At 49.0% G+C, this 144,179-nt stretch overlaps 1 long non-coding RNA gene across 1 annotated transcript; it reads left to right on the top strand.

Moving 5' to 3' along the window:
• Nucleotides 1-24,546: 24,546 nt before the first annotated feature.
• On the top strand, nt 24,547-128,808 carry LOC147747800 (uncharacterized). The gene is made up of 3 exons (XR_015299693.1): nt 24,547-24,637; nt 24,731-24,761; nt 128,627-128,808. It is a non-coding gene; the product is annotated as an uncharacterized LOC147747800 (long non-coding RNA).
• Nucleotides 128,809-144,179: the final 15,371 nt, after the last annotated feature.

Raw genomic sequence — 144,179 nt, 5'->3', positions numbered from 1 at the left:
TCTACTGCCTGCATAGAGTCCCCCCTCAGAGATGACCCCTTGCCATCTACGCCTTGCATGGCATGGTGTGCCCAATAGGGGTGATGCTCTGAAGACTATCAGATTTTGTGCACTTGATCCTCTTCAGATTAATGCAGTGGGCGTGTGTGGACAAATCTACCTGGCTGGGTGGGAATGTAATGATGCTCTCCAGTTGACAAAAAGGGCACCTTGGCAGATCTTTCGAGTGAGTGTTGCCGAGGACTTCGTGGTAATGGCATTTTGTTTGCTTTGATACTTGCACAAGTGCCACCATTGCCTTTGCCTACCAACGTAACGTTTGTTCTTGTGCTCGAGTGTCTACCATATATTGCTGTATTATACCTCCTCTAATTATACTTTGTTTTCTCTCGAGCAGGCTTCACTTTAAAATAGTTTATTGCAGGGGATTAGACTGTAGACACCTAGATCTTTGTTTACCCAACAAATTCCAAAGCATTGTAGCTGTAAGATAATGTTGGTGGTGAATACACTTGCTGGCGACTGGCGAGATCTGTGTGCAGATTAGTTACAAGCCGGCCTCAGTCACTCATACAAAGTATAAAGAGACAGAGTTAAATGTGATGTCCCAGCTGCAAAGTGAAGCATGCGCCATGCAGGTCACAGATGCGCCCAGTCCCTCATGTCGTGTGTCACAATGCCCTCCTCCTCCTAAATTGTATAGTTCTGAGACGAATTCGGAAGGGTCGGAGCAGCCGCAGGTACTGGTCAATCATCTAACGGCTTTTCTGGACGTATTATTAAAACACCTTCCTGAGCTCTGCCCCGTCCGAACCACCTCTTCCGGGGCCCCCACCTACGCTCCCTGCACAGGGCTACCATGAGCCTAGAGCCGGCCCTGGCAGGCTGGATTAGGGCGGCGCAGCTTGCTCCCTCGATGGTACCCACTCCCCACACTTTCACATGTTGTGCACCAAACGTAGTACTGGGAAAGTGCCCAAAACCACTTATTGCTTTGTGGAGGGGCACAGCCAAGCAGAATTACTCGCAGCAACAACACTAGCACAGCTTTATTGAACTACTTCATCCCTGATAATGCTCTGCACCTACAGTCATCACCTCCCTCCAGGAAATCATAAAGTACCTGGAAATTCAACTTTTCTATTGCCCAGCCAATATCCAATTGCACGCTCATGCTCCCTACAAAGGTGAGGTGTGGGGGCGCACCGAAATATTATTTCGCCGGGTAGGCGCACCCTTTGATGAAGGTCTTTGGTAATCTTCAAGTAGTTTAAAACTTCATAGCCCTGCCTGCAGCCGCTAATGCATCAAAGAATCCAAGATATTGTCTTATTGCTTAGTTTCACACTTGCTCAACTAAACAAGTAATATGAGATCAGGCCGGGCCAAACAATATGCCAGGTAAAAGACCCGCAACCAAAACCACAAATAAACTGACCTCTACTGGAATGGCAGTCAACACATCAACAGAGGCTGCTGGCAAGGCCAGTCCATTAATATCACCCCTTCAAGCCGCCTTTGGGAAGTCACACAATATTGCAAAATTTACAATTGTATAGGACCCAGCAGCAGCTATCTACTCCAAAATAGAAGGCATTAAGGGCCTGCCAGACCCCCTCATACCACAAATATCAGACTCATCAACAATCTACATTGACCAGCGCCAAAAATCAAACACAAAAGAGGATGCACAATAAAATCTTAGCACCAAGTAACCCACAAGAGGATTTCATTATTACAATCCAGGCGCAGGTGCACACCTCAAAGTGCCATCACATGGCAACAGGATCAGATCAGAGGCCTGCCCCACCACCTACTGACTGTCCTGGGCACTAGGTCGTCCAGATACAGGCACTGCTTCACGCTGCAAACCATCAGCACTCTACACCAAGAATGGACCAAAAACTGTACTCTGTCGCTTGCCCATACATGAAAGTTTTATTTGTAACAATAATGGTACTGATAATGATGACATGGAGATGTCCTGGCTCCAATAAACTTCAATAATGAATAATGCTTAACTAATAAAAGCTTTGGAGGTTAAAACCATCAGACTAATAATCACAGAGCATGCGCATTACTGCCAACGGAGAACTAGGGTCAATCTCCCCGTCCGCCCAAGCACTTTCAACTAATACTTCTGAAATAAAAAATGTGGCAATTCCCTCAATAATAGAAATGTCAAGTCACTCGATGCCACAAACTCAGTTGATCCAAAGAACTCTTCTAAAGAAATAAAATATGCTACACCGAGCTCAATGCAGGAACAACTTGGAGCGACAGATTGAAACTGTTGCAAAAAGACTTAGAACACTGCTGAACAGCGACAATATTGAAGCACATGCAGGCTTTCAGCCCAAGGAGTATTACAACCATACTAAGGCAGAAGAAATGTAATCTCTATACTCTATAATTAGAACAAGCATTTGCAATGCAATAGGTCTCGCATTTACGCAAGTTTGAGCTATTGGCATTATAAATGACAATGCACTTTATTTATGTTTTGGTTTTTAAAACATAAATAAAAGGCATTGTCATTTACAATGCCAATAGCTTAAAAACTCGTGGAAATGCGAGACCTATTGCATTGCAAATGCTCGTTTATCAATAGGCGGGGGGTTGCAAAGAGCCAGCAGGGACAGGCACCGATCAGGTTCAATGACTGCCACGCACCAGCTCGTCTTCCAGAGGCATCAGTAGGATACAGTTCGCTGACTCTGCCCCGGCCCTGCTTGTGCTTATGGAGCATCAGCCTGTCTCTGGGAAGGCTTCTGATGAACGCAGGCCTCTTGGTTTCACACCTTGGGCCTGCAAAGCTCTGGCTGGATGGGCGGGCGAGCCTAAGGGGAGGCCTGTGAGCCTTGGATTGACTCCGAATCCCAGAGAAGACAGTGTGTGTCTATTGAGGGGGAATGGATATGCTCTGTGGGGATACACCAGAAGGTGCGTACGGCAGGGATCTCACTGAAGCCTCTGTGGAGAAGAGGTGAACCGCTAGGCCCCATCGCTCTTTGTCGTCTGGCCTGCCATTCTTTTCCATCTAAGGCACCTCGTCACCAACGCGAGTGGTTTGAGATCAATTCGGGTGGCTTCAAGACCTAAACAAATCACTGAATAAAACAATCCCTTGTGACGTAGCACGTAAGGACCGAGTGCGCCCGCCGTAAGGCTTGCCTTGCTCTGCGTGTGGCGCATGCGTGGTATGGGTGTTTGGGTACGCAGCTGACAGCTGGGGCAGGTTCAGAGACCAGACTATAGCGGACCTAACGCTAGGGTGCAGGCCAGAGCAGTGGAGAGGGCTTGGGAGCAGTACCGGGACAAGTCAGATCGCCGTATTGGATCGAAGGAGGTAGCACCTGGGAAGCCTTCACAGCAGCGACAAAAAGCAGACACACTACCGCCGCCATGTACGGGCACTTGGACCCGCAGCCCTCCCCGGGATTTTAACAGCATCGTCCAGATCTGCAGCGCCAATGTACAGAGGATCAGTGGCAACAGTGAGTATGATGGCACAAAAGTACTATAACAGAGGGCTTCTAGCTTTTATTCTGAGGTCACCCACCCTTTAAAGAACAAGACGGAGCGTGCTGCGCTTGGAGCGCGCATGCGCATTAAAAAAAAAGAAAGTGAAAATAACATGAAGCTTACGAGGATGGAAGGGGGACAGGAGATGGGCACACCGTGTGTCTGTACGCATTCACAACCTCCAATCGTCCCCGCGCGTGCCCATCTCCTGTCTCCCTTCCGAAGCAAGTCAGTAACAATAGATCTCGCTGGCGACAGCGCTTCGCGCTGCATCGCTAGGCGTGACCTAAAAATTAACATATCGGATCACAACTACACAAGCAAGAACAGAGTACCAACTGCACAAAACAATAGACAGTAACATGAGATAAACGATGCCCTGGTAGGCACAAATACATTTCAAGTATAGTTGTCAGAGAAACCACAATGTTTTTAAGAGAGATGTCTTCATTTAATATCTTTAGCGGCCAGCCGACACGTGTTTCGTCGCAGTGATAAGCGACTCATCAGGGCTGGGAAAGATACAAACAAATGACTGTGGAACGTACAGTATAACAAAATTTGGGTTCAAACATAGGTTGCATGAAGTGGCTTGGTGAGGGTGATGTCTCAATCTAACCACAAGCAAGGTGAATAGCACATCATTAGTCTTATCATGGAAACCTGGTGTGAATGAAAAGTGGTACGGTCAATTCGTGAACACGGAGTACAATTAATGGGAGTAGGTGAGATTGCGGGAAACGGTGTGTCTTACATAAAAGATCTAAAAGTGACAATACATAGGTATAGAGATCAAAACATGCTGGTGCTAGTGTCGAGGTCTCTATACAGGCATCCAAAACACAGTACGTGTCATACCTGTGTGCTCCAAGGAAAAGAACCAGAAAGGTCTGAAAACATAAGTCAGGGTTCAAAGGACGTTCATAAGCAAAAAAATAAATAAATGAAAGATGAACCAGAGAATAATCATAAAGGTGCTCACCGCTTAGCCGGTGATACTGCTGACTCGGCCGGGCTCAAGACCAGGTGAATTGTGAAAGTTCTCGATAAGGACTTACGATTTAAAGTGTGGGGGCAATAAACCTGGACAGGGGAAAGGAGAAGGTAGAGAAGTAAAAGCAGGGTTAGCTTAAACAAAATCAGGAAGTTTAATAAGTGTTCGTTATGTGGGGTGGAGAATGCAGTTTGAATCTCACCAGTCTCAGGCACTCGAGTTCAAGTCCTGGTGATTCAATTCAGAGAGCAAATACGTAAGAAAACTATCATGTGATGATTCAGTGGAAGAGATGGACCATGTTGGCTGTGGAATTGAAAGTCAAGGCAGTCGACCACATCATTATTTGAGTGGTGGTGAGGTATTCTCACGTTAGTAGGCGAGAGAAGCAGCACATAGTCCTATTGTGTATAAGAGCATTTACCTCTTAAAAGCTTTGTTCAAAACAGGAGTTCCGCTGATATAAATGCAAATGGTTGTAGCGAGTAGGTTCCTGTAAGCAGGGTATCCTATGGTGCGATAAAAACAGAAACAAAGCATCGTTTAAGTTTGCTTTTGTTCTGTCACTACTTATGGCGGAGATAAACGATAGAAAAACAAGGGGGTCACACTTGGGTTAAAAGGGACTTACCAAGTCAGTGTAGCTCTGCACGCGACTGGCTCCAGTGCGGCCGTGAGCGATAATTCGTTCCAGGTCAGGACACGTGACCCGTGGCCCGGAAATGGATAAATACTGATCCGCGTCGAGACCCAGATGGGGGCAACTAGAACGCATTATGTAAAAATAAAATGCTATATAGATACCGGACTCCTTTCCCCAAAGTGGTAAAGAAAAGGAAAAGAAAAATAGCACTAAACAAAGTAGCGGATCGTTAGTTAAAAGCTCCTTCGGTGTCTTACTTGAAATAGTGAAATAGTTGCCGCAACTGACCAAAGGGGAAGGAGTGAACGCTGCGACCAACGATGGAACCCTAACACTCTGTGTCCTAGCGAGAAGCCTCACGAAAGATTAAGAAAAACGAAGCGAGTAGGAGCGGCAGCCACGGGTGACTATTCCCCACCGGCACCGGCAGTTTATATTTCGAAACAGCACGGAACCCTGAAATGATATGAAACAACATCAATAGACTAAGAACCAGAACCCCGGAACAATCTTCCCCGCCAACCATCAGTCTGAGTTCAGCACACCCCTCAAAATATCCACACCTTGGAATACAATTGCCTGTTGGAGCCACGACCCAACGTTAGAGTTATTGTTTGGTCCTGAGGAGAACCCTGCCAGTCACAGGGCTCGAAACGCGTCGACCGACCAGGTCCCGGGTCATTTCCCTGATTTGCTTGTAATTTCTTGGGGAACACGAGGAAAGACTTTTTTTGCTTCCATTACAATTACTACAACTAAGTGTCAGATAGGTCAAAGAACAGACTATTCATTTGTTGAACCAAAAAAGTTTATTTTGACACTGGGACCATAGTGTATGTGTTGCATGTGTTGTATGAATGGATGGCCAAGAATGCGTTGTATGTAAGTTGAGAATTTATTGTACATACCATAGTATGTGTTTATTTGTATTTCGTGTTTGTATATAATATGTACATAGAATGTTTTGTATTCCCATGCACAAAATCATAATGATGCAGAACTAAAAAGGCATACAAAGATCAAAATAAAAGTTTGCAATTCATAAAGCAAGTGTCCATGCCATAGTCTTGTACACTATAGATTCAAACAGGTTGTGAAAACAAGTTTCCCAGCACTGGCAAGTGTGTTGTTTGTTATAGTTTATATTGGCTTAGCCTTGCTGAGTTTAGGAGCCAGGACCCTTTTTGTTTCTTAAATTGTAGCTCTCTACACCAGCATTTCACCCAATCTGGGCATGGAAGTGATCACTAAAATGCTACCGAATAGACCCGCCACTATGTGGCAGCACACTGTAATGTAATGTAATGTAATTGTGCTTTTCTATAGCGCAGCTATCACTCCAGGGAGCATCTTGGCGCTGTAGCCCGTAGCCAGATGGAACAGACCGGAAAACTACTCAAGCATTGGGCCCTGCATACTTATACCAAAGCTTTGCACGCGGAGTCCGTAAGATTGAAAATCCAGGTTTTCAAAGCTTTCCTAAACAAGCTCATAGCCATGATGAAGCTCATCCTTGAAAATAACTATTTCATTTTCGACAACACATGGTATAGGCAGAAAAAGGGCGTAGCCATGGGCTCGAAATTTTACCCTTCCTTTGCCAACTTGTTTATGGGCGCACTGGAAAAAGATCTTATTTGGGTGCCCCTTTTGTTGACTCCATAATATTTTGGGGAAGGTACATTGACAATTGCATCCTTATCTGGTAAGGCTCTCAAGAACACTTACAGAATTTCCACATGCATCTTAATAACAATGCATGGGAGATGAATTTTACTATGGACTCCAGCACCTCCAGGGTTGAATTTCTCGATATAGAAATCTATGTTCAAAATGATACCCTACAGAGCAAGCTTTTCAGGAAAAGCACTGCCTGCAACGCAATCTTACATGTCATCAGCTCGCACCCATCACATCAAATACAGGCTATCCCCTATGGTGAATTTTTAATAGTCCGTAGAAATTGCATTGACGATGCAGTATTCAACAACAACTTACAAGAAATGCGGAGTAGATTCCTGAGAAGGGGCTACACAGAAAGTACCTTACACAAAGCCACACAGAGAATCAGAAAGATTAAGAGGCCAGAGACACTCACAACACAACCCAAGGCACAAACAGGGGCAGTACAAGTACGGATGATAATGGACTTCACCAGTCTACACCATTCAATCCGCAGAAGCTTTACCATACACTGGACTATATTGAAAGCTGACAAAAGTCTAACTGGCGGATTATCCAAAGATAACGTTCAGAAGGGGTAGGACTCTGAAGAACAGACTTAGCCCTACTATTCCAAGAAATGAGCCGCCAACCACATGGCTCACGCCGCGGAACCTGGGATTCTTCAAATGCGGTTTTTGTTCCATGTGTCGATGGGTGAAACATGGCACGAAACAGAGTGTGCTCCCTCCCTGTTTCCTGTTTAGGGCTCCCGTGAGCCTCTGTAGCTGACGAGCTATAGGTGAAGCACCTCCGCGCCAGAGAGGCAACGAAGCCTGGATTGTTTGGCAGCCTCTTAGCCACCCCAAACTGGTCTCTACTGATGAAGGATACTATCCTGAAACACGAGCCATGTCTCGTGTCTAGAGATACCTTATACCAAGTACCTACTTGCACCAACCTTGGTGAAATACTTACGAACTTTGTCCTGAATCATACGAACTGCATGTACCAGAATGCGATGGGGCGACCCGGCAGAGAGGTCAGGAGTGTGCTCCCTCCCTGTTTCCTGTTTAGGGCTCCCATGAGCCTCTGTAGCTGACGAGCTATAGGTGAAGCACTTCCGCGCCAGAGAGGCAACGAAGCATGGATTGTTTGGCAGCCTCTTAGCCACCCCAAACTGATCTCTACTGATGAAGGATACTATCCTGAAACACGAGCCATGTCTCGTGTCTAGAGATACCTTATACCAAGTACCTACTTGCACCAACCTTGGTGAAATACTTACGAACTTTGTCCTGAATCATACGAACTGCATGTACCAGAATGCGAAGGGGCGACCCGGCTGAGAGGTCAGGAGTGTGCTCCCTCCCTGTTTCCTGTTTAGGGCTCCCAGGAGCCTCTGTAGCTGACGAGCTATAGGTGAAGCACCTCCGCGCCAGAGAGGCAACGAAGCCTGGATTGTTTGGCAGCCTCTTAGCCACCGCAGACTGATCTCTACTGATGAAGGATACTATCCTGAAACACAAGCCATGTCTCGTGTCTAGAGATACCTTATACCAAGTACCTACTTGCACCAACCTTGGTGAAATACTTACGAACTTTGTCCTGAATCATACGAACTGCATGTACCAGAATGCGAAGGGGCGACACGGCTGAGAGGTCAGGAGTGTGCTCCCTCCCTGTTTCATGGCACAAAACAGTTCCTAGGCCCCAAAAAAGAAGTTTATACTATCAAAACTAACATCAATTGCACCACACGTTTTATAATATACATCATCTAATGTAACTGCGACAAGCACTATGTGGGCAGCACAATCCGCCCACTCAAAGACCGCATATCCGAACACATGAGAGCAATACACAAGCAAGATCCCAAATATCCTGTGGCATTGCATGTGGCGGCATGCCACGCACAGGATATTGACAAAAGAGTTACATTCTTCGGTATTGATCATGTGCCATCCAGCCCACGGGGTGGCAATAGAGAATTTAGGCTGAGACGCCTGGAAGCGACATGGATTTTGCGTCTCCGTACGGTGGAACATGGTCTTAATTTTGATCATGAGATGCAATATTTCTTAGGAGACTAGGATCGATGAGGATTTTAAACTATCCGTATCTATGTCCAGATTTCCGAACATATACATGGCCTCTCGAATTTAAAACATCTCAGACTGAGCATCTCTTATCTCAAATACCTTTTCAGGTATCCAGTGTTGCCTTTAAAATTATAAAATTAGGAATTGTACTGTAACGTTGTCATTTTCTGACTGTAATTTGTAACAATGTTATCAAATTTCTGATCTGGTTGTTATGTTTTAAGTGAACTCTCTAACGTGGGACACTTTTTCTACACTTCCACTGTACACATGGCAGTGATCTAACGTTGTACCTCAGTCCTTGAAACTGTACCCCCATACTCTATTGCAACATGTTACTTTTTATGTTATGTTAGATCATGTATTGAATTATTAACCAAATCTCACTGCATGTCACGGCCTTAAGAAAGGTCCAATCTTACTGAAGAAAGGTCCAATTTTACTAAAGAAAGATCACTATTTCAAGTAAGACACCGAAGGAGCTTTTAACTAACGATCCGCTACTTTGTTTAGTGCTATTTTTCCTTTCCTTTTCTTTTCTTTACCACTTTGGGGAAAGGAGTCCGGTATCTATATAGCATTTTATTATTACATAATGGGTTCTAGTTGCTCCCATCCGGGTCTCGACACGGATCAGTATTTATCCATTTCTGGGCCACGGGTCACATGTCCTGACCTGGAACGAATTATTGCGCACGGCCGCACTGGAGCCAGTCGCGTGCAGAGCTACACTGACTTGGTAAGTCCCTTTTAACCCAAGTGTGACCCCCTTGTTTTTCTATCATGTATGTCTGCAATAAGTAGTGACAGAACAAAAGCAAACTTAAACGATGCTTTGTTTCTGTTTTTATCGCACCATAGGATACCCTGCTTACAGGAACCTACTCACTACAACCATTTGCATTTATATCAGCGGAACTCCTGTTTTGAACAAAAGTTTTAAGAGGTAAATGCTCTTATACACAATAGGACTATGTGCTGCTTCTCTCTCCTACTAATGGGAGAAAACCTCACCACCACTCAAATAATGGTGTGGTGGACTGCCTTGTCTTTCAATTCCATAGCCAACATGGTCCATCTCTTCCGCTGAATCATCCCATGATAGTTTTCTTACGTATTTGCTCTCTAAATTGAATCACCAGGACTTGAACCCGAGTGCCTGAGACTGGTGAGATTCCAACTGCATTCTCCACCCCACATAACGAACACTTATTAAACGTCCTGATTTTGTTTAAGCTAACCCTGCTTTTACTTCTCTACCTTCTCCTTTCCCCCTGTCTAGCTTTATTGCCCCCACACTTTGAATCGTAAGTCCTTATCAAGGACTTTCACAATTCACCTGGTCTTGAGCCCGGCCGGGTCGGAAGTATCACCGGCTAAGCGGTGAGCACCCTTTTGATTATCCTCTGGTTCATCTTTTTTTTGTTGTTTTTTTTTGCTGATGAACGTCCTGTGAACTCTGACTTATGTCCTCCTCCTGTTCCGTCCTTTCATTTTCAGACCTTTCTGTTTCTTTTCCTTGAAACAATAAAGATCAAATTCTGTTAGTGGACAGATCCTTAAGGGGAGGGAATATTTGTGAAGAGTTTCCTGAAGTCTTTTCAGACAGATAGGTGTTTTGAACAACTATGAACACAGAATCAAACTAAAAAAAGATGCCATTCCCATTGCCCATAAAATTAGATCTGTTCCACTACTCTTAAGAGAACCACTTAAAAAAGAATTGGAGAAGTTGGTGAAGCAAGGAATCATTCAAGCCGTAGAATACTCAGAATGGGTCGCCCCCATAGTCATTACTTCCCAAAAAAATACTGCAGACATCCGCATGTGTGTGGACCTTAGGTGTTTGAATGTCAGAAATATGGGTGGATAGGTTTCCTCTTCCCAACATAAATGAAATGTTGTCTATCATCAATGGTGCCACATTTTTTACAGTTTTAGACCTCACGTCAGCTTACTACCAGGTGCCATTACACCCTGAGTCTCAATCTCTGACGGCCTTCACCACACCTTTTGGCACATTTAAATTTCTGAGGATTCTATTTGGTTTGGCTTCGGCCGCATCTGCATTCCAAAGAATTATGCAGCACCTATTAGCAGATATTGATAAAACCCTGTGCTTCCAGGATGACATCCTCATCTACGGGTCAAATGAGGAGGAACATGATTTCAATCTCAGAAAAACTTGCAATAAACTTAAAGCAGCAGGCCTTACTATAAAGAAAAACAAATGTAAATTTGGTGTAGCTTCTGTGGAATTCCTAGGGCACACACTCTCATGTGAGGGTATCAAATCAAAGTTAGACCTCATAGAATCAGTGGTGAAAGCTCCTACTCCCACAAACAAGGAAGAAATCAAATCATTCCTAGGTTTGGCAGAGTATATGTCAATGTTTGTCAAGAACTTTGCTGATGTGGTCCAGCCCATTAGAGATCTATTAAAAAAGGATGTTAGATTCTCATGGCTTCCTGTACATGATCAAGCATTTGCCAACATCAAGAGAGCTATAACCATAGCACCGTGCATTGGCAACTTTGACAGTACCAAGGATACTTTCCTCACCACGGATGCTAGCAAAAGAGGTTTACGTGCTACGCTGTCTCAACTACACAATGGCAAAGAAAGCATCATAGCCTTTGCTTCCAGAACTTTGAAGGAAGCAGAGTTAAATTATTCAACCATAGAAAGGGAAGCATTGTCTTGTTTCTGGGCCACTAATCACTTTAAGTATTTCCTATGGGGTATACCATTCAAACTGAAAACTGACCATAAACCCCTAGTTTCGTTGTTTACCTCCAAAGACATTGAAAAATCTACACCCAGGATTGGGAAATGGCTGGTGTCCTTACAAAATTATAACTATACCATGGAGTACGTGCCAGGCAATAAAAATCTAGTAGCAGATTGTCTCTCTCGCCTTCCCATTGACACACCTTGCGAGAACAACAAAGAAGATTTTGAAAATCTCATGGTATCTGTCCCAGCTGTACACGAAGATGAGTGGAATTCTTCTTACAAAGAGGATAAAGTGCTTAAAACCGTGAGAGACAATATTCAGAATGGGTGGCCTGACAAATGTGGTGAGCTCCCAAGTGAGTTGCAACCTTACTGGAACGTAAGAAATGAATTATCCATTGTAGGGTCTTATATATACAAGAATGACAAGGTCATACCTCCTGAATCCCTAAAGAAACAGATTAGTGATCTTGCACATGAAGGTCATTTAGGAAGGAATTTAACCAAAAGCAAACTACGTGCTGAATACTGGTTCCCAGGAATGGACTCTTCCATTGAAGAATTAGTTAAAGGGTGCCATGCCTGTGGAGCCAGTGACAAAGTTAAATGTACTAGAAGGACACCATTAGAACCAGTTCATGTTCCCATGAAGGCATGGGAAAAGTTGGGCCTAGACATCATTGGGCCTCTGCAAGTTCTGGGTTTACAAGAAAAATTCATCCTGGTGTTAGTGGATTACTTTTCAAAGTGGGTCACCATTAAGTTTGTAAATGGGGTCGACACCAAAGCCATTAAAGTATTCCTCTCTGACACCTTTGCCAATGAAGGTATTCTCCATACTCTTATAACGGACAATGGGGTATGGTTTTTTTCAGAGGAAATGAAGGAATTCCTTGTTAGTTTGGCCATAAAACATGTATCCACACCCCTTTACTGTCCACGTGCCAATGGATTAGTGGAACGCTGCAATCGTATGATAAAAGATGCTCTTCAACTTGCTGTAGCTTCCCACAGACCCATAGTGCAGTCTATCAAAGACATGTTATGGTCCTATGCTACAACGCCTAACAGTGTAACAGGGTACTCGCCGTTTTGTTTGTTGAGAGGGCGCAAACCAGGGTCAAAACTCACACCCAGTTGGCTTTTTGAGGACAACACCTTTGTGTGGGACAAAACTACCACTCAAAAAAGATCCTGTGTCACCTAGACGAATACAAACAAGACTATGATCTTAGATGGAAAACTAAGCCCAGAAATTGGGAAATTGGGAAATGGGTCTTTGTAAAAAAACCTGTCTCGAGTGCCAATAGGTACAACAAATTTTACAGTCCTCAAAGAATAAGTGAGGTTGGGAAGAACGTTGTCACCATGGTTGATGGCAAGAAGTGGAGCATGGACAGGTTAGTGAAGTGTTCTCCACAAACAACCACTTCCAAGCCAAACAATACTTCAAATGTTGGGCCCACCAATGCTAATGTTCCAGAGGCTAAGAGAGTTGTCAAGTCTCCAACTTGGCAGAAGGACTATGTACTGTATTGAACTGTCTACTTACCGTTTCTATTGTGCCTTGCCTATTCAAAAATAATGTTTAGTCTGTACTTAACCTAGCAATGTAATCTGTTCATCTTTCCTTTTCTGTAGAAAGGGAGATGTGTTGTAACCTCTCTTCTTACCTCCCTCACCCTCGCATCTTTCCCTCTCCTTTGGTTTGCCGTTCCGTACCCTGCCCCCCCCCCCTCCTTTCCCTCCTCCTTTGGTTCTGTCCTGCATGAAGGAATTTAGAACGTTTGCTCTGAGTGAGATGTAAAGCTCAGCAGGGCATGTTAGAGGAGCTTGGAAACTGACGTAATAAAAATCTTCTTTTACCTCATCTGGTGTGGACCTTCATCACTACACACAGGTATGACACGTACTGTGTTTTGGATGCCTGTATAGAGACCTCGACACTAGCACCAGCATGTTTTCATCTCTATACCTATGTATTGTCAATTTTAGATCTTTTATATAAGACACACCGTTTCCCGCAATCTCACCTACTCCCATTAATTGTACTCCCTGATCACGAATTGACCGTACCACTTTTCATTCACACCAGGTTTCCACGATAAGACTAATGATGTGCTATTCACCTTGCTTGTGGTTCGATTGAGACATCACCCTCACCAAGCCACTTCATGCAACCTATGTTTGAACCCAAAGTTTGTTATACTCTACGTTCCACAATCATTTGTTTGTATCTTTCCCAGCCCTGATGAGTCGCTTATCACTGCGACGAAACACGTGTCGGCTGGCCGCTAAAAACATTAAATGAAGACATCTCTTAAAAACATTGTGGTTTCTCTGACAACTATACTTGAAATGTATTCGTGTCTACCAGGGCATCGTTTATCTCATGTTACTGTCTCTTGTTGTGTGCAGTTGGTACTCTTTTCTTGTTTTGTTTAATGTACTGTTTTTTCAACAGCACGCTCTTGAGGGGTTATAGGGCTTATCCCCTCTCCAACTAGCACCAACCATTTACTGTTACATCCTATGAACCTATGCCTCTTCAGCTCCCGACATCGCCATCGCCATCCCAGAGGGCTACAAGATCGTCCGGAGGGACCGAAACGCCAACCAGATGGGAGGAGGCATCGCCATCATCCACAGGAGCACCATCCGTCTCACGACCAGCACCGACAACTCCCTGACCACCGCCGAACACCTGCATTTCCAGATCCACACCAACCCGAACACCACCCTCAGAGGCACCCTGATCTACCGACCCCCTGGACCACGCACACAATTCAGCGAGGACATCGCCGACTTCGTCAGCCCACATGCCCTCCCCTCCGCTGACTACATCCTCCTGGGAGACCTCAACTTCCATCTGGAGAACAACAACGACCGCAACACCAGCACCCTGCTCGACAACCTCACCAACCTGGGACTCAAGCAACTGGTGTCCACCCCCACCCACCTCGCCGGACACACACTCGACGCTGTCTTCTCATCCAGCAAGGACATCAACTTCAGCCACACCACAGAGCTTCAATGGACGGACCACAGCTGCGTCCACTTCACCTTCAAGAAAACAACGACCCACCACCACCAGCAACAGACCGCCCGCAGAAGCTGGAACAAGATCACAGCAGACCAGCTCGCCACCTCCCTGAGCCAGCACCCTCCTGCCAGCTCAGCGAACCCCAGCCAGGCCGCCGACAACCTCACGAAGTGGATCAGCAACTGCGCGGACGAACTCGCCCCACTGAGGACCCCGCCCAGCAGACCCGGCAGCAAGAAAGCCCCATGGTTCACCGACGAACTCAAGAGCTCCAAGAAGAACTGCCGAGCCCTCGAGAAAGTCTGGAGAAGGGAACCGACACCGGACAACAGGACCTCCTTCAAACTTGCCACCCGGAAACACAACCAGCTGATCCGCGCCGCCAAGAAAACAGCATTCAAGGACCGGTTGGACAACAACGCACACAACTGCAAGGAACTCTTCAACATCGTCAAAGAGCTTTCCAACCCCAGCGCAGGAAACAACGACATCACCCCATCGCAAGACCTCTGCAACTCCCTGGCTTCATACTTCCACAACAAGATCGCGGACATACACAACAGCTTCAACAACCAACCAACGCACACCATGACCGAACAACCACCCCCCACCACCACCCTCCGCGCCTGGACCCCGATCAGCACCGAAGACACCATCCGCACGATGAACTCCATCCACTCCGGATCACCGACCGACCCCTGCCCTCACCACGTCTTCAACAAAGCCGACGCTGTCATCGCACCCCACCTGCGAGACATCATCAACACATCCCTCGACACCACCATCTTCCCCGAGAGCTGGAAACACGCCGAACTCAGCGCCCTACTCAAGAAACCAACAGCGGACCCCACCGACCTCAAGAATTACCGCCCCATCTCGCTCCTCCCGTTTCCAGCCAAAGTCATCGAGAAGACCGTCAACAAGCAGATGGCCGCTTTCCTCGAGACGAACGGATCCCTCGACCCCTCACAGTCCGGCTTCCGAGCCAACCACAGCACCGAGACCGCCCTCATCGCCGCCACCGACGACATCCGAGCCCTGATGGACAATGGAGAAACAGCGGCCCTCATCCTCCTAGACCTCTCCGCGGCATTCGACACGGTCTGCCACCGCACCCTAGTACGGCGCCTCAGCAACGTCGGAATCCAGGACAAGGCGCTGGAGTGGATCACCTCCTTCCTCGACGGGAGAACACAGAGAGTCCGCCTACCACCGTACAAGTCAGAGGCCACCGAAGTCATCTGCGGCGTCCCCCAAGGATCATCTCTGAGCCCCACCCTCTTCAACGTCTACATGAGCCCCCTCGCGGCCATCGTACGCAAACACAACCTCAGCATAATCTCCTACGCCGACGACACCCAGCTGATCCTCTCCCTGACCAACGACCCCGCCGCCGCCAGAGCCAACCTGCACGAAGGGATGAAAGAGGTAGCCGAGTGGATGACGACCAGCCGCCTGAAACTGAACTCGGACAAGACGGAGGTCCTCATCCTGGGCTCCTCTCCCTCCGCCTGGGACGACTCCTGGTGGCCTCCCGCCCTGGGCACCGCACCCAAACCGACAGACCATGCACGCAACCTGGGCTTCATCCTGGACTCCTCCCTCTCCATGACCAGGCAAGTCAACAACGTCTCCTCGGCATGCTTCAACATCCCACGCATGCTACGGAAGATCTTCTGGTGGATCCCCACCGAGACCAGGAAGACCGTCACCCAGGCCCTCGTCACCAGCCGACTGGACTACGGCAACGCCCTCTACGCCGGGACCACCGCCAAGCTCCAGAAGAGACTCCAGCGGATCCAGAACGCCTCAGCCAGACTCATCCTCGACATCCCACGAACCAGCCACATCTCCGGACATCTGCGAGACCTTCACTGGCTCCCCGTCAACAAAAGAATCACCTTCCGCCTCCTCACCCACGCACACAAAGCCCTACACGACCAAGGCCCGAGCTACCTCAACAGCCGAGTCAACTTCTACGCTCCCAAACGCCACCTCCGATCAGCCAACCACGCCCTCGCCGCCGTCCCCCGCATCCGAAGAGCGACTACAGGAGGAAGGTCCTTCTCCCACCTGGCCGCCAAGACCTGGAACTCCCTCCCGACCGACCTGCGCCTGACCCAAGACCACCTCTCCTTCAGGAAGAAGCTGAAGACCTGGCTGTTCGAGCAGTAGCGGCTCCCCCCCCCCCCAGCGCCTTGAGACCCCACGGGTATGTAGCGCGCTTTATAAGTGTCACTGATTGATTGATTGATACTAGCTGAGCGCCCCTTCTTTTCCATATGTGATTAAAACCCTGTTCTTTTAGCCATCCACAACTACACAAGCAACAACTTATCCAGATCAATAAGTAACCTGCAAATGTTTCCCAATCACCAATAAGTTATGGTCTTTACCAGCTATTTTATTTGACATGAGAACTTGTGAGAATGCAATATCTACATCGCACATCCTAGAGGGAAAGACACGTGACCAAGCACAATCAGTAGTCAAGCAACAAAGAGCAGGAGAAGAAAATAACACGCAATACTCCTTGCAGATTGCCAATACATCTGAGCACGAGCAACCCGGCGCAGCCATTTTCACCTCCCCCTCCACTGATGGTCACTGGGGTAGGTAAGCTTTCAACTCAAGTTCAAACTAAAAGACAAAAGAAACACTCCAAGAAGGCTAGAAGAAACCCCAGCTGGATAGTGCAAAATGGAGAAAACATCTTTACCGCCAAACAGAAATATGAACCTTACCCAGCAACAATGACCCCATTGGTCCTGCTAAAAGCCACTGATCTTGTGCCGCTGAATGAATCAGTGGCACAGCTGTGCTCATTGTATTGATCGGACACATTGCTAGTATATTCTGACAGGCCAAGAACCGTCCAGGAGGCTGACAGTAAAAGATGACCCACGTTGTCAGAACGTGCAAGTAGTTTCCTTACTAACCTCTTCAACAGCCATGGCACCGGTGCCACAAGCCAAAACCAGTACCCTCGGACACATTGGAAATGGTGCAAACAACCTCCAGCAAGCCACGTACAATTAAAGAAACCCAGCCAGTCAACAGTGACCGACCTGGTAAAACCCAGCTAACAGACAAAACAAACGTTCTCCCTAGTCACCACAAGAGAACGAACGATTCAGACATGTTCACTTCTGCAAATAGGAACTTAGTGCTCACCTTAAGGTTGACAACGGTGTCTTGAAGCAACTGTATATTTAAAGGACACAAACGCACAGAAAAACACCTCAGTTAAGACAGGGTCATCTTGTTCGTTTAGTCCCTACCAGAAGGCAACCCCATGATCATCAAGGCAGGAACCTCCCGATAAGCAAGAATAAACTATAAAAATTAATACTCAAAACCTAGAGAGAGCAAACAATACAACGCACCTACAAAATGCCACTTGGATGTGTCACAAAGTTCCTCAGAGTCCAGCAGTTGCCCCCATGATATGGACAGCGACTCCTTGCAAATCATGCGACCACCACTATGTGTGTCACAAGGACAGCAGGATATATTATTAGGGGAAACACCATTTATTTATTTATAAAGTTTTATATAGTGGAACTTGATCCCGAAGGATATCAGCGCGCTTTACAATTTGAGTCAATTAAATTACATCCCACCCTATTCCCCTATAAACCCAGATCCCACTATGGAACTAAAAATGCAAAATTAGAACAAAAAATTGTATTAACTACTAAAAATTTTACACAGATAATAAAAACAAAAACAAATCTTATACCAAAAATACATGCATCACACACATACAAAATAAATACAAACATAATTACAGTAATACAAAATCGATATTTTTAACGTTTTTGTTTTTATTATGTTGTGGAGGTCTGAGACTCCCGCATCCCTGGGTGTATGGAAAAGGGGAATAGATTGTATTGTATAGTAATTGCATTTATATAACGCTTACTACCCCTGACGAGGCGTCAAATCGCTAGGACCCATAGAGGATTAGTGTTGAATTAGTAAAATGAATACAAACATAATTACATTAATACAAAATCGATATTTTTTACGTTTTTGTTTTTATTATGTTGTGGAGGTCTGAGACTCCCCCATCCCTTGGTGTATGGAAAAGGGCAATAGATTGTATTGTATTGTAATTGCATTTATATAGCGCTTCCGCTTACTACTCCTGACGAAGCGTAAAATCGCATTTTCGGCGAGTAGAACGCACCTCCAGGACCCATAGAGAATTAGTGTTGAATTAGTATAGTGAAACATGCAAGTAAATTTTAAGTGGTGGGTATTTTAAGTCAGTTATTTGGATTTGGAATGAGAGCAGAAGGAAAGAGGAGGAAACTGTTGGATTTATTAAGAAATGCACCCAGAGGGCACATTAGAGGTGCTCCTTGAAAACCTACTGGCTTCTAGTGGGTTGCTGACTGGTGTCTGCCATCACTAGACATGTTACTGGTCTCCTGGGGCTAGAGCCTTTGCTCTCAAAGGCCGGGAACAAAGACCGCTCTAGGAAGGGGGGGGGGGGCTTTGCAACTCTTCCAAGCAGAGTTTGTGTACCAGGGCGGGAAGCTTCAAAGGCCCTGCTGCCCTCATATTGCGACCCAGGCCTCTCCTTTTGGCGACAGGCCAGGTGGGAAAATTGGTAAGATTAGGAGGTGTGTCCCCTCCAAGCCATCACCACTCCTCCGGTGGGCACCTGAGGTGAGCCCCCGATTTCAGACTCCTCCATCTTGCATTGGAGATTTTTATCCTATCATTATGCCGCTTTCTACAGGAAGGAATGAAGATCTTGTTTAGCGCACAGCTACTCAAACAAGAGTGTCCCGGCGCTAGAGGTACATGTGGCGGGACCCTGAGGCACGACTAGTTCTTAAAGAGCCAGGTTTTAAGCTGTTTCTTAAAAAGTTGTTAGGTCAGTTGTAGCTCTCAGGGTGGCAGGTAGATTGTTCCACGCTTGAGTGCCCTGATACCTGAATGATATGCGCCACATATGGACCAAGCGTACTTTGGAGATGCGGGCGAGGTCAGAGGAGCAGGATCTTAAAGGCATAGCTGGGGTATAGCAGTTAGCACCCTTATGGAGATAGCTGGCCCCTTTACCATGAGGCTGCTTTATGAGTTACCCACATTGGGCCACATCAGATCAACAGATTTAATATCAGTTAGATTACTTCCCGATGAAGATGGCAGCCATTTGGAGAAAAACTTATCTACATGGAGTTAGGTGGAGACAGACATCCTGATTAACATCGCAACCAACAATTCGAATCATGGCGTATACATCCTTCCAAACCCACAACACGTCGCTGCCCATTGCCTTTGCTAACATTGGCCCAAAGGAGAAGCACCCATCGTGGTCACCCCCCAGTATACTGTTTTACAGAACACTTGTGGTCCAACAAGCAGTGCCTCCAAATCAAACAAACAAGCAATGGGTGAAACTCGAGATCAATGGCGCTGGCTAGCGTCTGGTCTAAACGCCCCAAGTAAGAAATGAGCTGTAAAGCAAGTGACAAACAATTTGAAGGAAACCCTCCTCAGTATTCTTTGCTAGAACATCACAGGAACAAAGCATAACATTCTAGACGATGCACTGTTAATTAACAGGAGAAAATATGAAATTATAGCCTTACAAGAGACCTGGTTGACTGGCCAAATGCAGCTGGCTGGCTATGTCCTTCACCAGATGGACGCAAACAAAAAGAATCAGTTTGAATGGCCTAGAGGGGGTCTCACCATTTACGTATCAAATGCACCAATGTTGCATCAGCGCAATTACCAATTACCTCAAAAAATTAAGCTCAGCCTCTGCCACGACCATTGGAAAACACCAGTAATACTATAACATTCACACCCATCCTAATGCACAAAGAAGTCTGCACTATTTAGGATATTACTGCACAAGATAACTGAAGTAAGATTTACAAATCCCACCTGGCAAATATTGGTTACAGGTGACTTCAACGCTTATCTAATATACACACTGGATGAGGACGAGCATCTGGCAGCTCCAAATGAAATTTGGGAAGTTCACCTACAGGCCATCCACCCCCAAAACAATCAGACCACATTGGGAAAGAACTGGTCATAGCCCTAGAAAATCTGGGCTTGATGGTAACCAATGGCAGAACACAAAATGAAAATCCTCCAAAGCTCACATATTACGAAGCAACAATTGACTACACAGTTCTTTTCCTTATCACTACTAAAACAGTTAAAGTATAAAATCAAAAGCTCTGTGGACATTGATCACTCATACCAACATACTGAGCTGCACCTAAATCCTGACTAACGACAGTTGCCACCCGCAGGAATCGGGGGACTGGAAACAACTATCTTGAAAAAATTAAAATAGTCACATCATTCAATCACGTAGCTGGCCGCCAAGGTGAAAGCAATACTAGAGTTTAGCACAGCATCATCCGTCACAACAATAAATGCCTGGATAGGGTCCTCAACAAGACTGCTAATGCACGCCTTATTATCAATACGGAGAACAAGGCAAATATCAAGATGAACAGAGGCACTGATGGAAAAAAAATAACTAAACTTGAGAAAAGACCTGCAACAAGAAATTGGGACGGTTAGGAAATCTAGTGTGCAAAAAAAGAAAAACCTGAAAAAGAAATATAAAAAAAACTGGGTAGAGCGGAAAACAAAATCTGAAGATTTCTGGGTGAAGCTCTTGGTTAATTGCAAACCTACTAACACCAAAGCCTTCTGGGCAACTGTCAATGGCATTGTAAGGGAAACAAGAATCTCAAGTGTCAGAAAAGGATTGGGCAGCTTATTTGACTTAGACCTAGACCTCTGCTAATCAAGAATGTTCATTAGAGCAAGAACAATGAAAAGCTGTTGGGATAAATGGGTTAAATGACCCAGTCATTTCAAAATTGTATAGGAATTGCCAGCCATTGCGGTGTGCCCTAACTATACACCAGCAAGAGTGGCAAAAGTGTGGTCAAAGCGATGGGGCAACTGGCCATAATGACATTCTACGAGCCAAAAATAAGCTAGATCAGAAATATTGGGCCAGCCTTCTAACTGCAATGTATAATGAGGTGGAGTTTATGGGAATAATCCCCAGGAGCTAAGTGGGTCGATAATAAACCATATTTTCAAGAGGATGGGTGGGTGGAAAATCAAGCAAACCCAGAGAATTACAGATTAAGGAGTAGTTTCGTACCTGTAACTCCAGTTCTGTAGTAGGGGTATCTCTGTTATAGGCATAATCTAGTGAATAGCCCCATCCATGTGTGAGGACCCCGGAGCAATCGGAATAGTCTCTTAAATTGTCTTCTTCTGCAGTCCTGCATAGACACTTAAGAAAAAATCAAAGACAAATAATACAACCTAAAACTACAAGGCTACATCGGCCAGCACTTCATCTCGAAGTGAACAAGATTGCCAAATAATATTACATTTTATACACTTTGTAAAGTTTCACACCTAGAGAAACTCCCCTTCACAAAAATCCTTTGTCATGATAGAGAGGAAGGGTTGGACAGACAAGCCCCATAGGCTGCCATTATGTGTCTGGAAAAGGGATACCGTGCCTTTAAGGAACTCTCCAGAGACCCTCAGTATCCCAGGATGCACAGCCAAAGGCCTTTTACTTTCAGTTCTTTTTGAAGGTGTATAAAGCTAGGCCTGTAACATTCAGTACATTATCATTTTATCCATCGGGGAGGAGGGAGGGCACTTATGACTATAACAGAGATACCCCTACTACAGAACTGGAGTTACAGGTAAGAAACTACTCCTTCTGTATAAGGGGATCTCTGTGTATAGTCCTAATCTAGTAAATAGAATGGCAAGCCCATCCCAACAAACCAAACCAGCGGTGGAGGAAACAGAGAAAAACCGCTACTGTGCAAACAGATTTCTGTACGAAGCCTACCCAACCTGAGCGTCTGCTCTGGCATCAGAGTCCAGGCAGTAGTGTTTGGCAATGGTATGGACCGACTTCCAAGTGGCAGCCCTACAGATATCTGCAATGGGAACATTACGTAGCAAAGTCGTTGTAGCTGTTTTACCCCTGGTGGAATGAGCCTTAGGCTTACCCCCTAAGGTCTTGTTAACCTTTTGGTAACATAACTGTATACAGGACACTATCCATCTAGATATGGACTGTTAAGATGTGTCAAGACCAGTCCTGACCGAACCACAATTGACAAATAATTGGTCTGACCTACGAAGGTCCTTGGAAACTGAAAACTTTTCTTATGGAACTGATGCTGTTTACGCTTTACCATAGTTATTTTAAATATAATAATCAATGGTATCAACAACTCGTAGGCACATCCATGGGCAATTCGGCTACACCGGTGTATGCTAATATTTTCATGAAGGAGTATGAAGATACCAAATTTTTTTTAAAAGATGAATGGTGCAACAATTCTAAACTTATTATCAGATATATTGATGATATATTTATAATTTGGAAAAATTCTAGAGAAAGGTTGCAATCAGCACTAATGGAATTGAATGCCATTGACGAATACAACTAACATGGGAGATTTCTGAGCAAAAAGTCACGTTTCTGGATGTGGAAGTTACTATCACTGAGAAGGGGTTAGAAACGGACATTTACCGTAAACCTACTGACAAAAACAACACATTAAATTTCTCAAGTTTTCATCAAATGACTTTATAACAACATCTCTCATTTTCACAAATGGCAAGGGTCAAACGTATAACATCTGACGACACAAAAACACTACAAAGAATTAATGAGATGGGCTCAAGATTTCTGATTAGAGGATATCCGCAAGAAATTATTGAAGAAGCAAAGAGAAAAGTGCAGAATAGCAGGCGAACGGATTTACTTAAGGCACACACAAAAATTGATGAGAACAGAATAGTGGCAGTGTCCAAATATTCAACACTCAGCAATCATAATTCGACAATGGTCAATTTTAAATCTAGAGCCAGATTTCAATTGCATTTTTGCATAACCTCCACTGTTTGCTTACACTAGAGGAAAAAACCTGGGAGAAATCGTAAAACAGAAATCCAGCAGCATAAAGTCACATAAAGGCACCAAACCTTGCTTGAACTGTGGGAATTTTAATAATATCATAAAAGGTAATACCATCAACCACCCCATGAAAGGACATGAGATCAAACTCAAAGTTACTGCAACATGTGACACATCAAACGTGATTTACTTACTCAAATGCCCTTGTGGCAAAACGTATGTTGGGAAAACGGAAAGGAAAATAAAAACCAGAATAACGGAACATAAATCCAACATTCGTACACACAATGTCAAATCTTCAGTTGCAACACACTTTTGGGAAGCACACCATAACATCTCACAATTAAAATTCTTTATATTGGAATGTGTGGAAAAACAGGAAGGGAGAGACAACAATAAATATTTGCTTCAACGTGAGAATGTTTGGATTCAAAGACTGTGTTCAAGCAAGCCCAACTAGCTTAATGACAGAATCGAATTTGCATGCTATTTTTGACTAGCGACCCAAGTGTCGAGTTTTCCTTGATGGATCTGTGACCAATGTCTGTGCTTTAAAATTTCCGTCCTGATCATTCAGGAACAATGTAACTTTATCAGTACATGTATTTTCATTTGTGATTTTATTTTTTAACCACACACTGTCGCTTTAGGGTTCTTTCGATACCACATCTCTCTTTTCTTAGATTGGTATTTTTTAGATGGGTATTTCAGTTTCGTTGAGGATTTACTATCTATGTCGTTTGATGGTTTTTGAAGAACGTTTTTTATTATTTTATTTGGTTCGCTTTCATGGGCAATAGCGAGTCTTTTTTCGGAGCCCTGAGTCTGTTTCAGTTTTTTGATCACGTGATCGCGAATATAACCAATAGCAAACACTGGGTGTACACACACGGAAGCACGGAGAGCGTCCCGTTTTGAAGCTGGCAAACGCGGAGAAACACAAGATTGTTGAGAACTTGCTGAATATAACTCAAGGTCAGTGTCGGTTTGGAAGTGGTCGTTATGCTTTAAAGAAGCAACTAGATTGAGTTTTGCGTTATAACTTTTGGTTAATTTTTGGTTCTGCAGGTTGATGTCTTACGGCGAACAGGGAATTCATGTGAGTGCACATTTAAGTTCTTATTGGTTACTTTCGGGTCTTTTTAACACAACACATTGAAGCACATTTCATTCTTTATGACACTTATTCACATTTTGTATGCTGCACAATATCTATGCATTATGCTGTATATGTTATACTAAATCTGAATCTATGTTTTTTGAATTCTTAGTGCTACTCATTGAGGAAGGGCTTCCTAATGCCCGAAATGCATAGGAGTGACTATAGCAATGATGCCTAAATGAATGTCAATATAAATGTAAGCTTTCTGATGAAACAAGAAAAACAAGATTAATATCAATTCATGAATACAATGAATAAAGTAAATTGAATAACGGAACAAATATTGAGTGGAACCCTCTTTTCACGATCTGAGGAGATTATAGTGTGCCCTTTTGGGATGCAACTAATGGATCATTAGAAGCACGGTTGTGGTTAACCTTAGAAGCATGAAACACCGTATAATGCTCTTGGCAACACAAGGCCTGTATCTCACTCACCCTGCGGGCCGATGTTATAGCCACAAGGAAGGCCGCCTTCCAGGAAAGATGCTGCAGAGAAGCCTTTTGAATAGGTTCAAAGGGTTCCTTCATCAACCGAGACAGCACCACATTCAGTTCCCATGAAGGCGATGGGCGCCTAACAGGGGGAAATACTTTCTTCAATCCCTCCAAAAAATCTTTAATTACAGGAATCTGGAAGAAGGATGTTTGTTAAGGGCATTTCCTATACGTAGGTAATGATGCGAGGTGAACCTTAATAGAGTGGAAATTAAGGCCAGATTGATCCAAATGCAAGAGATATGGAAGGATGACATCTTCCTTGCAGGAGGTAGGATCAGCGTTCTTGGACGTGCACCAGATGCAGAACCTTTTCCACTTGTAGGCATAAGAAGTCCTGGTGGAAGGTCTCTTAGTCTCCTTGAGTATCTCCATGTAGTTGTCAGGCAAGTTCAAGTGTCCATACTGTACTATCTCAGGAGCCATGCCGCCAAACTCAACGATGAGAGGTTGGGGTGCACCATCTGCCCCCCGAACTTCGTTAGAAGGTCCGGCCGACATGGAAGCCACAGGTGGGGTTGGAGAGACCGGTGGAGCAGGTCTGTGAACCACCACTGCCGAGGCCACTTCGGAGCAATGAGTATCATTCGCGCTCTGGATTGAGACAGCTTGATGAGCACTGCCGGAATCTGGGGAATGGGTGGAAAAGCATACAGAAAGCTGTTTGACCAGCTGATCCATAGCGCATTCCCCATAGTCCCCAAATGGTAAAACCTGGAGGCGAAGTCTCAGCATTTTCTGTGTTCGGCTGTAGTGAACAGATCTATGTCTGGAGTGCCCCATCTTCCGAAAATGTTTCCTAGTACCTCGTCGTTTAGGACCCACTTGTGGTTTTCCTGGACCAGCCTGCTGAGTGCGTCCTCCTGAGCATTCTGCACACCTGGTTAATGGGTAGCCTTTATCGTCAGTCCTCTGGCTAGCAGCCAGTGCCAGATCGCCTGTGCTCCTTGGGACAGTGTGCGCGATCTCAAGCCCCCCTGCTTGTTGAGGTAATACATTGTGGTCGTATTGTCCGTCTGTACAAGCAAGGAGTTGGTCTGGAAGGACGGATGAAAGGCTTTCAGCACCAAATGAAAAGCTCTGAGTTCCAGAAAGGTGATGTGGTATGTGGATTCCGTCTGGGACCACGTTCCTTGGATCTGTAGATGGCCTGAATACGCTCCCCAGCCGTGGAGAGAAGCATCCATCACAATAGTCTGTATGGGAATGTCCTTGTGGAACGGAACCCCCTTGAGGAGATTCTCTGCTGAACACCACCATCTCAGTGACTGTTGAGCGTGCAGAGACAGGTGGATCCTGTCGTCCCAGCTCCCTCATTTCTGGTCCAATTGATCCTCCAGACATTCCTGCTGCGGTCCCATGTGGAGGCGTGCATGTGGTGTGAGGAAGTTGCAAGAGGCCCTCGACCCCAGAAGAGAAGACCCCGTCCTCACTGTCATTGATGGAATGGACACGAAAGCCTGAGCCTTCCGAAGGATCGATAAGAGTCGCTCCTCCGAAGGATGCAAAAACAACAGTTGATGGACAGATTGCAGAACAATGTCATACATTCACCCTAGTACAGAGATCTGGGCCAAAATCCATTGTTTTTTTGCACTCCACACCACCCCAGTTCAGACATGGCCATATGCAAATCAGCCTTGACCCTGTGCCTCATGGGAACAGTCCAGTCCAAACTGCCAAGCCATGTCTTCCCTGGACCAGAATCAAGAATCCTAGGACCGGTTTCTGGCTATCAGCCGTCATCAGCCAGGATAGCTTGACTCCAGTGGTGTGGAGAGCACGGGACTCACGTCTGAGCATACCCATCCCACTCGGGGTGACAAATGCATAAACAATAGTTGATGGACAGAATGCAGAACAATGTCATACATTCACCCCAGTACAGAGATCTGGGCCTAAATCCATCGTTTTTTTGCACTCCACACTCTAAGTGGGAAGGTATGCCCAGACGTGGGTCCCGTGCTCTCTAGGCCACTGGAGTCAAGCTATCCTGGCTGACGACGGCTGATAGCCAGAAACCAGCAGTTCTGGCTGGACTGTTCCCATGAGGCACAGGGCCAAGACTGATTTGCATATGGCCGGGTCTGAACTGGGGTGGCTTGGTGAGCAAAATAACGATGAATTAAACCCAGATCTGTGACTGGGGGTGAATGTTTTGCCATTTTGCAACATTCCGTCCATCACCTTGTGTGTTTTGCTCCTCCGAAGTAGACACGCTTGCTCTGAGAGTATTGGAGGCTCCCAAGTACTACAGGCACTGAACCAGAGTCGGGACGGACTTGGACATGTTGATATGCAAACACAGCTGATTTAACAGAATGGCCGTCCTGTTGAAATGCAATTGTGCTTCCTGGAAGGTGGAGGCTTTGATCAACCAGTCGTCCAGGTACGGGTAGACAAACACCTTGTTCTTTCACAGGTGCGCTGCCACCACTGCCATGCATTTTGAAAAAGTCCTAGTTGCAGACTTCAGACAAACGGTAGTACGGTGTACTGATAATGATTGGTGCTGACCAGGAAGCGCAGGAACTTCCTGTGCTTTCGTGTAATGGGCACATGGAAGTACGCATCCTGCAGATCTATTACACAAAGCCAGTCTCCTCGTTGCAGCAGAGGATAAATCTGGTGCAAGGACAGCATGCAAACTTTCTCCCTGCGAATCCATTTGTATGCTTGTCGCAAATCCAGAATGGGCCTGAACTCGTTTTTGTCCTTTTTGCGTACCAGAAAGAACCTGGAGTATAGACCCTTTCCCCTTTGAGACAGAGGGACATCTTCTATTGCCCTTTTTCTTAACAGGGTATCGGCCTCCGCTTGGAGTTCTCGCAGCTGGTAGCGCGAAGGAACCGGTGGAATAGCTGGAGGAGGGATGAAAAACCGAAGACTGTATCCGTTGCAAGCAATATTCAGCAGCCACTTGTCCTGAGTAATTTTTCTCCACTCTGCCAAGTAATTCTGTATGCTTCCCCCCATCGGAGTGGGTAACGGACGAGGGGGCAGTAACTCCTCAGGGCTTAGACCCGGCCGGGCCCTTACTCGCAGAGGAGGCCTGCTGTCCGCCTCTACCCCTCTGATGTTTCTGGAAGGGTTGTCACTGGTATTGCTGTTGTTGCTGCTGCTGTTGGCCAGCTTGGCGACCTTGCCCCCGCTGATATCTCTGGGAAGAATAACGCCTCTTGAAGGGACGGAATGACTTTCGCTGGTCCTTCAGTTTCTCCAAATCAACAGCCTTCAGCGTTTCCACTTCCACCTTCATGCGGGCCATCTCTTTGTCCACTTGAGCCCTGAAGAGGGTAGATCCCAAAAAAGTCAAGTTAGCAATCCACTGTTGTGCCTCAGGCTTAAGAGAGGTAAGGCGCAAACAGGAATGTCGTCTCAAGTTTATGCCATGGCAGTACCCATGCGCAGCCAGGAGAGAGGCATCCACCGCCGAACAGATGACCTGATTGGAGACCATCATCCCCTCATTGAAGATCTCCTGGAAGTCTTCCCTCCTGTCCCGCGGGAGGAGCTCAATGAATTGCTGCAGGGACTCCCACAAGGAGGGTCATACCGACCAAAAAGCGCTGATGCGCTAGCCGCTTTCATCAAAGTGGCAGCTGTACTGGAGACTTTTCTTCCTGCCAAATCCATGTGACTGCTGTCCTTGTCTGGCGGGACTGTAGATGAAGGGGCAGTGGAATGCTACTTCTTGGCCGCTGTCACAATGACAGAATCCGGCACAGGATCTGCTCTCAAGAACGCGGGATCAGAATCCGGGGGCCTGTACTTCTTCTGAAGAATGGATGGTGCCGGTTTCACCGAGGCCGCTGTCAGAAACAGCTCCATGGCCGGTTCTTCCAGTCCTGGCACCAAAGGCCGCAAATGGCGAGAGAGGTGCCTGAGCTACAGTGTTTCACAAATCACAGAAGTGGAAGGGGTGGGCACAGTCAATGTGATCCCCAACTTCGCTGACCCCCTCAGCAGCACATCCTGGAACATCACAATGTCATCCACTGGTGACACTCTCGTCGGAGGGAAGAAGGAGGAGGAGGTGGTGGTGGAGGAGCAAGTTGCGGAAGAGGAGGAGGCGTAGGCGTCCTGGGCCTTGAGGGCGAGTAGGTCCGGGAATAATCAGAGTCCGGTGACCTAAGAACTCTCCTCTTCTTACGAGCAGGCCTCGGGGAGGACGCTCTGGAGGCGGACCTCTCTGAGTGCGAGTGCCACCGCCGCCGCGACCTGGGACTCGCTGATGATGACGACGATGAGACGCTAACCACAGAGGCACTAGACACAGTTCTGGGCCTCCACTTCCTCTTCGACGTCGACTTTTCCCTTTTTGATGTTGACCTCTTTGATGTCTCTCTTCTCGACGTCGTTCTTCTTGATGTCGATGAACTCCCCGACGTTGAGTGTATTCGCCTCTACGTCGATCCTTCTCTTCTCGACGTCGATCTTCGTGTCGACGTTGAAGGCGAACCGCGGTGTCGCCTCAACGCCAAGTGCCTGCCTCTTCGGGACTCATCACAATGTCGATGGTGTGTCGACGCCGGTGAAGTCCTCGAAGGCGACCTCGTCAGAGGTCTCGATGTCCTACCCCTCGACGCCGAACGTCGATGTCGCTTCGACCCAGAGACCTGGGTCGACAGAAAGCAGATAGTAGTCATACCTCTCGACGCCGAAGCCATCGACGTCGACCGGGACCGGTGCCTTTTCTGGGCCTTTTCTTGACTGGGGAGCCCCCCAGAGGCCGATGTACGGGCAGAGGATGATGACAGAGTCCCTCCATGCCCAGAAGTCCCACCTGGTTCTTGATGTCTCCTCTGCTCTAGGCCTTGGAGACTAATCTTCTTCCTGTCACGCAGGGTCCTCTTGGAGAAAGAGTGACAGATATCACAGGAGTCAGGGACATAGGTAGAAGGGAGACAGAGTATGCATACTCTGTGGGGGTCAGATTTTGCTACCGCACTCAGGGCACTTGTCAGATAAAGCTGGCATTTCGACAAAAAAGAGTTGGTAAAACTGGTCAAAAAAGACAGCAAGTGTAAGAGGAAGACCCCAGACGTCGAGTGAAACACTCAAAACACTTGAAAAGCTCCAAAAATGTAGGATATACCCAAAAAGTAGAGCTCAATGCTTAAGCTTATAGACTCAGAAGCTAAATACTACACCTCACTAGTCCTGGAAGACCTCATCGAATGGTCAACACCAACAACCTCATTCTCTTCAACCGGACAGGGTTCTGCATTGAGGAATCCACATGCAGATACTGTATCCACCAGAAAAAGCGTTACCGAAGTAACTTGTTCTTCTGATGGATACATCTGCCTGTAGATTCCTCACATTTTGAATTTAATCCCCAAGCAGTCACACTTTCGGAGGAGGGCGTTCGCCTACTTATACCAAAAAATACTGCAGCACAGAACATGCAAAGTGGCCGTCCCTCCTCACCTCCGAGTCCAAGCAATAATGCTTCGCGATAGCGTGGAGGGAGGCCCAAGTTGCCGCCTTGCAGATGTCTACAACAGGGGCACCTCTAGCTAAAGCCGAAGAAGACTTCGCTCAGGTGGAAAAAGCTTGAACACCTTCAGGAGGCACCATTCTTGGCCTCGACGTAACAGATCTTGATGCAGAGGATGATCCACCTGGACAGCGTTCTTTTGTGGACAGCCCTGCCCTTCATCTTGCCCACATATCAGGTGACGAGTTGGTCGTCAAACCTGAAGTCCTTAGTCCTGTCCAGGTTGAAGCTGGCCGCCCTCTTGAAGTCCAGGTGGTAAAGTCTCTCCTCCTCCTTGGAAGGGCGAGGGAAGGATAGAACGTAGGTAAAGTGATAGGATTATCCTAGGTGGAAAAGAGTGACCGCCTTAAGCAGGAAAGCAGCTCTGGTCCTAAGAACAATCTTATCTGCATGAATTAAGGTAAATGGGTGCTTAGAGCGAAGGCCTTCAGCACACTAATTTTTCTAGCGGAAGTAATTGCAATCAGAAATATTGTCTTAAATGCTAGGAATCTCAATGTAAACTATGAAGGATTCAAAGGGAGACTCCGTCAAAAAAGTAAGGATTAAATCCAAATCCCACTGAGGCATGAGAAAGGCAGTGGGAGGAAATCCTTTGTAAGACCCTTAATGAATCTCATGACTATGAGAGATTTAAACAAAGAGGGCTGGTCTGGTATGCAAGAAAAGTAAGACAAGTAGCCCTTGACAGTTGCTACTGCACAACTCTGTTGTGCTAAGGAAAGAGAGAAACTGAGAATATCAGACAAATGGGCTAGTAAAGGATCAATTGATCTCTCTCCAAACCATAAAAACCTGGCCCACCTACCAGCATAGACAGATTTGGTGGAGTGTCTTCTGGCTAATAAAATAACATCCACCACATCTGGCGGGAGAGAGAAAGATCTCAGGTTGCCCCGTTCAATTTCCAGACATGAAGGTGCAGGCTCTGGAGGTGGGGGTGTAGAACCTGCCCCTGCAACTGTGAGAGGAGGTCTGACCTGAGAGGGGGACGGAGCGGAGGGTGCAAATGAGAGGTAAAGGAGGTCTGTGTACCACACCATTCTTGGCCAGTTCGGAGCGATCAATATGACATGGACCCGGTCTAGGTGAATCTTCCTTGGAACTCAAGAAATCAAGGGTATGGGAGGAAACTCGTAAAGAAGCTGCGAGCCCCAGTCTTGCTTTAACGTGTCCCTTACCGCATAGGATACTGGAGACTGCAAAACGACAGAAAGTGCACTTTCTCATGAGTGGCAAAAAGGTCTTACTGAGGAAACCCCAGCATTCTGAAAATGCGATGGACCACCTCCGCATGGAGACACCACTTGTGATCGGCTGAGAACTGCCGACAGACTGCCGCACGCACATTTAGCTCTCCGGCCAGATGATTCGCAATCATGCAAATCTGATGGCCCTGAGCCCAGGATCAGAGACGCAGAGCCTCTCTGCAGAGACAATACAACCTTACTCCTCCCTGTTTGTTTATTTACCACATCACAGTAGTGTTGTCACTCAGGACCTGAACTGGCTGACCACGAAGCGAGGGAAGAAAATCCTTGATAGCCAAACATATTGCCCGCAATTCTAGAAGATGAATGTTATGCAATTTCTCCTCTGGAGACCAAAGACCTTTGACCTGCAGATCTCCCAGATGAGCTCCCCACAAGAGTGGAGGCATCTGTTATCACTGTGGCCACCGGAGTAGGAGTTTGAAACTTCTTCCCTGTAAACAGGTTGTCCAAGACACTCCACCATAACAGCTCCGCTGCAGTGTCTGAAGATTTTCACCCCCCCCCCCGAGACCTCTGTTGTGTTGAATCCACTGCCTGGAGAGGCACCACTAGAATACTCTCATGTGCCAGGGTGCATAGTTGACCAACAGTATACAGAAAGTGGACAGACCGAGCAGGCGTAAGACCTTCAGGACTGGAACATACGCTCCATCTTGAAAACTTGGAATTCATATCCTGAATGTCTAGAATCCTCTGAGGAAGTGGGAAAGCACGATTCACAGTGGTGTCCAGTACTGCATCGATAAACAGGTTGCGCTGAGAGGGCATCATGTGAGATTTCGGTACATTTATTGAAAAACCCAAGTAGAACAACAGCCATGTTACCTGTAGATGATGCAGCACCATCTCTGGTGACTTTGCTTTGAGCAGCCAGTCAAACAGATACGGAAAAACAGGAATCCCTAATCTTTTGAGATGCACTACTACCACTGCCATCACCTTCATGAAGACCTGTGGCGCGGATGTAAGACTGAAAGGAAGGACCGCAAACTGGTAGTGTTGAGATCCTACCTTAAAACGGAGATACTTCCTATGCGACTTCAGGAAGGGAATGTGAAAATACACATCCTATAAATTGATTGACACCATCCAGTCTTCTTGCTCCAGAACCTATGCTAAGGTCAACATCTTGAATTTCTTCTGTTAGAGGTAGAAATTCAAGATCCTGCGGACTAGGATCGGTCTCAATCACCTGTCCTTTTTGGAGATCAGGAAATAACGGGAGAAGCATCCCTGATCCCTTTCCTGCTACGGAACAACCTGTATCGCACCTTTCAGTAGCAAAGACAGAACCTCTTGTTACAGAAGCAACAGATGGTCCTCCGACACCAGCCCTAGTGTGGGGGGAAAGGCGGGGAAAACTTCCAGAAAGGAAGGGCATATCCATTTTCTGCGAGATCCAATGTAACAGATATCCGATTTCGTAAAAAATGGGTCACCCGATCTCCCACAGGACAAACATGCTCTAAGATGGGGAATTTAGAGCTGCTTCCCTGCTGTACCAACTGGGGGGATGGGGGAGAAGAAGGAGGAGGAGGAGGAGACTTGCTGATGAGCTGAGCTGAGTAGACCTCTACCTTTCCCTCTGTACGATTCACCTGTTGCTGCCAGGTCCGAAAGGAAGGAGTCTTGCCAAACCCCCAAAAGCTGCTGTAACCAAAGCTTCTGGGCTGGGACTGCACACCCGATGACCTAGCTGTGGCCCTATCCTTAAAGTGCTGTAGCGCTGAGTCCGCTTTAGTTCAAAAGAGGCGAGAGCCATCAAAAAACAAGTCCAAAAGGGTGGCCTGCACATCTGAAGAAAAACTAGACCACTTAGTCAGGCAGGCCTCCTGGGTGCCACGGAGGAAGACCTGGCTTGGCAGTTAGGGCTGGACTGTTGCCATGAGGCACAGGGTCAAGACTGATTTGCATATTGCTGGCTCTGAACTGAGGTGGCAAATTGAGCTAAAGAACGATGATGGATTCAACCCAGATCTGTGACTTGGGGTGAGTGTCTGAAAAGTTTCAGCGATCCACCCATCATCTCCTTGTGTTTGCCACTGAGGAACCCATCACCCTAGCAACAGAGTATGCTGTACCTAGCCCAGATTGTATGGCTTGAAGGGCCGCAGCTTGTTTGTCCGATAAAACCTCCACAAAATGGTCCTGAACTTACTCCGGAAGCTTGGGGATCACTTTGCAGAAACCATCAGAGCATGAATGTAGCGACCCAGCAGACACGTTGTATTTGTGGATTTTAAGGCCATACTGGATGAAGAACATACCTTTTTAGCTGGGTGCTCCATCTTCTCAGACTCCCTATCTCCAGGCATGAGTGGGAAAGACCCTGTAGACTGCTTAGTAGAGCATGATGCCTGAACTACTAAGCGCTCAGGGATGGGTGTGCAGATAGGAAAGTTGGGTCCCCAGGCGCTACCTTGCATCTTCTTGCAACCAATCCGGACACAGCAGGGGAAGTCATTGGCTTCTGCTAACCCTCTAAATGGGCTCCGTCAAAGCCTCATTAAAGGGTGGCAGAGGTTTCGTTACAGATGAAGGAGAGTGAAGAACTCCTGTCATGATGTTAGACTTGAGATCTGTAGTTGGTAACAAATAGTTTCTTACTGGTCAGTGTAGTTTTGCAGCTTGAAGAATTTTCTGGATTCACATGCTATGCATTATTTCGCCATCTAGTGGTTGGGTTTGGAATTACTGTATTTTTATTTTTTTTCCCGTTGTTGGTGGGCGTCGACACAAAACCATTTGGTGTCTTTCCGTGACGTCGACAGGCTTCCTCCGGAAGCTCCCACCTTTGGTAGCCATCTTCGGATTCTTTTTTTTTTTAATCTCGACCTTCCTGACGGAGGAGCGTGGGTTCGCTAATGAATCCAGAAAATTCTTCCAGGTGGAAAACTACACCGACAGGGAAGAAACTATTAGCTTTGCAGCGTGAATCTTTTCTGGATTCACATGCTGTGCATAGGCTTTTTAGTGGTTTGCTAGTCATGTGGTGAGTGGGTGGAAGATGTGTTGGTTTGTGAATAGATGATGTAAGACCTTTTGTCCCACTTGTTCTCCCTTATTCATTTGTATGTCCACACAGTAATGCTTTGTAAATGTGTGTAGGGAAGACCACGTTGCTGCCATGCAAATGTCCTGAATTGGAGTATTTGGCAGAAATGTGACTGTAGCTGCCTTCTTTCTCGTTGAGTGAGCCTGTGGTGCTCCTTGTAATGTTTGACCTGCTTGTTTGTGACATAGCTGAATAGCTTGTTCAATCCATCTTGCAATGGTATTTTTGGTTACTGGTCTTCCCAAAAAGCTATTAGCAAAAGAGACAAAGAATTGTTTTGTCTTCCTGTATTCTTTGGTTCTTTCAACGTAGTATATGACTGCTCTCCTAGCATCAGGTGTATACAGAGTTTCATCTGCCTTTGTCTTTTGAAAGAAACTTGGAATTTGTATCATTTGATTCATATGGAATTGTGATACCACTTTTGGCATAAAATGTGGACCTGTCCTCATGACCACTCTGTCACTATGTATTTGCAAGTAGGGTTTGTGAAAAAGTGGCTCCATATGTACTGGACCAAAGTAAGGTACAGTGTGAATAGAGTCCACAACCCCCAGAGATATAACAGAGGTTAAAGTCGGGTCTGACCTTACTCTCCAAAGTGGTAGCTTGGTCGAGAAGTAAGGCAGTACCAGAGGAGAGTGTAAAGCATTTGTTGTACACACTCAGTCAGCAAAAGGTTTCATACACTCAAGAACTGAACTCTAGGCCAATTGTTTTTATATCCAAACATATAGTTGTTTTATTTTTAGAACCAACAGGTATCAAAATATACTTTTCCTAATATGAGTACTCATGTAATTACTTTGCAAAGAGGCAATAAACTTTGTGAACACAATAAGTACAATGGTTGCAGTAGACAACACAATTCTAAACACAATTTAACATTGAGGTCAATGCGTTTTCTACATAAATGCAGCGGATTACTTTATAGATTACTTTTGTAACTTCAGGACTGGATCCTAGATTCAGTTCTGGGGTCTAAGCTGAAAACAGTTTAGTAAAAACGTTTTAGTTATTTCAACGATTTTTAAAGAATATAAAGGTATTTTAAAAGTTGACACATGAAAACTTTTTGGTGAAAAACCAGCAATGTTATCCAATAGAAGGAAATTCAAAGCACAGGTAACGTAGGTTCTCGTTACTTTTGTAATCCAGTGCTGGACTCCTAAGTTCAGCACTGGGGTCTCTACCTAAGACAGGTAAGTAATTACGTTTTAGTAGTTGGTACGATTTTTAAGGAATATTTGTAATTTTTAAAAGTAGACAAATTTCACAGAAAAACAGTCAATGGTTTCCTATGGATGAAATTTAGATTACTAGTAACCACGGTTGTGATTACTTTTGCGGTTCAGTACTGGGCTAAAAGATACAGCACTGGCTTCTCTCCTGATTACAGGTGAGTACTTCGGATTTCGATATTCGGCTGATTTTAGATGAATATTTTAACATTTCAAAACTTCACACTTAGAAGCAATTTCACAGAAAAACAGTCAATGGTTTCCTATGGCAGAAATTTAAATTACTAGCAACCACGGTTGTGATTACTTTTGCGGTTCAGTACTGGGCTACAAGGTACAGTACTGGCTTCTCTCCCGATCACAGGTGAGTAATTCGAAATTCGTTATTCGGCTGATTTTATTATTATTTTTTTTTTAAATTTGGAGGACCTTTATTTAGAAAAGGGTGCACACAGCTATTCAGCCAAACATCCCGGAGGCATGGCAGCAAAAAATAGAAAATCGGACTGTTTCGGCACACCCAGGAGAGCATCTCAGGATTAGAGAGGTCAATTTTTAAAAATAAAACAGGATATACACGGTAAAAACGTAATACAGTTCCATGTGTTAACAAGATGGAAAGAGAGAAAAGAGAGCCGGAGGGGGCCGGCTACGGGATCTAAAGTAGATACAATCACCGGGTGGGCAGGGAAGCATGTCAAACTGCAGAGACGACAACATTTTGAAGCGAACAATATAAGCAAGCATACATTTCTGAAAACCCCCGACTAATGCCCCACCCGATGAATCCAATGACAGGAGAGACTGAGCGGCCACAGTCCCAGCACCGCCCAAAAAGTCCAAACAGTAACCCAATAAACTGACCCCCAACCCAGGGAGAGAGAAAAAAGGAAGTCCAGTCAAACTAAAAGAAGAGAAAAAGGCCATAGAAACAGAGAACGGAAAAACAAAAATACCCCACCCCCTACCCCCCACCCTGCACCCCTGCAGATGGCTACAGCCTACCCCCCTAGCAGCGTGCCTATCGCCCAGCGACCAAAAACCCGAAATATAGTAGAAAAGAGATTTATAAAGGAAGGAAACACAGAAAAAGAAAGAAAAGAAAAGTTAAGGGAGGAGGAGAACCGCGCATCCCCGGTCGCACCACCCCCCTCCTGCGACGTACAGTCCTGGTCATTAAGCAATCAGCAGCAAAGCAAAGTAAATTCGGTAGAACCCAGAAAAGACGTCCTACACCGCCCCGCCCCCTGATACAAGAAAATGGCGGATCCCGGGTCCCTCACAAACCCCTAGCATCCGAGTCGAGCACCAGTCTCACCCTTGACCTCTACGAGTGTTCACCATGAGTTCCGCACACCGTACCCGCATATTCACAGGATAAATCAAAAGTTCAGCCAGTCCACGAATCTGTGCGGCGAGTCCAACGGATATCCACCATCCACCACAATCCTCAGCCGCCATGACACTCGCCACGGTACGACCAGATCCCGACCGTTCCATACTCCACCACACTGCACAGCACACACGATCGATAGATGTTCGCTGTGTCCGTCGGGTCACAGTTTCAATAAAGTCATAGGGGGACGAGCACGTGAACACGACCACAGGTGGACTCGCCAACGTGGGCGGGCGATACACCATGGCGGCGGGTTCAGCCGCACGCAGCGGTACAGACATTGCTAACCAGGCTTCGACACTAGATGGGCCTCGAGTCGTAGATTCCGGGATCAAAGTGGGAGAAACGGGGACCAGACAGATCAGATTCCTTATGCGATCGGGCAGTTTTGGTGTCATCCACGATCGACTTATGTGAAAGAGCAACCATGTAGGAGCACAGACCCTTAATGGAGGCCATCACGGTTCGCAATGATGGCTCTTCTTCACCCCGCACCGCCGCAAACTGATCAACTCCAGACATCAATGCGCCCTTCGGGTCACCCGATTCCCCCAGGGACCGAAGTGTGATGAGGGCAGGCGGGGGCAGGAGGCACACAGTCCAGCAACGATAGGGCCTCTCGGAAGGTGGCCCCACCCCGGCGGGAAGGGAACGCCAAGAAGGGGACCCCCGACCTCTCAGCCACTCACAGGATCAATACACCTCCACAATGCGGGTAGAACCGCAGGCTCTCCACCAATCCAGGGGCAGGTTGCTCTCCACTTCTATCGACCGGACCGTGTCTGGATCCCCCAGCCGCCGTTGTTGCACTGCAACCCGGCAGGGTCAGTACTCGAGGTCCCGGCTCTCGGTCAGCGTTAGGCCGAGAACTTCCACTCGATGTAACTCCGGCAATACGGGCCGTAAGTTTCCCAGGACCACACCTGCCAGTATCAGCAACGGGTCACCCACACGGGGGTGAGGCGAAAAAGCAGGATTTGTAGCAGGATATTCATGCAGCAGGAGGAGGTCGACGGAGCCGAGAGCTTATGCGGCCATCTTCGTTCGTTGCTAGGCTCCTCTATTCGGCTGATTTTAGATTAATATTTTAAAGTTTCAAAACTTCACACTTGGAATATTTTTAGAGTCAAACCAGTCAATGTTATTCTATGGCAGGAAACTGTGTCATCGGTTTTCAGGTGAGTGCTCGACTGATGAAGTTAAGGTTCCGGGCATAGACTCAGGGGTCCCCCAGGGTCAGGTAGGTAGAGCTGTTACACCCTCAGCGGCAAAGGGGCGGCCGGGTGCAGAGGTAGTTAGGCCCAATGTTATCCAATGAGAGGCAGGGGGCCTTCGGTTGGTGGCTGCTGGCTAGCAGACCACGTGACGGTGGGAGCTGGGCTCCTGGTCACTTGCTCAGGGCAAATGAGCAAGTAGTATAGGACAAAGGTTACACTGCCAGAGGCACTCGGGCAGCTGGGTGCAGGGTACTTTTGAGCCGTCGGGCGCTCAATGTTATTCAATGGTGATCTTGAAAAGGGAACATTGGCTGCAGGCTCGAGGACGGAGGATCTTCTGGAGCGACCAACACTTCGAGGGGTAAGTTGGGATCTTGGAGGATAGGTAGGCTCCCAGGAGTTGGGCACAGGGACCCGAGGGGCACTGGGTGCAGAGGTGTCTTTTGAGGTCGGGAAATCTTACCCACTGCTGGTCGGTGTCGGAGGGGTCCTTTGTCTTGAGGCTGCAGGCGTCGTCGGGGAAGGTCCTTGGGCACTGGATTCCAAGTCAGAATCGCCGGGGGGGATGTCCTCCGGATCTTGATTCACTTCAGGACAGGCCATGGCTTGGCGGGTGCAGAGTGTGCAGGGTTCGCGGTTCCGGTCTGATGCCAGGGCTTGTTACTTGCCTTGAGCAGTACCACTGCTTGTGGGAGAACCAGGTAGTCAGAGTCACAAGGCAGTCAGGTCATCCGGGGTTTCTGAGGTTGCTGACCACTAAAGATGCCGGGGTTTTGCAGGAACAGGTTCGAGGGTCGACAGGCCGGTAGGGCTGGGGCCAAATCAGTTGGTGTCTTCCTCTTCTTCGCAGCTGCATGGCAGGTCTTCTTGTTTCTTGTTCTTCTTTCTTGTTGCAGAATCTGGATCTGTGGAAGAAGGTTCAGGGTGCCCCTAAATACTAAACTTAGGGGGAGTTACAGGTATGGCAAGGGCAGGGACCAATGGATCCCTGTCCTGGGGTGGGTACACCCCCTAGCCTGCTCCTCTCCTGTGGGAGGGGGGCAGGAGTCTAGCTGTGATTAGGCAGGGATGCCCATCTTCAAGATGGCCGGAGCCCGGGGTCGTGCATCACCTTGCCTCGCCCACTTGAGGGGTGGAGTTGGCACAGGCTAGCACCCCCCCTTTCTGACGTAGGGTTTCCCGCCAGTCTTCCCGCCAGAGTGGGGGTCAGAACTGGTGGGGGCCAGTTGCTGTGTACAGCAAGTGGTCTAGAGAAGCTCACAAAGGCGGAATGCCTTTGAAGCTTTCCCTGCCCATCCTGGGGGAGGAGGCTTGGCACCTCGTCCCAGGATGTGCATTGTTGCAGGCCCAGTAGAGCTGGAGCTCTCCACCCAAGGGTCCAGCAACATGTCTGCTGTGTGGCAGCCTAGGCAGCTTCTCAGACAAGACGTGGATTGTAGGTTAGGTTTCAGGGGGCATCTCTAAGATGACCTCTGTAGTACATTTTACATTAAATCTCCCACTGGCAACAGCCTTCAGTGCAGCCATTATGGTGCTGTAGAGTTCGTAATGACAACCTCCCAGAAACTCCTAATGGCATCACTGCACTTAAAGTGCCCAGGAATGGCCCTGGGTACTGTAGGGGTACAGGGCTCATGCACCTGTGCCCACACCACTGGCATAGGGCACCCAGCTAGCGGGGGTCCCTGATGTATGCCAGGGCAGTGGGTTTGTGGGCATGGCGCACAGTGATGTGGGCCATGTCAACTCTTTGTTTAGTTCTGCACCAGGACACTCAGCCTGCAAAGTCAGTGCGTGTGTGTCAGGGTACAGGGCCCCTACGGGTGGAGTTCTGGACTTTTTGGTTCCGTCCAGAGGTGTCAGGGAACAACACCCAAAGACCCCGGAGTTCCACCTGCCTTGGTGCACAAATGAACAGAAACACGGGCTTCTCGATGGTGGCGTCAAAGACCAAAGGTTTATTACTGCAGGGACACAGAAGTCACAGAAACTACGCATGGGCAGTAACTAGGAGCCTGTTCAAATTGTACAAAGAGGGTTGCTCCTTATATACTAAATTTTGGCCTTCAGGCGAATTCTTCACATGTTAGTACATTCCCAAACCTTTGTGTCCTAAACAATAAATATTTGGCGTTGCACAGGAATCGTCGACAATATCTGATGTCAAAACATTACGAACGAGGGGTTCCCACTTTTCCATCATAATCTCATGTCAACTTTTCATTCAAGACCCGGACCGCCTCAACGTAAATTTCGTTACCTCCCCCTAATAAAGGCCCAGAAGGAAAGGAGCAGAGCCAGGTGCAGAAGTTAGAAAAGCAGGATAAGGGATGTTTGTGGGTTGTAAATGGGCAAGGCTACCGGCTTCGGCCGCCTAATCGTGATCAGGACAATGGACACGAAGACCAGTTTAGCAGGACTGGCCTCGGGCAGAGGAGGCATCCTTTGTCGAGTCATGCAGCTACAGCGTGATCTGGTTTAAGGTGTACGTGTCATGAAAGAGGTGAATCTCCGGCTAAGGCTGCGTGTCCTTAATCGAAATGAAGTGATCAGAGGTTATTGCGTATGTGAGGGCAAGAAACACAAAATGGCGGCCATGATCTAAGATGGATGCCGTGGGTAGATCAGAAATGTGTTTATAAAAGGAGTGCTCTTGCTCGTAGCGTAGCGAAAACACCAGGATATGCTAAATGGATCATTTGCGGTTCGCTGATACCAATATTATGTATTTCCGACAATATTGAAAACACGGGTTCAAATCGTCACGGAACCTCAGACCCTCCTTTTGCCCTTACATAGGCAATTACTTAATCTATGTCAGAATCTAATTCTATGCTCATCAGGTCAGTGACATGCTGTTGTATCATCATCCTTTCTCGTGCCTTTTCTCCAAACGCAGGTGGTTTTCTAAGACAAGTTGCAGCACAAAGACTACACAGAGCAGGACCACACTGGATAATCAGGCAACATGAGAATAGGAATACTAAGATGACACCAATGACCATTAGAACCTTCCATCCCCACGCTGAGATCAGAGTCCAAAACCACTCCATGAAGGACCAGTTTCCCTTGTCTACGTGAATAGAGTCGGAAATCTTGTGTAGCTTAGAGATCGCCTCATAGACTGTTGGAGCATTATTAGGAATAAAGACACAGCAGCTCGATTGGATCATTCTGCATACCCCACCTCGATCTGCAAGGATAACGTCTAGAACCATACGGTTCTGCAACGTCATGAGTCTATCCGCCTGAAGCTCAGCTGTCAGATTGCTAAGGGCACCAGCAGTTTCGGTAATAGTAGATTCAACTACCCGTGTTAGCTGACGTATGTTTCTACTATTGGCCATAGGCCCCCAGAACGGAAGGAAGCCTTTGAAGAAGTCTCCAGCTTCCTGACCAGCAGTATCTTCCTTACTGAAGACACCTCTCGCTACTCTGGTCTTGTGGTAGTCAGATGATGCAGTGTATGTTGGAGGCAACAATCGAGCAATATAACATGAACCTGAAAAGTCGGCAGGCAACCATGTATAAGCTCTATCTCGACAGATGAAGTGGGTACCCCTAGCAGTAAGAAAGGCAGGGGAAGAGTTAGCCGGAAACACATAAGTCTCTACGCACTCACTCCTCCCTAGCTGAGCTCTCGGATTTCTCCCATTCCCTTGCAAACAGACCTGACCTCGGTGAGGTACGACCCAGATTGGAGTTGAGCTTTTGCGCTTGCTTTCTCCTAAACTAAGGCGATACTCTGAAGTATTCCAACTTAAATATACTCGCAATTCGTCTCTAGGGTATGATGGAGTATTATTGACGTCCTTGATCATGTCAATAATTCCCTGGACTAAAGCATTGTTGGCAGAGTTATATTTAGTAGAACGTGGTGGACGTGGAGGATAGGTTTCAAGGGCATAAGCAAAGATGGTTTGAAGGGCCTGAAATGATCCATTGTAGCTGAAAGGCAAAACCAGATAGGGAATACCTTTATCCATAGTGTGGGGTATCAAGCCACACACCCAGCAGTCTGTAGTATTAACTACCAGTTGGTGTTGATGCAAGAGCTGTACAAAAGTGTTGTTAATGAATTCTGAGCGTCGGGCTTGCTCATGTTCGGGAAACGAGTGAAAAGAGTGTATAGAAGAAACAGTAGAAATAGCGGGATCAAGGGGAGGTACTGTAGTAACTGGCACAAAAATCAAATTTATACTGAAAACGATTCCTCCCACCAACGTTATCAAAACAATCAAGAATGTAATGGCACATTGCATCAAAAAGCATTTGCTGTGAAGGATTCTGTAAAGTCTGGTTCTGCGAACATAAATTACATTTTCTCGTTGCAGCGCAGGAAGCTCCATCTTCTACAATCCGCTCGCGACCACTGATGATGTGTACGTAGATGAAAATGCCTCTATCAGCCCTGGGAGTTCCCAGAACCAACAGAAAGATCGACCTTGTGTCAGACCCCCGCAGATTCAACTAGGCACACAGCCACGACCCTACGGCTACCCAGACGGCAAGGCAATTTTAAAACAAACAAAATAATAGCAAACTTCCTGGCTGAAGGCAAAAGTTCAAAATTTCAAAATATCACAATGGGCAGTTGCCTGCTTTATTTGTCCATTTTACGGTTTCGTAAATTATATCTTTGCTTCGCAGGTACTGTCTGATCGGCAAATAGCGTTTCACTGGTAGCTGTTGCAGTGTTCAAGTTCGCAGATGACAGAGTTTTTTCTGATGCAGGGGACAAATGTTCAGAGTTCAAAGGAGTCTTTTCCGAAGGAGAGTCAGAGCTTGGAGTGTCCGTGATCAATTCGGCATCGCTGAAAGGGATGAACTTCGGCGTGCTTTCAAATTCGGAGGAACCAATTCCCTTCTTCACCCAGTCGTCGTAAGGAAGTGGCAAAGGTACACGCTTTACGTGGGATGCGTGCACCCAATGCTTGCGACCAGCCACACGAACTGCTGTTCTTGTTACAAGTAGGACCTGGAAGGGGCCGACGAATCTCGGCTGAAGGTTCTTCGTCCTCGCGAAATTCCTGATAACCACAAGATCTCCTGGTTTCAGCTGATGCCCTGGACTCTCCGGAGGCTTTGGTAAAGCATCGAAAACCTGTTGGTGAATAAGACTCAATTTAGCAGTCAAGTCGTAAAGGTAGTCTATCAACATAGGATATTCTAGAGAACAAAACTCCTTAGGCCTCGGCACACCCCAAATATTTGCCGGACGGCCAAACACTATCTCATAAGGGCTAAGCCCCACTCTGGAATGTACAGTTGCTCTCGTTGATAACAAAGCCAAAGGAAGTGCGTCTGGCCAGGCTAAACCTGTGGATGCTTGTATTTTAGCTAGTTTCAGCTTGAGGGTGCCATTGTAACCCTCCACTAAACCAGCAGACTGGGGATGGTTGGCACTGTGGAATTTTTGTTTCAGACCTAGGCCGGCACACACACTCTGCATAACTTTCCCTATAAACTCACTTCCGTTATCTGACCATACAATCCGTGGCATACCGAATCTAGGGAAATATTCTTTGAGAAGAATCTTGGCAGTTGATAGGGCAGTGTTGTCCTTTAGTGGGTATGCTTCGATCCACCTGGAAAAAGCACAGACTACCACCAGGACATATTTCAAATTATTACAGCGATCCATGTGAATGAAATCTAACTGAATCACTTCAAAGGGGCAGGAAGGAGGAGCGAAGTGACCAGCAGGAGTTGGAGTTCCCTTACCAGGATTATGCATCAGGCATACCATACAATTTTTCACCACTCTCTCTGCACACTTACTGATCCCATTATTCTTCCAGACCGGAGCCAACATCTTACAGATTCCTTTAGAACTTATATGTGCTACTCCATGTGCCATCGTCACCACTGCAAGCACATACGCATCAGGCAACATCCAACGCTGCTGTTCTGTCAAATCAATCCAACACCCATTCGAATCCAACTTGCCCGTACTTTCTTTCCATACACGTTTTTCCTCCTCAGTTGCTTCTTTCTGAATCTCTTTCACACTTTCCATGGTATCCTCACACATTCCAGACTCAGCAATCCATCTTGCAGGCGTAGCAACATACATTCTGCTCATCGTGTCTCTAGCTGTCTGTTTAGCAGTTTCATCAGCAAAAGCATTCCCGCGACCAACATCATCCGTGATTGCTTTATGAGCACTGCACTTTACAATCGCAACTTCAGTCGGCAAGGTTAGAGATTCCAACAAGTCGTTAACTAACTGACCATGTTGAATTTTAGTCCCATGAGACGTAATGAAACCTCTTTCTCTCCACAAACGGCCAAAACTATGGGCCACGCCAAATGCGTACTGACTATCTGTAAAGACATTCACTCTCTTTCCCTTAGCTAAAACACAAGCTCTTGTTAGAGCTATTAATTCTGCAGCTTGGTCAGAATTCTGACTCACTCTTGCAGTCTCCACAATCGTCCTCAAAGTTGTTACTGCGTAAGCAGCAGTCACATCACCATTCTCCAATTTAAAACATGACCCGTCCACATACAGCGTGCCATCTGGATCGGATAACGGAGTATCCTTTAAGTCAATTCGTCCTTTTGTCTCTTCCTCCGTTTTAAAACAACAATCATGTGGCTCGGAATCACTCGACTCTTGATCAGTCGGCAACAGCGTTGCTGGATTCAATACATTACATCTTTTGATTTGAATATGACTCGCTAGTAATGTCAGCTCATAACCAGATAATCTCGCACTGGTAAGGTGTTGTGTCTTCGTTCGATTCATGAGTGTATCCACCGCATGAGGAACCATGACCACTAGCATGTTGTTCATCACCAAACCAGCAGATTGTCGAATGGAAGCCGCAGCTGCCGCTGTAGCTCTCAAACAACTAGGCAACGCTCTAGCTACCGGATCTAATGTTGATGAAAAATACGCACAAGGGCGTTGTTTATCACCAAACTTCTGTGTCAGAACACTCAACGCGCAACCTTCTCTCTCATGAACATAGAGCGTGAATGGCTTACTGTAATCAGGTGTACCCAATACAGGAGCTGAACACAATGCTTTTCGTAATTCAGTAAAACTCTCCTGACATTCATCAGACCATGGCACCGGACTCGGAACATTTTTCCCAGTCAAAGCTACCAACGGTTTTGCTAAAAGAGAAAAATTTGGGATCCACTGTCTACAGTAAGAGGTAATACCTAGGAAGGCACGTACTTCTCTCTGTGTGCGTGGAACACTCATCTGCGTAATTGCTTTTATTCTCTCTGGGGTCAACTTCCTTCCCTCTTTTGACAAGAGATGACCTAGGTAGGTCACTTCTTGGCAGCAGTATTGCATTTTCGAAGGTGACACCTTGTGATTCAAATTAGACAAATGATGCAATAACGAGATCGTAGCTGCTTTGCAAGTTTCTTTGTCATCGGCAGCCACTAAAAGATCGTCTACATACTGTACTAGAGCAGAACCTGGAGGAAGGACAAAGGAATCTAACTGGCTTTTTAATGCTTGACTGTAAATAGATGGGCTCTCACAATAACCTTGTGGAGCGCGTTTGAATCTGAAACTTCGACCTCCTAGACAGAAGCCGAAAATATCTCTGCTTTCCTCGGCTATCGGAATGCTGAAAAAGGCATTCTTCAAGTCGATGACTGAGAACCAAGTGGCTGTAGCAGGAATTAATGTTAACAAGGCAGTAATGTCTGGAACCACAGGAAACTGCGGAACTACAATCTTATTAACTTCTCTGAGGTCGATAACAAACCTATACACTGGAGGCTTTGTGGGATCAGTTCGTTTCAGAATCGGTAGTACAGGACTGTTACAGACATTTCCTCTCGTTTCTTCAACCACACCTTTCTTAATCAAATCTTGCACAATCAATAAAAGTGCACGCTCACCTTCACTAGATATTTTGTATTGCGGAATTCTTGGAAATTTTACATTTGCTTTCAAAGTTACTACATATGGTGGAATTCCTAAAAGGCCTACATCATTAGGACCAGTCGCCCAAAGAGAATCTGGGAGTGAACACAGCTCTGGCGGGAGTGCATCCATTGACAAGTACATCGGAGAAGTGATATTTTTACCCAGTGTAAGCTGTACTCCTTCCGGAGAACAGTACAATGTCGCATATAGTCGTTTTAACAAGTCTAAACCAAGCAGATTTTCATTACAACCTGTCGTCAAAATCAGGGGTGCTTTCAAGTGACACGGTCCCACAGAAATAGACAAAGGACCAGATATAGGGTTGTACACAGGGGCGCCTGAAAAGCCTACAGAAACATTTGTTGAGCCGGACAAAGGTGCGCCAGGGAGTTTCGCATGAATGATAGAACTTTTTGCGGCACCAGTATCCAACAGAAACGGTTCGACTACACCTGATGTTGCTACTGCGACATAAGGCCCACTCTGATCCACTGGAACTGATACTACTCCCTCTCTTTGTCCATGGCTGTCCTAGTACCCATTTTGCTGAAATCCTTCATCCACTTCACAATAATCTTCAACAAGATATTGTTGAGATCTATTTTGCTGAGTAGACTGTCCATTTCATTGATCAAAGTGATTGGAAGGACGATCATTCGTTTGTGGAGGCATAGCACCTCGCCCTCGACCTCTAGAATTCTGCACAAAACCACCACGACCTCTCTGAGCTGCTGCTGCATTATTTTGCGCTAAGATCGGACATTCATTTTTATAGTGACCCTCTTTCTTACAGTACGCACATTGGTTCCACTGATATTGAGGTCTCGATGTACTATAATCTGTCCTTTGATACGAACCCTGTTGCGTATTAGTCTGATTCATGCGAGGCGGATACGCCTGTTGCAAAAGAACTTTAGTTTTTAAGTCTTTCGTTTTCTTGTCTGATTTCTCCTTTTCCTCTTTATCCCTATTTTCGTAATACTGTGCAGTTGCAAGTATTTGCGCAGTTGTGGAAACAGCCCACGCACTCTCCGAGTCCTTTAATTTATTGCATAATTCAGGTAACAAATTATGCACAAATTTATCGACAAACAGTCTTTGTCCTCCTTCTGTGCTCATGTCCTGACCACTATGATCTACAAAAGTCTCCTCGAACCTCGTGAAAAAGTCGGAGACACTCTCGTCTTTCTTCTGCCTGCATGCGGATAACTTGTCCCAATTAACACGCAATGCGGGTATCAGAGTCTTCATTAGATCGATTATCCTACCTGGAAGATTAGCAATTAGGGGTTCAGGCTTTGCACCACCTGTTTGCTGACCATCCGCTGCAGTGATAGCTGCCCAATCACCACCTAAGGCAACTTGATGATCCTCTCTACGAATTTTAGCCCACACTGGTTGCGGAACTACATTGCCAAATAACATATCGATGTCTGCTAAATTCATTATACAAGCCTCAACTGTCTGTGTTAATTCCTTATAATATCCAGCAGGATTCTTACGCGGATCTGGCAAGGCCTGCTTCACTGCTAGTACTTCAGCTCGTTTCCACGGAATGTGTATCCATACCCTTTGGAATTGCGCTGGAGCAGCTACAATACCATTATTATGATCAGCTTGCACAGCTTCGCGCCAAATTGGAGGAACCTCCCTCATTGGATATTGGCGACTTAATTTCATTTTGCCTTTCTCTAGATTTCTCGGTGAACGAAGTGATGGGTCATTCCTATAACTTAAAATCAGTTCCATTGCTTCTTCTATATTATCACCCACTATCATTCCTGCAGCAAACTCTTTCTGAACCTTAATTAAGTCTTCTAGATTTGATTCAACATCGTCTTCTTCTATCTCCTCACGTAACAACGAGCACATCTCATCAAAGACATACCGTTGCGTTGGTTCTTTCCACTGCATAAATGTTTCTAGCACATCTCTCGTACTATATCTCCTACTCTTCGAAATCCATCTGAGAGCCGTGGAATCTAAAATTCCCCGTTCCTCAGTACTTGGAAGCTGACTACGTCTCTGAACAGAGTCGGAAGTAGGAGTCTTGATTAAGGTTTTATAGAAAGGAGACAGCATACTAGACACAGAATCAGTGATTCTCCGACGAACAGAAAGTGGAGTCAACACACTCGCAGATGTAGAAAACACAGTAGAGGTAGGAACAGATAACGGAACAGTAGGAGTATCGAGAAAAATAGTTTGTGGAGCAGTAGGTGTAAGCGAGACAGATACAGGTATAGAAGTCGGCAACCCAGGAAGAGGAGGAGCCGTAGGAACATTTACATTGACCACAGGAGGTACGGTAACCTGATTCTGAAGGACAGGAGCAGGAACACCAGGTTGTCCAGCAACCGGCAATTGAACATTTGGCACAAATTGGGCCGTAGCACCTTGTGCATACGGTGGAGGTGACCGTAACAAATAAGACAGCAGAGGATCGTTTTCAGAATCCTCCAGTATCTTAGCTGTTTTCAATGGCAAGGCAGGATAGCACTTGTCAATCGCTAAATTGTGCTCTCTAATGGCCACCTCTATGGCTTTCTCACACTCGTTATCCTGCAACTGCTTAGTTGCTTGTTCTAGAGTCAACTCTTCTTTCTCTTTCTGTTCTTTCTTTAACCTTTTCATTTCTCTCTGTTTGGATTCTTTTCGCCAGTAACGGAAAGAATCAAACATTGCCGGCCGGGCTTTCTTCCTAAACAATTTCGCTTCTAAATTGTCGAGAATTTCGGGTTCAAAACTACCATGCAGTGGCCAACTAAGGACACCATCTTTCTCAGTGTATCGGACCCATACCTCATTATAAGATATAGGACCCACACCATGTTTACAATACAAGTCATATAGGGGAGTCCCAATCGGAGGAACCAGACATGAGTCCTCCAATCGTGAGTCACTGTTGCAACCAAAACACGACAACATACAGTTTCTCCGACTTACCATTTTTCAGTTCGGAACACAAAACAAACAAAACACGAAACAGATATGTGCACTTGAACCAAGAACTTAGGCCTACCAAAACGAACTGATGTATCGATACCCAAACTAAACCAAATAGATTATCGTAACCAGAACATCCAGTGATAATCTTATGAGACCAAACCAAACCAAGAACCAAAAAGGATTTTAACAACCCTCACAAAGTAACTAGCTAGCAACCACTAAATACTTAACTGAGGCACTGAAGACGTCACCAAGGAGAAACCCGTCACGTTTCGCTGTACTAAGGACTGCACCTCGGGTCCAAGACAGGGCGACGGTCAAGGCAACGGCCCACTGCAGCCGTCCTGAACGGGAACCCTCGTGGAAGAGAACTTCGGGCCACTTTTGCGATATGCCGGGATCGATGAAGTGGGGCGCCTCCCTCAGGAATCTTCTCACGAAGCTTCTCGAACTCTTCAGGCTTCTGGACCGGTACCGAATGACGTCGCCCCACGTTGGGCGCCAATTGGAGTTCTGGACTTTTTGGTTCCGTCCAGAGGTGTCAGGGAACAACACCCAAAGACCCCGGAGTTCCACCTGCCTTGGTGCACAAATGAACAGAAACACGGGCTTCTCGATGGTGGCGTCAAAGACCAAAGGTTTATTACTGCAGGGACACAGAAGTCACAGAAACTACGCATGGGCAGTAACTAGGAGCCTGTTCAAATTGTACAAAGAGGGTTGCTCCTTATATACTAAATTTTGGCCTTCAGGCGAATTCTTCACATGTTAGTACATTCCCAAACCTTTGTGTCCTAAACAATAAATATTTGGCGTTGCACAGGAATCGTCGACAATATCTGATGTCAAAACATTACGAACGAGGGGTTCCCACTTTTCCATCATAATCTCATGTCAACTTTTCATTCAAGACCCGGACCGCCTCATCGTAAATTTCGTTACCTCCCCCTAATAAAGGCCCAGAAGGAAAGGAGCAGAGCCAGGTGCAGAAGTTAGAAAAGCAGGATAAGGGATGTTTGTGGGTTGTAAATGGGCAAGGCTACCGGCTTCGGCCGCCTAATCGTGATCAGGACAATGGACACGAAGACCAGTTTAGCAGGACTGGCCTCGGGCAGAGGAGGCAGCCTTTGTCGAGTCATGCAGCTACAGCGTGATCTGGTTTAAGGTGTACGTGTCATGAAAGAGGTGAATCTCCGGCTAAGGCTGCGTGTCCTTAATCGAAATGAAGTGATCAGAGGTTATTGCGTATGTGAGGGCAAGAAACACAAAATGGCGGCCATGATCTAAGATGGATGCCGTGGGTAGATCAGAAATGTGTTTATAAAAGGAGTGCTCTTGCTCGTAGCGTAGCGAAAACACCAGGATATGCTAAATGGATCATTTGCGGTTCGCTGATACCAATATTATGTATTTCCGACAATATTGAAAACACGGGTTCAAATCGTCACGGAACCTCACGGGTGGCACAATAAGTGTTGCAGCCCTTAGGGTCTTCTCTGGTCACAATGCCCTGGGTACCTAGGGTACCATTTACTAGGGGCTGACATGTGGCCAGAGATGCCAATTGAGTTTAGTCTTTTTCAGTTTTTAGGGAAGGGACACAGGCCCTGGGCACCTGTTTGGCAGGGACCCAGGGCACACCAAGGAAAAGTGCATCAGGTATCAGGCAAAAAGTGTGGTTGTGGGGGGGGGGGGTACTGCAACTGAAACTCACTTTCTCACAGGGTTCCTGTAGTGTTAGAGCCTGTAGTTCACTAACTCTGCGTAGAGATGTGATTTCTACTAAGAAGGCTGTTTTTAGAGTGAGCATTTGCGGCGTTGCTTTATGTAGCAGTTCAAATGGTGCTTTCATCAATTGTGTCAGAACTATGTTCAAATTGCGCTGGCACCATCTTTGGTGGTGCTATTCTTTTTACTCCTTCTAGGAACATTTTGACCACATGAGAGTTCAAGAAATTCTTTCCCGTTCTCCTCTTTTGTATGCTACAATTGCTGCTAAGTTCACCCTTAGTGAAGTGTAGCTTAGGTTACTCTGAAGCAAATGAGTAAGTACTTTAGAACTGTCTTTTCTTTTGTAATCTTTTTGTCAGATGTTTTTAATGGCACCATTGGGTGTATCTTTTCCATTTTGATGTATAAAATGTTCTTGTTGTTGGTTTTCTTGCTTCTCTGAGAACAGCCATTGTACTTTCTGGTAGTTTGAGGTGTGCACAGTCTAAGTCCTCAGGAACCATGCTGCTAGGCTTAAGTTCTCTGGTTCTGGGTGTAGCACCTTCCTGTTTTGCATTGTTATTAGGTCTTGCCTCTTTGATAATTTGTGCATTGCTCCTTGAGGTATTTCCATTATCTCCGAGAACCAAGTTTGCCTGGCACACTGTGGTGCAATGAGAATCCTTGTCATCGGGCTGATTTTGCATTTAAGGATCACTTTATGGAGTAGTGGGATCGGGGGAAAAGCTTAAGCAAATATCCCTGACCAGTCCATCCATAGGGCATTCCTTAGGGATTGATTGCACGGTTGCTTGCAAGCAAAGCTTTGGCATTTTGCATTGTGGGGTGTTGCAAATAAGTATTTGTGGAGTCCCCCATTTCCTGAAAATCTTTTTGAGTTCCGATTGATTCATTTCCCACTCATGGGATGATGACGTTTGTCTGCTCAATCTGTCCGCTTCGATATTGTCCTTCCCTGGAAGATGTATTGCTACTATGTCTATGTTCTTTAGGATTGCCCATTTCCAAATTTCTTGGGCTAGAGTAGAGAGAGCTACTGACTGAGTTCCTCCTTGTTTGTTTATATAAAACATGGTAATTGTGTTGTCGGTTTGAATCAACACATTCTTCTTGTAGATTTGGTTCTGAAATGCTTTCAAGGCTAATAACATTGTTTTCAACTCCAAAAGGTTGATGTGTTTCACTGCATCCTGATGTGTCCACAGTCCTCGTACCTTGAGATTGTTCATGTGCACTCCCCACCCTTTTTGGGGAAGCATTTGTTATTATGGTCACTGTTGGGGTTGGTTGTGTTAAAGGTCTGCCCTGTGATATGTTTGTTTTGTTCCACCATGCCATCTCCTGATGAACTCTTTGCGTGACAACCACTAGATCCTCCCAACTCCCCGTTGACTGTGACCATTGTTGTTAGAGCCATTCTTGAAATGGTCTCATGTGTAGACTGATGTTAGGAATTACATGAATGCATGATGCCATAATTCCTAGTATTTTTCCCACTATCCTCACTGCCAGATGTTGCCCCTTCCGGTAAAGAGGAGTCTCCTTCAGTAAAGCTAATGTTTTCTTGCTGCTTGGGAATGCCTTTCCTAACACTGTGTTTAATTCTGCGCCTAGGAACACCTTTACTTGTTCTGGCTCTGGTGAAGATTTTTTCCAATGAATTGAAAATCCCAGCTGAACTAGTGTTTGTATCACCTGTTGTATATGCTGTTTGCAGAGATGGTATGAGCTTGCTCTTACCAACCAGTCATCTAGATACGGGTAGACATGAATTCCCTGTCTGGTTAGACGTGCGGCTACTGTTGCTAGGCACTTTGTGAACACTCTTGCTGATTTGAGTCTGAATGCTAGCACCTTGAACTGATAGTGTGTCTTGTTGACCACAAACCTTAACAGGTTCTTGTGTCTTTCGTTCATTGTGATGTACAAGTAAGCGTCTTTTAGGTCTATGGTTGCCATGTAATCTCCTTGTTGCAATTGAGGCATCACCTCCTGCAGCATTGTCATTTTGAACCTTTGGGTTTTTATGTACTTGTTTAGGAACCTTAAGTCTAATATAGGGCATAGTGTTCCATCTACCTTTGGAATTGGGAAGAACGTTGAGTAAATGCCTTTGTTCCTTGCCTTGTGAGGTTCATGTACTATTGCAAGATTTACTTGAAGTTCCTTCACTTCTTCCAGCAATTGAGATAATTCCCTTTGTGAATGTATCGTAAGCTTTGGTCTTTTGTTTGGAGGTTGCTTGTTAAGCTCTATGCAGTAATCGTATTGGATTATGTTCAACACCCACTTGTCCGAAGTTATTTCCTTCCATTCTGGTAGGAAATATTTTAGTCTGCCTCCCACTGGTGTTGTATGATGAATGAACTGTTCGCTTACAGGATGTAGAGTTTCTGTAGGTTGTAATTGCTGTGGGTACACTTTTTGATGTTTTCGCTAAGTGTGTCCTTTTTGGAATGCAGTCACTTGGTGGTGGTCTGTGGACAGTCTCTTTGTTGTTGGCCCCTTCCCCATGGGCGCCCATGAAAGGACTGTCTTCCCTGCTGGTACTGCCAGTTCTGTTGTTGGCCCTGCTGTTGGCCTTGGTTTGATCCATGGAATGTTTGCTGGTATGCCTGGTGTGGGGTAGTAGGTTGGTGACCCCCTCTAACTGTTGGTCTTCTTGACGGGGTGCCCCTACGCATGCCTCTGATTTGTAGAGCGCCCATAGACCTTGCTGTGTGGTCTTTTTTCAACTGATTTAGTTTATCATCAACAATGTTCTCCATTGAATGGTGAATTGAGAATATTGCTTTAGACTTCTGGTTTGAAACCGGAGATTCTCATCCAAGGATGCCTTCTTTCTGTGATGCCAATCATCATTTGTGTGGTGGATGTTTCTACGGCACACAGAGCGGATTTCAAGCATGTATTTGCAAAGTTTTTTTCCCCTTATACTAAGTGGGTAAGTCTCTTTTGAAACTGTTCCGGTAGGTGTTTCAGTCTATCCTCTACCTCTTCCCAATGCTGGTATGCATGGCGGTTCAGCAATGCATTAGAGTTAGCTATGCACCACTGGTACGCTGCACTTCTCTCAACCTTTCTTCCCACTAGGTCTATCCTCTTACTATCTTTGTTAGGTGGTTGGCCAGCAGTGCTTGGCATATTTGCTCTTTTCCTAGCCGTGGAAGTGATACTAGAGTCAGCTGCTACTGACCCTTTGATGTAGATTGGATCTTTTTTTATTTTTATTGAACAAGAAAACAAGTCGACATTGCAGTTTACAAGAAAGAGTATACTTTTTGAGTCAATTGCTGTTATGGACACAAGTTACACAAGTTTTACATAGTAGTTCACCATGGCTATGGTGTAGGCGGGTCATCTTGTACGGGAACAGTGAGAGGGATACAGATATTGCCTCGGTAGGCATTCCATATGGAGGACCACTTACGGGGGCATCCAAGTGAGACAAACTGTCTTTTCCCTGAACATGCACCAGTCCATATCTGTCTTCCAGGACTCAATTCTGGGTGGCGCTCCCGCTCCCCATAGTAGTGCAATGTTTATTTTGGCCACCATTAATCCCAGTGTGACCCAGATCTTATATTTACTGATTATTGTTATCTGCACTTAGATATCACACTATCACCCCAGCGCTTGTCATACATGTACCCCGATTGCACCCATAATGCGTGAGGCGAAGTTAGCAGAAAGTATTTTAAAGGAATAGATGGAATCATGCTCTAGGATAGAGCCATGTCGTCGTCCTTTTTCTAAATTGAAGAAGATCCTCCAGCTGTCTCAACTCAGGTGGAAGATTGTTCCAGAGTCACGCAGCGGCAGTGCTGAAGGCCCAGCCTCCTGATTTCGTTCTTTAAAATCTTGGCATTTTCACCAGTTTGGCGGAGGAAGAGCGAAGGATCTGAGAAGGGGCATACCAGGTAAACCTGTTCTGCATTGGTATAGGTCCAGCCCCATGCAGAGCCTTGAACATTATGCAAAGCAACTTAAAATGTATTCTTTGCAATACAGGAAGCCAATGCAGCTCCGAAAGAGCCTGAGAGGCGGATGAGCTTCGTGGCCTTCCCAATGCTAGCTTAGCTGCCATTATCTGGATCCTCTCAATCAAATATCTTGGTGACGCCAGCAGCAAGGCATTACAATAATCTAGCCTGCTCAGGATGGTGCTTTTTACTATCAGCGCTCAGGCCTGAGCTGCTGGTAGCGAGAGAATCTTACAAAGGGCTCTAATAATAAATAAACAGCCCCCCACTGTTTTATTTACTTGTGTTTCTAGGCTCAATTTATCATTAAACATAACTCCTAAGTTACTGTCTCAGAGGGAGCGGGTGAAGCGGCTATGAGTAGGGGACAGAAATTGATGGGAAGTGGCGGAGGAATCTTCCCCGCTGCACAGTGAAGGACTTATCAGCATTAAATTGTAAGAAGTTGTCTCTCAGCCAGTGGGCAGTATCCTGCATACAGGCGGTAAAGTCTTCCAAGAATATGGACTGTATCCCCTTTAGTGATAAAAATAAGTTGGGTATCATCTGTGTAGTTTACCATATTGACATTGTGAGCCCATATGACAGCAATCAATGGGCTCATGTAGCCGTTCAACAAAATTGGACTAATCGCAGATCCCTGGGGTACACCATGCAGAATATTAATAAATTCAGATTGAAAGGGAGGAAGGGCCACTGTCTGTCGTCTGTTGGAAAAGTAGGATTGAAACCACTTCAACGCTGTGCCCACTACCCCAACCTCTTCGAGTCTCGTCAGAAGGACTTTATGGTTGACCGTGTCAAATGCGGTGGACAGATCGAGCAAAATCAGTTTGGCTGATTGTCCCCTGTCAGCTTGCATCTGAAGATCGTCCAACAGGGTCACCAGAGCAGTCTCAGATCTATGTCCGGGACAGAAGCCAAATTGCACGTCCTCCAGAATGTTGTTGATTTCTAGGAATTTGGAGAGTCCTACTGACCTGTCGCTCTAAGATCTTTACTGAGTAGGGTAACAAAGAGATAGGTCTGTAGTTCTTTTGGGCAAGTAGGCTTCAGCGTTGTTTTTTTCAGAAGTGGTGTCACTAACGCTTGTTTCCAGCCAGCTGGCAATGACCCATTAGACAAGGATTGATTGCAGATCTGCCGGAGTATCGGGAACAGTTCTGTTCCCAGTACCTTCCAGATTTAGGGCCCGAAGTAGGTACCAAATACCGGCCGGAAACGGCCGATTTCGGCCGTTTCCGACCGGTATTTGGCCTACTGAGATGTAGGGGACCTTTTTTTGTCCGATTCGGTATTTTACCGATTCGGTAAAATTACCGAATCGCAAAAATACCGAATCGGTAATTTTACCGATTTTTTTAATTTGGGATGTAGGTGGGACTACTTTCAGTCCCACAGGCCCTTCAGATTCGGTATTTTAACACCCAATCCAATTGGGTGTTAAAATACCGAATTCAGGTGTGCATGCACATGTGTGCATGCACACCTATGCCATGTGACAGACAGACATGCCCTTAGGGCATGTCTGTGTGCCACATGGCTCACATGCCTTTTTTTGGGGTGCTGGAGGGTGTCAAAGTGACACCCCCTGCACCCTTGCACAAATCGGTAATTACCGATTCGGTAATGCCCATTGATTCCTATGGGGTTCAAGGCCCATAGGAAGCAATGGGGGATACCGAATCGGTATTTACAGAATCGGTAAATACCGAATCTTACAGATTCGGTATTTACCAAATCTGAAATACCTACATCTCCCCTCCTCTAATTTACCACTTCATTAATACCGATTCGGTATGATTCGGTATTTATGAAGTGGTAAATGTAGATTTACCTACATCGGGCCCTTAGTGTGGTAGTGGGTCCATAGTTGATCCGGAGGAGACACCCAGAGCCACTCTGTTGAAGTCCTCCACCAAAAAGGTTTCTAGGTGGTCTAAGGAACTCGGGTTCTCCATCCCTGTCCTTCTTGACTTTTCTATATATGGTATGTCTCTAGTATTACCGCTGTGATCTTCTTCCTTAGACAAATTGCCCGTTTTGAGACCCACAATGATCTTTCTAATCTTATCCTCAAACATGGTTGCTAAACTATCACAGAGGTCCCAAGTAGGATGGATCTTATTTTTTTAGCAGTCAGGGTTAATCATATCACTCATTATTTTGAACAAACTTCTTGTGCTATTAGGAGCCTTCATGATTGTGTCAGCAAAGTATTCTGCCTTTGCTATATATATCTGTAACCGCGGGGCGAGGAAGGGGAAGTAAACGGGTTTTTGTTGCAGTAGTTTTTATTCTAGCAAACAAGTCATCGGTACACTTTTTTTCTGATGTTGCCTTTTCTGGGGTACCGGCTCCTCTCCTGTCGGGTCTTCCGGATCACTCCCTCCTCCTTCCTCCTGACGGGGCTCCTCCTCCTGCGGCTGGGCTCCGGAGGCTCCGTAGTGCTCGCCGGCCGCCGAGAAGGGAAACAGAAGAGAGGAACCGTAAATAATTCTGTTATCTGTCACAGGTTTTTGAGAGGGAGGGGTACGTGGGGGAAAAGTGAAGGTGACACACAGTGCACGTCTATCGGGAGTGGTGAAAGTGCAATTACAGTGATCCGCTATTCGGAGGGCGTTTTACGACTAGGTTTTACACTAAGGCTAGGTCAGGCGTCTGCCTCTTCTCCTCCACCACCCCAGGACCCGTTCACGTACCTCGGCTAGCCGTACACCTCCTGGCGCACGGCTGGGCGGCTCGCGGGGTTGGCCTCCCGGCTTTGCTGCTCCCGTCTCTCGTTTCTCGGCTCTCCCTGTAGACGATCCGGGTTCTGGTTCCGCTGTCTCTTGCTCCGAGGACGCTGAGTCCGGACCTCTCCGTTCAGGTTTCTCCTCCTCCGCAAGGTCTTCTTCACTTAGCCAGCTCGATCCTCCTCTCCACTCCGTCTCGTTGAACGCACTCGCCAACGCTCCACTCCGTCTCGCTCAACCAATTCGCTCCTCCGCTCCGTCTCGCTGCTTCCCGCCTCTCCGCTCTCCTGCACTCTGTCCGCTCCTCCGGTGTAATAACACACCTGGGGACTGTTGTTGCTGCCTTTTACGGTCTCTCCAGGCTCCTCCTCCTCAATTAGGCTTGCAGTCCATTTAAAGGGACCCCATCCATCTTCATCCTCTTCGTCACAGCTATATCGTTCTGCAGGCGACCATCCTAAGGTTTGAGTAGGCTGTGGAGACAAGAGGGGGGGGTCGCACATTGTTAAAGGGGGCCCCTCTGTAGGGCGAGACCCCGTGCCCACGTTACACACCACCCCCCCTGAACACTTCCGTTCGGGAAGTGGATTCCTGGATAAATAGTCAGCTCCAGTATTGTCGATCCCCCTTTTGTGGTGCACTCTAAAGATATAAGGCTGCAGGGCGAGGAACCACCTCATGACCCTCGCATTATTCGACTTGTTGCGAACCATCCAGAGTAGTGGTGCATGGTCAGTGTACAACTCGAACTGCCGCCCCTCCAGGTAATAAGATAGTTTCTCCACGGCCCATCTAATGGCCAAACATTCCTTTTCAACGGTCAGGTATTTGAGTTCCCGGGGGAACAACTTCCGGCTGATGAACAGGACCGGATGGTCGCAACCGTCTGCACCCGCCTGTGAAAGCACGGCCCGATACCATAGTCTGAAGCATCCGTATGGAGAGAAAAGGGTCGTGAGAAATCAGGGGAGGTGAGAACTGGGGTGGAGGTAATCGCTCTTTTCAGGGAGACAAACGCCTCCACATGACCGGCGTGGGTGTTCGGAGGTCTGCCTGTTTCGCTTTAGTCTGTAGAGCATCCGTGAGGGGGGCTGCCAACTTTGCGAAGCCCGGGATAAAACACCTGTAATAGCCTATGAGGCCCAAAAACGCCCTTAGCTCTTTTTTTGTTCTCGGAAAGGGGGTATCGGCTATGGCCCTGACTTTCTCCATTTGTGGCTCGATCAAGCCATGTCCTAGGACATACCCCAAGTATTTAACTTTGTGAAACCCAATCTTGGATTTCTTGGAGTTAATTTTCAATCCCGCCTGGGTGAGGGTTTCGAACAACCTATGCAGGTGGTTCAGATGGGTACTCCAGTCCGGGCTGAAGACGACAATATCGTCCAGATACGCGGACGTGAACGTTGATATGTTCTTCAGCACATTGTTCATCAGTCTTTGAAAGGTGGCAGGGGCCCCATGCAGGCCAAAGGGTAGGACCGTGAATTCGTATCTCCCTGTTTCCGTCGTAAACGCCGTTTTATGTCGATCCTCTTCTTTTAGGGGGACCTGCCAATATCCTTTTGTAAGGTCAATCGTGCTGATGTATTTCGCTTCCCCTAATTTTTCAATGAGTTCGTCTATTCGGGGAATAGGGTAGGCGTCGAAAGTGGAGATGTCATTCAGCGCTCGAAAGTCCATGCAAAAGCGTTTCGTTCCATCTGGTTTCGGTATCAACACGATTGGGCTCGACCACTCGCTGTGGGAAGGCCGGATCACCCCGAGTTTTAGCATCTCCTCAACTTCTTGCTGGATCCCCTTCCGTCTGGCCTCCGGGATCCTATAAGGCTTGATTTTTACTATTTTACCCGGGCTGGTGTTGATGCTATGTTCGGCCAGTCGGGTTTTTCCGGGGATGTCTGAGAACACTTGTGCATGTCTTTGCAAAGTATGCTCTAGCTCCTTTCTCTCCGTTACAGTCAAATCCTCGTTAATCACTAGTCTCTCAAGGGTGCTGGAGGGATTAGGGGCGTCAGATCTTGTAAGATGAACCTCTGCCGGAGGGCTACCGAGCCATTTTTTAGGATGTTTATGTGATATACTTGCGTGGTTCTTGCACGTATTCGTAGTTTATAGCTAGTGTTTCCGATCGTTTCTATGACTTGGTATGGTCCGCTCCACTCAGCTTTACACTTTTGAGTCGAGGAAGGCAGGAGGACCAGAGCCCAGTCACCTACTGAGAGCCGTCGCCATCTCTTTACTTGGTCGTATATCGTTTTCTGTTTCATTTGGCTTTTTTCCAGGTTTGCGAAGGCCAAGTCCCGTAATTTTCCCAATTTGGATCTAAGATTTCGGGCATACTCCAGGGTGTTTACCACTTCGTCGTGGGTTTCCCTCTCCCATGCTTCCTTGGTCATGTCCAACAGGGATCTTGGTTGACGCCCATATAGGAGCTCGAAAGATGAGAAGCCCAGGCTACTCTGTTTTTGGCCCCTAATGACATACAGTGCCAGGGGGAGTATCTGGTCCCACTCAGCCCCGTTCACCTCCAACATCTTACGCAGGGTGGTCTTCAAAGTGCAATTATACCGCTCCACTAGTCCATCCGTTTGGGGGTGGTAAACGGCCGTTCTGATCTGGTGTATGTGTAGGAGGGCACACACTTCTCTCATGAGGCGCGAGACAAAGGGGGTACCTTGGTCTGTTAAGATTTCCTTTGGGAAACCCACTCGGGAAAACAACTCTAACATCTTGTCGGCTACATTCTTGGTTGTAGTCGCAGTCATCGGGAAGGCCTCAGGAAACCTGGTTGAGTAATCTACAAGGACTAGAACATATTGATAACCTTTTTTTGTCTTGGGGAGAGGCCCTATGATGTCCATCCCTACTCTCTCAAAAGGGACTCCGATTATCGGAAGAGGTTGTAAGGAACAGCAGGTGGACGGGTCATGTTCCGTTTTTGGCAAATGTCGCATTCCTGGCAATATACCATAGCGTCCTTATATATTCCTGGCCAGTAAAAACATTTCAGCAAATTCTGCGTCGTTTTCTCAGCTCCGGTATGTCCCACCACTAAATGCGAGTGCGAATAGAACAACACATGTTCCCGAAAGGCCAAAGGTACCAGTAATTGTTCGGGGTCGTCTGCCTTTCCCTGTCTATATAGCAGGTCGTGTTTAATGAACAGATGTGGATACCTAATGGGGCGCTGGTCCTGCATTTGGTGGGCACTCTCCCAAGCATTAAACAAAGTGGCATCATTAGCCTGGGCGAACTGGAAACTCCGATCCAACACCCATGGCTCTGAAGAGGCTAAAGCTGGCAAGGATTTCTGTTTCTGCGAGGGGCTTACGGTTTCTTTCTCGGTTATGATGCTCTGCTTGAACATGTCTAGAAAAGCTGGATTGTCGGTTCCTATGATCAGGTCTTCTGGTAGGGAAGACAGGACACCCACTTTGACTCGAAAGGGGAGGCCGTTTTGAGGAACCAGGGGGATCACGGCTACGGGATATGTTTTCACGTCCCCATGCACACACCTGATATATACGGTCTTTCTGGGGACGATCTGATGTGGTCGCACGTGGTGGGCCTGGACCACCGACTGCCGGCATCCGGAGTCGAGAAGGGCTTTTACTGGATTACCATTGATACCCATACTCACTCTGTAGGCTCGGCCCATCTCTGCTGAGTATAACACGGTCTTGGGTAGATACCCGACCTCCATGGGTTCCTCTTCCTGTTTTCTACGAGGACAATGTCGGGCGATGTGTCCCCAGGTCCCGCACTCAAAACATTGGGGCCCACTGTGAGGCAGAGGCTCCGGTTTCCACATACGGGGTTTCCCTGTATCCTGGATTTTTACTGGTTTTCTTTCCGTCTTGTAGAGGTGTTTCTGTCTGTCTGATTCCCCTACCATTGTGGGCCTCTGTGGAGCCCTGGAAAATGTACTGGCCATCTCGACGGCCTGAGCGGTGGTTAAGTCGTGATGTTGTTTTAACCACCGTTGAGTAGAGAAGGGGAAAGCCTCAAGAAACTGCTCAAGATAAATCCAGTCCATGATTTCTTCCTTCGTGCTTTCATTTGGTTTGAGCCATTTATCCGCGGCCATCTTAAGGCGAACAAAGAGGGTCTTGGGTGTCTCTCCGGGAACACCCCTCTCCTTCCTAAACCTCAGCCGGTATGCCTCTTGGTCTAGCCCGAGATGGTCTAGAATAATCTTTTTGATCTCAGCGTAGGAGGTGTCCCCTCTCGGGTTAGCCACTTGGTAGGCCGCCTGGGCCTCCCCCACCAATAACGGAGCCAAAAAAAAAAGGCCATTTGGCGCCGGGCCAGCCACAGGCCCGAGCCGCCCTCTCAAAATTAAGGAGGAAGGCGTCCGGATCTTCCCCGGGTTGGTATTTTTGTAGGGATACCCCTCCAATGGTGTGTGGTATCCCTCCCACTGCCACTGAGGCGGTAGCGGTAGGAGGGTCCAGTGTGCGGGCTACTACTGCTGCTTTGATGATCTCCCGGTCTGCTTCGGCTGCGCGCAGCTGTTGTTCAGCAATCTTCTCTAGTCTTTCTTGTCCGTGTACCAGGGCTTGTACTACTGCTTCCATCTTATCTATACAGATGGAGGGGTTGCCCGCATTCTCCACCACTGTAACCGCGGGGCGAGGAAGGGGAAGTAAACGGGTTTTTGTTGCAGTAGTTTTTATTCTAGCAAACAAGTCATTGGTACACTTTTTTTCTGATGTTGCCTTTTCTGGGGTACCGGCTCCTCTCCTGTCGGGTCTTCCGGATCACTCCCTCCTCCTTCCTCCTGACGGGGCTCCTCCTCCTGCGGCTGGGCTCCGGAGGCTCCGTAGTGCTCGCCCTCGCCGGCCGCCGAGAAGGGAAACAGAAGAGAGGAACCGTAAATAATTCTGTTATCTGTCACGGGTTGTTGCGTGCTTATCTAGGTTCCTGATCGATACTGTGACCTTATGCCCCTATTCGGCTATAAATCCATTTATTCCCTATATTGGCATAACCGTTCAAGTGCGATTTTCTGAAAAGTCATCTCTGGCCTCACACGAACAGAGCCACATTCCAGCATGACTCTCTGCTACTTCCTTTGCGACCAATTAGTGCAATGACAGTGCAGCAGTCACTATCTGATATTCCTAGATAACACTCCGAGTTCTTCAACAAGATAAAAACTTAGCAAACCTGGAAATCCCCGCTTGCTATGTTTTGATTAGTAATGGAACTCTAATGAGCAACTGATAACTGTCACTTCCTAGTGACATCTTTAATTGACGTCTTATGTCCAGCAAACTTGCGTCAAACCCAGCACCTGTCAGGTATAAATATTACCAACGTTGCCTTAAGCAATGTGAATTTGTTGCCTGTTGCTGATGCCAGCTGCCTGCATGACCCTGTGTTGGTAAAAACTAGCACTCTGTCGCTGCAGCCTGCTATCCTGTGGTGGTGAAGCTGCTGATTACCATTATCGCCGCTACAGCGCGAACTATGGTGCAGTACGCTTAAGGAGCTGAACAGCCGTCCTCTGCGAAGACATCCAGCCGATTCCAGCTGCCCGTGGACGCTGTCACCCCTCCTTCCTCGACGCGCTGAAGAGAGCCGCTGCCTTTCTCGTGCAGAGAAATCCAGTCCCGGCGCTTCCGGTTTACCCTCGCGGGTGACTGGGATATCGAGAGAGACCCCTGAAGGAGATACCAATCCTCCATCATTCTATTCAGAGGTATGGTGTTGACTAAACCCTTAGACGAGAATTCTTGAAACAAACCTTGGCAAAACCAACTTAACTTAAAGCTACTTACTTACTCCCCTTTCACGTGTTAGGCTTAGGTCAGGCACACTGGGGTAGGCTTAGTTAGAAGCACCAGTTGAGTATGTTAGCCTAATGTATATATGACTGTATATATGTTTTATTACTTTTAAACCATTGTATGGCTAAGAAACCATATCAATGCTTTTACAGTTCTATTTCGCAATACTTATCTTACTGTACGTACTTTTTATAATAACAGTTATTGCAATTGTGGCAATACATTTCTCTTGTACGAGAAGAAAGACTGTTCAATAAATGTTAACCTTTATTGATACACGCCCGTCTCTCTATTCTCTACATCTGTGAAAGTAAACTGCACTAGACTGACTGAGTGAAATCTATGTCTATTGTTTCACACGACCCTAGAGATCGACTCTTGATCTGAGGAGCAAAGTTGTCATGTTGCACGGTTGTTGGAAAACTGAATCCCTTCTTGTCTGTGCCAAGGAAGCTGATCACCTCCTATGCAGAGAAGAAAGTTTCCAGTGACCTCTGAGCTAGTTGGTAACACAACCCAATTAAGTTTAGCATAGTCAGTGGAGGCCTGGAATATAAGCAGTTCCACGTCGATACTACTGTTTATGTTATTCCAATGCGCAGGGCCTAGTGGGAAACTAGGAACTACACTACAGGGTTTTTGAGAGGGAGGGGTACGTGGGGGAAAAGTGAAGGTGACACACAGTGCACGTCTATCGGGAGTGGTGAAAGTGCAATTACAGTGATCCGCTATTCGGAGGGCGTTTTATGACTAGGTTTTACACTAAGGCTAGGTCAGGCGTCTGCCTCTTCTCCTCCACCACCCCAGGACCCGTTCACGTACCTCGGCTAGCCGTACACCTCCTGGCGCACGGCTGGGCGGCTCGCGGGGTTGGCCTCCCGGCTTTGCTGCTCCCGTCTCTCGTTTCTCGGCTCTCCCTGTAGACGATCCGGGTTCTGGTTCCGCTGTCTCTTGCTCCGAGGACGCTGAGTCCGGACCTCTCCGTTCAGGTTTCTCCTCCTCCGCAAGGTCTTCTTCACTTAGCCAGCTCGATCCTCCTCTCCACTCCATCTCGTTGAACGCACTCGCTCCAACGCTCCACTCCGTCTCGCTCAACCAATTCGCTCCTCCGCTCCGCTCCGTCTCGCTGCTTCCCGCCTCTCCGCTCTCCTGCACTCTGTCCGCTCCTCCGGTGTAATAACACACCTGGGGACTGTTGTTGCTGCCTTTTACGGTCTCTCCAGGCTCCTCCTCCTCAATTAGGCTTGCAGTCCATTTAAAGGGACCCCATCCATCTTCATCCTCTTCGTCACAGCTATATCGTTCTGCAGGCGACCATCCTGGGGTTTGAGTAGGCTGTGGAGACAAGAGGGGGGGTCGGACATTGTTAAAGGGGGCCCCTCTGTAGGGCGAGACCCCGTGCCCACGTTACACAATCTCTTTTTTTATAGTTTGTAATCGCTGATTTCCAAGCAGTTTTACTCTCATCAGCGTAGATTTTTCCCCATTTCCTCTCTGCCTGCCTACATCCCGGTTTCATATATATATATCTTTTTTTTAAACCTTTATTTTTGGATTGCACAGTACACAGCGTCTGCCTACAACCCAATTGGGCCGGCCGCTATGACAAAAAACATCTGGATACCAGATAACAAGGCATTACATTGAAACTATAGATAGCAACATATTGGTGCACCGGCATCAAAACACCATAAAGAAAGGATCAACCAGGTTTCGTTTTTATAATTTTGATGAAAACAAATAACAAACATCACAAACACTCACATGGTAGGAGCAATACCTAGGGTTCGGGGTGGAGAGGAGGAGGAAGTCAGACTCTAAAGAATTTAGTGACTCATATCGAGGGGCGGGGGATGGTGAAAAGGATCACAAAGAAGTTTTATTAGTCAGTCTTCAGGAACGTCAATTACGGGGACGAAGGAACATCAACAGTATACTCGAGTGGAGGGGTGCAAATATCTCCACGATACTCATTCCACTGTGACCAAATCCTGCCCCACTTCCTGGGACGGTCCTGAGCCTCATAGACCGTCTTCTCCCGAAACATGCACCAGTCCATGTTTTCCTTCCAGGCTGTTATCCCAGGCGGTCTATGAGAACCCCAGAGTTGCGCTATGTCCCTCTTGGCAACCATGTTGCCAAGAGTTACCCAGAAGGTCTGAGCGGCCGTGCAGTCCGTAGGCTCCCAGAGATTAAGCAGGCAACGACGCGCCTCAGGCAAAAGAGAGACCCCGGTGACCCGCCCCTTAATGTCATGCACTCTGGACCAGTAAGCGGATACCACCGGACATTCCCAGATGATGTGTAGAAAGGTGCCACTCATGCCACAACCACGCTTACACAGCCCATCAATCGAGTATCCCATTCGAACCAGACGCGTACCAGTCATGTAAACTTGATGGAGGATCTTCAGTTGCACAAAACGAAGGCGAGCTGGAATAGCCACCTCTTTAGGGGAGGCGATCGCTATCTGCCAATCCTCGTCGTCTAATTCCAGGCCATCCGCAATCCAGGAGGCCCGAAGCCGCACAAGAAGATCAGCTCTGGTGTTGATGAGCTTTTTATAAATCACGGAAATTGTACTGTCAGGCACGTGGCCATCCAGAATACGGTCCTCGAGCGGTGACGACTGGGGGATCTCCGTCCCAGGAGGGAACACAGAGATCAGAGCATGGCGCACCTGAAGATATCGAAAATACTCCTTGTCGTCAAGCTGGTACTCCACCTTAAGGGCATCAAAGGACTTAACTGTGCCCTTGGACCAAAGATTCTCCACCTTGCTAATACCGATCGTATCCCACTTATCAAACCCTTTCAACCGCCACAGGCTGCCCAACCTCTCAGAGTCATACAGTGGAGTCAGCCGCGTCATCTTATCACCCCAGCCCGTAGCCACAGTCGCATCTCTCCACGCACGCACAGCACATTTTGTAGGTCCAGTCAGAAGTCGGAATGGCTCCTTCGAATACAAAGCCCTGTTGAAGTTACCGCCCGGCAACAGTAATTTGTCCATTGCGAAGGCAGGGACGGGACCCGGGGAGTACGTTACATGGTTGACCGCGCTCAACTGAGAGGCCCAGTAGTAGCGTTTGATGTCCGGAAGGGCTATGCCACAGTCATACTATGGCAAAGTGAGTTTAGATAAGGAGATACGAGCCCGTCCGTCCCAAATCAATTGCCTCTGGAGCCCCTCAACCTCACGAAAGTAGCTAGAGGGAACAGGGTCAAAGAAATTCTGCAGGGCGTATAAAAATCTAGGGAGGGACATCATTTTGAAAAGAGCTGCACGCCCCAGTGGGGACAAGGGCAAGCCGCGCCACCGCTGGACGTCCAGTTTAAGGCGCCGAAGAGGAACATATAGATTGCGGTCGTAACGTACAGAGGGGTCCAGGGAAATGAAGATTCCCAGGTATTTGAACCCAGTCTCCGCCACCTGGATCGGGAATCTACTGGGTAGCGGAGGCAACACCCCCGCTATAACATAAATACATGATTTATTCCAGTTAATTACGAGCCCCGAGTTCTTCCCAAAGGAGGTGAGGACATCAAAGAGCACGTTAAGGGACTTCTGAGGTGAAGTAAAGTAAAGGAGAATATCGTCTGCATATAGAGAGACGCGATCCTCAAGATCCGGGGCCCACCGGATCCCCTTAATCGAGGGCTCCCACCGGAGCCACGCCGCCAACGGTTCCAATGCCAAAGCAAAGAGGAGGGGGAGAGCGGGCAACCCTGTCGGGTGCCACGCCCAAGCGGGAACGATCCTGAGACTCTGCCATTAACAACCACCTGGGCTAATGGACGTTCATACAGGAGCTGCACCCACACAATAAAGTTAGGACCAAAACCAAACTTCGAGAGGGCCGCCCACAAATAAGGCCACTCGATAGTGTCGAAGGCCATAGTGGCATACAGCGAGGCCAAAATGGCGGGTTCAGTCAGCGTCCCAGCTCTCGCGAAAACTCCGTGGAGTCTGCGAAGATTAAGCGCCGTATTCCGATGAGGAATGAAACCGGACTGATCCGGATGGATCAGGTCACAGATCACCGTTAGCAAGCGAGTCGCTAGTACTTTGGCCAGGATCTTAGGCTCAGCATTGAGCAAAGACATAGGGCGATAAGAAGTGCATTGGTCACAAGGCATACCATCCTTGTAGATGATGACTATAGTGGCCAAACGCTGATCAAGGGGGAGGAGACCAGCCTCGAAGGCATCAATGAACATATTGCGCAGATGGGTCGCCATCTTATCAGGCCGTAGCTTGTAGAGCTCAATGGGTAGACCATTCGGCCCCATAGCCTTACCCGAACGCAGGGATTGTATAGCGATAGTAACCTCATCTACCGTTATAGGCGCATCCAAAGCGGACCTTTCCTCGTCCGACACACAGGGCAGCGCAATATCACGCAGAAGCAAGCGGGAGTCAGACTCGTCTCTATCACTCACCGATCGGTATTCCATCTGAAAATGGTCCACAAAGCATTCAACAATCTCACCTGGGTCAGACACGCATTCGCCAGTCACACGGGTGATCACTGGCACCACACGACTCATTCTCTCAGACTTATCCAACCATGCCAGTAGCTTACTAGCCTTATCTCCCACATCATAGAGTCTGCCCAGTTGATTCTTGTGCATAACCTTAGCAGCATCGGTCACCAGGGCCCTATAATCAGCCTGTTTCAGCGCTAAGGAGTGCAAGATTGCAGGGGTGTCATCACCACCCAAGTCGCTCTCAAGCGAGGTAATTTCGGCCTCAAGGAGCAACAAGTTTTCCCTCTTGGCCTTCTTATCAGCAGCAATGAAGGACAGTGCAGAGCCCCTTACCACAGTCTTGAAGGCCTCCCACAAGGAAATAGGGGAAAAGACGGACCCCTCATTCTCATTAAAATAACAGTCAATAGCCTTGAGAAGTTCAGAACGGAGCTTGGGGTTCCTAAAATGCCAAGGATGGATAGGGGGAATCCTACTCCCACCAAAATATCCCACCGAAACCTCAAGCATCAAGGGTGAATGATCAGAGATGCCCCTGGGAAGATGACGAACCCCACGCACCAAGGGGGTATGGGCAGCCAACATCAGAAAATAGTCAATCCTCAAGAGGCTGCCATGGGCTCCAGAGTGGAACGTGTATTGAGTTTGCGTGGGGTTCAACATCCACCAGACATCCACCAACCCGAGAGTCTCACGCAACTCAGGCAGCCACAACTGAGACGCCGGCAGGATCCTGGGGGGTAGCCGGTCACAATCACCCGAGACCACCGAATTGAAATCCCCACCCAGTATAAGGATACCATCCGGAAGTCCTAGGAGAGTTCTTCCAAGATCAGCGTAGGTGGTAGCCTGGATCCCCGGGGGAATATAGACAGTGACAATTGTAAGCATCTTCCCCTCCCATCGCCCAGAGACAGCAGCATAACGGCCCCTATCGTCGAGGGCAACTTCATCAATTTCAAGGGGTAAAGAGGATTTAACCATTATACTGACTCCTCTGGAGCCAGATGTGAACCCAGCGTGTGCTGCCAACCGATAGCCTCGTCTATCAAGAGCCTTACAAGCGTTCCCTATCAAATGGGTCTCCTGTAGCAGGACTATATCAGGGGAATGACGTCTAATAAATTGAAGTACAACACCACGTTTGATCTTGTCACCCAGACCATTAACATTCCAAGACAACAGTTTCAAATCACCCCCCCCCCGTCCCAGCACAGCCCCCGAGCCTCCCCCCCTCGAAACCCAAGAACAAAAGGATATTAGCGAAAGAGATTGTACCATGTGAGTAAAACATACACAAAAACAATAACAACCCCCCCTCAACCCCCAACCAACAACCCGTTACAACACCCCCCACCCAGTACCCCTGCTGACTAAAAAGCCACCCCAAACTGCAGTGTGCCTGTCGCCCCTTCATAAAACTCTACACAAAGAACCCCGTAGGAGGAAGAGAGACAGTCCCACCCCGTACCACCCTCGGGCCTAAAGCAGTAATAAGGTAATAAAAGCAAAACTCAGCCGGTAAATGCGACCCAAAACCGGACATCGAGAACCAAAATGTCATTCCTGTGCCGATGCACCTCCATCCGCACCGCCGGGGCCTCCACTCCCAGAGTCCATCTTCGGCAGCGAGTCCAACCAGTCGCCAACACTGTCCGGTCGATCAAAAAAGAAAGTGTGTTCTTGATACTCGATGCGAAGTCGAGCTGGAAACAGCATGGCATACTTAAGTCCCAAGTCCCGTAATCGACGTTTCACTCCCTGGAATCTCATCCGCTGCCGCTGCACCTGAGGAGTGAAATCAGGGTGGATAGAAATGGAACTATTCTCGTATTTCAGTTGGCCATGTCTACGAGAGGCCTGGAGGATAGTGTCCCTATCCCGAAAGTGGAAAAGCCTAGCGATAATAGGCCTCGGGGGAGCCTCCGGCTTGGTCTGTCCACCCAGGAAGCGGTACGCATGCTCGACCGCAAAAAACTTACTGAGGCCTGCGGGAGCAAGATGAGTCACAATTAAGTCCTCCACTAGTAGGTCAACGGCAGTGTCACCACTGTTCTCAGGTACCCCGACTAAGCGGATGTTGTTACGTCGGGCCCTATTTTCGTACTCCTCCAGACGTCTGGCCATCAGATCATGCGATGACCGCAGGTTGCCAATCTCCGACTGCGCGTCCGCCATATCAGTGACAAGACTGGAGGCCTTAAGGTCCAAGGCTTTGACCCTCTCATTGGTCTTAGCCAAGTCTGCTCTTATGAGGTTAACATCAATCGCCACCGTGTCTATCTTCGAGACAATGGCCTCGTATTGGAGCCCCATATCCGTCTTGATCCCAGCGATGGCGCGCATGAGATCCTGGAGGGATTCCTCCGATGTCGCCGCCAGGTCGTCTTCGGGTCCTCAAGACTACGGCCAGCAGCACTGGGGGAACCATTCGGTTGTGTATAGCGGTCCATAACGTTGGTCTGGACTGAACCCCCACGGGTCGGCACCTTTGTCGTGCGCTTCTCAATTTCGGGTTTAGTCGCCATATTGGAAGCCGCGTCCTGAAGGGCCTCTCTGGACCTGGTGTAAATGGCAGTGATCTTTGGGTCGCCAAATCGGTACTTATGTCCAAAATCGTCACCTGTGAGACCAGGGTTATGGCCGGAATGCACAGCGGATCAGGCCAGCGTGGTCCGAAATGAGGAGTACGTCCAGGGCAGTCAATTAGGAGGGAGAAGGGAAACCGAAAGTGAAAGTGACAATGACACCGGTGGAGTAGATGTCCAGTGGCCGCTGTTGTTGAATTGCGTCTCGGCCAGCCAGAGCAGCAGAGACCCCGGTCCCGTCCGGGGTTAGGCCAGAAAGTAAATGACGGCGTAGAAATGGTTCCCGAAGTCCGATCTCAGCCCTGGAAAGTGTACCAGGACCAGCAGGAGTAGAACTTCAAAAGCCCATAGAAATAATCAGATTAAAGATGCAAGAAGGCTGTGCGGGTCTCTGGAGCTCTCTGCTCACGCGACCATCTTGGATGCCCGCGTAGCTCCTCCTCCGGTTTCATATTTTTTAATTTCTCATTAAACCATGAGGCCGAGGGTCTGCCTACTTTTTTATGATTTTTTTAAAGGGGCAATCTGGTCCAGCCTTAGAGTTATCTGTGCACAGAAAGCCACATCGTTTTCTTCCACCTGCTTATCAGGATCAACGCACCCATTAAAGCAGAATACAGGGGATGTTTTTGCCTATTCAGGAGCATCTTCCAATCCCTGCTTACAAAATTCCTCACCTCACTCATGACCGGGATTGCACATCCTCTGGTTATATACCCGGAATTTAATCAGGTGGTGGTCGGACCCACTGGCAAGAAGTCCATGGTTTCTATGATCTGTTTTTCAGAGAAAATTAGATTTAAGATGTGCCCTCCCTTATGTGTTGCCTCATTAACCAACCCATTGTTGTAGGTTTAAACCTTCACAATATTGGATGAGATTATTATAGCCAGAACCTAGGGTTCCATTTAACCACAAGTTAAAATCTCCCACAATGAGCAATTTGGAGTGTGCAATCACCATATTGCTAAGGACCTCAATCAGCACCTGTTGATGTTGGTGGCTAACAGCCCCAGGGGGCCTATAGCACACCATGCCAGCAAGCACATGTCCCTTAGGGTCCTTTAGCGAGAATCCCAACATTCCAAAGCCCTCTATCTCATCGATATCCATGGTTACAAAGTCCCATATCTATTTCAAAATAATCCCTACTCCACCTTCCCTGCCACTGATTTGCGGTTTATGAAATACTTTATATCCAAGCGGGCAGGACAGCCCTGGCTCTAAGTCTGAGCCAGGGTGTGTCCATGTCTTTGTCATAAATATGGATCTCCAAATAGTGTTTCGGCAGGGATCTGACATTTAACAAACCGCATGTGAGGGTATCTTGTCTGACAAAGTCCGACATAGGTCTTGCAGTCTCCTCAAGCTTATATTCTCCCATCCCACCTCCACTCTCACCTATATTCCGCAGTTCATTACTTGTGTAACTTATATGGTGGTGTCTCTTGTTGTTAGCCTCATGCCACCCCAAACAAGTAGCATGGCTGGCGCTGTGACGGCCGGGTTTGACTTTGGTGCACCCGCTGCGCGGCCACGCCAGCGCGTTGTTTTTATGTGCTGCTGCGGGAAGAGCGCTGGCCGCAAGTATGGAGGGTCCGCTCTAACAGACGGGCACCGCAGGTCAGGAAGATCGGGGAGAATAGCTCGCCACAATGCAGTTAAGAACAATATTTAAAAACCTTTTTTATTTAAATACATAAGAATCACAAATGAGTGGCAGAGTAAAGTGCAATGTGCAGGTAGGAGCCAACAAGGAGTTCACACATGTCTGGGATAAAAGCAGAGCACTACGTATTTACTGGTGAGGTCAGTGGGTTCTCAAACATTCAATAGGCATCTCTTAGCTTTGGCTGTATAGCCACCCCAAGCACATTACTCATGCAATCATGTACCTTCAACCAGTAGGACTGTAAGTACACATTCCCATATTATATGCATAAATGATCCCAACAGGCCACATTTTCATCTACAATTGCCCTTATCCACTTCCCCATTTTGACGAGAGTAGGTTTAGAGATATAGACCCTATGGAGGACCTTCATCTGAAATAGAAGCAGCCTAGAAGAGATCGCCACCTCTTGCGGGGACGCGATTGCCTCCTGCCATTCCTCATCATCCAGCTTAAGCCCATCTCCCTCCCAGCGCTGCCTCAAAAGTGTCAGAGGATCTGAAGTGTTGCAAATCCATTTCTTGTAAGTCAAGGATATCACTTTGTCTGGCAAATAGCCATTGAGTAGCCCGTCCTCTAATGGCGAGGAGTCCAGAAGGGAGATGCCTCTGGGTAGAGTCGACAAGTGCGTGTGCCTGATTTGTAAATATCGAAAGTACTCATTGTCAGCAAGTTCGTGGCTCTGGCGTACCTGCGGAGAATGAGACCACCTCTCCCCCCTTCCCATAGATCCCCGATTTTCGAGATCCCAATGAGGTCCCACTTATCAAATCCCTTTGTGGTGCCTAAGGTGCCTAGCTGGTCCGTATCCCGTAGAGGGGTGGCTTAAGTGAGCTTCCTATCCCATTCTAGACTTTTGTTAGCAGTTTGCCAGATCTGCACTGAGTGTTTGGTAGGGCCTGTCAAGGGAAACCTGTGTGGTCTAGAATACAAGGCCCTGTTGTTGGCGCCCCCCCGGTAACAGACATTTATCCATTCTATAAGCAGGGTCATTGTATTGGCGGTAGGTACATCGGTTAATCGCAGCTAGGTGTGTGGCCCAATAGTATCTTTTAATGTCAGGCAATCCAATGCCCCCATCATATAGATACGATCTTTTGAAGAATGTTTGTATTTCTTCTCCCCTCTTGGTGTGACTGCCTTGCATGTTGCTGGCTCCTTAAATGCTTCCTTTCCTTGATCTAGTACACTAGGTAGCATTGGAAGGAATTGGTTTCTTGACTGTATTGGCATTAAAGTTTCCACCAGAACACATGATTGTGGTTTCGCCTCTTCCAAATGCATTCCATAAGTTTACGCTGCATTATTAATCACCTGATTGTACATCCCAATGTCATCTGGAGGTGAGGGCCTCGAGGGATATGCATCAATCGCCTTCTGGTGATTTGGCGTCAAGATCTTGCCATTGGAGGTCTTGAGTCTCTGAGGTCGCAGACTCTACATACGTGTGTCATCTATGTCCCTCTCTTCCTCGAAGAAGTAATCTTCCTCCTCTTCTTAAACGAGCGGTTCGGGTGTCGTTGGAGGCTGCAACTCCTCGATGACTTGTCGACTCCTGTAGAAGTTTTCGGCGGTATCTTGAATTGCTTCAAGCTTTCGCCAAATTATTTTTTGCGCTGTAGTATGTTCGCCATTTTGGCTTCGAGGCGCTTCCTATTTTTTCCAACCTCGGCTGCGTGCATTTCGGTGCTGAGAATTTCGGCCTTTCTTTTTGCGCTTGCAGACGCGGTAGTCGAAGCCTGTTTCGACCTCTCCTTTGTTGACGTCTAAGCGTCTTTATCGTGTCCGCCTTTCGACGTCTTCGAATCTTCGTGGGTCTTTGCCGTTCTGGAGTCCTTGTCCAAGGATCCGTTGGAGTGCCTATCTTTGGATGCTTCTGCGGTCAAGTGCTTCAACGCCAAGGCTCCTTTCGAGTCAGTGTTTCATGACTCGTCTACTTTTTGCGGGACCAACGTATCTCTTACCTTCTTAGAAGTCTTTTTCGCGACCATTACGACCTGGATGTCTGTGTTCTCATCGACTTCAGGCCCTTCGGCGACATTGCCCTCTTCTTCGCTGGAGAGGCCCAGGTCTCGAAGTGATGGTGGAGGGCCCTATCCCTGCATGTTCTAGTTGGCCCTTCTCTGCCTTTCTCTTACCCTCAACGTCTTCGGGGTGAAGGCCGAGCATGCGCTGCAGTCTTGACTTTGATGATCCAGTGAGAGGCAAAGGTTGCAAACTGGATGCTGATCTTTCTGAGCGTACTTGTGGTGGCAATTCTTGCAGAACTTGAACAGTGTTTTGTCCATTACTTTGCGCATTCTCCAGCTGGTCATTGAAGTTTTGTTGTTTTCACCTTTCGGCATACTGAGACTGTGGGAATCGATGACCAGAACGTCGAATGTAGGTATCACTGACCAGTGGAACTAATTTCTTCAATTTTCGTGGATTCTTCTATCCAAATCCTTGGAGCTCCTTCTGTAACGATCCAGACCCAACGGCAGAAAAAAAGAATCTGAAGATGGCGACCAAAGGTGGGAGCTTCCGGAAGAAGCCCGTTGACGTCACAGACGGACACCAAATGGTGGTATGTTGACGCCCAGCAACCTCGAAAAAAAATTAAAATACAGTAATTCCGGACCGAACCACAAGATGGCGGAATAATGCACAGCATGTGAATCCAGAAAAAATTCATACTGCAAAACTGCAAGTCCAGCAGATCAGCTGCCTTCCCTATAATGGAGTGGTAAGAAAAGGCCTCCTGTAATGGAAGGTCGTTCGGAGAAGAGAGTTTCCACTCTGGAGATGTATCCAAACCACTAGCCTCTCAAATTCTTGGATAGGGTCAATAATCTCCCCTTCTTCATCCTCTTTCTGCTGCTCCTAGTATTCTTTCTCCTCAGGCAGTCTCTGTGCCTCCCTTCTGGATCTTCCCCTGGGTATCTGTGTCGGCGGCACCAGACATGGCGCCGTTGACGTCCGGACCAGCGTCGATGGAGGCTCAACAGGGATAGCTGAAGGCGCGGGGTGAGGCATGAATGGCGCCTGTGCAAAATAAAGTGACAAACCTCCAAGATTGTAAGACAGCAGTCCCATGGGGCCAACAGGCGCACCAGTAGGGTTAGCCAACAAACCTCCAAGATTGTAAGACAGCAGTCCCATGGGGCCAACAGGCGCACCAGTAGGGTTAGCCGCCCTGGCAAAAATGCCAAACATTGCATTCAAGTAATGCAAAGGATCCATACCTGGAGACAGAAAGGAAGGGTATGGATCCGGTTAGCCAGTTCAGAGACAGCTCGAGGAGACCTTAGGAGGACTGGTTCCGGTGCCGGAGACACAGGAGATGGGGGTGGAGTGGCCGGAGATGAAGGCATCTCTACCCTGGGCGCCAGAGAACCTCTTGAAGCCGGAGAGTGTGCCGGAGTCACCTGAGGCGAAGGGGAAGGTGAGACTTGATCCTTTCTGTGACACCGGAGTACCGGGGACTCAGACTTCAGTGACTTATCGTAGGAAGCTGGCTCTGTATATACTATACCAAAATGAGGTATAGGTAGGCAGAGGTAAAAGTAAATAGCACCTTACTCTATTTGCGGTAGTGTGGGCGGGCAGTAAGGCTTTATCAGAGTGAAGTGTTAAGCATTTGTTATACACATTCAATCAGCAAATGATGTCACACACTCAAAGATTGAACTCAGACCAATGTTTGTATAAAAATATGAAGTTATTTTATTTTTAGAACCAAGCCAAGCCTTGCACAGGTAAGTGAAATAAATGCTTTGCCAAATATTATGCAGTGTTTACAAGCTCAAATGCAGTTGTTTGAAATACAGGTAAGTCAAGGTATTGAAATTACTGTACAGATTACTTTTTAGATTCCTTTTAAAGTTACTTTTTCTACTCAGTATGATATGCCTAGATGTCACACTGGCCAGTGCTGAGGAATTAATTTACAGAACCGCGCACACGGAGGACGCCGTCCCGCCAGCGAAGACACGGTTGAAATAGGATTACGGATGTGGAGCTCCACTTAACGGTAAGGAGCACACCGTCCGTACTTGAATACACTCTAAGATGTTAGAAAGTGACGGACAGGTAGCGTTAACACACGCTGTTTCAATCATTCTTGCAGAAATAGAATAGCATCTTATGAACCCTCGGAACTTCCCCATTTTCTACCAGCGCAGGTAAGCGCACACGCTCATAGACCGAGTGAAACTGAGTAAAAAAGCACGTTTGTTTGCAAAGGCGGCACATTTATTGTTTGTTTCTTCCTACTTATTCCAGTTCCACCTATTCTAAATCACTCTCTACACTGTTGGGAATACCATCACAGTTTGGAGCCATGACCCAACGTTGAAGGTAGGCTGATAGTGGTAAGGGTGCATAGGAGGTGTTGAGCTCTCAAGATGTTAGTAGTGACGACTGTCCCCTTCCTTTCTTGTAGTTGTAAATTGGTCCTGAAGAGAACCCTACCAGCGACAGGGTTCGAAACGCGTCGACCGACCAGGTCCCGGGTCATTTCCCTGATTGAGTCGAAATAATTATGATGAATTAGCACAGAGACTGTTTTGCCTGTTTCACAATTTGAACCATCGAATGCTATAAAAAGCAAAAAACGGATAATTCATTAATTGAACAAAAAGTTGATTTTGACACTGGGACCAATGTGTATGTTTGTGTGTTTTGTATGAATGGACGGCCACGAATGTGTTGCATGTAAGTTGTAAACCCATTGTTTATACCGTATTATTTTTTCATTTCATGGTTGTGTGTAAATATATGTACATAAAATGCTTTGTATTCCCATGCAAAAAAATGCATAACTGAATAGATACAATATACAAAAAAGAACAATTAAAAAGTTGCAATTAGTAAAGCAAGTGTCCATGTCAATGTCGTGTACACTAGTTCAAGAGTTTGTGTAAATTAATTCCTCGGCACTGGCTAGTGTGTTGTTTTGTAAAAGTTCATATTGGCTCAGCCTTGCTGAGTTTAGGAGCCAAGACCCTTTTTGTTTCCTAGATGTCACACTGGGACACTTCCTAGAGAAAAAGGTAAGTAAAATCAGTTTTACACAATTGTACAAGTTACTTACCTTCGGTAACGATGTATCTGGTAGAGACGATTCTAGTCGCAGATTCCTTAATGTAGAATTATCCTTAGGCGTGAGACTGGATCCGGAACATTTTTGCCACAACATCTCTGCGCACCGGGGGCGGTACCACGTGACACCGTTCTAACGTCGTCCGCGGACGTGACGTCAGCGAGGTGACATAAGCCCCACCACAGCACGCTGAAGTCCGTTTTCTTAGGAGAACTTTTCCGTGCCACAACGCGGAGCTATTGTGAGAAGTTAGCCCGGCATATGATGTCCACTAATTCTAGTGGGCACTTTGCACCAGTCTAATCGACCCTTATTGATGGTGGTTGTAAAATCAACCTTATAGAAAGCTATCCTAGTGGTAGCATGGACCAGCAGTCTTCAGGCTAAGACTTCAGAGAGCGTATTAAGCATGTTGTTTTACTAATTATAATCCCTTGAGTACCAAATGAAAGGACACCACACAAGGTATATATCAAATATATATGTATTTATTCTAAACACAACCCCTCTGCACTCTTTATGAGGTCAGAGGTAAAAGTACATTACAAGTTACTCAATTACTATACGATAAGGTGCACAATATATGTTATGCCCTAGGGGCCTCACAAACCATATACTAAAATAGTGGTATAAAAACCACAAGAGAATTAGAAAGCAGGCCTGGGGACTGTGGAATCGATGGGGCTACTCTAAACAACCAAAGGTTAGGAAGTAGGATGCCCACGGAAGACGTGTGCAGTGTCTAAACACAGGTGCGGGTTACCATTGACTTTCAATGGGAAATGTAGAAGTTATAAATACACAATTTAAGGACACTTCCGGATGGAGTAAGATGGAACCCTTTTGAACTAGGACATGTCGAGAGTCAAGAACCACGGGAGCACCAGAGTACTCGTGTTACCTCACCCAGGGAAGCCGGGTGCATAGGTGTCTTTTTGTGTCGAGTTTCGTCATAGTTTTCAATGGAGAGCTGCAAAGAAGTGCTGCAGGCGACCAGAGGAAAAGAGTCCAGGTGGATCCAAGGGTGGATCGAAGATCTGTAGAACCTGAAAGCAGAAGGGACAGAGTCTGGGTCACTTGCCAGTGACCAGGGCGGCGATAGAAAGATGCCACCAGATGTCGGGTGATTTCAGGTGAAGATGTGAAGTTTGTCTCTTCAGCCACGAGGACCAGAAGCGTTGACGATGACCAGGAGCTGGATTCGAGCTGTCCCACAAAGGATCTAGTTGACTGCAGTGTTGGTATCCGGACTGGACTCAACAAGCCTTGGCAAACGCAACTCACACAGGATGTCGAGATTGGCTTCAGAGCAGACCAGCAAGGTCTGAGGAAATTCTCCTTTGTAGGGAAGTTGGAGCAAGCCTGGAGCAACCAGGAAAGCACATTAGATTCAAAATGGAGTCTTCCAGGGGCTCACTAGCCAACGGACTAGGAACCGGGAAGACACATCGAGCTGAAATGCAAAAGCGGGGCCCACGAGTCACTCGTGGAGTGGGGGCCTCTGAGCTTCGGTGCAAATGGTCCTCGGGTCTGGGGCTTCAAGCACCCCAATGCACGACTTCGAGTTACCTTGTGAAGTGAGTGCAGCTTGCAAAATGCAGGATGTCCAGGAGTTCCGGTCCCATGTCTCATGTCTGCGACGGGTCTCGGCTTTGCTGTGAGCGAAGGTCGGGTCAGAGATGTCTGGAAGTCCATGTCCTGTGTCGCAGATTCTTCAGGATCCAGTCGAAATGGAATGTCGAAGGTCCAGGATTTATGTTTCCGAGTTTCGTCCAGGGTAATCTAAAGTCCTAGTGACTGGACTCCTATACTTATACTGAGTTTAGGGGCTAGACTACCCTTAAGGACCCTCCTATGGGTGGACCTGGGAAGGGGGTGGTTACACCCCTTTCCCTTTGTCCAATTTCGCACCAGAGCTGGGGCAGAGTGCCCCAGCAACCGGTTTGAACTGGGAAATGCATGGAGCACCTAGTGTGCCCCAGGCAGTGTGTGGGAAGCATTCACTGAATGCAGCCCTCCCTGCCCCAATACACTAAAGCCTGTCTGGGGAGGTGCTGGCACCTCCCTGGACAGGAATCCTATTGTCCAGGCCTCCCCTGCCGGAGTTTCGTCCAGCAACAGGAGGTCAGACTCGTGTCTGTGGCAGAGGCATCCATTTTGTGATGCTGAGGCTCTGTTTAACTTTAACCGGGTAAACCAGTAACTACATGTCTTCTCCCTCTAGAAGGGTGGAAAGCTACCTTACACAACATGTTTTGATAAAGCCAAACCAAAGTTAGCATTAACCCTGAGGATTATAATGCATTTAAGAATATATGCTGCAGCCCCTCGTAGGCCTAGGGTACACCTATGCCCTGGGTACCTATGATACACTATACAGGGGCTCACAAGGGTAACCCAGTAACCAATCTGGTATGTACTTAAAGTATATGGTATCAATTTAGAGAAAGAACAGCTGGGCTGTGGCCCTAATTAGCAGGTCCACAGCCACACTAAAGTAGAAAAACCAGAGAATTACAGCAAAAACGGGGGGGGGGGGGGGTAACCATAGGAAGCTGACCCTACTCTCCTACACAACCCCCCCCCCAAATGTAGGGACATTAAACTAACCTTGACCAGTTGAGTCTTCATGTTCTAAGTGGAAATATCTGGGGAGTCCATCTGCATTGGCACGGTTACTGCCAGGTCTATGTTCCACTGTAAAGTCCATACCCTGTAGAGAAATGGACCACCTGAGCAATTTCAGATTTTCATTCTTCATCTGTTTTAGCCACAAGACGGACTTATGGTCTGTCTGAACCTTGAAGTGAGTACAAAACAAGTATGGCCTCAGCTTCTTCAGAGCCCAAACTACAGCAAAGGCCTCCCTCTCAATAGCTGACCAACGTTTCTCTCTAGGGATCAGCCTTCTGCTAATAAAAGCTACTGGCTGGTCTTGACCATCTTTATTCAATTGTGATAGCACAGTCCCTACCCCAACTCAGAAGCATCTGTTTGAACAATGAATTCTTTGGAGTAGTCTGGACTTTGCAGAATTGGTGCAGTGCACATGGCCTGCTTCAGGTCATCAAATGCCTTTTGACAGCTGACTGTCCACTGAACTTTCTTAGGCATTTTCTTGGAAGTTAAGTCATTAAGGGGTGCCACTATGGAACCATACCCCTTGACAAATTTCCTGTAATACCCAGTCAGGCCCAAGAAAGCTATGACAGGAGTCTGGGTGGTTGGAGCAGTCCAGTCCATTATGGTCTGGATCTTGCTCTGCAATGGTTGAACCTGGCCTCCACCTACAAGGTGGCCCAGGTATACAACCTGACTCTGCCCTATCTGGCCCTCGGTAGCCTTGATAGTTAGGCCTGCCTTTTGCAGGGCCAACAAAACATTTTTCAGGTGGATCAGGTGATCTTCCCAAGTGGAGCTAAAGACAGCAATATTATCTAGATAAGCTGCACAATAGTCATCCAGGCCTGAGAGGACTTGGTTCACCAACCTTTGAAATGTGGCAGGTGCATTTTTCAGACCAAAGGGCATTACCACAAACTGATAATGTCCACCAGGGGTTGAAAATGCTGTCTTTGGCTTTGCATCATCAGCTAGTCTGATCTGCCAGTAGCCAGCTGTCAGGTCAAATGTGCTCATAAACTTGGCAGATGTCAATCTGTCTATGAGCTCATCTGCCCTGGGTATTGGATTGGCATCTGTCCTAGTGACAGCATTGAGACCTCTGTAGTCCACGCAAAACCTCATCTCTCTCTTACCATCTTGGGTGTGAGGTTTAGGCACAAGGACTACTGGACTGGCCCAAGGGCTCTCCGAGGGTTCAATGACTCTCAATTCCAACAACTTTTGGACCTCTGTCCTGATACAGTCCCTGACATGATCAGGTTGCCTGTAAATCTTACTTTTAACAGGCAGACTGTCCCCAGTGTCCACTTCATGAGTGCACCAGGTAGTCTGACTTGTAGTCAGAGAAAACATATGTCCGTAGGCCTGCAGAACATGTCTGCAGTCCTGATGCTGTTGGTCAGTGAGGCTGCCTGCCAAGACTACACCATCAACGGAACCATTTTTTTTTAACTCTTTATTTGCGACTGTATGACTTATCACATTATACAATTAGGCAGTTCCAACAGTATACAGTCTTTTCTCTTTACCCCCATGTTAGAAGGGGCGATCCCAGAGGCCAGGTTATGTCTACCCGACTCCTCCGTGACTCGCCTCTCCCAACAATAATGCTGAGCCTTATGAGAGATCTCCACCGGGGAAGACCTCAAGTAAAGAATCGTACACACGAGGACCACACAACACTTATGAACAGACACCACACCGTGGGTTTCGTTATCAACTTCTTTATAATTATGTAGAAAGGATTATCACTCTTATATACAATAATCGAGGGATCGTAAAAAGTCACAAGTCTTCAGGGAGGGGGTAGCGGGACAGTCTTAGTCTCATAGGCCAGTACATAGCGTACCCTGCGCACAGCTCTCAATCCTCGAGCCGGGGGGATACGGAAAATGGTAGGCGCACTAGTGATCCTACTCACCTGGAGATGTTTCCACTCGTGTTGGTAGCGTCAATAGTCCAGCCGGACTAGAATGTTCCTCGAGCCGCGACGGAGTCAGCAGGGCTCACTCTGGAGGAAGTTCTGGAGGAGCCGCGACCACGTCAGCAGGGCTCAGAAGGTTCAGTGTAGGTTTTCAAGATTCAAGCTCGAGCCACAACGAGGTCAGCAGGGCTCCGATGTTTCAGTTCCAAGAACGAGCCACAACAGCGTCAGCAGGGCTTGAAGAGTTCTGATGTTCAGTTCAGCCGCGATGAGATCAGCAGGGCTTCCTTGTCCAAGATACAACCGCCCGCTAGTTCAGGGGCGGACCTTGATATAGTCCAGTGGCCCTTTGATGTCCGGACTCTCGCAGGCGGAGGTCCGAGGCTTTGGGGGCGGCTCGTGGGTGAGGTCCGGCGGTTGGTCCTTTGATCCTTTTGAGGATGCATCCGGGAATTCCCAGACGCCAGCAGGTCTGGAGCCAGCACTCGGGGGAGGCCAGAGGTGCGATCAAAACTGGCCCCCAGGGGCAGACCAGAGGTGTGATCGAAACCAGTCTCTCGGGGGAGGCCGGAGGTGCCATCAAAACTCCTTGTCTTCTCTCACTAGGGTGGCCCTCACCCTTCCAACGGGGGCTGGCGCGTCTGGAGCCTAAGCTGTGCTGGGGCTGGGGTCATGTTAGGCCCACGGAGTCAGGGACCTCGGGAAGGGAAAATGGTTGCCGGTGGGCCTATGGGGCCTTGCGGGTTCGGGCGCGCGGGGCTGGGAAGGTGGCCGGGGACAGGCCGAGACTGTTCATTGACGTTTGGACGGACAGGGGCAGGGCGACCAGGCGTTTCTAGTTACAGGGCTGGGCTGACGGGGAGCTAAGTAGCGGGGGGAACCACGCCACGAGGCCAGGTCCATCACGCCTCCCCCCCAGCTGAAAAGCGGGGAGAACTACCCATCCCCTTGGCGGTTCTCTTCACTGAGGCGGAAGAATCGGGACAGGCCGTCTGCGTTGGCGTGGTCAACACCCGGCCGGTGTTCAACAGTGAAATCCATCCCCTGGAGGGAGATGGACCATTGCAACAATTTGGGATTCTCCCCTCTCATTTGCATTAGCCACCGGAGGGGTTGGTGGTCGGTTTGGACCCGGAAGTGAGTACCGAACAGGTAGGGCCTCAGCTTCTTCAGGGCCCAAACCACCACGAAGGCCTCCCGCTCGATGGTGCTCCACCTTTGCTATCGAGGGAGTAACCTCTGGCTAATGAAGGCCACTGGCTGATCCAGGCCTTTCTCGTTCATCTGGGACAGACGGCCCCGATGCCATGCTCGGAGGCATCCGTTTGGACCACGAACTCTTTGGGGCCTATAACACAGGGGCAGTACACATGGCGTGTTTCAATGCTTCGAACGCCTCTTGGCAGGCGGGGGTCCAGCTGACTTTCTTCGGCTGGCTTTTGGGGGTCAATTCTGTGAGGGGCACTACGATGCTGCCATACCCCTTTATGAATCTTCGGTAGTACCCCGTGAGCCCCAGGAACGCCCGCACCTCTGTTTGGGTGGTGGGTGCCTCCCAGGCCACGATCGCATCGATCTTAGGTTGGAGGGGTGCTACGAGGCCGCTGCCGACCCGGTGCCCCAGGTAGACCACGGTGTAGGAGAGTAGGGTCTGCAATCCTATGATCACCCCAGATTTTTGCTTTTTGCTTCAGTGGATTACGACTTCCCTGGCTGTGGGCCTGCTAATCAGACCCACAGCCTAGCTGTTCTCTCTCTAAATTGACACGTGTACCTTAGGTGCATTAACCAATTGGTACTGGGCCACCTTATCAGTCCCGGTACCCAGGGCATAGGTGTACCCAGGGCCTACCAAGGGCTGCAGCCTGTATTATGCCACCCCTGGCTGGCCATCTAAATCTGACACAACTGGCTGCACGACAGCTGGGGCAAGGTGGTGTAATCACCCTTTGCTTTAGATATAGTATACCTATATCTAACCCTAAAATGGACACATGTATTCCTATCAGTCACTCCTATGGCAGGCCTTATCAATCCTGAAGGCAGAGTGCTTGGAATTATGTGAGATGGTGCTCTGGCATGAGCTGAGCCCGTTTTCAGCCTGCGGAACCAAGTCCTAATAGCTGTTCCATGATAACGCGTACCATATACTCTTAAGTGCATTATAATCCTTGCGGTTATTTGCCAACTCTGGTATCGCTTTATCAAAACATGTCGAGTAAGGTGTCATACGAATTGGAATACTAACCCCTCGCCAATTCTGGCGACGGGGTTAGCATTCCACCCTTCTAGAGGGACACAACATGTATGTAACTGTGAACCCCGGTTAAAGTTAACTCGAGCCTCAGCATCACAAAATGGATGCTGCCACCACAGACACAAGTCTGACCTCCTGCTGCTGGGACTCCTTCCAGCGAGGAGAGCTTGGACAAAGGGTTTCCTGTCAGGGGCGGTGCTAGCACCATCCCAGACAGGGTTTTGTGTATCCCAGGTAGGCAGGGCTGAGAGGAAGGTGACTGCAAGTGGCACCCCGGTGCTCACTGTGCATATGCTGGCTTGAACCAGTTCCAGGGGCACACCAGCCCCTGAGCTGGAGACAGTCCGGACAAAGGGAGAGGGGTGTAACCACCCCCCTTCCTGGTCCCACCCATGGGCAGGACCTAGTCACGTGCCAGCCCCTTTCTTTAGTATAAAGGTAGGAGCGGGCCCCCTTCCCAAATTAGATAATTCTGAATCCTGACGACTTTCCATGAAAGAACTCTTGAACCTTTCTGAAGACTCTCCCTTGTGGCTAAAGAGTAGCCACCCTGCACCAGCGGGCACCATCTAAGCGCATGCGGTTTGCTACAAGTCCATCCTCCGGATCAAGATTGCCCAGCTCGACGAGACCTGGATTCCCTGGCACCTCTGACCTCTACCTACATCATCAGCCCAGCTAAGATTCGTGGGTGTGACAAGACCTGAAGGGACCGGCCATCTTCAAGACTGCACAACGCTTATCCAGCACGACCGCCGAGGGATCCTCGAGTGAGTGCTTTTGGGTTTGAGAAGCCCTAAACCCTGAGCAGCTCCAGCACCGAAGTCCAGCCCCCCAGCATCCACGAGATCTGCTTGGGGCCCTTCTGCTCTTTGCTGCTCACCGCCTTGTCCGGCCACTAGCCTGCTGGCTTGTAGCCCTCCTGACGACGAACCACAACACTTCCATCGCTGGTCTGGTTGCTCCAGACTGGCCCTTGCTCCCCTCCAACAGAGGAGCACCCCGGACCCTCCTGGTCCACTCCAGACGCCATTTTGAGTCCACCGCGTGGGATTGACTTTGCCAAGGTTTGTTGCCCCAATCCTGGATCACATCGAACTTCATCACTGGTTGCCTGCCAGCAACTTCTTCTTTCAGGCTCCATAGACTGTAACGAGGATTTCCGACGTCTTTTGAACCCTATGCAGCCGCAGCCCCTGGGCTAGGTAACCTGAGCATTTCGGTGCTCCCACATAGGCTCACTATCTAAGTGTCCAGATCCTTTTTCGTTTTCAGCCTAACTAGTCGGATTCGTCCGATAACTGTGACTTTACGAAATCTAGCATCCATAGACTTTGTCCCGCATCCCGCGTGAGAGTGCACAGTCTGCACCCGATCTCCCTAGGCCTCCTGCTCCTAACCTTAGGGTTCTGTAGTGTAGTCCTAGCGATCCTGAAGCCTCTGGATCTTGTTACTTACCTGCTAGTATTTCTCATTCCACTTTTGTAGTATATGGTTTTTCGTGCCCCTCGGGCATTTGTGTAAATTGTGCAACTTAAAGTATTTTCTTAAGAGTTTTGTTATGTGCTTAGCTCCCTGACTCATAAAGAGATCAGGGTAGACTTGTTATAAATAAATATCCTTTTATTTTCATAACAACTTGTGTGGTGTCCTTTCACTTGGTGTTCAAGGGGTATATGTGATGGTATAACAGCTGGCTTAACACGCCCTCTAGAGTTTAGCCTAAAGACTACTCTTGTCCATGCTACTAGGATAGCTGGTCTATAAGGTTGACTTACAACCAATCATCAATAAGGGTCGTTTGGAATGATACATAAGGATCACTAGAATAGTGAGCACTGCATATCAGTCCAACTTCTCACATTGGTGAGCAGCGGTTGGGATTTGAGCTTGCTGTTGTTTCACCACACGTATCCTAAGATTATCATTTGAAAGATCACATAAGTACCAAGGTACATATAACTTAGCTTAGAATACTCTGAGTTCTACTGAACCAGCTGTTGTAGTTTAACAGGGCCTAGCACACCCTGACTACAACTCTTAGCAAGGGATCAGTAGGCAAACAAATAGTGTAGGTAAGTGCACCACTTACACCTCACTAGAAAAGCATGTCAGACAAAGGAGGGAACTCAGAGGCCCCCCTTGTGTCAGTTGACCCTCCACAGGTCATATCAAGATATGCAGCTCTTAGCTTCCAGGAGATGAGACAAATCTGTACATCCAGGAAGCTAAAACCGAGTTCTAACCCTACACTCCCATTTCTGATTGGTCTCTTAGAGACTTATGATGCCAGGAGGGCTTCTAACACAGGCCCTTCTAATCCAGATGGGAGCATGCCTCCCTTAGAGGGAACCCTGACCTCAACCTCAATGGAACAGTTAGTGAAGGAGAGGAAGAGGATCAGGAGTTGTCAGGGGATGAGGCAGACAAGGGTCAGGTAGAAGTCAGTAGACTCACCAGGACCAACTTAAGCAGGCATGAAAATGGACTTCGGGGACCCCCAGGCCCACTCTCAGGCAGGCTTAACATTGGGAGTGGACGAGTTAGGTCTCTATCCAGAGGCTCTAACAGATCCATTCGAACCAATGGCTCTCAGACCTCTTCTCACAGAGGGATGACATCCCCTCAGAGGAGAGAGCATGAGGCCAAGATGAGGGAAGTCAATCTGAGGATTGAAAGGGAAGAACTTGCCCTGGCCAAAGAGAGACTTGCCTTTGCTAGAGAGCAGAAATTGAGTGGGGCAGACCCCACTGGTGGCAGCATTTTACCTAGAGAAAAGGACAGGAGTTTAGACACTAGACACCTGAGTAAGATAGTGCCCCCCTTTAAACAAGGGGATGACATCCTCAAATGGATGACTGCTTTGGAGAGGGCCTGCACTGTCCAGTGCGTCCCCCAGAGTCAGTGGGCAGCTATCTTGTGGCTCTCCTTTGAAGGCAAAGGTAGAGATAAGCTCCTCACTACTAGAGCTGAGGATGCTAACAATTACCAAGTCCCGAGGAATACACTGATTGATGGGTTTGGCTTAACAACTGAGCAGTACAAGTTGCTGTTCAGAGACACCCAGAAAATTCAGTCTCAGGATTGGTATGACTTTGTGGATTGTGCCACTAAGGCTTTGGAAGGCTGGTTGCTGGGTAGTAAGGTTACTGATTATACAGGATTGTAGAATCTGATCATGAGAGAACAGATTTTAAATAACTGTCAGAACCAGTTGTTGCATCACAACCTTCTTGACTCGGATCTGACCTCTCCCCAAGAATTGGGAAAGAAGGCAGACAGATGGGTCAGAACAAGGTTCAAGCAGAACCAGGCTCAGAACCAGGGTGGTCAGAAGAAAGCAGACCAAAAGGGTAGTAATAGGAGTGAACAAAATGACCAGACGTCTTCAACAGGTCCCCAACAAACCAAAGAGGGTGGGGGTCAGGCTTCACAGCAGAAAAAGAAGACTCAAGAAGTACAGTCAAAAAGGTGGTGCCAATACTGTAAAAGTAAAACTCACTGGTTTAGTTAGTGCACCAAGAAAGGAGGGCAAACTCCTAACGCTACAGCCCCTAAGGCAACTGCACCCCCTAGTACAGTCAATAGTAGTAGTGCACCTCCCAAGGGATTAGTTGGGTTAACCTTGGGATCTGAGGGGTATGACAACCTAGTTGGCACACTCACTCAGGCTGTCCTTGTCTGTACAGGGCATGTGGACATATCCCCTGATGCAAGTCCCAATACTTTGGGCAAATACAGACAGACACCTTTTATTAATGGAAAAATGGCTCAGGCCTACAGGGACACTTGTGCCAGTGTCACAATGGTGACACCTAACTTTGTGGACCCTGGACAGATCATGCTAGGTACAGACTACCTAGTGACCAATGCCAGCAATGTCACTACCCACCATAGTATGGCAATTGTTGATTTCTCCTGGGGAGGGGTAAGTGGCCAAAAGAAAGTTGTGGTTAGTTCAGACCTCCCAGTTGAATGTCTGTTGGGCAATGATTTGGAAACATCACTATGGTCAGAAGTGGAGCAGAGGACTCACATGGAAATGTTAGGCTTGCCAGCACATGTCCTTGCTGTGACTAGGTCACAGGTCAAAAGATGCCCCACTGAACAGGTGCTGGATCCTGGAACAATGGACCAGACACCTTCCAAGAGAAGGAGCAGTAGGGTTAAGGCATTGCCTTCCCCCTTGCCCCAGGTTGTGGATCAAGTCTCAGAGGAGGCTGACCTTAAAGAACTTAGGGAAACTGAGCCTAAAGAACTTGAACCTGATAAGGTTGAGTTTCTGGGCTCAGGGGGACCCTCCAGGGAAGACCTGGGGAAGGCACAGTTAGACTGCCCTTCACCTGAACCCCTCAGACAGCAGGCTGCTGCTGAGGCTGCAGGGAACGCCACAGGTGCCCACAGGGTATACTGGGATGATGGACTCCTGTACTCTGAGTCAAGAGACCCCAAGCCTGGTGCAACCAGGAGGCTGGTCATCCCCTTGTCTCAGAGAGGTTTCCTTCTTCAGGACACTTAGGCCAGAATAAGACTTGGGACAGACTTGTCTCACACTTTCACTGGCCTCACATGAATGAAGATACCAAGGAGTTTTGTCGCTCCTGTGTTACTTGCCAAGCCAGTGGTAAGTCAGGTGGCACAACAAAGGCCCCCCTTATACCACTACCTGTGGTGGGGGTACCCTTTGAAAGAGTGGGGATTGACATTGTTGGTCCAATGGAACCCCAGACAGCATCAGGGCACAAGTTTATACTGGTGGTGGTGGACCATGCCACCAGGTATCCTGAAGCTATTCCCCTTAGGGCCACTACAGCACCTGTTGTGGCAAGAGCCCTAGTTGGAGTGTTCTCCAGAGTGGGCTTCCCTAAGGAGGTTGTCTCTGACAGAGGTGCAAACTTCATGTCAGGATATCTGACTGCAATGTGGAAGGAATGTGGTGTCAACTACAAGTTCACCACACCCTATCATCCACAGTGCAATGGGCTTGTTGAAAGGTTCAACAGGACCCTAAAAGGGATGAGACCGGCCATCTTCAGGACTGCACGACGCTTGCCCAGCACGACCACCGACGGATCCTCGAGTGAGTGCTTTGGGGTCCGAGAAGCCCCAACCCTGAGCAGCTCCAGCACCAAACTTCAGCCTCCCAGCCTCCACGAGATCTGCGTGGGGCCCTTCTGCCTGTTTGCTGCTCACCGCGTTGTCTGGCTACTAGCCCGCTGGCTTGTGGCCTTCCCGACGACGAACGACGACATCAACACCGCTGGTCTGGTTGCTCCAGACTGGCCCTAGCTCCCCTCCAAAAGAGGAGCACCCCGGACCCTCCTGGTCCACTCCAGACGCCATTTTGAGTCCACCGCATGGGCTTGCATTTGCCAAGACTTGTTGCCCCAATCCTGGGTCCAGCGGCGTCGACAGCAGATACTATCGTGGGACAGCTCGCACCTCCATCCTGGTCGCCGACAATGCCTCCTGGTCCGTGAGACTGCAGAGCCCAGCGTTGCCCACTCACCTGGTCGAGGTGACTCCATCCGGTGCCATCCTGGTGCCCATCTAATCACTGGCTAGTGATTCAGAACTTGGTCCCCTCTGCTTACAGGTGTCTTCCATCTTCGATCCAGGCTTGGATCCATCCGAATCTCTTCACTGGTCGCCTGCCAGCAACTTCTTCTTTCAGGCTCCATAGACTGCAACGAGGATTCCCGACGTCTTTCCAGACCTATGCAGCCGCAGCCCCTGGGCTAGGTAACTTCGGCATTTCGGTGCCCCAGCATAGCCTCACTATCCAAGGGTCCAGATCCTTTTTCGTTTTCAGCCTAACTAGTCGGATTCGTCCGATAACACTAACTTTGTAATTCCTAGCAACCATAGACTTTGTTCCGCATCCCGCGTGAGAGTGCACACTCTGCACCCGATCTCCCTAGGCCTCCTGCTAGTAATCTGAAGGTTCAGTAGTCAAGTCCTAGCGATCCCAAAGCCTATTAGCGTAGTACTTACCTGCTAGTAATTTCGCATTCCACTTTTGTAGTATATGGTTTTTCGTGCCCCTCGGGCATTTGTGTAAATTGTGCAACTTTGCGTATTTTCTAAAGAGCTTTGTATTGTGCTTAGCACTCTGTCCTCATAAAGAGTCCAGGGTTGTTGTGTTCTAAATAAATACACTTTATTTTTCATAACAACTTGTGTGGTGTCCTTTCACTGGTGTTCAAGGGGTATATGTGATGGTATAACAGCTGGCTTAACACGCCCTCTAGAGTTTAGCCTAAAGACTGCTCTTGTCCATGCTACTAGGATAGCTGGTCTATAAGGTTGCCTTACAACCAATCATCAATAAGGGTCGTTTGGAATGATACATAGTGATCACTAGTATAGTGAGCACTGCATATCAGACCAACTTCTCACACACGGACCCTTGTCCGATTTGACATTTACTGGCCCTAATGGTGAGACCCGCCCTCTGTAGGGCTAACTAGACCTCTCGGAGGTGGAGGAGATGTTCGGTCCAGTGGGAGCTGAATACCGCAATATCGTCCAGATAGGCGGCACTAAATTCTTCCAACCCGGCCAGTACCTGGTTCAACAGTCTCTGTAAGGTGGCGGGGGGCGTTTTTCATGCCGAAGGGCATCACCCGGAAATGGTAGTGACCATCTGGGGTGAAAAGGCGGATCTCTCTCGGGCTCCTTCTGTCAGGGCGATCTGCCAGTATCCACTGGTCAGGTCGAAGGTGCTGAGGTATCGAGCTGACCCTAGGCGGTCAATGAGCTCGTCTGCTCGGGGAATGGGGTGAGCGTCAGTTCTGGTGACTGCGTTGAGCCCTCGGTAGTCCATGCAGAATCTCAGCTCAGGAACAGCGCCAGGGGCCGGGGCCTTGGGAACCAGCACCACGGGGCTGGCCCATGGGCTTTCGGAGGCTTCGACCACTCCAAGGGCTAGCATCTTGGAGACTTCGGCCTTGATGCAGGCTCTCACTTGGTCGGGAACGCGGTAGGCCCTGTGCCGTACCGGAGGGCTGTCCCCGGTGTCCACATCGTGGACGCACCAACTGGTGACTCCGGGGACGAGGGAGAAAAGGTCAGAGAACTGTCCCAATAATTGGCGACAGTCCTCGCGCTGCTCGGGGGTGAGGGAGGGGGCGAGACTCACTCCCTCTACGGAGCCATCTTTCTCCTTTGCACACAAGAGATCGGGGAGAGGATCCATCTCTTCTTCTGCCCCGTCGTCGGTGGCGAGGAGTAAACTCAACTCGGACCGCACGAAGTGGGATTTCAGGCGGTTCACATGAAGAACCCGTAAGGGGTTCCTCGGGGACTGTACATCAACGATATAGGTAACCTGGCTCTTTCATTCCACCACTTTGAAGGGACCTGTCCACTTGTCCTGCAGGGCACAGGGTTCCACAGGGGCCATCACCCAGACCTGTTGTCCGGGCTGAAACTCGACCAGAGTGGCATTCTGGTCATACCACCTTTTCATTTCTTCTTGACTGGCCTCGAGGTTTGCCTCGGCCAGCTCTTGGAACTTCCGAATCTGGTTGCGACGAGCCAGAATGTATCGAAACACATCTGGTGGGGGCTCCAAGGACGTCGTCTCCCACCCTTCCTTGACCAGGCTAAGGGGTCCTCGGACGGGGTGCCCGTAGAGCAGCTCGAAGGGGCTGAACCCCAGGGACTTCTGGGGGACTTCGCGGTACGCGAACAGGAGGCAGGGGAGGAGAACGTCCCACTTGCGTCTCAGGGATTCCTCGAGGCCCATGATCATCCCCTTGAAGGTGCGGTTGAACCGCTCGACCAGGCCGTTACCTTGGGGGTGGTACGGGGTGGTGAACTTGTATGTTACCCCGCACTGTTGCCAGAGAGACTTCATATACTTCGAGATGAAGTTCGTTCCTCTGTCGCTCACTACTTTTCGCGGGAACCCCACCCGGGAGAAGATCCCCATGAGGGCCCGCCCCACTACGGGGGCCGTCACCGTTCGGAGGGGGATGGCCTTGGGATATCGGGTGGCGTGATTTACCAGGACCAGAATGAACCGGTGTCCTAAGGACGTTCGGGGGTCTAGAGGCCCCACAATGTCGATTCCTACCCGCTCAAAGGGGGTACTGACCACGGGGAAGGGTTGGAGGGGGGCCTTGCGCTTCCCTCCGCTCTTTCCGCTGGCCTGACACATGGGGCAGGACTTGCAGTGGGCCTCCACATCAGAGCGCATGTGTGGCCAGTAGAAATGGGTGACCAAACGGTGGTACGTTCTGTCTTGACCCAAGTGTCCCGCCAAGGGCACATCGTGGGCCAGGTTCAGTAGAAATCCGCGGAAACGTAGGGGTACCACCAGCACTCGGGCTGACCCTAGTTCGGCGGACTTTTGTTCGCTATATAGCAGGCCATTTTCCCAATAGACATGGTGGGAGCCGGACTGGTCACCAGCGGCCTGGGCGGCGGCCTGCTGCGGCGGCATTCACTAGAGAGGGACAAGAAGTCTGCTCCAGGCAGAACTCCTCTCGGGAGGGCCCCCCCTCTTGGCGCCACTGGGCCAACTCAGGGAGATCGCCCGTGCTCAGGGATGGCTCACCAGCTTGGTCCAGGGGACCGGGGTCGGGGTCGCTGCTTTCGCCGGGAAAGAGGTCAAGGCCTTCTGTCTGCCCGCTACCCTCCGGCTCGGCCGAGACGGGGCGAGGGTTTTCGGTTGCCACCTCCTCAGGGGCGGCCAATCGGGCCGTCATGGATCGGGTGGTCACGCAGGCCCACTCGGGTAGGCCTACCATCTCGAGGTGAGTCTTTCGCTCTACTTGCTTCCAGGGGGAGCTCTCTAGATCCTTACCGAGGAGACAGTCCACGGGCATGTCGGTGCAGACTTCAACTCGTAACTCTCCGGAGACGCCCTCCCACTCGAATGGGACCTGAGCTTTCCTACAGGTGCGACGGAGTTGTCAGCAGAGATCACTGTGCAGGAGTCACGGGGTACTATCTGGTCTGGGGTGACTAGGTGCTCCTTCACAGCAGTAATACTGGCCCCGGTATCTCTGAGAGCTCCTATGCGGAACCCGTTGACAGTCACCTGCTGTCGGTATTTCTCTGTGTTGTCTGGCAGGAAGGTTCTGGGGACCATTTCTCTATCCCCCAGGGAAACTAAGGTCATGGCTGATGGTTCCCACCCCTCAGGGTCCTCTATCTCCTCTTCTTCTTCTAGGGCTACGTTGGCGAGGTGGCGTGCAGGGGGACCTGCAGCAGGGGTCTTCTTGAGCAGGGGGTAGTTGGGGTCATTGGCATAGTGCCCTGTTTGATTACATCGGTAGCAGGCTGTGGTTATTCGGGGTTCTGGTCTAACGGGAAGGAATCCGGTCTTTGCATCTGGAGGGTGGGTCCCTGGCTGGTTCCTAGGGGGACTGCGGGGAGGCCCTGCCTGGGAACCCCTCTGTCTACTCTGATTCCCTGCGCCTCTCTGACGGGGAGATCCTTGTTCGTTTCGGTTATAGTCCCCCACGGGCCCTCGGGGGACTCTTGTGTTCACCCATCGATCAGCCTCGACAGCCAACTTCCGGGGGTCGGCCAACTTGCTATCCAGAAGGTGCTGTCTCAGTTCCACAAAGCAATTGTTGGATAGGTGTTCATAAGCGATGAGGTCTACAAGTCCTTCGAAGGTGGTCACTTTGCTGCCCTTGATCCACCCTTCCAAGGCCTGGCTGTAGAAATTCACATATTCTACCCATGTGGTGCCAGGGATCTTTTTGCAGTCTCGGAATCTCTGCCGGTACATCTCCAGGGTGAGCCAATATCGAGCCATGAGGGCATCCTTCATATGGGTATAGGAGTTCATGACGGGGAGGGCAGATCCAGCAGGGTGTCTCTTCCCGCGCTGAGGAAGCGGCCCCATAAGCCGGCCCCCCAATCCTTCTCAGGTACTCGGTGGGCGGTCATGGCGACCTCGTACGCCTTGAACCACTGCTGGATGTCGTCATTTTTATATTATTCCTTCACCACATCCTTGGGGATGTGTACTTTTGGTTCGACCGGGGGACCACCAGGGTCCCTGTTCCCCGGGGGTCGGGTCTCCTCGTTCCGGGCTTTAATTTCGAGATCTTTCAAGCTGTGCTCGTGTTCGAGTTGGAGTTTCTTTCCTTCGTGCTCCCGCTGGAGCTTCTTTTCTTCCAGCTCCCGCTGGAGCTTCTTTTCTTCCAGCTCCTTCTGGAGCTTCTTTTCTTCCAATTCTCCTTGCAGCTGTAACTGCTCTACGGCTAGTTTCTTTTCCGCCAGCTTTATTTCTCCTTTGATTTTAAGTCGGGCCAGTTCTAGCTCGTGGTTTCGATTGCGCTCTCGGTCTGCCATTTCTTCTATCGACAGACCCCTCTCCGTGCTGGCATTCTGTGGTAGGGATTCGGATCTCTCTTCCCTCAGGCCGTCAGTTTCGGTCGGCGGCTCCTCCTCTTCGCCATTTCTTTCTGTCGAGGGTAGGGGGGCCCCGGCTTCTACCCAGGCCGTCAGGGCTTTCTGGAAGTCGTCTTTGGTGCTCAACCCAGTGGTAGCGATGCGGAAATCTTTACAGAATTGCTTCAATTCTTTGTGGGTATAATCTTCCAGGTGTTCTTTCTGAAATGCGGTCTTTTTGTTGGTTCCGGTGAGACTCATGGTTGTCCTTGTTCGGGTGGTGTGTCAGTCGCTTTACTGCACGATTCTAGGCGTAGGCTCTTATCCCTTCGCTTGCCTTCAATGTTAGAAGGGGCGATCCCAGAGGCCAGGTTATGTCTACCCGACTCCTCCTTGACCCACCTCTCCCACCAATAATGCCGAGCCTTATGAGAGATCTCCACCGGGGAAGACCTCAAGTAGCGAATCGTACACACAAGGACCACACCACAATTATGAACCGACACCACACCGTGGGTTTCGTTATCAACTTCTTTATAATTACGTAGAAAGTATTATCACTCTTATATACAACGATCGAGGGATCGTAAAAAGTCACAAGTCTTCAACGAGGGGGAAGCGGGACAGTCTTAGTCTCATAGGCCAGTACGTAGCGTACCCTGCGCACAGCTCTCAGTCCTCGAGCCGGGGGGATACGGAAGATGGTAGGCGCACTGGTGATCCTACTCACTTGGAGATGTTTCCACTCGTGTTGGTAGCGTTGATAGTCCAGCCGGACTAGAATATTCCTCGAGCCGTGACGGAGTCAGCAGGGCTCGCTCTGGAGGAAGTTCTGGAGGAGCCGCGACCACGTCAGCAGGGCTCAGAAGGTTCGGTGTAGGTTTTCAAGATTCAAGCTTGAGCTGCGACGAGGTCAGCAGGGATCCGATGTTTCAGTTCCAAGAATGAGCCGCAACAGCGTCAGCCGGGCTCGAAGAGTTACGAGGTTCAGTTCAGCCGCGATCAGATCAGCAGGGCTTCCTTGTCCAAGATACAACTGTCCGCTAGTTTATTGGCGGGCCTTGATATAGTCCAGTGGCCCTTTGATGTCCGAGGCTTTGGGGGCAGCCCGTGGGAGGTCCGGCGGTTGGTCCTTTGATCCTTTTGAGGATGCGTCCGGGAATTCCCAGACACCAGCAGGTCTGGAGCCAGCACTCGGGGGAGGCCAGAGGTGCGATCGAAACTGGCCCCCAGGGGCAGACCAGAGGTGTGATCGAAACCAGTCTCTCAGGGGAGGCCGGAGGTGCCATCGAAACTCCTTGTCTTCTCTCACTAGGGTGGCCCTCACCCTCCCAATGGGGGCTGGCGCGTCTGGAGCCTAAGCTGTGCTGGGGCTGGGGTCATGTTAGGCCCACAGAGTCAGGGACCTCGGGAAGGGAAAATGGCTGCCGGTGGGCCTATGGGGCCTTGCGGGTTCGGGCGCGCGGGGCTGGGAAGGTGTCCGGGGACAGGCCGAGACTGATCGTTGGCGTTTAGACGGACAGGGGCAGGGCGACCAGGGGTTTCTAGGTACAGGGCTGGGCTGACGGGGAGCTAAGTAGCGGGGGGAACCACGCCACGAGGCCAGGTCCAACACCCCACAGCAAATTTGAACAGACTTAAATGATATCGACTTCACCATACCACTTCTGAGACGTACCGGGTATCACTTAGCCATAATCAGTATAAAAGAGGTACAATAATTATCTATGAGGTGAACATTCCATGTACTGCCGTACATTACACCCAAGTTGTGTAGCATTGATCTTGGAAAACTTAAGTCTTAACATTTTCCCGTCCCTCCCAACTCCCCCCCACCCCATGCTGTACGTCTCCTGGTCCCTCCGTCTACAGGGTAACCTTTCCTGGCAAGGAAAACAATCTCACCTGGGATAGTGTGCTCGCACACGGCTGACTAACCTGTACGCTCTCTGGGCCTATTCCCTGCAGGACATCCCCACAACCCTCCTCCATATGTTCGCAGCTATGGGTTGTTTGGCTGTGATGGCATCAGCTCTATTTCCTCCAGGTCAAGCAGCATCTGCTCCCAATCCTGCGCAATTGGGTATTTTCGTTGCCCTTTCTCTTCCTCCCTATGCAAAGCAGCTCCCTCCGCTCTGCCCCATCGCAACAGATCGGATCGCCATACCTCTAGGTGAGGCCTAGCGGATTTCCACCTCATGGTTAAAGCTCTGATTGCTAGTAACAATGCTAAATCGAGGAGCTTCAACTGGGCTTTATGGTGTTTGGGGTGTTTCCGGTGCCCTATCAAGCAATATAACGCCTCCTCCGGTACCTGCAGGACTGTGACTGCACGTAGTACATGACAGTACAGTACAGTCATTTTGCATTGTACTATACTCCTGAGGCGGAAGCCGGGAGTCACCTTGTCTTTTAAAAATGTGATTGTCACTGCATATTATTGTGTTTTTAACCACTTACCCTCCGCCACCATCCCGGTTTCGACAGCGGACTTAGCGCTGTTCGATATCGGAGCTAGACACTCCTCGCTAGCACTTCGCCCAGGCCGCAGGCCACGCCCCCTTATCGGAGGCCACGCCCACCACGGAAGTCTATATAGCGACGCTGACTGCTAGCGTCGCCATTTGCATTGTACTATACTCCTGAGGCGGAAGCCGGGAGTCACCTTGTCTTTTAAAAATGTGATTGTCACTGCATATTATTGTGTTTTTAACCACTTACCCTCCGCCACCATCCCGGTTTCGACAGCGGACTTAGCGCTGTTCGATATCGGAGCTAGACACTCCTCTCTAGCACTTCGCCCAGGCCACGCCCCCTTAGCGGAGGCCACGCTCACCGTCCTCTCTCCATCCTTGCATAAATCATGTGTCTCCCTCGGACGCGCAGCGGACAAGCGCAGCGGGCGCGATGTTTGCGCGCCGAAGGCGCGCCTAAGGAAAGCCCGTCTGCGCCCGTCCGCGTCCGACCGGGGCTAGGGGCTGGCCATTCTGCCCATTCCATACAATATTCATTCGCGCAGCTGGCCAGTCTCCAAGGCCCGTGGCCTTTGGAGGATACTGCAACAGCACGAATTAACAGGCTGGGTCTGTCCCCCCCCACACGCTCCCCCCCATTCTCATCCCCCATCCCTGTCACCCGCTATTCGCCCCGGCTTTGTTCCACCAGCCCGTCCGCCGCCCACCGCTTTATCTGCATTTTACCTTAATACCAGATCAGCAGTCAAGCATCACCAAGAACTCTTCACTCTACTGGACCTACACAAACCCGACCTCTTATTTCTCACAGAGACCTGGTTCTGTGACAGCTCCCTCCCCTCCTTATTAGCCATGCTTCCTGCATCTTATTATGCTCTTCGAGCCGATCGTCCTCCCGGCAAACCGGGTGGTGGTGTCGCCTTGATTGCCCGCAGAGAAATCATTTTTCAACCTCCAGCTTTCTCTTCCATTGGTTCATCAGACTTCTTAGTGGCCCCTTCACTTTCTCTTAGTACCCCGCTCACTTGTGTCCTTATGTACCGTCCTCCCACTTCTTCTCAATTCTTTCTTTCGAGCTTCCAAGACCTGGTGGCCACCCTAGTAGTAAATAACTCTTCCATTGTGGTACTAGGGGATTTCAACTTTTGGCCCTCTGACCCAGCCGAATGTTCAACATCAACGAGTTCTCGGAGTCTCTCCACTCCCTTAACTTTGTCCCCGCTGTTCACGCTCCAACCCATAGCCATGAAGCACCCTGTGGGGGCTCCTGGGAGTTCCAAGATTAACCAAAGAGGTGACTTCTCCCTTCTGTTTAACAATAGTGTGGGGTTCACTTCACTTGTCCCGGAGAGCTGCTGGGGCCTCAGGCTCCAACACCCACACTTTCTATCCTGGCTGGTAAACAGTCAGCACAGCCTTTTGGTCATGCCAGGCCTTTTGCAATTGTTTTTTTGATGCCTTTTTTATGTACTCTGCCATCCGGGAGCAGAGACAAAGAACATAGTCCACAATGTCTCGTTTGGGAAGTTTGAGAGGTAACTCCCATCCTTCCTTCACTAGACAAAGGGGTCCTCTTACAGGATGTCCAAACAAAAGTTAAAAAGGGCTGTAGCCAAACCCGTTCTGTGGAACTTCTCTATAAGCAAACAAAAGGCAGGGCATCAGGATGTCCCATCTCCGCCTGAGCTTTTCGGGGAGACCCTCAATCATGCCCTTTAAGGTCTTGTTGAATCTCTGAACTAGACCACGGCATTGTGGGTGATAGGGTGTGGTGTGTAGGAGGGTGGATACCTGACTATGGTTGCCCCCAACTTTTTGCCTGGTGTTTTGCTGGTTTTCCGACCTAGTTGACCTGGGACCCTGCTATTCAGGGCCCCAGGCCTACTGCTCTCTCTGTAAAATGGATTCCATGTACCTTAGGTGCATTTACCAATTGGTACTGGGCCCCCTTATCAGACCCTGTAACTCAGGGCATAGGTGTACCCAGGGCCTACCAGGGCCTACCAGGGGCTGCAGCATGTATTATGCCACCCCTGGCTGGCCATCTAAATCTGACACAACTGGCTGCACGACAGCTGGGGCAAGGTGGTGTAGTCACCCTTTGCTTTAGATATAGTATACCTATATCTAACCCTAAAATGGACACATATATTCCTATCAGTCACTCCTATGGCAGGCCTTGACAATCCTGAAGGCAGAGTGCTTGGAATTATGTGAGATGGTGCTCTGGCATGAGCTGAGCCCGTCTGCAGCTTGCGGAACCAAGTCCTAATAGCTGTTCTATGATAACGCGTACCATATACTCTTAAGTGCCTTATAATCCTCGCGGTTATTTGCCAACTTTGGTATCGCTTTATCAAAACATGTCGAGTAAGGTGTCATACGAATTGGAATACTAACCCCTCGCCAATTCTGGCGACGGGGTTAGCATTCCACCCTTCTAGAGGGACACGACATGTGTGTAACTGTGAACCCCGGTTAAAGTTAACTCGAGCCTCAGCATCACAAAATGGATGCTGCCACCACAGACACAAGTCTGACCTCCTGCTGCTGGGAGTCCTTCCAGCGAGGAGAGCTTGGACAAAGGGTTTCCTGTCAGGGGCGGTGCTAGCACCCTCCCAGACAGGGTTTTGTGTATCCTGGGTAGGCAGGGCTGAATAGGAAGGTGACTGCAAGTGGCACCCCGGTGCTCACTATGCATAGGCCGGCTTGAACCAGTTCCAGGGGCACACCAGCCCCTGAGCTGGGGAAAGTCCGGCATGGGAGAGGGGTGTAACCACCCCCCTTCCTGGTCACACCCATGGGCAGGACCTAGTCGCGTACCAGCCCCTTTCTTTAGGATAAAGGTAGGAGCGGGGACCCTTCCAAATTAGATCATTTTTGAATCCTGAAACTACTTTCTACGAAAGGAACTCAAGACTTCTTCTTAAGATTTCTCCCTTGTGACTAAGGAGTAGTCACCCTGCAGCAGCAGGCACCATCTAAGTATCTTGCGGTTTGCTGAAACGTCCTTCCTCCGGAACCAGACTGCCCAGCTCGACGAGACCCGGACTCCCTGCCCTCTCTGACCTCAACCTGCCTCTACAGCACAGCTGTAGACCTCGAGTGGGTGCACTGGGGTAAGAGAAGCCCCAACCCCAAGCAGCACGAGCTCCAAAGACCAGCCCCCCAGCATCCCCCAGATATGCGTGGGGCCCTTTTGCTCCTGGGTTGCTGCTCCGTTGTCCGGTCACTTGCCCGTTGGCTAGTGACCCTCCAGACGACGACCTACGTTGTTTTCACCATTGGTCTAGCTCCTCTTGACTGGCCCTAGTCTCCTCCTGAAGGAGACCCTCCTCGGACCCTCCTGGTCCCCTCAAGACACCATTTTTGTGTCGCCACGTGGGCTTGCCGTAGCCAAGGCTTGTTGCCTCCTTCACCGGATCCAGCATCGCCAGAAGCAGACATCCGACGTGGGACAGCTCGCAGACCTCCGGCCTGGTCGACATCAGCGCCCCTGGTCCGTGCAGCAGCAGAATCCAGTGTCATCTCTTCGCCTGGCTGAGTGACCTCGTCCGGTGCCATCCTCGTGCCCACCTAATCACTGGCTAGTGATTCAGAACTTGGTCCCCTCTGCTTACAGGTACTCTTCTTCAGCTGATCCCGTCCGTGGATCAGCCCGTAACATCTTCATTGGTCGCCTGCCAGCAACTTCCACTTCAGGCTCCTGGTTCGTCAACGAGGGTTTCCGACGACACTTGAGCCCTATGCAGCCGCAGCCCCTGGGCTAGGTAAACCGAGTACCACGGTGCTCCAGCGTAGACCAACTCTCTAAGTGTCTAGATCCACTTTCGTTTTTGACCTACCTAGTCGGGTTCGCCCGAGAACACTAACTTTGTAATTTCTAGCAACCATAGACTTTGTCCCGCATTACGCGTGAGAGTTTCCACTCTGCACACAACGTCCCTAGGCCTCCTGCTTCTAATCCAAGGGTTCAGCATTGTAGGTCCAGCGTTTCTAAAGTCTATTAGAGTAGTACTTACCTGCTAGTAATTTCGCATTCCACTTTTAGAGTGTATGGTTTTTGGTGCCCCTCGGGCATTTGTGTAAATTGTGCGGCTTTCAGTATTTCTTTAAGAGCTTTGTATTGTGCTTAGCGCCCTGTCCTCATAAAGAGTCCAGGGCTGTTGTGTTCTAAATAAATATCCTTTTATTTTCATAACAACTTGTGTGGTGTCCTTTCACTTGGTGTTCAAGGGGTATATGTGATGGTATAACAGCTGGCTTAACACGCCCTCTAGAGTTTAGCCTAAAGACTGCTCTTGTCCATGCTACTAGGATAGCTGGTCTAAAAGGTTGACTTACAACCAATCATCAATAAGGGTCGTTTGGACTGATACATAGTGATCACTAGAATAGTGAGCACTGCATATCAGGCCAACTTCTCACATGGTGAACTTGTAGTTCACTCCACACTCCTTCCACATTGCAGTCAGGTATCCAGACATGAAGTTTGCACCTGTGCCTGAGACAACCTCCTTAGGAAAACCCACTCTTGAGAAAACTCCCCGGAGGGCTCTTGCCACAACAGGTGCTGTTGTGGTCCTAAGGGGAATAGCTTCTGGATTTCTGGTGGCATGATCCACCACCACCAGGATATATCTGTGCCCAGAGGCTGTTTGGGGATCCATTGGTACAACAACGTCAATCCCTACACGTTCAAAGGAAACCCCCACCACAGGTAGTGGTATAAGGGGGGGTCTTTGTAGTGCCACCTGATTTGCCACTGGCTTGGCAGGTGACACAGGAGCGACAAAACTCCTTGGTGTCTTCTGACATGTGAGGCCAGTGAAAGTGAGGGACATGCATGTCCCAAGTCTTTTCTGTCAAAGATGTCCTGCAAGGGGAAAATCATGCGCTAGTGTTAAAAGGAAGCCACCTGAATGCCAAAGGTATGACCAACCTCCTGGAAGCTCCAGGCTTGGGGTCTCTAGCCTCTGAATACAGGAGCCTGTCATCCCAATAGCTTTATGGGTCCCACTAGCATTCCCTGCAGCCTCAGCAACAGCTTGCAGTCTGAGGGGTTCAAGAGAAGGGCAGTCCAACTGTGCCTGCCTCATATCTGCCCTGGAAGGTCCCCCTGTCCCAAGAAACTCAACCTGATCAGGCTCAAGCTCTTCTAGGACAGTTCCTTCACAATCCGCTTCCTCAGAAGGCTGATCCTCTTCCTGAGGCAAGGGGGAAGGCACTGCCTTAACCCTACTGCTTCTCCTCCTGGTAGGCAACTGGTCCATTAATCCAGAATCCAGTGCCTGTTCAGTGTTGCAATTGTTTACCTGTGACCTAGTCACAGCAAGGACTTGTGCTGAGACTCCTAACATTTCTGCATGGGTCCTATACTCCACTTCAGACCAGGCTGAAGTCTCTAGGTCATTGCCAAGCAAACATTCTACAGAGAGGTCTGAGCTAACCACAACCTTCTTAAGGTCAGTTACCCCTCCCCAGGAGAAATTAACAACTGCCATACTGTGAGTGGTAGTGACATTGCTAGCATTGGTCACTAGGTCATTTTCACCTAGTATGAGCTGTCCAGGGTTCACAAAGCTGGGCGTCACCATTGTGACACTAGCCCATGTGTCCCTGTATGCCTGAGCCACTTTATCATTAATTAACGGAGTTTGTCTGTACTTGCCCAAGTTATTGGGACTCAGAGTAGAGGACATGAAGATGTCCTCATCACAGATCAAAACAGCTTGAGTTGTTATTCGGACTAGGCCAGAATCCATCTCAGTTCCCAGGGTTAACCCTACTACACCCTTCTGTTGAGAACCACCACTTGGAGCTGAACTAAGGGGAACAGTTGCCTTAGGGGCAATGGTGGCTGGAGCGGTCTCCTTCTTGGCACAATCACTGGTCCAGTGAGTATTTACTTTACAAATCTTGCACCAAGGTTTCTTTGGGCCTTCTTTCTTCTTATATTGTTGCGAACCCCCACCATTAGAAGCTTTTTGGGGACCTTGAGAAGACTTCTGGTCTTTTGTTTTCTCTTCACCCTTTTGGTCTTGCTTCTTCTGATCACCACCTTGGTTCTGTACCTTCTGCTTCACCATGGTTCTGACCCATTTGTCTACCTTCTTACCCAATTCTTGGGGAGAGGTCAAATCAGAGTCAACCAGGTGTTGATGCAATAGCTGGTTCTGACAGTTATTAAGAATCTGTTCTCTCATAATAAGGTTAAACAATCCTGTATAGTCACTTACTTTACTGCCCAGTAACCAACCTTCCAGAGCCTTAGCAGCACAATCTACAAAATCAGTCCAGTCCTGAGTCTGTCTCTTTTGGGTGAATGAATGAAATAAGCTTTATTTCGATAAAAACATATCTTAAAAGCATGAGACAATACTTTAACATTATAAAAAGATTAGATTTACATAGACAAGATCGTTTGAGTACTAACTTCCCATAATTTAAAAATGACACAAGGTGCGTCTACAAAAATAAAAACAGAGTAAGAGAATAAAAGTTGCTTACAGGTGATAGTACAAAAACAGATTAATGGATGTCACTAAGCCTTTTCCATCTGATGGACCAGGCCCATCTCTAGAACATACATACATAGCCACATACATACATCGACCGGGTATCGAACTTAAAAATGCGCAGTGCTATGGAGTGGTCTCTAGTGTCCAAGTCTCTACATAAAGGTTTAAGCCAGCAATTCCTTGGAGATATATACGCCGGGCAAGCGAACAAGATGTGTGCAATAGACTCTATCCTAGATTCGCAATTAGGGCAGAAAGGTGTTGTCTGGGTTGGAACTTTCCAGCGGGCAGTCAGTTCACGTATTGGTAATATACCTACCCTAAATTTGAAGTACAGGGCCCTATCATAGGGCTTCTGTTTAATATCTAGGTAGGGTTCACAAAGTGCAACATCGTTTATCCTCAGAAACTCATCCGTTATTCTACCTAGTTTGGGATCTGAGTTGCCTTTACCAATTGCCCAACTCCAGTATAGCTTCTTCAATACTGCCTTTGGTGGGGCAGTTCTATTTTCCCATGCATCTTTAAGGCCCAAATCATAGAGGAATGATTTAACATCTTTTAGCCACTTAATTTTTTGCCACCCCGTCATGGACATTATTTCCGACAGGCCCTCCACATATTTTGCTAGCTCTGGCACTCGCCACAGCCGAGCCCATAATAAAAGTGGTCGGACTTTTGCCAGATCATTAATCGAGTGACACCCCAGATCCAATTACAGTGGAACCGTGGGGGTACTCTGGGGGAGGGCCATTAATTCTTTAAGGAATTTGTTTTCTGATCTTATTAGCTGGTCCATAATACTTGTAGAACAAGTTACTTACCTTCGGTAACGATATATCTGTAAGAAACAGTAGTTAGTATTAGATTCCTTACCTTAGAATATCCCCAGGCGTCAGACTGGATCCGAAAATTTTTGCCTAGCAATACCCCTTCGCGTCGTCTCTGGCTCCGCGTCCGTCGTCGACGTCGTCGGGGTCGTCTGTGCCGGAATGACGTCGTCGGAGAACTTAGACGCCGCCCATGCGCGCTGACGTCAGTTCTTAGACACAGCTTTTCCGCGCCAGATACGCAGAGCCATGCTAGAACCAACACTGGTGCCAAGAAACTAGGGCCCTGAAAGGGGATGACCTTAACCCTAGGTATCAGTTCACAGAATGGGGAGGATAGGTGGGGCGGTAAGGAATCTAATACTAACTACTGTTTCTTACAGATATATCGTTACCGAAGGTAAGTAACTTGTTCATCTGAAAGAAACAGGTTAGTATTAGATTCCTTACCTTAGAATAGATACCCCAGAAATACCAACCCCAGTGGTGGGTCTGCGAACCAATACTTACACCAGAAAGTCCTGGAGGACGGAACGGCCAAAGAAGCCATCCCTCCGGACTTGACTGTCCGGGCAGTAGTGCCTCGCAAAGCTGTGCAGCGAGGCCCACGTAGCCGCCTGGTAAATGTCCTGCAGGGGGACTCCCCGACCCAGGGCAGTAGTAGCCGCCATGGCCCGAGTGGAATGGGCCCTCAACCCAACTGGAGGCTCCTTTCTAGCCAAGGAGTAGCATGCCTTAATGCATAAGACGACCCACCGAGAGATGGTCCGCTTATGCACCGCCCGTCCCTTCTTCGCACCCACGTAACCAACGAAGAGTTGGTCGTCCACCCGGAACTGGCGTGTGCAATCCATATAGAATGAAAGCGCACGTTTTGGGTCCAGACGATGGAGCCGCTCTTCATCCTTTGAAGGATGCGGAGGCGGAAAGAAGGAGGGCAAGGTGATGGACTGCCCGATGTGAAAAGCAGAGACTTCCTTGGGCAGGAAAGAGGGTCTTGTACGCAACACCACTTTGTCTGAATGTACAGACTGGAAAGGAGGTTTGCAAGATAGAGCCTGGAGCTCACTCACTCTCCTGGCAGAGGTGATGGCAACCAGGAAAGCTGTCTTCAAAGTGAGAAGACGGAGAGGACAAGAATGAAGTGGCTCAAAGGGAGTGCACATCAGGAAGGTAAAAACCAGGTTCAAGTACCACTGAGGCATCACAAAGGGAACAGGTGGAAACATGTGTGTGATGCCCTTCAGAAAACAAGTTACTATAGGGGACTTGAACAAAGAAGGTTGATCAGGCAGCCTTAGAAAGGCAGAAAGGTCAGAAAGGTAGCCCTTGATAGTGCCCAGAGCAGAGCCCTGATGGGCAAGAGAAAGAAGGAAGAGAAGAACCTCAGCAAGAGGGGCAGAGAGAGGATCCACAGCCTTTGCTGTGCACCATGCCACAAATCTGTTCCACCTGCAGGCGTATACCGACTTTGTGGAGGGACGCCTGGCTGCCAGAATTACATTACAGGCTTCAGGAGGCAAGTCAAATGGCCTCAACTGTCGCCGCTCAATCTCCAAGCATGAAGGTGGAGACTGGACAGGTTCGGGTGGAGGACCGTCCCCTGTTGCTGCGACAGAAGGTCCTCCTGAAGAGGCAGACGGATCGGAGGACCGACTGACATATTGAGTAGCTCGGGATACCAGTACCTTCGAGCCCAGTCCGGAGCCACAAAGATGACGGGCCGGTCACGCTTGATTTTCTTCAGCACTCTGGGCAGAAGTGGTATAGGCGGAAAGGCGTATAACAGACCGCAACTCCACTCGCAAGGAAATGCGTCGCCGAGCGAGTGCCGCCTTGGAAATTTCAAAGCACAGAACTGTTGACATTGCGCGTTCTCTTCGGTGGCGAATAGATCTAACCAAGGCTCTCCCCATTGCAGAAAGATGCCTTGCGCCACGTCCAATTTCAGATGCCATTCGTGATCAATCGAGCACCGTCGGCTGAGTTTGTCCGCCCTGGCGTTTAGAGAACCTGCCAGGTGGCGAACCACCAGGGTCACGCCCTGATGTTCCAGCCACTGCCAGAGGCGCAGAGCCTCTTGACAGAGGGTCCAGGACCCCACACCGCCCTGTTTGTTGCAGTACCACATGGCGGTGGTGTTGTCCGTGAACACCTGCACTGCACTCCCTCGGACAGAGGGGAGGAATGCCTTCAGTGCCAGACGAATCGCCCGCAGCTCCAGAAGGTTGAAATGGAGCTGGGACTCCGCCGGAGACCAGAGGCCTCTGATCTCCGCCTCTCCCATGTGGCCTCCCCAGCCCTGGAGGGGCGCGTCCGTCACAACTACGTGCTCCGGTTGGGGAAGGGAGAGGGATCTGCCGCGGACCCAATCGCGGTCCGTGAGCCACCACTGCAGCTGTCTCGCAGTGCCCTCCAAGATCAGGACATGGTCGGACAGGTTGCCCTGATGCCGGGCCCACTGAAACTTCAGGTCCCACTGCAGAGCCCGCATCCGCCACCGGGCGTGATGCACCAGAAGGATGCAAGAAGCCATCAGCCCCAGAAGCTGCAGCGTCAACCTGACCAAAACCCGGGATAAAGGCTGAAAGATCGGGATCAGAGCCTGAATATCCCGGACTCGCTGCTCGGGAGGAGAGACCCAAAACTGCGCCGAGTCGAGAACAGCTCCGATGAAAAGGAGCTTTTGGGAGGGACACAGGTGTGATTTCGGCACATTGATGGAAAACCCCAGCAGGTGCAGGAGATCCGCCGTCGTCTGGAGGTGGTTGACGACTGCCTGGGGCGAGCCCGCCTTCAACAGCCAGTCGTCGAGGTAGGGGAAGACTGAAACCCCTAACCTGCGCAGATGAGCTGCGACCACCGCCATCACTTTCGTGAACACCCATGGGGCGCTGGTAAGGCCAAAGGGGAGCACGGTGAACTGAAAGTGCTCGAGGCCTACCGTGAACCGCAGGTAACGCCGGTGGGCCGGCAGGACGGGGATGTGAAAGTAAGCATCCTGCAAGTCCAACGCCACCATCCAGTTTTGCAGGTCTAGGTCAGCCAAGATCTGAGCCAAAGTCAACATCTTGAACTTCTTCCGGAGGAAGCCGTTGACGTTCCGTAGGTCCAAGATAGGGTGTAGGCCCCCTTTGCCCTTCTTGGGAACCAGAAAGTAGTGGGAATAACAACCACACCCTACTTCAGGCCCAGGAACGCGCTCAATGGCCCCCTTGGCCAAGAGGGCCATAACTTCCTCCTGCAGAAGTCGCAAGTAGTCCCCCGACACGCAGTGGTACTGCGGTGGCATGGCTGGAGGGGTCGCCTCGAAGAGGAGGGAGTAGCCCCTTCGGACGATTGGCAGCACCCACCTGTCCGATGTGACTGTGCGCCAGTGGGAGAGGTGATGGTGAACCCTGCCCCCCCAAGGGCGTCACATGGGCCTGAAAACTCGGACTAGGAAGGTTTTGAGGCAGATGCTGCGGAAGCGGGTGCGGACTGGCCTCGCCGTTGTCCCCGACCGCCTCCCCGGCGGTTTCCACGGCCGCCACTGCGCTGAAGATTCTGTTGAGGCGGCGTGTGGCTGGCGGCACGTGTGGGGGGCGCCCCTTCCTTGGCCATGAAAGGAGAGAAAGGCACTTGTTTGCTGGTGCGGGGCCGAGAGGCCCAAGGACTTGGCCGTAGCCCTGGAGTCCTTAAATCGCTCAAGCGCGTGGTCTGCCTGGTCGCCAAATAGGCGACGGCCATCAAACGGCATGTCCAGTAGAGTAGCCTGGACATCAGCCGAAAAATTGGGGCACCTCAACCAGGCGTGGCGTCGAACCACCACTGTCATAGCCATCGCTCTGCCCAGTGTATCAGTGGTATCCAGTCCGCACCGGATAGAGTACCGTGCCACATCTCAACCCTCTACCAGGGCTTGGGCGAGTTTAGCCCTGACCTCCTCAGGGCATTGTGGCAGCACGTCCGCAACCGTGTACCACAGGGTGTGGGTGTAGCGGCCCAAGAGGCATGCGGTATTTACTGACCGCAGTCCCAAACTAAGGGACGAGAACACTTTCTTGCCAAACTGTTCAAACCTCTTGGATTCCCTGTCGGGAGGAGCCGACGGGAACGCGGTTTGGGAGTTAGAGGCCTGGATAACCAGGCTCTCGGGGGTGGGGTGGGTCGACACGAAGCTAGGGTCACCCGGAGTCGGCCGGTAGCGTCTGGCCACGTTCCTGTCCACAGGCTGTCCTGAGGCTGGCTTGGACCAAGTGCCCAGCAGAACTTCACATAAGGCCTCATTGAACGGCAGCAGATGCTCTACCGAGCTTGACTGCGGTTTGAGGACCTTGGTGAGGAGATTTTCCTCACGGCCGCTGAGGGGAGCGTAAAGTTTAAGGCCTTAGCCGCCCGTATCAACACTACGCTATAGGCTGCCCCCTCCTCCGTAGCCACGGTAGGAAGGGAAACAAAACCAGTGTCTGGAGAGAGGTCCAGGCCACTGGCTTCCCCAAGCTCCACTGTCCAGTCTGCTTGGTCCTGACACTCCCGTGTCAGAGGGTCCTCTGACCCCTCCCAGTCCTCTTCGTCACCCAATTCCTGGTAGCCAGGATCAACAAATCGGGGCCCGTTCGTTAAAGTGGAATGTACCTATTGCCGTCTCATACGGCTCCCAACGGGGCCGTGTTGACGGCCGAACAGGAGCGACAGAAGGACTGGGGCCGGCGTCGACCGAAGTCGGCGCCGGTGGTGACACCCTCGGGGACGGCCCCGGCGAGGTCGTAAGGTCGACCCGGATCCGGATCCGGTCGGGGCCTGTGGCGCCGGGACCGAAGTCACCAGCGGCGTCGGGGCCGAAGCCGCCGACGGTGTCGGTGCTGGAGCACTCGACCCGCTAGGCCCCGGAGCCGGGCCCACTGGGCCTGAAGGCGCTGTGGGGCCCGGCGGAGAAGGGAGCGATCTCATGGCCATGAGGTACTGCTCGATCTCCTCCTGCGTCGCATCGTGCTCAGGGACCCGTAGGTATGGGGCAGGATGTGACGCTTGCGACTTCGGCGGAGCCACGTGGGTGGTGCCACGCAAAACCCCGGCCACGTCGGGCGAGCATCGGGGGCGGTCGGAGGAGCGATGACGCCGCTCCGACCTCTCATGCCTCTTACCTGAGGAGGAACCAGAAGACCGATGCCGACTTCCGGAGCTTCGAGGGCTCCGACCCTGCGACCGGTCCCTCGACCTCCTGTAGGACCGGGAACTCGAATGGCGCGGGCTGACTGCTGGACCTCGAGCCGCTTGCGGGTCCGCTCCCACCTAGCCTTCGACGTCAGGGCTCGACAGTCGGAACAGGAACTGTGGTCGATGCCTAGGCATTGCAGACACCGGCGATGGGGGTCGGTATTCGACATCAGTCGACTACACTTCGAGTAGGGTTTGAACCCAGGCATCCCTACTGGCACCTGAAGAGTCGAGAACGACTTGAAGAGGATCAAAAATGATCAAAAAAGTTTTAGTCAAAAAGTGACTAAGGGGTAGAGCTTCTCCGGATCTGCGCTAGCTGGCGCGGAAAAAAGAAGAACTGACGTCAGCACGCATGGGCGGTGTCTAAGTACTCCGACAACGTCATTCCGGCGCAGAAGATGCCGACGACGGACGCGGAGCCTGAGATGACGTCTCCCGACGCGCAGGGGTAATGCTACACAAAAATTTCCGGATCCAATCTGATGCCTGGGGATATTCTAAGGTAAGGAATCTAATACTAACCTGTTTCTTTCAGATCCTCAGATTTCGGCTCAATATAGGGCCGAGCTCACTCCTTCCGCTTTGAATATGTCAAGGACCGGGGCGATCGGTCTAGTTGTTGAAGAAAGATGTTCCCTGAGTATAGCACCCACTACCCTTTTATGACTTAACAGCATTTTCTGTATATGTGGGTTCCACTGCATGGTGTCAGAAATGCGTATGCCCAGGTAATCGAATACGGTCACCCTTTCTAGTGTTACAAGGTGTAGGAAGGTGGATATCTGACTATGGTTGCCCCCAACTTTTTGCCTGGGGTTTTGCTGGTTTTCCGACTTAGTTGACCTGGGACCCTGCTATTCAGGACCCCAGGCCTACTGCTCGCTCTGTAAAATGGATTCAATGTACCTTAGGTACATATCTAATTGGATACTGAGTCACCTTACCAGCCCCTGTACAGTGTACCTTAGGTACCCAGGGCATAGGTGCACCCATGGCCTACCAGGGGCTGCAGCATGTATTATGCCACCCCTGGCTGGCCATCCAAATCTGACACAACTGGCTGCACGACAGCTGGGGCAAGGTGGTGTAATCACCCTTTGCTTTAGATATAGTATTCCTATATCTAACCCTAAAATGGACACATGTATTCCTATCAGTCACTCCTATGGCAGGCCTTAACAATCCTGAAGGCAGAGTGCTTGGAATTATGTGAGATGGTGCTCTGGCATGAGCTGAGCCCGTTTGCAGCTTGCGGAACCAAGTACTAATAGCTGTTCCATGATAACGCGTACCTTATACTCTTAAGTGCATTATAATCCTTGCGGTTATTTGCCAACTTTGGTATTGCTTTATCAAAACATGTCGAGTAAGGTGTCATACGAATTGGAATACTAACCCCTCGCCAATTCTGGCGACGGGGTTAGCATTCCACCCTTCTAGAGGGACACGACATGTATGTAACTGTGAACCCTGGTTAAAGCTTAACACAGCCTCAGCTCCACAAAATGGATGCTGCCACCACAGACACAAGTCTGACCTCCTGCTGCTGGGAGTCCTTCCAGCGAGGAGAGCTTGGACAAAGGGTTTCCTGTCAGGGGCGGTGCTAGCACCATCCCAGACAGGGTTTTGTGTATCCCAGGTAGGCAGGTCTGAGAGGAAGGTGACTGCAAGTGGCACCCTGGTGCTCACTGTGCATATGCTGGCTCAAACCAGTTCCAGGGGCACCCCAGCCCCTGAGCTGGGGAGAGACCGGACAAAGGAGAGGGGTGTAACCACCCCCCTCCTGGTCCCACCCATGGGCAGGACCTAGTCGGCTGCCAGCCCCTTTTCTTAAGATAAAGGTAGGAGCGGGCCCCCTTCCCAAATTAGATAATTCTGAATCTTGAACTACTTTCCACGAAAGGAACTCTTGATACCTTCTGAAGACTCTCCCTTATGGCTAAGGAGTAGCCACCCTGCACCCGCAGGCACCACCTTAGCATCGCGGTTTGCTGCATGTCCATCCTCCTGATCAAGACTGCCCAGCTCGACGAGACCCGGATTCCCTGGCATCTCTGACCTCTACCTGCATCATCAGCCCAGCTGAGATTCGTGGGTGTGACGAGACCTGAGGGACCGGCCATCTTCAAAACTGCACGACGCTTAACCAGCACGACCGCCGAGGGATCCTCGAGTGAGTGCTTTGGGGTTTGAGAAGCCCTAACCCTGAGCAGCTCCAGCACCGAAGTCCAGCCCCCCAGCATCCACGAGATCTGCGTGGGGCCCTTCTGCTCTTTGCTGCTCACCGCGTTGTCCGGTCACTTGCCTGCTGGCTAGTGGCCCTCCTGACGACGTACCACAATGATTACACCGCTGGTCTGGTTGCTGCAGACTGGCCCTTGCTCCCCTCCAAAAGAGGAGCACCCCGGACCCTCCTGGTCCACTCCAGACGCCATCTTGACTCCACCGCGTGGGCTTGCCTTTGCCAAGGCTTGTTGCTCCAATCCTGGTTCCAGCATCGCCGACAGCATACACCTTCGTGGGACAGCTCGCACCTCCAGCCTGGTCGCTGACAACGCCTCCTGGTCCGAGGGACAGCAGAGTCCAGCGTCGCCCACTCACCTGGTCGAGGTGACTTCATCCGGTGCCATCCTGGTGCCCACACAATCACTGGCTAGTGATTAAGAACTGAGGGGCATATTATCAAGGACAGGCGATACATTATCCCCGCATTTATCGGCAGGAAACTGCCGATAAAGCCGCGATAATGGCCTTGATAATATGCTCTATGAATTCCAATCGATGCCCATGTTAGATGTGCTCACATCGAACATGGGCTTCGATTGGAATTCATAGAGCATATTATCAAGGCCATTATCGCCGCTTTATCGGCAGTTTCGTGCCGATAAAAGCGGCGATAATGTATAGCCTGTCCTTGATAATACGCCCCTGAGTCCCCTCTGCTTTCAGGTCATCTCCATCACCGATCCAGGCTTGGATCACTCCGAACATCTTCACTGGTTGCCTGCCAGCAACATCTTCTTTCAGGCTCCATAGACTACAACGAGGATTCCCGACGTCTTTTGAACCCTATGCAGCCGCGGCCCCTGGGCTAGGTAACCTGAGCATTTCGGTACTCCAACGTAGGTTCACTATCTAAGTGTCCAGATCCTTTTTCGTTTTCAGTCTAGCTAGTCGGATTCGTCCGGAAACAGTGACTTTAGAAATACTAGCCTCCATAGACTTTGTCCCGCATCCCGCGTGAGAGTGCACACTCTGCACCCGATCTCCCTAGGCCTCCTGCTCCTAACCTTAAAGTTCTGTAGTGTAGTCCTAGCGATCCTGAGGCCTCTGGATCTTGTTACTTACCTGCTAGTATTTCGCATTCCACTTTTAGTGTATATAGTTTTTCGTGCCCCTCGGGCATTTGTGTAAATTGTGCAACTTGAAGTATTTTCTTAAGAGTTTTGTATGGTGCTTAGCTCCCTGACTCAAAGAGTTCAGGGTAGACTTGTTATAAATATCCTTTATTTTTCATAAGAACTTGTGTGGTGTCCTTTCACTTGGTGTTCAAGGGGTATATGTGATGGTATAACAGCTGGCTTAACACGCCCTCTAGAGTTTAGCCTAAAGACTGCTCTTGTCCATGCTACTAGGATAGCTGGTCTATAAGGTTGACTTACAAACAATCATTAATAAGGGTCGTTTGGTATGATACACAGTGATCACTAGAATAGTGAGCACTATATATCAGGCCAACTTCTCACACAAGGTTCAAGACTAGGGCCGCCCTAGTTTTTTTGGAGGGTTCAGTACCAGATACTTAGTCGTGTCTGAGTTTATTACAAGCCCTCTCAGGGTATGAAATTATCTAGGAGGCTCTGGAGGCCCATAGGAGACTTAGAGATGAGGAGGGTATCGTCAGCGAATAGGAGAGTTGAAATTTGTTTGCCCGCCAGGGATGGTGCATCAGATGGAACTCTCTGCAAGCGCTCCACCACACCGTTCACATATAGTGAAAAAAGAGTGGGAGCAAGGACACATCCCTGGCGGACACCCCTATTCACTGGAATTCTGCTGGTTTTCTGCTTGTGTGAGCCCCGCCTCACTTGTGCAAAGTTTCCATCATGGAGCCTCACTAGTATTATTAGAATGATCGGGGGGATCCCCATTTCAGACAGTACTCCCCATAAACGTTCCCGGGGCACCAGGTCAAAAGCAGTCTTTAGATCGATAAATGCGAGGTAAAGACTGCCCTTGTCTATGAGAACCACCTTCCAATAGATGAGTAACAATCTAAATACCTGTTCTATGGCCTCTCCCTGTAAGCGGGGGTACTGCTGGTAAAAAATAGGTAGTATAGCCGACCTTATGATGGGGCACCATACTCTAAGTTTCCTGGAAAATACAAATCCTATGAGACTCAACCAGAATATTCCAATCGGGCAGATCTAATTTCTTTGAAATGCCGGCTATGTTCCAGCTAAGAATCTTTAAGCTGTGATCAGCTGCAGTTAGATCCTGCGATATATGTGTTGGCGCTAAGTACACACTATCTTGAGTCGCAGTGGACGCGGGTATCAGGGGTAGCGACTTGAGGCAATAGCCTGCAACCTGGGAATATTTATCGGCCAGGAAGATTGTTCTGATGAGGTCGGGCTGGTTTCGTGAGATTCAACATGAGAGGCCTGGGTGCCGTTTATTTCCTCCCCAATTTCGGTCTCATGGCGTTGTCCACCACCCTCACAGCTCCCACTCATGCTCTGAATAACTGTTAATTTGGACGCTAGCCTGTTCTTACAGCTAGCAGCTATAACTGGAGAAACACTATTAGAAGTATGTGGGTACCCTTGCTGCTCTTCAGTCATCCTACTGACAGTAGTCCAGGTCCTATCATCTGCATATACCGCCGAGATAGGGGGACAGAATTCTCCATGTCAGTATGCATTTTCTATCCCATAAAAATCTGGGCATATGTTAAGGACAGGAGCTGTGAGATTGGTGTGAGTAGCCCCACCTTGCAACCCTCCCCATGAAGGATAATGGGGGTTCTATGTGTGTTGCGAGTAGGCGGATTGCGAATGGAAGTGGCTCAGATCATAGGTGCCGATTCCATTCCAATCTTGACCATACTGTTGATTACATATAAACCTCGCAACACGTGCATCCCTAAAATTCACAAGGATACAGTCCCCAGAAGTGTCCTTAGTCCTGTTGCCAACCCAGTTAACCCTTCTTACAAAAAGAACCTGACCATCCAATTGGCTCGGGAGCGGTCTATTCTTGTTCAGCCAATATGTAGTTTTGCTTTTAAGTTCATGATAGGATTCAGTTTTGCCGGCCTTAAGCTGTGGAAATCCAGTTAATACCACTACGTAAGGTAGGCATTCGGGAGGCAAGTTAATGTGGCTTAAGTTATGCTCAACTGGGTTGAAGAACAGAATAAATGATGGACCCTTTTTAGAAACAGCACCTGACTGGCTATTCCCCGGTAAAGTTCTTTAACCCCTAAGTTAAACAAGGGGGTTGCGTGCACACTGGATGGCACCCATCATCACCGTGCCTCTTTCCTAGGGAATTTCAATGCAAAACAGACAACCGCAAAGGTGCACCACAAGACATGAAACATTAAGTGCAGATGGTATTAAAGCACAATGAGGAGAAATATCTCAGAGATGTTGAGGTTCTTCTTATATTCTTTATTTTCGATAAGTAGTAAAACACATACAGCCGACGCGTTTCGTCCCAAACTGGGACTTCTTCAGGGCTGTCGGTAAAAAATATATATACATACAATCAGTTTCTATGTACAATGATCAACTTTTAATCTAAAAACATTTACATCAACAAAACATTCTAAAAACATTGTTGCGACAGACGTGGAGCTTAAACCATGACTATGGTATTTAAGGTGTTGGCCCACATACAATCTATCCGCAGGGTAATACACATGGGCCTGGGGGTATGTACAAGTGTATAAACATTATATACAGTTGGAAAACAACACCTGTGATTACATCTAACAGGAAACAAATATATACAAGCGGCCTGTTTGTCTGACCATGTTGCTAGGAAAGAATTAGACTGAGGGAAAACCTGATTAGGGTAGAGCAGGACGTGAACAAACAATCCTATGGGGGTATTGAGGCTTTCTGTAGTTTGATTATACATAAAGCAGGGTGGGTCATGTAGTGAGAGCAGGTCACTAAGTGAATTTAACATCCAATTACACCTAGTGTCGAATGTCAGTATTACACAGAATCCAATGCCCATTTACCTTATAATTAGTGGGACGTCGCTTGTGGGGAAAGAGTGTAAAAGGAACCGGGATCCAGAAGATAACTTCCCGGCTACTGTAATCCTTAACTTTATTGATTCGTTCAAAGGTGCAAATAATAAGCATGGACCTTAAACGAAAATGAGAAAGGCAAAATTCTTACTGTCCAGAGATATTACAGTATATTGTCTGACAGTCATATAGCTTAGTTAGCAATGGTTAGTGAGAGTTGCAACAGGGTGCATTAGGCTCTCTGTCAAAAAAAAAAAAGTTTTCAGTTTATTTGAGTAATCTCTACTTACTATAAGTATAATAAAGGCCAATGTGAGTATTGGTTCCTCAAAGTTCCTTGATGATGAAGAAGAAATTCCCTCCTCAATAGTGTGACTAACTCATACCGTATACTGAAAGACATAAAGAGTGGAAAGAAGGCTAATCCTCTATGCAATAACATTTTATAAAAGAGCGCTATCTGTATGCAAAGTAGTTTAGCCAAAACTAGGCATTCAAAGGTGCGAGTTTTTGGTTTACCTGAGTCAGATCTAGGACTTGAGGTGGACTGGAGGTCCTATTAGTCCAGGGGAGGAAGGTGTGGGCACTGTGTACCAGTTGGCCTGTAGAGAGGTAAGAAGATTGCCGTTTTGTGGTCAAGTATAACTGCACAGGTTGTAGACAACATACCTTTCTATGTGGATATGTGTAGTAATAGATATGGTATAGTATAGGGGTGACCATTATAAGCGTGTTGAGAAAAATATAGTACCCCACGATATGTAAGTATACTATCCCAAAAAATATTGAGAAGCAGCCTGTTCTTATTTTGAAAAACGGGGTCATCAAAAAGAAGATCTAAAAAAGATGTTAAAAATATATAAAGTGGACCTGTGGTTAGAAATAGAGCGCCCCTTCGTTAGCATGTTGCAGTGGGCAACAAAAGCTCCAGGACCAAATTACATACCCAGCCGAAAGCGATCCAGACTGGGACACCCGCTAAGGACCTATACTATCAATGGAACTAGCATGGGAGAAGTACCAGAAGTGGAAAGGCATTCTAGCTCACCGTTTTAGATCAAGCGGCCGGCGTCCATCCACAGCCTCCGTCCCGGTAGATACACCCGCAGCGACGTCGTGTACAAGTGATAAGGGGCTACCCTGTTACTTATATAGCAGGGTTAAGTGAGTTAAAGGTCCGCACCTGTTGTATTTCCCGCCAGCGCGTCTGTACCGGCGCGCTGGTCCTTGGTAAAAATCAAGGACCAAACGTGTAAGCGGGGCCGCCATCTTGGAATGTCTAATAGAGGTATTTAAGTGTATATCTCTCCATGCCATATTCGCGATATTCCTTGAGAATTGCGTCCTCCGTAATGACCAGAGGAGTTGGTTATTGACTGTGAATAACCACAAGTTATATAAGAACTATGCCCCAAATTGCCGATAAAAGAGCATAAATAAATTGAGCTAAGAAAAACTTACGGACGGAAAGGAGAAATATGGAGGTGAAGTCTGATTTGGTTCGTGGTTTATGTCCATCTGGTAGTGGCGGCCATATTGGAGCGTCTAGAGGCATCGTGTGTAATGTACAGCTACGAGCCCTGTCCGCCATGGGTGCTTAATTCCGAAGCCAAATGCATTACGTTCGGATCGGAAACTAAATTGTGAGGAACGGGATGAAAATCCAATATTAATTGCTGTGGAACATGGGCATGTTGCAATTGGTAGACCTGACAACTGGTGCAAAGTGAAAACACTATGGCGTCAAAACGGCGGACATCTTTGCCATTGTAACAGCACTGGAGATGGCAAATAGATAATGCTATACCCGTTATGTTAACACGGCGGACATCTTTGCCATTGTATCAGCATGGGCGATGGCAATTGGAAAATGCTATGTCTGTAACCTAGCCGTGCTATGATGAAGCCCGAGAGGGAACATATATGGCATGTAGGTATGTTAAAGTCTCCTGTGCCCATCTTGGGATTGGGTACATCCGAACCAAGTGAGTAGATTATAAATTCTTTCGCCTGCTCAGCTTAAGGCCCTAAGGCCCGGGTAAGTAAGGGGCGTCTAATTAACGTGAGAATCGCGCAAATGTGACCTGAGGGGAGCAAAGGAACAGGTGAGTGAGAAGATGATGTGCAGCAGAGTTCATGTCCTTGTGGGCCATTGAAAGGAGCAACAGAGGTACAATGTGCTTTACAGAGACAGTGGATATTTACATGAACAGCTTACCTTATTTACATTGGGATAATCCCAAGTTTTTGTCAAGTTGTGAAGGAATGTCATCCTGAGTAAGCTTTAAAGCATGGTAGTCAACTAGAGCAGAACTGAGTAAACTTAGCAACCTAAATGAGGACCTAAACTTGGTGGAAAACCAGGGCAGAACCGGGAACAATCAAGTTATGCGGGTTAGACCAGAAAATAATGTAGCTCATCCTCGGTATTGTGGCCGAGTTCTATACATCGTAGTCTACATATCCAGCCCGCCTCCCGTTGTCTTAATGAAAGTTCTCTATTACCACCCCTTGGGTGGATTGGTTGATGGTCAATGCCCATGAACCACATATCGTCTGTGTCTTTATGGCATTCCTGCATGTGAAACGTCATGGGATATCTCATATCCCCATTGCGTCTCGCACGGACGTGTTCTTGAATGCGGATTTTTAAAGCTCTATTGGTGCTACCTACATAAATCTTGTTGCAGCCGCATCCCAAGATATAAACAACATATTTAGTGTTGCAGTTGATCAGATGGTCTATTATGTAGGTTTTGTTAGTGTTGAAACGGAATTCCTTAGTTCTGTTTAGACCCAGTGCACACATGTTACACTCGCTGCATGTGAAGAAGCCTTTGGCGGAGGTGGTTAACCAGTTGGTACGTTTTTTGGATTCTATGTAACTGGGGCAAAGGATATTGCGGAGATTTCTTCCTCTCCTATAGCATATTTTGGGGGTCTTGGTAATTGAGTCCTGTAGGCTCGGTATATCCGCAATCAAATGCCAATGTTTTCTTAAGATGTTAAAAACACTGCTGCTTTGATCTGAGTACTGAGTGTTAAATGAAAGGGGTCTGCTGGTGTTCGTTGGCCTATTTTTGGGTGCCAAGGTGCTTGCTCTTGTTATTTTTTGGACTTTGTTATTAGCTTTGTCAAGGGTCTTTCTGGGGTAGCCCCTTTCGAGGAATCGTTTCTCTGTTTCCTGAATGTTCTGTTGAAACGAGTCCTCCGTGCTGCAATTGCGGCGCATCCTAATCATTTCCCCATAGGGGATATTCTCGATAACATGTCGGGGATGCGCACTCTCATAATGTAAAATACTGTTGCAGGCTGTCGCCTTGCGATGCGTGCAGCTTTGGATCTTATTGTCCTCTACAAATAGTTTCACATCCAGAAAGTCGATTGTTCTCTGATCATGTGTCATTGTAAAGCGAACATTGAACGGATTATCGTTGAGGTAGCCAAAGTAATCCCAAAGGTCCGGGGTAGGTCCATCCCAAATCATGATCACATCATCGATGTACCTACCCCAGAAAATTATGTTGTTCATCCATGCGGCTGCGTGGCGACCCCATGCATGCTCCCGCTCAAACCAGCCCATGAAAAGGCCGGCGTAAGCGGGAGCAAATTTTGAACCCATGGCGGTTCCTTGTATTTGGTGGTACCATGTCGAATCATGTAAAAAGTAGTTTTTTGATAGTATGATTTCTGTCATCTCAAGAAGGACACCGTTGTGTAACATGTGGTCTGCTGAGCGCTTGTCCAAAAAGGTTTCCAGAGCCCTTATTCCAAATTCCTTTTTGATACAGGTGTAAAGCCCTACTACGTCGAGGGTAACTAAGTGTAGGGTATCTGTCCAGGAGAAGCCCTCCAATTTGCCCAGTATGTCTTTAGTGTCCTTCAAATAGGCCGGAAGGTTTTGTACCATGGGCTGGATGAAGGTGTCCACATACTCAGATAGTCTCTCCGTGGGTGAGTTCACTCCGGAAATGATGGGGCGGCCAGGTGGAAAGGGGCCCCCCTTGTGAATTTTGGGGAGTATATATATACAGGGATAAGAGGGAGTTGTTACTGTGAGGTATTGGCACTCCTCAACGCTAAGTAAGCCTATCTCACGCCATTCTGTAAGCCTCATGTTTATATGCGATGTGAGTGCTTCAATAGGGTTGTGACCAAGTCTGGTGTAACAGGTGGAGTCAGAGAGCTGACGGGAAATCTCATTCATGTAATCCCCCTTGTTCATGATGATGACGTTTCCCCTTTTATCCGCTTCACGGATGACAATTGTTTCATCTGACTGGAGTCTTTTTAAAGCTTCTGACTCTGTGCGTGTGAGATTATATTTGGACGGGGGAGGACGTTTAGGATTTTCAAACATTTGATGGAACGAATGACTAACTTTTTCTCGAAAGATTTCAATATTTGGGTGAGTGCCCGTGGGGGTGAATTTAGATCTTGGTTTCAATCCACTTTCGATATGTACATCCTCAACAATGCTCAACTGGGTTTTCCATACCGGTCTTTTGTCCTATTACAGGTAGATCCTTACAGTGCCTGTTTGTTTTACTTTGGCTATTAGTCCTTTTGTCCCTTTAGCTAGAGTTGAGTTAGTGGATTTTCTACCTTGCTGGGCGTTATGGGTTAGAGTATCCGTTGCTACTGAGGTAGTTCCGGATAGTGACCCTGAGGTTGCAGCAATGGGTGGGGATACCAGCACAAGTGAAGGTGTGGGATCTTTCGAGGGGTTTTGTTTCGTTTTAGGGCCATCCTGTCTATTTCTGGAGTGTAATTTTATTAGGGTCTTTAGGGGAAAAAGTTATCGAGTGTGGCTTGTTCAAATCTCTCCAACCTCTCAGATAATACTTTTACCTTCTCAAGTAGCGGGAGTATGAGCGATTTAGCAATTTGCTCTATCTGGGCAATAAGGGGAGTCTGTGGTATGGGGCCTATAGATGGGAATAGGTTTGGGTTGGGGGTTACCAGCTCTATCGAGTTTCGGGGGACCAAGCTACCGGCAGATGATTCATCCCTTAATGATAAAGGTAGAGAATTCACTGACTTCCCCGGGCCTATTGTTTTCTCAGTTACCTTATGTGTTCTTATTTTGTTTTTGTTTTTAGAGGATTTTGGGCGTCCCCCCTTCTGACCACTACCATTTCTTTTTCTTTTAGCAGGAGCTATTTTAGTCCCTGCGCTGTTCACTGTATCTAATTGCACTAAGATACCCAGGAGGGGCATTATGTTGCTGATGCATGCAGGTTCCCTGTTTAGAATAGCCACCTGTGGTGAAATCGGGAGATCAGTCTGGGTTAGAGGTCCCTGTGCTACGGATCGCTCGGGGTTAACCCCTGGACTACACAAACTAACCAGTGCATTGCCGGTTGTGTCTCTTTCGGTGCGCTCATCTGTGTTGACAGGGAAGGCGACCAGTGCTAATGGCCCTAAGGAAGAACGCTTACGATTCAGTGGTTCAATGGAGAGGCGTAGCTCATTAATAGCGATTTCGTGTTCGAGAACCGAGTAGGCTCGAGTGATAAACTGATCTAATGTGCCACTAACACCCCCCCACCCTCCCCTCTCCTGACCGTGTAGTCATTGGCATATACAGATTTTGTACTCTGGTAATACAACAGCCCCTGTGATACAATGTTGGAGAAGTTATACAACAGTGTAAGGGAAGCCTTACTGAGACAGAAGCAGTAGGGGTGAAGTTAGGGGAGTGGCCCAGCCCCCTCCGGCCCCTGAAGGACGCAGACCGTCCCGCCCTTGTCCCGGGCTTAGCCTGGCGCGGCCCCCCGATGCGGGGCGGTGCTCGATTTTAAAAGCCTCCAGGCGCGGGAAAGGCGATGGTGGCTTCTACTGCGAAAGAGCCTGCGGGTTATGGTCCCCCTCCGCACTGCAGCCGCGAAAGAATGGAGGCGGCGGGAGGGAGACGGCCAGCGGCAAGGGCAGGCAGCAAGGTCAGTGTCCAAATGCCCCAATCAATCAAAGTCAGACGCCCCCACAGGTAGTAGTACTTCAATAAACACAAAAGAGTGGGCGCAGACTAGTAAATACAATCCCGACCAGCTGCCCACTCAGGTTACTTAGAACAACTTATCGAAGAGGGCTGGGATTCCACCAGCACACACAAAAATCTAGGAAATGTTAGCCTCTGGCTCAGAGCACATGAAAACTAGGTAAGTGCATCTTATCTGGATAGTCACGTACTTGATACCTTAAACCGTTTCCCTACAAATGACTTCTTTGCAGGCGGAACGAAAAGGAGAGCTTTTCCGGCACAGATATGAAAAGCCCTCGGCAATGAGAGCGTGGGCTCTGGTTCCCCTGATACTCTGGGGAGGAATCTGAGCGCCGCAGCGGTATCCACAGAGGTCACGGTCTTCCGACCTCCATTGCGGGAAGGAAAGCGTCTGCTTCCCTGCCAAACTAAGAAAATTATAATACGGCTCCTCGTTGGAATGACTGCATGTGCGATGCCGGCCTTGCTGAAACTAATGAAAAAAATGGCTTCTCGCTGTGAAAGCAATATCCGTGATTCCGGCCAGGACGGGAACGGAGAAGAATACGGGATCCTCAGCGGGAAAGAAAGCGTCCGCGCTTCCCCATAGGAACAAACAGTCACAGCTGCAACACTTCCTCTCAGAACGGAATACCTCTTTTGGGTATCTCTGAACAGCAACCTGTACTGTTCAGTGGTTAGGCCAAACCCATCTATCAGAGCACTCTTCAGGACATTGTAGTTGTCAGGATCCTCTTCTCTAACAGTGAGGAGCTTGTCTCTTCCTTTGTCTGCAAAGGTGAGCCACAAGATTGCTGCCCACTGACTTTGGGGTACCTGCTGTACTTTGCAAGCCCTCTCCAAAGCAGTTATCCACTTGAGGATGTCATCCCCAATCTTTATAGGGAGGGACAATCTTGTTCAGGTTTCTATGGTCATGAGACCTTTCCCTACCACTAGGGTTGTTGCTGCCACCAGTGGGCTCTAGCCCACACAATTTCTTCTCTCTCAAGAGCCAGGGCCTCTTTGGCAAGGGCAATTTCTTGCCTCTTGATCCTAAGCTTGGCTGCTCTAATCCTAGCTTTATGCTCTCTTCTATGAGGTGAAGTCATTCTCCTTTGAGCAGAGGCATTGGACCCTACCGATGAGTCAGAATGCCCAGATTCACTGGAAAGGGATCTGGGCCTTCTGTGCACATCATTAAGCCTACGTGGAGGAATGGAGGGATGCCTTCCTAGGCCACCTCCACCCTTAGGTAGTCATGTGTAGAGGTTAGGTTCCTTACCCTCATCCTGATCTACATCCTCATCATCTGCAGAGACCAGTGGGGCATCCCCATGGTTACTCTCTTCTGATGAAGGATGGCCCCCCTCCCTGCTACCATGTGCTTCTGGGTCTGATGCTTTTTCTAAGTCATTTGCCACTGACAGCTCTATCATGTGTTGGGTGGTTGGACTCTGTCCATGTCTTAATTTTCTGACTACACACAAGCTTCCAGTTCCTGAAATGTGAAGGTGTCATACTTAGTTGTCTGCAAGTTGCTGACATCTGGCAGAGAGGCACTACCTCCTGCTCTTAAAGAAATGGATAGTGTGGTGTGGTGTGTGCACCTACCTACACTACTTGTTTTCCCACTAGAACCTCTCTGGGAGTTGTAGTCAGGGTGTGTTAAGCCCTTATTACCTACAACTGCTAAGTTCAGTAGAACTTATGTATATAAGACTTGATTCATATGTACCTACAGGTACCTTGATATGATCTTTCAAATGATATTCTCAAGATTATTTGGTAAAACAATGCAAGCTCTTATGCCAACCGCTGCAGACCAATGTGAGCAGTTAGCCTGGCATATGATGTCCACTAATTCTAGTGGGCACCTTGCACCAGTCTAATCGACCCTTATTGATGGTGGTTGTAAAGTCAACCTTATAGAAAGCTATCCTAGTGGTAGCATAGACCAGCAGTCATCAGGATAAGACTTCAGAGAGCGTATTAAGCAAGTTGTTTTACCAATTATAATCCCTTGAGTACCAAATGAAAGGACACCACACAAGGTATATATCAAATATATATGTATTTATTCTAAACACAACCCCTCTGCACTCTTTATGAGGTCAGAGGTAAAAGTACAATACAAGTTACTCAATTACTATACGATAAGTTGCACAGTATATGTTATGCCCTAGGGACCTCACAAACCATATACTAAAATAGTGGTATAAAAACCACAAGAGAATTAGAAAGCAGGCCTGGGGCCTGCGGAATCGCTGGGGCTACTCTAAACAACCAAAGATTAGGAAGTAGGAGGCCCACGGGAGCCGCGTGCAGTGTCTAAACACAGGCGCAGGTTACCATTGACTTTCTATGGGAAACGTAGAAGTTACAAATATACAATTTAAGGACACTTCCGGATGGACTACGATGGAACCCTTTTAAACTAAGACACTTCGAGAGTCAAGACCCACGCGAGCACCGGAGTACTCGTGTTACCTCACCCAAGGAAGCCGGGTGCATAGGTGTCTTTTCGTGTCAGGTTTCGTCGTTTTTTTCAATGGAGAGCTGCAAAGAAGTGCTGCAGGCGACCAGAGGAAAAGTGTCTGGGTGGATCCAAGGGAGGATCGAATATCTGTAGAACCTGAAAGGAAAAGGGACAGAGTCTAGATCACTTGCCGGTTACCAGGGCAGCAATAGAAAGATGCCACCAGATGACGGGTGATTTCAGGTGAAGATGTGAAGTTTGTCTCTTCAGCCACGAGGACCAGGAGGCGTCGACGACGACCAGGAGCTGGATTCGAGCTGTCCCACAAAAGATTTAGTTGACTGCGGTGTCGGTATCTGGATTGGACCCAACACGCCTTGGCAAACGCAACCCACGCAGGATGTCCAGATTGGCTTCGGAGCAGACCAGAAAAGTCTGAGGAACTTCTCCTTTGTAGGGAAGTTGGAGCAAGCCTGGAGCAAGCAGGAAAGCAAGTTAGATTCAAAATGGAGTCTTCCAGGGGCTCACTAGCCAACGGACTAGGAACAGTCAAGACGCGTCGAGCTGAAATGAAAAAGCGGGGCCCATGGGTCACTCGTGGATTGGGGGCCTCAGAGGTTCGGTGCAAATGGTGCTCGGGTCTGGGGCTTCCAGCACCCCAATGCACAACTTCGATTTACCTCGTGAAGTGAGTGCAGCTTGCAAAAAGCAAGATGTCCAGGAGTTCCAGTCCCACGTCTCTCGTGTCCGCCACTGGTCTCAGCTTTACTGTGAGCGAAGGTCGGGTCAGATACGTCTGGAAGTCCGTGTCCTGTGTTGCAGATTCTTCGGGATCCGGCGGGATCCTCAAAAATGCAGACCGGCAAAGTTGCCGTTGGTGCCTGTTTGAACAGGGTGGTCACTCCTTGACCACAAGGGAGATGTTTTCCGTCTTCCAGTCGAAATGAAATGTTGAAGGCCCAGGATTTATGTTCCAGAGTTTCGTGCAGGGTAATCTAAAGTCCTACAGACTGGGCTCCTATACTTATACTAAGTTTAGGGGCTGGACTACCCTTAAGGTCCCTCCTATGGGTGTACCTGGGAAGGGGGTGGTTACATCCCTTTCTCTTTGTCCAGTTTCGCGACAGAGCTGGGGCAGACTGCCCCAGCAACCAGTTTGAACTGGGAAATGCATGGAGCACCTAGTGTGCCCCAGGCAGTGTGTGGAAAGCATTCACTGAATGCAGCCCTCCCTGCCCCAAAATACTAAAGCCTGTCTGGGGAGGTTCTGGCACCTCCCTGGACAGGAAACCTATTGTCGAGGCCTCCCCTGCCGGAGTTTCGTCCAGCAACAGGAGGTCAGACTCGTGTCTGTGGCAGCAGCATCCATTGTGTGATGCTGAGGCTCTGTTTAACTTTAACCGGGTAAACCAGTAAATACGTGTCTTCTCTCTCTAGAAGGGTGGACTGCTACCTTACACAACATGTTTTGATAAAGCCAAACCAAAGTTGGCATTAACCGCGAGGATTATAATGCACTTAAGAGTATATGGTATGGCTATATCATAGAACAGCTATAAGGAGATGGTTTAGGTTTATTAAATTAGCACAGTTAATTAAAACCATTGCTATAGAGTGTCAACATAGCGCAGTTACCACAGTAAAAACAAAATCTAAGAAAACCATCAAGGTTTAAGTTCAATACATTTAACTAACAAGACAATCTTGTAGTTATCATTATAATCACATAACAGGATTCCAAAGCCTAGAATAAAATTAATTAGTACAGGAATACTAGAACAGGGGACGAAAAATGTCTGTGATAAGTTTTTGGGAGGGAGGAACTGGAAGAGCAGGGGCCAAGGAGGGTAAATAGAGATTGTCCAGGAGTGTCGCATATTTTCCAGTCCTTACAAGCACTTGAGTGTCTAAGGAAGTAAAGCAAAGGGCCGATGCCTCCCAACATGTTCTGATGCCCCATTTTAAAAATAAGGGTTTTAAAAGAAGTCTTCTGGGAGCGTCAAGAGCGGGACAACAGCACAGAAGATGCAACCATGATTTGGACCTGTAGTTGCACAGTCTGCAGGCCCCCTCCTCACTTGTTGGAGTCCATCGGTTGAAGGCAGTGGAGTGCAGACCTAGGAGACGCATGAACATTATGTTCTTCAGGGCCACTTGGTTCAGATTTTCCAGGAGGTAAGATTGAGGTAACCCAGGGAGGTATGAGATTTTCAAGGGAAGCAGGATAGTTGATGTTTTTAAAACCTGGGTGTCCATCAGATGGGAAATTTGTCTAACCTGCTTATTGATAACCTTTTTCCAGACTGTGTATGGAATAGTGTCTGCAGTTAGTAATGAATTATCGATGTCTAGCGTTCTTATGGCCTTTAGGATTTGACCAATCCACGGATTCCCAGGGCTGGCAAGAGTTTCTTTTAACCAGGCTTTTAGGGTGTTGTCTGCGGCTTTTAGTGTCCTTATAGAGTATTTCAGGGTATCAGCCTCACAGAAAATAGATTGTCTTTGAAGGCCCAGCTCCAGTCATAGTCTTGCCCTGTGGATGAAGTTCGGAAGGTGGAAGATATTTTTATAGATGGAAACTTGGGCGTGGTCGAGACTGGCCGAGCATGCGCCAGGGAAGGCCTGAAACCTATAGTTTAAGGCGGGGAGAAGAGTGGCTTTAATCACCTTCAGAATGGGTTCTGCAGAAGGACTACTCAGGGACTGGTTAAGTCGGATCAGAGAGTATGTTATTGCTCCAGCTCTCTTTTTCAAGGCTGCTAGGTGAGCTGATGGTATAGAGGACTCGCTAAACCAGACCCCCAGGTAATTCTATTTTGATGTTGTTTTAATCTTTGCGGGCCCAATGTTCCACCTTAAATTTTTCTTGTTCTTGCAACAGCCGAATATCAAACCCTTTGTCTTTTCCTGGATGATTTTTGGAGCGTTAGCAGTATTATATTTGTGGAGCGTGCTTAACCTTTTCGATGCTGATGACGGAACCGCTCCGTCATCAGCTGCGGTAGCGCTGTGCTGATGACGGAGCGGTTCCGTCATGGCCCGCTCGCCGCGCCTGCGCTGGGCGTTCCATTGAGCGGGCGGGCCATGACGGAACCGCTCCGTCATGAGCACAGCTCAACCGTGGCTGGTGACGGAGCAGCTCTGTCACCAGCATGGGCGCGCCGCGCGGCCGCCATGCCCCCTTAGCGCTGCAGCAGAATAGCCGCCGCAGCGAAGGTGTTAAAGCTCGTTGAAGGCCAGATTTTGCCTGGTCCATTATAACAATATCGTCGGCATATTGCAAAATGTGCAGGTTCGTTTTTGCAAGGCCCAGTTTTGGCGGAAGGAGATTGCTTTTCTCCAGGAATCTTCCCAGGTCGGCGGTGTAAAGGTTGAACAAGAGGGGGGCGAGAACGCAACCTTGCTTTAGGCCGTCTGAGGTTGGAATTTTTGTAGAGACTGTCTATGGGCCAGTTCTAACTCGTACCTATGTGTTCTTATGCAAGGAGATAAGGGCTCCTAGGAGACTCTGAGGGATCCCCCACTTGTCTAATTTCCTCCATAAGGTGTTGAGAGACACTTTATCAAAGGCAGCGCTGTAGTCTATAAAGCAGCAATAAAGAGGAAGGGCAGGATTCTCAACAGAATCAACACTTCTAGGAGTCTCTGAGACCATACACCGGCAAGCTGACAATGGGGAAAATGTGTTTTAAACAATGAATATTAGGTGCTCAATTGAAGAAACTTTAGTTAAATAAGTAGATGTTAATGATGTTTCTCTTGATCATTTGTAGTGACCCCCGAAGAAGGGCGTTGAGCCCGAAATGCATTGGGTTATGTCTATCAAATAAACACTGCCTTGAATGAATTTATGCTTCACGTCATGTTCTTGCACAAAGGTCCGGATGGGCGCGGCTAGAACAGTAGAAACTTGAAAATAAGCATACACACGGAGCGGGTGGATTCGAATGGAAGTAAGAGAAGAGTGAGATTTCGAGTGATTACAAAGCTGTAAGCATGAAGATAAATAACGATGAATAAATTGGAAACATTGTTGCCAAGGTGGCAATCCATGAGCTGTGCATATGCTTGGGACGATTGTTCGCCCCACTTTTGTTAATGGGGAAACCGTGGCACTCATCTTACTCGACCTCAGTGCCACGTTTGACACGGTTTCCCACACCATCCTCCTTAACACCTTGCAAGTTTGTGGTATTTCTGGGTCTGCCCTTGCATGGCTCGAAAGTTTCCTCAACGACAGAACTTTTCAAGTCTTCTCTTCCACATTTTCCTCAAAACCACATAACTCTCAATTTGGTGTTCCTCAAGGCTCGATTCTAAGCCCCTTATTGTTTAATTTGTACATCAGTCCCCTTGCTACTATAGCGGAACAAGCTGGGTTGACTATCTACTCATACGCTGACGACACCCAGCTTATCTACTCACTCTCCGCTAACGCACACTCTAACCCGTCCTCCCTTTGCTCCGGCCTTAACAACATTGCCAAATGGATGCATGAAAATAAACTTAAACTCAACGGGGGAAAGACTGAATTGCTTCTTTTTGGCAAAAATACTGCCCTATGGGGCCCCCACCATCGGCCGCCTCAGATGGGGCCTACACCCCTTCCCTCCAAAACTGCTCGCAATCTTGGCATCATCTTTGATGACCAAATGTCCATGAAACAACAAGCGGTTAGAGTTGCTGCCACCTGTTTTACTATCCTCAAGTGGCTTAGGAAGATTATATGGATGCTTCCTCAGGACACACAAAAGACCGTAGTCCAGGCTTTAATTACATCTAGATTGGACTACGGCAACATCTTGTACCTAGGAGCCTGTCAGAAAGTCACGAGGAAACTTCAGACAGTACAAAACGAAACGGTGAGGCTACTCTGCAAACTGCCTAACAAATCTTCCACCTCCACCGCTTTACGTAACCTTCACTGGCTCCCAATCAAAAGCCGTACTAAATTTAAAGCCATGTGTTATATGCACAGAATAAAATCAGGCAAAGCACCATCCTACCTGAGCACTCTTGTTCACCAATACTGTCCTTCCAGGGTCCTTCGCTCCTCAAGCCAATATAAGTTTCAGGTACCCAGGATTAATCAAGCAAGAATGGGTGGACGTTCTTTCTCATATCTTGCACCTTCCCTTTGGAATTCTCTCCCCCTTTATCTTCGTACAGACCCATGTCACCTCCAATTCCTTAGGAATTTGAAAACATGGTTGTTTAACCAATAAACTTCCTTTTAGGCCCGTTGTCTCCCTACTGTGTTCTCTCTCAACATGTCCTTAGCGCCGGGAAACCTCCGGGTAGCTGTGCGCTCTATAAATATAAATATAATAATAATAATAATAAGATGATTTTTTTGTGCTGCTTGTTGACTCCGGATAGCTAGAGTGGTGATGTTGTCTATTGTGGAGGCCGAGGATCGAAAACCAGTTTGAAAGTATGGTAGAATGTTATTTTCTGCTACCCATTTTTCTAGCGACCTGAGAAGACACCGGGCATATACCTTGGCCTCAAGGTCCAATAGGGCAATGAGTCGATACTTAGCTGGAAGAGAGGGATCTCCTTTCTTAAATATTGGGCATAAGATCGAGCCTGTCCATGAGTCTGGTAACCGATAGGTAGTAAACGCATTGATGTATAAGGGGACCAAAAGCTTAGCCCACTCTTCCAGCGCACATTTGAATACCACAGATGGAAGGCCGGTGGGCCCGGGAGCACCATAGTTTTTCATGGCTTTCAAATTGCTGAATCACATGCTGTGCCCAATCTTCTTCACGGACGGCGTTCCCTCTGTTCTTATTGGAGGAACAAAGCTTGTTTATGTGGTTCCAAAACTCTGTCAGGTTTTTTTCCTTTAACAGGGAAAATATTTTTATGGTTTAAATCTTTTATTGAGTTTTCACAAAAGATAAAACAACCAGACCACACTGTGTCAGGCATGTGTAGTACGGTAAGCTTCAATGCGATAATAGTAAGCCTGTAATTAGTTAGATGAAGGTGATCGGCATGGTAGGTCACATAGAACTCCCCCAAACAAACCAACAGTTCCCTCCCCCCCTCCCCGCCCCCTTTGTCCACAAGCAAAAGGATATCCCCATTAAGAAAAGGAAAGTCAATGTGCGAGAGTGGCATCAGCGCGTGGCTTCTGTTTGCGCTTAGGCGCCTTCTGATCTGGGACTGGGGTGTCCGCCAATCGGAGAAGGCGGAGGTACCGGGGGCAACTCAGTTCACAAAATTCCCCTGTGAGGAGAGTCAGGAATGGCCACCATAGCTCCGGGAATTCGTCCCCTCGACCAGCCTGTACCAGGGACAACTTCTCCATTCCAAGCACCATCCACAATCTGTGTAGCCAGCCTGTATGGGGTGGGGGCCTGTGTCGACCTCCAGTGTGCTAAAATGTTTTGCATAGCCGCCACTAATGCAATAGCGATCAGGCGGCCCCTCCGGGATTTCAAGGGATACATCAGGGCATTAGGCAGTCCCAGCAGGATGTACGCGGGGAATCGGGGGAGTTGGGTGTCTAAGTGTGAGTCTATGTCATCCACTATCGTGTCTCAATACCCCTGAATGCGGTCGCAGCTCCAGAGCAAATGTTCCAAGGTACCCATCTCCCCGCACCCTTTCCAGCAGCGATCACTGATGCAGGGATCAAACCGATGCAAACGCTCAGGCGTGTGATACTAGTAGGTGGCCACTTTAGTCAGAGTTTGTCAGCCCTGCATGGTATGCAGAATGCCGCGCTCTATGATAGATACTGTCCCATTCTTTGTGTGTGAGGGCCCTCCCCAGTTCCTGCTCCCACCGGCATCAGCCCGTGTTGTATGTGTAAGTGCTCGTGAGGAGGAGATGTGGATACAGGTATGAAATTAATTTCTTCTCCGAGGTGCGGGTGATCAGCCATTTTTCGCAGGGAGTTAGAAATCGCTGTGCTCCAGGGCGGACCTCAGGATGGAGTGCCCAATGGCGTAGCTGCATATAGGACAACCGGCTATCTTCCGGGATCCCGTAGTCCTCCTTCATCTGTGGAAAAGAGAGGATGCCATTCAAATTAAACAGATGCCCCAGAGCCCTACAAGGGGAGCACCACCAGGCCTCAAAAGCCTTAGGGTCCAGTCCCGGTGTAAAGTCGGGATTAGCAAATAGCGGTGTTAGAGGGGAGGGGAACAATGTTAACTCGTATTTGGTGACGACCCGATCCCACACCTCCATAACCGTGCATGTGATTAGGGACGTGTAGAGATTGGGTGGCCGATGGCGTCTGGGGAGAAAGGGAATCCCCTAAAGGGGCATGCCCGCTACTGCCTGGTCCTGGAAGAGCCATAGCTTCCCTGATTCCAGTTGATACCACTCCACTAAGCATCGAAGTTGTGTTGTGTTAAAATAAAGTTGGAGGTCCGGCAAATCGACGCCTCCATGGGCAGACGGGAGGGCTGCAATATCGTGCTTAAAGGGTGGGCGACGTCCCTGCCAAATGAAGCGTGCCAGGTCGGACTGCGTTTGCTGGATCCAGCCTTTCGGGGGCCTTAGGGGCAGGGTCTGGAACAGATAAAGTATCTGTGGCAAGAGCGTCATTTTCGTGGCGGCTAGCCAGGAGAGGGAGTGGCGTTTCCAGCGCCTGAGTTCTTCGCGGAGCTGTGTACGAAGTCTGGTGTAATTCGCCTCGACAGTAGCCTGGACAGTGGGACCTAGAAGGATCCCCAGATAGGGAACCGTGGTGCAGGACCATTGCACTGCATGGTCCTCTTGAACCTCTGCCAGCCTCTCCGGTGCCAGGGATACGTTGAGGGCAATCGATTTGTCCGTGTTGATTTTGAACCCGGAGGCGAGTGCAAAGTCATGGAGTTCAATAAAGAGCGCGCAAAGTGATTGGACCGTTTCAGTGAGAGACAGTAACACATCGTCCGCGTAGAGGCTAATTTTGTGTATGTCGCTCCCGAATGGAATGCCCTTAATAAGGGCGTGCTGCCGGATCACCTGCGCCAATGGTTCCATGTATAGGGCGAATAAGATAGGGTAAAGGGGGCATCCCTGACGGGTCCCCCTGCCAATTGGGAAGCGAGAGGAGGTGTGTCCGTAAACACGCATAGAGGCCGTAGGCTGCCTGTAGCAGTTTAGGATCCGAGTGCAGAGAACATCCCCCAGGCCGAAGTGACGCAGCACCAATTCTAGGTAGGGCCAGTGCACCCTATCAAACGCCTTCTCTGCATCGATGGTGAGGAGCATGCAATCTGGCCTCATACGTGAACCGGCCTCAATGAGGTGTAGTACTCTCCTAGTGTTGTCAATGGTTTGCCATTGCGGTATGAAGCCGGCCTGGTCCGGCTCCACCAGTTGTTGCATGTATGGTGCAAACCGACGTGCTAGTATTCCGGTGTATAATTTGAAATCTATGTTTAATAACGAGATTGGGCGGTAGGAACTACAGCAAGCTTTGTTCCTACTAGGTTTCGGTATGACCAAAATCGCGGCTTCTAAAAGGTCTGCGGGGATCGCGCATGGCTGAGAAAAGGAGTTAAAAAGATCACGCAGGATGGGTGCCACTTGGTGGCAAAACATTTTGTAAAAAGATGCGGGGTACCCATAGGGACCGGGAGATTTCCCAAGCTTCAAGCGCGAGATCCCCGACACCACCCCCTCCAAGCCTATGGGTCGGTCCAGGAACTCCCCCTGTGCCTGGGTTAGGGATGGGAGGCACGCCCCGTGTAGATAAGACTGACACGCCTGCAGATCGAGCGTGTCACTTGAGTAAAGGGATTTGTAGAATGACCCAAAGTTCTCCGCTATTGCAGCGTCGTCCGCGACTTCGCCCTGTTCCGTCCATATAGCCTGTACCCCGTCCCTCCGGCGTTGTTCACGCAGTTTGTTCGCTAGTAGCCATCCGTACCGGTCTCCCCCGGTGTAGTAGGTGTGCTGGACACGTAGGGCCGCGTATTCCGCTGCGTCCTGATCTAGTACAGCTAACATTTTCCGCTCGGTGCATAGTTGACACCAAGCCCGCGCAGCCCCTGTGCGCTAGTGTATTTGCTCCAGCTCAGACACCCTTTGTGCTATTTCGGCCCGCTTCTGCGCACGCTCACAGTTGTTGGCCGTGGCTATAGAGATAAATTCACCTTGTAGGACGGCTTTGAGGGCAGCCCACTGAGTGGCCCGCGTCGGGTCGGTGTTGTTATTGTGTGTCTGGAAATTCGTGATGGTGGTTCGAATGCAATCTACGATCGATCAATCAATCAATCAATCAATCATGACACTTGTATAGCGCGCTACTCAAGGGTCTCAAGGCGCTTGGGGTAGGGGTTCGCTACTGCTCGAACAGCCAGGTCTTCAGTTGCTTCCTGAAGGAGAGGTGGTCCTGGGTCAGCCGGAGGTGGATGGGGAGGGTGTTCCATGTCTTGGCCGCCAGGTAGGAGAAGGATCTGCCTCCGGTGGTGGCTCTTCGGATGCGTGGTACGGCGGCGAGGGCGAGGCTAGCAGACTGTAGCTGGCGGGTGGGCGTGTGGAAGGTCAGGCGGTCGTTGAGGTACTTGGGGACCAGGTCGTGGAGAGACTTGTGTGCGTGGGTGAGGAGCCTTAACGTGATCTTCTTGTTGACGGGGAGCCAGTGCAGGTCCCTCAGGTGGCCGGAGATGTGGTTGCGTTGGGGGATGTCCAGGATGAGTCGGGCGGAGGCGTTCTGGATGCCTTGGAGTCTTTTCTGTAGCTTGGCTGTGGTTCCGGCATAGAGGGTGTTTCCGTAGTCCAGTTGGCTGGTGACGAGGGCCTGGGTTACCGTCTTCCATCGGAAGATCTTGCGGAGCATGCGGAGGGTGTGAAAGCATGAAGAGGAGACGGCGTTGACTTGTCTGGTCATCGAGAGGGAGGAGTCCAGGATGAATCCCAGGTTGCGTGCGTGGTCTGTGGGCTTGGGGGCGGTGCCCAGGGCAGGGGGCCACCAGGAGTCATCCCAGGCGGAGGGTGATGGTCCCAGGATGAGGACTTCCGTCTTGTCTGAGTTCAGTTTCAGGCGGCTGTTCTTCATCCACTCTGCGACCTCTTTCATCCCTTCGTGGAGGCTGGTTCTGGCGGTGTCGGGGTCTCTGGTGAGGGAGAGGATCAGCTGGGTGTCGTCGGCGTATGAGATGATATTGAGGTTGTGTTGGCGTGCGATGGTGGCGAGAGGTCTCATGTAGACGTTGAAGAGGGTGGGGCTGAGTGATGATCCTTGCGGGACGCCGCAGATGACTTCAGTGGCCTCGGATCGAAACGGGGGGGGGGGGGAGGCGGACTCTCTGTGTTCTTCCGGCGAGGAACGAGATGATCCACTTCAGTGCCTTCTCTTGGATGCCGGTGTTGCTGAGGCGTTGGACTAGGGTGCGGTGGCAGACAGTGTCGAACACTGCGGAGAGGTCCAGGAGGATGAGTGCAGCTGTTTCCCCGTTGTCGAGCAGGGCTCGGATGTCGTCGGTGGCTGCGATGAGGGCGGTCTCGGTGCTGTGGTTGGCTCTGAAACCGCACTGCGAGGGGTCGAGAGATCCATTCGTCTCGAGGAAGGCGGCAAGTTGTCTGTTGGCGATCTTCTCTATGACATTGGCAGGAAAAGGGAGGAGCGAGATGGGGCGGAAGTTTTTGAGGTCGGTGGGGTCCGCTGTTGGTTTCGTCAGTAGGGCGCTGAGCTCGGCGTGCTTTCAGCTCTCCGGGAAGGTGGCGGTGTCGAAGGAGGTGTTGATGACGTCTCGGAGTTGGGGTGCGATGGTGGAGTCGGCCTTGTTGAAGAAGTGGTGGGGGCAGGGGTCAGTCGGGGATCCGGAGTGGATGATGTTCATCGCGCGGGCTCTGTCTTCGGTGGTCACCGTGGTCCAGGTGCGGAGGGTGGCGGTGGGGTGCGTTGGTTCGACGGTTGGGTGCGTGGATGGTGCGCCAAAGCTGTTGTGGATGTCAGCAATCTTGCGGTGGAAGAATGAGGCGAGGGAGTCGCAGAGATCTTGTGAAGGGGTGATGTCGATGTTGCCGGTGCTGGGGTTGGAGAACTCCTTGACGATGCTGAAGAGTTCCTTGCTGTCGTGGGCGTTGTTGTCCAGTCGATCCTTTAGTGATTTCTTCTTGGTGGTGCGGATGAGCTGGTGGTGCTTGCGGGTCGCGTGTTTGAGGGCGGTCATGTTGTCAGTGGTCCGGTCGCTGAGCCAGGCTTTCTCGAGGGTGCGGCAGGTCTTCTTGGAGTCCTTGAGTTCGTCGGTGAACCAGGGGTCCTTCTTGCTTCTGGGTTTGCTGGGAGGGTTCTTCAGTGGTGTGAGGTCGTCGGCGCAGGCGGTAAGCCACTGCGTGAAGTTGTGGGCTGCTTCGTTGGGGTCCGGTGTGCGAGCCGGTGGGTTTTGGCTGAGAGAGGTGGTGAGCTGGTCGGCGGTGATCTTGCTCCAGCTTCTGTGAGGGATCTGTTGCGGGTGGTGGTGGATGATGGTTTTTCTGAAGCTGAAGTGGACGCAGCTGTGGTCGGTCCAGTGAAGTCCGATGGAGTGGCTGAAGGCGATGTGCTTGCTATGATCGATGGGGCGTGGAGAAGGTTCTCCCTAAGACACCATTGTCGTTGTGGGAGTGGAGTGGCCGGGAAGCGGAACGTGGCTACCATTGGGGAGTGATCCGACAGTGAGGCTGGCAAAATTTCTACTTCCCGCGCCACCATCTCAGAGGTGCAGAGAAAGTAGTCAAGCCTGGCATAGGACTTATGGGCCCCTGAATGGTATGTGTAGGCAGTGCTACGTGGGCGTATGTGTCGCCACAGATCTGTGAGGCCTAGATCTCGAAGGTGTGCATGGCCAGACCTAGAGGGGGCACCCTCCTGGACTGACCGTTGGCAGGAGCGATCAGCTATGTTATGGAAAACGAGGTTAAGGTCACCCCCAGGTAGCAGGTGTCGGTCAGTGTTGGCGGTAGCAGTCGCTCATTGAGTGCGTAGATCGAGCCTACCAGTAGTGTCAGCCCGCTATCAGAAAGCGATACACTAATAGTCGCCCTTTTATCTCCGCCTCCCGCTGTAGGACCCTACCGGTGAAAGATTTGGAAACCAATATTGCCACCCGGCCACCTTTTTGGAGGAGGATGAGAAAAGTTGCGTGGGAAAGGCCCGTTTTCGAAGATGGTGTTGGTCTTTATGCAACAAGTGAGTCTCCTGGAGGAGGCAAATGTCAGTTGAGGAGTGCTCCAGAAGGGAGAGGACTGCTAGATGCTTAATTGGATTATTGAGCCCACGCACATTGAGTGAAACGACCTTAAGGCTGCAGAGCGTCACAGTCCGTTTGGGCGGATTCCAGGCTGCTGTGTGGCGTGTGAGAACTTAACAAAAAGGGAAGAAAAAGTGGACAAAGGGAAGCCCCCTCTCCCCAACAGCCCCCTCTCCCCGAACGTCCCCTGCCTCCCCTCCCCCAAGCCCCCCAACTCCAACGCCCCCTCCCACCGTGCCCCCCCCCACCCCGTGCAGTACCCCAACTGTTAAGCATAGTCCCAGTCCTGCCTTCCTGCCGTGCAGGTCTGTGGTGCATAACCTGTGTGGACGTCCATCCACATCGCTCCCCGAGGCGTCCCCAACGCCTCCCCCTGGACCTGCAGGTTGACTGATGCTGAAGGTTTCTCCCCCCGGAGGCAAATCATTCCACCAGAGCGGTGTCTTTGGCCACCTCCTGGACGGCGTTGTCCATTTCCATCTTGATGGTGTGCGCATTGGGCCTTGAACTTGTTCCAGACGACCGTCGCCAAACAATCTGCTGCCACCCATCCCTAGATGGCCGTTTAGGAGGCTCCGGTGATGCGTTCTCTTCAGTCCGGGTGATGCCCAACAAAGAGCATGTTTCTTGAAGGGAACGGAGCTGATGTAGGGCGCCGTTCCACTGGAAGATCAGGCGGAAGGGGTGACCCCAGGCGTATGGAATCTCCTTGCTTCTCAAAAAGGCGGTCGCCATCTTAAAGGCCTTCCATTTTTGGAGTGTGATTGCTGACAGATCCTGGTAGAGGGACACCGGGTGGCCCCGGAACTTCAGGGGCTGCTGTCGCCGCGCCTCCCTGAGGATGCGCTCCTTGAGAGGGTAGTCTGGTAGGAACGCCAGTATGTCCGGAGGTGGCGCCGAAGTCCGCTGTGGTAGACCAACTCTGTGAGCTCTGTCTATTCGGGTGCAAAAGTCTGCAGGCTCGCCCAGGATGTCTCGGAAGAGGGTTTGTAGGTACTCCATAATGTCCGTGCCCTTTTCTTCAGATGGAACACCTCGGTCCCAGATGTTGTTCCGCCGGGACCTATTTTCCAAATCCTCGGCGTGGGCCTGGAGGTAGACTTGTTGTTCCTTCAGCCGCACCACCTCTTGTTGTAGCTGCTCCACTTCTCCGTCCCTCACACGCCCTGATTCTTCTATGGTGGACACCCTCTCACCAAGGCCGTTGACTTCTCTCCTGATCTCTCGGACTTCCCCCGCGACTTCTTGCTTCAAAGTGTGAAAGTCCTCACGAAGCGAGTTGAAAAGAGCCTCCAGGACGGATCTGGTGATGGGTACTTCCCCTTCGGTGGCCTCTTGGTGGGGCTTGGATTCACCCGGGGGTGATTGTCCCTTATCCCCCTTGGATGTCCCTTGCTCAGCATTTCGGGGAGGATGCGTTCCCCCTTTTTCCCTTGTTGGCCCGCCATCTTGTTACTCTCGGTGGGGGTCAGGTCATTGCGGCGTTCTCAACACGGCCCGGGTGCTCTCCCCAGAGGTCCCTGACTTGCTTGCCCGCTTTGGCCCCGGGGGTCGGGGGCAGGGTGTAGCGATGCAGCGCCCCCCTCCAGCCGGTATGAAGGCTTCCTCTTGTCGCTTCTCTTCAGGCGCCAGCGGGGTAGGCCGCAAGGGCTCCTATGGACGGTCGGCTGCCCGGCGAAGTGCTCCTGGCTCCCCCCCTAGGCCCCGGTGTCCAGTCCCTCCGGATCCTGCTGCCACCTACCCCACAGGATGGCTCTCGCAGCAGCAGGGGGGGAAGGGCAAGCGCACATGAGCCTCCTGCTCCTCCGCGTGCATTAATGGGCAGTGTATTCAGGCTGGGCCCCAGGGTATGCTTCAGGCCCTCAGATTGGGGAACCTAAAGGGCCTTCCTCAATGCTCACGGTGGGTGTGGGGCCGTCTGTCCCTCTCACCTGCTGCCACAGTGTCTCTCAGGGGGAGACTTGTGCTCCTAGGTCGCAGCATCGGCCCACGCAGCCAGGCCCCGGCCTCAATTACTTGAGTTGCGTTGGGGGAGCTCGGGGCGTTCCTTGGTGTGCCGCCAGGTGACGCGGAGGTGGCCGGCAAGACTCCCCTCTGAGGCGGGGCTGGGTGGGAGGGCCGCGCTGCAGCTTCTCAAAAGCCGGGCCCCTGACCGTGGCACGGCGCCGACACTCACTGGCTCTTCCGGGCCTCAGGGCCCACTCCTCGCGGTCCCCTCTGGGGTGGAGTAATAAGGCTGCCACGAACCCTTCGAAGTGCGCGGCGGCCGCCGCAGGCCAGCGGAGCGCGTCTCCCCGTGCGGGATCTCTAGGCCTCTCAGCGGGTGCCCCGACCTGCGTCCCGGCCGCCAGCTCGCTCCTTTTCTGTCTTCCTCCGGGCCGGAGCAATCAGAACCGGCCTGTAAAACAGCAGGGGTGAGTCTCTGGTGTCTCCCACCTCCTTTACTGCGCTCTGGGGGGGAGAAGTGCGGCGGCAGGTGGTTCTGGGAAGTCGAGGACGGAGGAGCTCACGGAGTGTGCGACTCCTCACTCCTCCATCTTGGCCACGCCCCAGGGCAAATATTTTTAGCCACTCATTCTGTTCTTTTTGTCTCTTAGCTTCCCATGATGATTTTTTAAAGGCTTTGCGCTGTTAGGCCATATTGTGAGCAGTGCCTTTCGATTTACGCAGGCGCACAGCCCTCCTTAGGGCTCTTCTTTGGATGGCTAACACCGGGTCAAAAGTCAGCTTCGGGCGAGGCCCGTGGGGTCTGTGGTGCGCTTCAGGGCCTGTTAAGAGGTCTCGTAATTTGACAATGGCTTTGTCCCACCAGTGATGGAAGTCTGTGGGGGCATTGTGTGTGAAGTTTGGAGTTATTCCCATGAGCCAGGTGCCCACCTTATCAGAACCAGAGGCGTCCCATTTAATTCGCCTGACTAGAGTGTGGAGTTCGACCTGCGTTGAATGTCCCACTTCAGCTATTTTGATAGCGGCAGGCACTTGCAGGTCCATTGTTACAGTCAAAGGATTATGGTCGCTCTCGGTATGAGTGGGGATTTCCATCATGATTAATTTATTAAAAATATAGTCAATGGTCGAAAGATTCCTATATGTTGGCGACAGATGGGCACCAGGATTCTGTTCCATTGTGATTTGCTTTGCAGAACGTAAGTTGTAATTGGTTAAAAAAGTAGTCATGACTTCTTGCTCTTCAGTTTTGGTGACTGAAAGGGCATTGGTAGCCAGGTCTCTGATTTTGAAATCCCCTAGTAACCGTACTTCTGCAGAGGCGAATTCCAATAAAAGTTCTTCAAGATGTTTGACCAATAAGACTGTTGCCATTGATTTTGACGTTTTAGCTATGTTGTGGTAAGTTAATTAAGAGCAATGGAAAGGCCCTGCTTAAGGTTGAGAGACCGGTAATTAATACAGTTTGCCCTGCCGTTAAGTTCCGATAGATGGGAGTAGCTGCGATCTTGCACCTGTGTTTGATGAAAATGGAGAGGCCCCCAGAAGGTCTTCCATAGGAATTGGGCTGGGAGGCTGGTTGAAAGAGTTCGTAATAGCTGTGGAGAGGAGATGGAGATAGAGACCAAGTCTCTTGAAAACAAATTATGTCACTTTTATTCAGAAATTCCACTGCTGATTTGGATGAGAAGGTTGACTTTAACCCAGCCGCATTCCAAGAAGAAATGGTCAGTTTGGAGTCTGACCATTTGGCTTCCCCGTTAGGAGGAGTGCTGCTGGGAGCATGCGGTTGAAGGCTCTCAATGGGAGTACCCATAGCGGCTGTGAGTAGTGGGGGAGACAGGGTGACTGGATTTACAGCTCACCAGACATTGATTGTTATTACATGAGATGTTTATGAGGTTATCCGCTTTCGAAGCATCTGGAAGCCAGACATGGGTGGCACCCCGAAATCCCTTCAGTACGCTGATGTACGGCCTCACTGGGTCACCCTGAAGAAGAACGTGCGGATATTTTTGTTGTAAAGGAGCCCACAGTTTTATGCCCCAGTCTTCAAAGAGGCTGGCTTCCCCAAAGATTGCATCCCTTAGGGATGCTCGAGACCACATTGTAACAGTTGCTTCCGAACCCCCTTTGCCTGGTATTGAGGCAAACTTGACCGATGTGAGATCTGAAGAAGTGACCCCAGAAAGCGCCGGAACGTGGTTGAATAAGAGGAGGAGGTTGTTTATATTGAGGATGTCGTGCGGTCCCTTGTGTACATAGTGAGGAAAAAAAACAAGTTCTGTATCTTTTTCCGGACTTTATTTCTGTCTCCCAGCTATTTCAAATGGAGGTGCGGGGGCCTTGAGATGTTGGGGTTGAACTTCAGATGGATGATTGTTCCCCACCGGTGGGTTTTGCCCTCCCGAGACATGTATGAATTGGGACTGAGAAGGCCTCTGCATTTGTATAGAGTGATCCCAAAGAGTTTTGGTTGGGTCACCTGGCGGGTGACACAGAGAAGTGCCCGTCAGTACACCTTCTGTTGTAATTTGGAAGTCTACGTTGATTTGTTTTGCATTTGCCGAGCATTTGTTTGGGCTGTTCCATGTAATTGGGACTTCCCTTAGGGGCTGTGCTATGTTGTCTTGACTGCCCAGGCTTTGGTCTTGAGAGGCTGTCCCTTTGTTTTTTTTTTTGGCAAAGACCCATGCATCGCAATTGTAGAGTATAGTTCAGTAATTCCGGAGGCCGGGGGCGTTCCCTTAGGCACTTCCTGTGTTAATGGCCAGAGGTTATCAGTGGCGTCATTATTGTCCATGAGAATCATTCTAGTCTCAGGGGTTTTCATTTTAGGTTTTGAGGCCAGGTTAAAAATGGGGAAGTAGGAGAGCCCCCTTGCTTCAGAAGCTGGAATACTATCTGCCCCAGACCTGTCGAGCCACGATCTCCTTTTCGCAAGACGTTTTTTGGATTGTTTTTTAAGTTTCTTTCTCTCCCTCCTAGACAGTGGAGGTTTCGGGGGAAGGTTACATGGCAAGTAAGCCATGTTTAAATGGGCTGTGTCAGTGAGATCAGACTGCGTAATCGCTGATGGAATAGGCATTAGACTGCTGGTGTTAGTGCACTTCGAGCCAGCTTTGGGATCGCTTGGGCCGGTCGCCAATGACAAGCGAGGTGAGAGGTGAATTTTTGAGGTCTAATTCCAAGGAAGGGGAGATAGTTCTTCTCACTGATGATGGGGCATCCAATATTGCAATACACAAGGACTCTTCAGAGGAAAAACCGGTTTGAGTCTTTTGAGTGGATTTCGGTTTCCCATTTCTATTGGAGTTGAGCTTCACGCTGTCCAAAAGCGCGCCCAAAATTTCTGGAAGGGATGAGAGTTTGAACTATCGGGAGGCCCTACAGATCTTTCGAGAGAACTTAGCCTGGAGCCGAGGTCAGACAGTGCTGAGGCCAAAGTTTGAATTAAGTCAATCTGTAGCTCCATTTTCTGAGATTGCCTTTACAGAGCTGTTGCAATTGAATCTTGCTTTACGTGAAGGGACGTCAACGAGACCAAGATAGGACTTCTAGATCCCGAGGGGGTAGACACAGGTGGGTCCTTGTCTTGTTGCATGGTGTTGAAGGAGTTGTAGTGACGGCTGAAGCCCGGTGTGTGGGCTAGGGAGTCCTCGATTCGGACTTCTAGGGAAGACAAAAATCGATCGGATAGGGTTTTAGATGACGGAGGACCTTCATACTTTGGACTCTTCCTTGAAGATGAGGAGTCACTGGGCTCAATGTGATGTGCCCCTGGGCTGCATCGTAATGCGGGCTTCGATAACGAATAAGCTGTCTCCGGGACTCTGCAGCTTTCTTGAAGATTTAAAGGGGCGGGCAAGATGCTGCCATGGACTTGGGCTTGAACTTGTAATTTGGCTACAGTACTTGTTAAAATAGTTTTTGTAACAGCTAAGCCAGGGCCTGATGCAGAAAGGTTTCCAGAGACGGTGGGATGAACTCCTAATGGGTCAATAAAAGTGTCCTGGATCCTGATGACATCCTCCTGGAAAAGCCTATACGGCTGGTGATTCTCATGTGGAACGTGAGCCTCAGGCGAGCATAAGCGAGGTCTCTCAGAAAGTGATCTTTTGATATGACCAGGGCTATGGAAGAGAGCTGGTCGTGATCCTGGGTTTCCGCATCGCACTGCGGTGTCGGAGCAGGGGCAGAGGCAGTTTGATTAGCAGGTTTACTGAAAAACTCACTAATCCGTGCTTGTGACTGTTGGCTATGACACTTTATCTTGGGGTGACGGCGACTGTTGTAGAGCACCCCTGGGGGAGACAGCTCTAAGGGTGGTACCCTTTCTCGGGGGAAGTTTCCTAAGTGGCATAGTGACTTGCTCCTCCATGAAGCTCCCGCGGGGTATTGCTTACAAATTAGCGAGTTGGAAAGTGATCTTTTGATATGACCAGGGCTATGGAAGAGAGCTGGTCGTGATACTGGGTTTCCGCATCGCACTGCAGTGTCGGAGTAGGGGCAGAGCCAGTTTGATGAGCAGGTTTCCGCATCGCACTGCGGTGTCGGAGTAGGGGCAGAGCCAGTTTGATGAGCAGGTTTACTGATTGCTTACAAATTAGCGAGTTGGAGCTCGGGGCTTGCGCTCTCCCCGTCAGCGACCCCTCCACGCACTGTCCAGTGATTGCTTACGCCAGTGAGGGTGGCAAACTAGCTGTAGATTGTAAGTAGCCCGTCTGTATAAAGTGGTAGTGGCAGTGGAAGGCACTTTCCGCCACCGGAGGGGCTAGGGGCAATAATGGTGTTTTGCGAGGCCTTCCTCTCTCCTCCTCACCTCTTTGCTGATAGGTGAGCAGAGCTAGTTGAGCTGGGCCACTCCTCACTCCTTGCTGCCCAACAGTCTTCACATGGATGGATTCAGGCAATGGAAGATACCCTTTTTCCCCTCGCTGTCACCCAACTGGGCGTCTCTCGTGTGCTGAAGGCGGTGTGGAAGCGATTATCCCCCTCTGATGGTGTCTGGACCAGTCCAATCCGGGTCTGCCAGGGGTCGTTCGTAGGAGCGTGGCTCTAATCCCTGCTCTGCTACCACTCTACACCGCTCAACCTACATGCTGCATGGGCATGAGGGAGGAAGAGGAGATGGTGGACGTGCCTGAGGGACTGAGAGCGGGGGAGCGGGAAGAACTGCCGCTCCCACACT

Source organism: Lissotriton vulgaris, chromosome 1_1 (assembly GCF_964263255.1).
Source record: "Lissotriton vulgaris chromosome 1_1, aLisVul1.2, whole genome shotgun sequence".
Taxonomy (NCBI): Eukaryota; Metazoa; Chordata; class Amphibia; order Caudata; family Salamandridae; genus Lissotriton; species Lissotriton vulgaris.
The sequence above is the reverse complement of the archived record's forward strand: the minus strand, read 5'-3'. Positions and strand labels throughout refer to the sequence as shown.